This window comes from Caretta caretta, chromosome 2 (assembly GCF_965140235.1).
Source record: "Caretta caretta isolate rCarCar2 chromosome 2, rCarCar1.hap1, whole genome shotgun sequence".
Classification (NCBI taxonomy): Eukaryota; Metazoa; Chordata; order Testudines; family Cheloniidae; genus Caretta; species Caretta caretta.
Window position 1 is genome coordinate 111,053,683 of NC_134207.1, and position 135,126 is coordinate 111,188,808.

The window sequence follows — 135,126 nt, forward strand, 5'->3', positions numbered from 1 at the left end:
TAAGGGAGGGCATGTGTGTGAGAGGGAAGGAGAACACAGAACAAGACAAATGTAGAGGAGACACACTGAAGAAATCCAAGCAAACAGGTATGACCCCAGGAGAACCTAAGACAGAACTTTTGGATCTGCTGCTGGATAAAAAGGCTTGAGGCTGTAAGCTAAGAAACCACTCCTTTTGCTGTTGGTTCTTCCTGTGTTTGCAGAAGCAGAACTTTGTACTGAAGGGTATGGTGTGTTCATTTTAAACAAAATGTGATTTACAAGGTACTTATGCATAAAGAACCATGCTGTGGCTCACCACCCTACGCACATTTGAGAAAAGGCCAAGAGGAGGGGGGCGAGCTCAACATGTGGAGTGGAGAAGTATAAGCATGTGATAAACAAATCCATATATGGAAAGGTTAAATATGAGTGGTTAAAGGTTTGTGTTATGTAACTTGTTATGCAACTGCCATGTGTTATAAAATAGCAATGGGAGGGGCTCCTTGCTGGAGGAACTCTGGCTGATTTTTGTACCAAGGGCTCTCCCTCTGTGCACATTGAATAAAGTCTTGTTGAATTAAATTGAATTGAATCGAAGACCCTTGATTCCGCCCGGCATGTGACTCATTTGCTTATTATTGGGAACCACAAAATCCCAACAGTACATTCCTTGTAAAAAACCAGACTGCATCCAACAAAACACCAGACTCCACCACAAATTTCTGCTCCCATCGAGAACATCTCCAGGGCCCCCAATTTTGACTAGTCACTCAGGCCAAAAGAGGCTACAATATATCAAAAATTGTGAGGTTCTTAGGCTTTGATGCATGAGAAGAGTGGTCCCAGTTGTGGGACCACTGAGATGCACATACCCACCCGGTGAAGCCTCTAGGCACTTAAACTCATTTGAGGTCTAAGGTTTTGCAGTAAAAGTTCCCCAGATGTCTGTGTTTCTGTCTCTGGGCATGAGCACCGCTACCTCACTCTAGGCTTACAGACATGTATCTCGATTCTAAGCCCCAGAGTGATTCACAAATTTGGGGAGCACCATGGGCAGTGGGTACAATAGGCCAGGGGAGGCTCTGCTTCCCCTGGTGCGGCTGCTGCTGCTGAACCTCTGGTTGCGGGGTTTTGGGGGAGAAGTTTTTGTTTTATTATGCCCCATGCTGAGAAGGTGGTATGTGCTATTCAGCTTCCTGGGTTCATCAGTAATCTCCCTAGACTCCATTACTGATGAACCCAGGAAGCTGAGTAGCAAATATTGCCTCCTGAGCTGTCCTGGAACCTGCATGGGGCATATCAAAAGCTTCTTTGGATGAGAGTGACAGGCTTTCCCCTGCAGCGGCTGGGGTCTGGGCTGAGAAGGTGCAGCACGGCTGTGGATGGCCCGGGGCACGCCTTCGGGCAGGTGGGGAGAGGGATGGTGGCCTGGGGCTCCTCCAGTTGAGGGGGGACTCATGGGTCTGGCTGCGGGGGAGGGGCAAGGGATCTCAGGGCTCCGGCAGAGGGGGAACACGGGGGGGAAGGGGCTGAGCCGGGGGCTAGCCTCCCCTAAAGGGGGCTCCACCTGCCGCCCATGGGGAACACAGGTGTTTGGCTTCCTAAATCACATACAGGGTCCAGTCCAGTAGGTGGCCACTGAGCATACCTACTGGATTGAGCCTGTAAAGGATTATGTCTATTTTATAGTGCCCTCTTCCTCTCCGACCAACTTCTGTTCTATTGGGTCAGCTCACTCCCTGGACTAATTTTGCCTGAGATATCGCAAGGAATCCAGGAAGCCACTTTCAACTAGGATGTTTCCTTTTAACTGAGTCTTCTTAACAACATTATCAAAACCTTAATACAGAGCCTTACTTCAAAGTCTGTGTAAGTACAAGAGTACCTCACCCGAATCTCTTTCTCTCTTCATCAGTAACTTCAGGATCAAGATTTCCAGGCTTTTACCCCTGAGCAATAAGTGGCACCCAAAGAGTCTCCATCTTGGTCGTTTGGTTTTCTGCAGCAGTTCCTCTCAGAAGTAATAGTCCATGAGGAGGACCACTCCAGGCCCTTCAGCTTCCTGAAGGTGTTGTAGCCCCTTTCCCTCCTCCATCAGTTCTTGCTGCCCTCATTTTTATAGGGGTCAGATAACTAAGTCCCATCTCTTTTCTCAGGTGCAGCAGGCAGGCTCCTCAGACAGGCAAGTCCTCTGACCCCAGGGAAATGGCATCCCCTACTCTTTCACAGGTTCCCTCAAGTGAGTTCACACCAAACAACCAGGGTAGGGAGGGAGAAGACGATGAGGATTTCCCTCATTACTTTTATCCCAGAGGCCAGGGATGGGGGTTCAAGTCCCCCCTCCACCTGAGTGGGAGAAGGGATTTGAACAGATGTTGCCAACTGTCATGATTTTATCATGAGTCTCATGATAATTAGTGTTTTCCTTAAAGCCCCAGATCCTGGAGTCAAGTGGATATGTAATGATTTTAGCTTTCACTCTTAAAGAAAAAGGACGTTTCTAGCCCTCGTGACTGGAGAAAGCTACAAAATGTGACTCCAGTGCATTCTAAAGGCTCAAAAAGCAGAAGGCAAATAAAAAGAACACCCAATCTATTATTTTTACATCATCTCACGATTTTAAAGCCAAACTCATGATTTTCGGTGGGCCTGACTCTTGATTTTTGAGCATTTGGGGGTGGCAATACCGCACCTCGCAAGAGAGTGTGCGCTAACCACTGAACTGTGGGATATTCTGATGTGGCCCTCGTTTAGGTGGCTCCTGCATAGCATACTGGCTTTTGTGAATCAGAGTCTAAGGCACCTCTCTCTCCCATTCATGGTATACTGAGCCAAAGTACCTAACACAGGCTTTGTGAAGTGCAGTGATTTTCTAGGTGCCTAAAAGTTAGGTGCAGTAACACTCAGCATCATAATGCCTAACTCCCTTTGTGAGTCCAGGCCTTTGATACCATAGTAGTTGGGGCCATATAAGTACCTAAGATAGACAGAAAACTCATTCCTTATACATGAACATATGGATTTATTAGCCCTGCCAGCCTACTGCTAGCTAAAAGACAACATAGATATTACCAGATTCAGAATCATAGAATCATAGAATATCAGAGTTGGAAGGGAGCTCTGGAGGTCATCTAGTCCAACCCCCTGCCCAGAGCAGGACCAATCCCCAACTAAATCATCCCAGCCAGGGCTTTGCCAAGCCTGACCTTAAAAACATCTAAGGAAGGGAATTCCACCACCTCCCTAGGTAACGCATTCCAGTGTTTCACCACCCTCCTAGTGAAAAAGTTTTTCCTAATATCCAATCTAAACCTCCCCCACTGCAACTTGAGACCATTACTCCTCGTTCTGTCATCTGCTACCATTGAGAACAGTCTACAGCCATCCTCTTTGGAACCCCCTTTCAGGTAGTTGAAAGCAGCTATCAAATCCCCCCTCATTCTTCTCTTCTGCAGGCTAAACAATCCCAGCTCCCTCAGCCTCTCCTCATAACTCATGTGTTCCAGACCCCTTATCATTTTTGTTGCTCTTCGCTGGACTCTCTCCAATTTATCCACATCCTTCTTGTAGTGTGGGGCCCAAAACTGGACACAGTACTCCAGATGAGGCCTCTCCAATGTTGAATAGAGGGGAATGATCACGTCCCTCGATCTGCTGGCAATGCCCCTACTTATACACCCCAAAATGCCATTGGCCTTCTTGGCAACAAGGGCACACTGTTGCCTCATATCCAGCTTCTCGTCCACTGTTACCCCAAGGTCCTTCTCTGCAGAACTGCTGCCTAGCCATTCGGTCTCTAGTCTGTAGCGGTGCATTGGATTCTTCCGTCCTAAGTGCAAGACTCTGCACTTGTCCTTGTTGAACCTCATCAGATTTCTTTTGGACCAATCCTCCAATTTGTCTAGGTCCCTCTGTATCCTATCCCTACCCTCCAGCGTATCTACCACTCCTCCCAGTTTACTGTCATCTGCAAACTTGCTGAGGGTGCAATCCACACCATCCTCCAGATCATTAATGAAGATATTGAACAAAACCGGCCCCAGGACCGACCCTTGGGGCACTCCGCTAGATACCGGCTGCTAACTAGACATGGAGCCATTGATCACTACCCGTTGAGCCCGACAATCTAGCCAACTTTCTACCCACCTTGTAGTGCATCCATCCAGCCCATACTTCTTTAACTTGCTGACAAGAATACTGTGGGAGACCGTGTCAAAAGCTTTGCTAAAGTCAAGGAATAATACGTCCACTGCTTTCCCTTCATCCACAGAACCAGTTATCTCATCATAGAAGGCAATTAGATTAGTCAGGCATGACTTTCCCTTGGTGAATCCATGCTGACTGTTCCTGATCACTTTCCTCTCCTCTAAGTGCTTCAGAATTGATTCAGGTCCAATAGCAGTTGGATGTTAGCAGTGCACTGCAGGGCTGGGTGGCTGATGGTAATAAGGTGATCCCTCAAAGTTATTAGTCAATGATTAAAGCAATCAGACTGGAGAGATACATGACGAAACAGAGATTTGAAATATGCAGTTGCTGGCTGCTGGCACTTTGCTTCATAATGCTGTCAATTTATGCTGGAAACATTCTAAATTAGTGAAGCGTGTCCTTTTGAACAATTCTGTTTTGGGCTGCTTACTGGGGTGGTGGGAATTGCCTCTGAAGCTCAAGAAATCAAGTCACTCTTAGTACATTCTTGTCAGTGCCTACCAACCAAGCCAAAGTAAGAGCAACCCTTTGCTGCCTGGGGAACTTCCAAAAGCAGCACACTATTACTTGTGGTAAAAGTAAGTGGCATCATCTGCCTTGAGTTCCAACCGCATACATGAGTTGCATGTACATAAGTTTTGACGACAGTCATTTCAGCCTGCATAAGTTTCATTGTACACAGTTCTGTGTGTCATTTTGAACTGGTTTGTGTAAGAAAGCAAGAGAGAGAGAGGGTGTTCGAGAGCAAATTGTACCTGTCAGATATGTTTTCCCGTAATGTTTAAGAAAACTAGGGTGGCCAGTTGGTTGCCTGCTGTTCTTCCCTGGACAGTACAGAAAAATGTCATAAATAAAAAAAAAAATGAAGTTGATTAAAAACAAAACAAAGAACACTCAAAAACAACAATCCCCAAGCCCAACACAAACTTTCCCACATCAGCTCTGAAACAAGACATTTCCCCATCATGTAATGTCATCATCACACATGGACATAATCATTTGTCTTACTATATGATCTATGATGTAAACCAGAGGTCCACAAGTGTGTGGCGTGAACCCGTAGGGGGGCATGGAGGACCATCAGGGTGGTTGGGGTGAGGGTGAGGCCCAAGCCAGCCCCCACAGGGGTGGGGAGGGAGTGCCACCCAGCCCCTCCCCAGTTCTGCTTCTGTCCAGCCCCCCAGTTGTGTCCCTGGCCTCACACGCACCTGGTCCCATCTCCAGCCTTGGCCACTAGCTGCAGCTCCGTTCCCGTCCTGGGGCAGAGGCAGGGGGCAAGGCTGGGAGTGGAGCTGCACCTGGCTGTGTGTCTGGCTATTAGCCCCCAGTGCAGTCTGGCTGTGGCTCCGCTCCCACCCCTGCCTCCAGCTGCAGCCCCTGGCCACAGCCCTGCTCCTGGCCAGGCCCCACTCCTGGCTCAGGAGGAATGGGGGGCACAGACAGGGGTAAGGAGGGCACGACCCTCAAAAGTTTGGGGACCACTGATGTAAACTCTCAAGCATTTCATGCTACTTTCAATATTGACAAAACTATTGAAACTTCAGCTTGGGAATAGTGGGGTGGAGATGCTTTCTGGCATAGAGTTTATTTAAATTATTAAAGTTATAATAAATTAAGCGTAAGGCATTTCTGAAGATTAATGACCAGCTGAGAGAGTTTATGATCCCAGGTAACCCCAAGCAGTCACTAATGAGGGAGAACTTTGAAAGTACTGTACCTTTTCTCTGGCTTTCTAGTCGTGCGTTGTATTTTGCTAGATGTGAATGACTTGTGTGGTTTGGCTTTCCTGTTTCTGGAGAATTAATGCACAGTCCACTTGCCAATCAGGTCTGGAAGGTGCATTTCTAAACATTCCATTTGACTTGTAATCTTATTTATTGCAGTTTGGATCCAGTAAAAGCTCCTACAAACCTATTTTCAGTAAGGTAAATGCTATTTTGTGAAGAGCCAAGTTATAAAATTTTTGGACAAGCTGTTAATAGCGTTAGAAGAAAACTGCACTGATTCCTAACATATAGTTTAAGTAGTATTTATAGAGGCAGTATAGTCAAGTGGATAGGATACAGGTCTGGCAGTCAGGATGCCTGAACTATATTCCTAGCTCTGCCAGTAACCTACAATATGACGTTGGGCAAGTCACTTTAAATGCCTCAGTTTCCCCATCTGTAAAATAGGGATAATGAAATATACACACCTTTGCAACCCCCTGCTATTTATAAATGAAAGGCACTAAATATGTGCAAGGTATTATAATTTAAATAAAAATATAGATTAAAATATTTTTTTTTGTCAGAACAGCTTTTAGACATACATATTATAGATTCTAGTTGTCCATATTTGTTAATTAATGGTGCTGACATCACTTAGGTCTTGTCTACACTACAGACTTTTGTCAACAAAAGTCAGCCTTTGTCGCCAAAACAGTGGCAGTGAACACACAACAATGCTCCTTCCACTGACAAAAATAAAACCACATTTATGAGAGGCATAGAGCTATTTGCGACAAAGTTATATTGATGAAGTGTCAGTGTAGACACTGTGCTTGGTTATGTCTCTGTAAATGGCCTCCAGGCGGTATCCCACAGTGCCCATACTGACCTCTCTGGTCAGCAGTTTGAAGTCCGCTGCCCTGTACCCAGGTACACAGGCTTCTGCCCCTCCCACTTTAAAGCCCTGGGAATTTTTGAAATTCCACTTGCTGTTTGCTTGGTGTGGACTGTTCACATAGTATCTTCCCATCTGACCATGGTGGCTCCTCTCAGCAAACACTCGCCCACTTGGAGCACACCTCAGTTGTTGGATCTGCTGGCTCTGTGAGAAGAGTAGGCTGTGCAGTCCCAGCTCCGCTCCAGCTGTAGGAACTTCAATATCTACAGTCAGATTTCTCATGGCATGTTGGATAAGGGCTATAAATGGGACAAGCATCAGTGCTGTGTGAAGATAAAGGAGCTGAGGCAGGCATATCAGAAGGCAAGGGAGTCAAACCATTGCTCTGGTGCTGCGCTGAAGACCTGCCGCTTCTATAAGGAACTGGATGCCATCCTCGGCGGCGACCCCACCTCCACCGCCAAGAGCCCTGTGGATTCTATGGGGGGACTGGAGAGAACTCAACCCTGAGGATTAATTTGTGGACAGAGAGGTTGCGTTGGAGGACGAAGTGGAGCACACGGTAGGGTCGTCCAGTGGTGAGGTGGGTCAGGCCCTCTTTTCCAATCCAGAGGGGTCTAGCCAGTCCCAGCAGTACATCTCTGGCCCGTATGATGCAGGAGAGGAGAGCTCTGGCAAGCAATCTTTTTGAGTTCATGCTGCTCAGTTATATGAGGTAGAGCTGTCCTTCTAGAAGTAGGTGAAGGAACAGAAATGTACAAGACCAGCTGTGTTTGCATGTGCTTCACATTGCCCTGTGTAGTTAAGCAGTGCAGCGGAACAGTATGTTAATGCACACTGAGATTTCATAGGAATCCTCCAGCGAGATCACTAGGAAACTTTCCTGGAATACTTGCCAATCCTCTGCCGAAGGTTCCTTGGCAGAGCTGCTTTGTTCCTTCCCCATTGTAAGAAACTTTCCCATGCCAACTGGCAATCACTTGTGCAGGGACCAAAGTGGCACGCAGGCAAGCAGCATAGGGACCCAGTCTGAAGCTGCACGCATGCAGGAGATGCACCCTTGCATCCTTGCTTACCCTCAGAAGTGAGAGATTGGCTTCAATGTCCCTCACCTGTGGAAAATGGTGGCCAAATGTACAATATTTCCCTAGTTGCCTGCAGTGATCCCCTTAAAAACCCACCAAGACCCTTTGTCTCATCTTGAGCATGTCTCGTCTCTCCCCGGGATGAACTCATCATGTTTAGGATGAGCTGTGTACTTGCCAAGGGACAGTGAGAAACTGATTCGTGTTTTTAAAAGGTGTATTTTACTATAATGATTAAATGCTGTGTGCAGGGCCAGATTTATACCTTAAGTGCCCACAGGCACAGCACCTTCAGGGTCCCTCACCCCCTTGCCCACAGCTGACCTTTGTGTTGCAGTTTTAGAGAGGTAAAGCGCCCCTAGAACACTGGCACCCCTAGGCATGTGCCTACTGTGCCTAACTGAAAATCCAGCCCTGGCTGTATGTGCAAAACAATCATGCTTCTGTTTATTTTTTCTTGTGCTTCTGCAGATGTGGCCTTCAGGGGAACCCCCTACACACTGGCGGAGTGCCTCAGATAAGGAAACGACCAAGGAGGACATGTTTTGAGAAGTGCTCTAACCCTCAGAGGCTGAAAAACAAGAATACAGGATGTGGAGAGAGACTTGAAAAGAAAATTATAAAATAGACAGGCAGGACAGAAAGGAGAGCCGGGAGCAAATTTTAATGGGCCAGGAATGGATGATAAAAGTGATGGAGGAGCAAACGGAGATATTGAAGTCCCTAATCATGCTGCAGGTAGAATTCATGTGTGCTTAGCCCCCACTGCAGGAGACACAGAACTGCTTTCCATACCCTCCCTGAACTCCTTCCACACATTCCTTGCAATTTCCTGGCCTGTCTCGGTACCCCGTTCACTCCACCTGTTTGGACAGCTTCCAAATGATACCTGGACTTACACACAGCTGTGAGAGCCTACACTGCCCTGCACTCTTATCTCTCTTTCCACCAAGCCTTTTGTGTGTGCTGTTTAAGTGGTATTTAGTAAAAACACTCTCTGAAAGATAACACATCTTTGTTTTGTTGCTGCTGGAATTAATACACAGTGGAAATTCGATCATTGCTGAGTACAAATCATGGTCAGGAACCAACAAAATTTTCATGCAAGGTGTCAAGTTAACAAAGCATGCCAGAGTGCTGTAGAAAGACACATTACTGGAGCTCATTCTCAAAATGGTGCCTCAAAGTATCCTTGATTCAAATAGCCCCCACATTGTGCCCCTCTAATAGCCCTGGTACCTGGCTGCTCAGAATCAGCCACCAGATGATCTGCCTCAGTTTTCCATGCCAGGGAAAACTTTTCACCCTTAGCCTCACACATATTATGGAGCACACAGCAGGCTGCTATGACCATGGGAATATTTTCCTTATTTAGGTCTAACCAGCCATAAAGGCAGCACCAGCGTGCTTTTAATCTGCCATAGGCACATTCTATGGTCATGCTGCACCTGCTCAGTCTATCGTTGAAGCTCTCCTTGCTGCTGTCCAGATTTCCACATAAGGGCTTCATGATCCATGGGATCAGAGTAACAGCCGTGTTAGTCTGTATTCGCAAAAAGAAAAGGAGTACTTGTGGCACCTTAGAGACTAACCAATTTATTTGAGCATGAGCTTTCGTGAGCTACAGCTCACTTCATCGGATGCATACCGTGGAAACTGCAGCAGACTTTATATACACACAGAGAATATGAAACAATACCTCCTCCCACCCCACTGTCCTGCTGGTAATAGCTTATCTAAAGTGATCATCAGGTTGGGCCATTTCCAGCACAAATCCAGGTTTTCTCACCCTCCACCCCCCCACACAAATTCACTCTCCTGCTGGTGATAGCCCATCCAAAGTGACAACTCTTTACACAATGTGCATGATAATCAAGTTGGGCCATTTCCTGCACAAATCCAGGTTCTCTCACCCCCTCACCCCCCTCCCAAAAACCACACACACAAACTCACTATCCTGCTGGTAATAGCTCATCCAAAGTGACCACTCTCCCTACAATGTGCATGATAATCAAGGTGGGCCATTTCCAGCACAAATCCAGGTTTTCTCACACACACCCCACCCCCATACACATACAAACTCACTCTCCTGCTGGTAATAGCTCATCCAAACTGACCACTCTCCAAGTTTAAATCCAAGTTAAACCAGAACATCTGGGGGGAGGGGGGTAGGAAAAAACAAGGGGAAATAGGCTACCTTGCATAATGACTTAGCCACTCCCAGTCTCTATTTAAGCCTAAATTAATAGTATCCAATTTGCAAATGAATTCCAATTCAGCAGTTTCTCGATGGAGTCTGGATTTGAAGTTTTTTTGTTTTAAGATAGCGACCTTCATGTCTGTGATTGCGTGACCAGAGAGATTGAAGTGTTCTCCGACTGGTTTATGAATGTTATCATTCTTGACATCTGATTTGTGTCCATTTATTCTTTTATGTAGAGACTGTCCAGTTTGACCAATGTACATGGCAGAGGGGCATTGCTGGCACATGATGGCATATATCACATTGGTGGATGTGCAGGTGAACGAGCCTCTGATAGTGTGGCTGGTGTTATTAGGCCCTGTGATGGTGTCCCTTGAATAGATATGTGGGCACAATTGGCAACGGGCTTTGTTGCAAGGGTTAGTGGTTCTGTTGTGTGGTATGTGGTTGTTGGTGAGTATTTGCTTCAGGTTGCGGGGCTGTCTGTAGGCAAGGACTGGCCTGTCTCCCAAGATTTGTGAGAGTGTCCGATGAAGTGAGCTGTAGCTCACGAAAGCTCATGCTCAAATAAACTGGTTAGTCTCTAAGGTGCCACAAGTACTCCTTTTCTTTTTATGATCCATGGGAGTAAGGGGTACGCCGGGTCTCCCAGGATCACTGAAGGCATTTCAACATCCCACACTGGAATCTTCTGGTCTGGAAAGGAAGTCCCTTCTTGCAGATTTCTGTACAGGCCAGTGTTCCTTAAGATGTGTGCGTCATGCACCTTCCTGGACCACCCCGTATTGATGTCAGTGAAACGACACCGGGGATTCACAAGTGCCTGCAAAACCATAGAGAAATATCCCTTTCTATTAATGTACTCCATCGCAAGATGGTCTGGGGCCAAAATGGGGGTATGCATGCCATCTATCGCCCTGCCACAGGTAGGAATCCCACTGCTGCAAAGCCATCCACTATTTCATGCACGTTGCCAAGAGTCACAGTCCTTTGTAGCAGGATGAGATTAATTACTTGCACACTTGCATTAATGCAGCCCCAGTGGTGGACTTCCTGACTCAAAACTTATTTGTGACCAAACAGTAGCAGCCTGGATTCGCCAGCTTCCACACAGTGATCACCACACGCTTCTCCACCAAGAGGACAACTCTCATTTTGATGTTCTTGCGCTGAAGTGCTGGGGCGAGTTCAGCACACAGTTCCAGAAAGGAGGCTTTCCGCATCCGAAAGTTCAGCAGCCACTGCTCGTCATCCCAAATCTGCCTAATGATGCGATCCCTCCACTCAGTGCTTGTTCCCCAAGCCCAAAAGTGACAGTCCATTGTGTGCAGCTGCTTCAAGAATGCCGAAAGTAATCTGGTGTTGTTTCCTTCCCTGGCACACAGCAGGTCAGGCACCTCTGATTCCTGTTCAGATTGGGAGCTCATGATATACTGCATGACCAGCCACAATGTGTTCATAACAGTGATCACAACAGCAGAGAGCAGTGCAGAATCCATTCTTTCAGACAGAGATGGCGGACGCACAGTAAACAGAGGCCATTGAAAAATGCTGTGAATGCAATGAGATGGAATGGTGGGATGGAAAAAACTGCATCATGGGATGTTGAGCCCACACGCATAATGCACTGCGATCCATTTCACCTTCCCACAACTCCTAGCTGCAGAAGGTAGAGAGTAGCACAGTGGAATAGCTACCCACAGAGCACCCATCTCTCTGTTGATGCTAGAGTATCAACTATGGACACGCTCTGCTGACAGAAGAAGCATTTTGTTAACATGCATAAGCGATGTAATTATGGCAGTTTTAGATCATCGGTGTAACTTGCGTCGATAAAACTCTGTAGTGTAGAGATGGCCTGAGTGACAACTACCTTTTTAATTATACCTGCCAGCAGGAAGTCCAGTCTGTGATATCTCAAACACAGGAAATGCAGGTAAGCATGTGAAACAGTCAGAAAGGCAGGGTAAAAGATTTTCAAAGTTGTTGTAAAACTTTATTTTTTTTTTTTAAATTTGAAGGGTATTATTCCAGGGGGTTGAGCTAAATAATACATCTGTTTTCTACACAAATCAATAATAAAATAATAGAACTCACAATACAGCAACTTTGAAAGTGTTGTACCTCTCTCATATGCTGAGCTGCACTTCTTAGGTTTCAACTGCCTCATCAATCTGCATTGCCATTTCCTGCCTTATTGATAATTACTCAATTGTTATAATAGATACGTGTATAGTTTGTGCATCTACAGACCTTTTAGCTGAAGAATTATAATGAATTAAACCTCTCAAGACCCTTCTGACATAGCATTTTCTTCATTTTACAGATGGCAACACTGAGACACAAAGAGGTGAAGTGACTTACCCAAGGGCAAACAGCAAGTTAGTAGCAGAGCCTGGAACAGATCCAACCTAGACCTTCTGACTCTCAGCCTCTTGCTCTAATCCTCATGCATATTTCCTTTTCAGGCTTTAGAAACATGTATTTTCTTCTTCTTTATAATTAAATGTATGGTTAGAAAAATCTTATATGTTATAGTGTCATTTTTCTTTCAGGTGGTAGCAAGAGCAAAATACACAAATCCTGTCCTGCCTCCATGCAATGAAAAGCAGCCAGAGAGATTTTAGAAAAGACAGAGAGAAATAAAAAGACTGTACAAAAAGATGTGAAACGGTACAAAAAGTATCATGGCTTTTTTTGTTTTATTGCCAAATGTAACTACTCTATTATTCTCCTTTGTAGTACTACATTTTTGCCTCCAAACTTTCAAAATAATTTAAATTTTAAGAAAGAGGTTTGGCCCGGGAATATTTTAAAAACTAATTACCATAAGTAAACTCAGGTCAAACAGTTATTCACCATTGGTGCTTTTTCTGCTTTCTTCAAATAGTTCACTAAGGACAAAAGGCCAGTAAAGCAGAAAGCTGCAACTTGCAAAGCTTTCTGCTTGCAATATCATTATTTATGATTGTGAGAAAGTTTATTTTTATTGTTTTTATAAAATGCATTTGTCACAATCTCTGGAGGCACGTACAGAAATGTCAACCCATTGACACCACAGACTTTATTAGATTCTCTTCCTGGAAGAAGAATCCTTACATTGCTCACAATTGCTGCTCCCTAAGTCAAAAGGCTGAATAAACAGATAGGTCTTATATCATGCCCTAGTGTCCCTTGGACCAATGGAGGAAAAAAATCGCAACAATAAAGGCCACTCCCCAATAATGTCCTGCTTCTAGGTGGGATATTAAAATCTAGAGTCTGTAGAATAGAAAATTTCATCTCTTGTGATGTCACATAAAGAGAGAGTCAGAACACAACTCATACAGGGGCATACTGACCTTGAGATCTACTGATGAAATATACTACAAAAGAAGAAGGTATTATTATTAATGCACTGGGTTACATCCATAACTGAAGAGGCCAGTGCAGTCATTGGGACACTGATTTAACACGCTGCTCATAATCAGACACCATTAAGTAAGCAGGTTACTACACTCTGCACACACTGTATGCTTCCAGCTTAGTGCCATATAGAGTAGAATGCTATAACCTACTCTGGAGGTTGCAATGACATGGATAATGATCGCAGAGTCAAACACAGATGGGGAAAAAATGCACTTCTGGCCATCAGTGCCACCTGAAAAGCCAGGAGCATCCCCCTCAACTACAAGTGTTTGACCAAAGGTGATTCACCCATTCAATAATGTAAGAAGAAACAATCCCCAGCACAAATCCCAGATGCTTCCTTCAGCCTACCAGAATCACTTCTATCTTGCCTGGATTTTGCTTTCATGACCCATCTCTGTGTCTTGGCCATATAATAGGAAAGCAGAATGACTGCACCATCCACGTTTGACACAAAGGATCAGAGGGGTACATATTTGCATATAAATAGCACCATAGAACAATTTATCTCACTCACATGTAGGGCTCACATGTAGGACATGCTGAATAGGAAGAATGACTGAACTGCAGCTTGCATGACACCCCTCATAGTAAATGAGCCTAAATGACCCAACAGCACCCCCTGCTATCTCTGTGATAGCCAGTGCTATCCTGCCCACCCAAGCCAGAATCTTCCGACAAGTCAGGAAAATCTCATATTCAATAGTTTCAAATACAGCTCAAAAAAGGAATCAGCATGTAACCAGAAATTTTAGTGTAGTCTTCACTCTGTACTCAAGATAAATGCCAGATTAAAAGGAGTCAGGGGTGACGCCAAAGTTGCTTCATTACAAGGGTGGGCAAACTTTTTGGGCCGAGGGCCACATCTGGGTGGGGAAATTGTATGCAGGGCTGGGGCAGGGGTGCGGGAGGGAGTGTGGGGTGTGTGTGGGGGTGTGTGGTGTGCAGGAATGGGCTCAGGGCAAGGGATTAGGGCAGAGGAGGGGTGCGGGGTGTATGAGGAGGATCAGGGAAGGGGGTTGGGGTGCAGGAGGGGGCTCAGGGCAGGTTGCAGGACAGGTGCGGACTGCGGGAGGGAGCTCAGGGCAGGGGGTTGGGGTGCAGGGTGTGACGGGGCTCAGGGCAGGAAGTTGAGGTGTAGAAGGGGTACGGACTGCGAGAGGGAGCTCAGGGCAGGGAGTTGGGGGATGGGGAGGAGGGGTTCGAGCTCCAGCCTGGTGCTGCTTACCTAAAGCGGCTTTGGGGTGGCAGCGGCGCACACCGGGGCCAGGGCAGGCACCCTGCATGCCTTCCCTGGCCCCACACCGCGCAGCTCCGGGAAGCGTCCAGCACCACGTCCCTACGCGGCCCCTGGGGGAGGGGGTGGCACAGGGCTCCACGCGCTGCCCTTGCCACGCCTCCAGGTACCTCTCCTGAAGCTCCCATTGGTCGCGGTTCCCCATTCCCGGCCAAAGGGAGCTGCGGGGGGTGGTGCCTGGAGGCAAGGGCAACGCACGGAGCCCTCTGCCCCCCCCCCACCCGGGGCCCCAGGGACATGGCAGCCCCGCGGGCCGGATCCAAAGCCCTGAGAGCTCCGTGGGACTGCCACGTCCCTGGGACGTATCCAAAGCCCTGAGGGGCCGGATCTGGCCTGCAGGCCGTAGTTTGCTCACTCTTGTTATAAACTATTATAGGGTCCAACCGGTCCAAAGATTGCTTATGACCATGGTTTATAACCATCTAAGATACCTTCGATTGATGTCCTTTTAATAATCTATAACAAATAGTACTCAGGTCTGCAACATGCTTATAAACAGCTATTAATCATTTATTAACCTTTTCTAAATGTAACCTCAGTATAAAAAATGTGCCCCATATAAAAATATAGTACCAGTAAGATGGAGGGAGACAGACTATAAGAAGAGATCTCATCTCACATAGATGTGTTGATAACATAACCAGAAATTTCACATGGTGGAAAAGGCTTTCGAATACTGGGCACAAGTTGAAGTTTTCTGATTAGCTAATGGTGGTGTCATATGCTAATTTATAACTCCCTAAGAAAAAAGGATTATGATCTTTTCTTAGTATTTCTTAAAATGCCTATTTTACAGGAACTCTGTGACACTCTAGCGGGGGTATTACTGGGTTGTTTGGATATTGGAAGTCACTCTGATTTCAGACTTGTTCCTTATAACATTCTCTCGGCTAGAACTATTGTCCTTTGGAGGGCTTGAGCCCCACAACACTAAAATACAGGAGTGGCTTGGTTTTTTAAGACTGACATGAGCTAATATGAAGTTTATTTTAACCTTCAAAACCAACAAACTTCACAGGCCCCACGCTGTAACATCTTAATTTTAAAATACTGCTACAGCAATTACCCCAAATGCTGCAGTTACATTATTGTATTGCTGAAACTGAAGATACTTCCGGCTGAAGACAAAACTCCTCCTCCTTAATCAGCCATAGAGGATGCTATTGGGTGATAAAAAGTGCTCTATTCCTGCCGAGAAACACAAGAGCAGGAGATCCCACATCAAACTCTGATCTCCCATTTTGCAGCACAGGCTGACTCCAAAAGTTTACATTTTAAATTTAATTTTCTTCTCCCCAAGAGGTGCTACAAGCCTTAATGAGCTGCTATTTTTGCGTCTTTAATTCAGACCATGGTAACCATAAGACATGGACAGAGCATACTTGGGTATCTGTGTAAATGTATACTTTTAATCCCTGTGGCTCCCTTCCCTCTAACCTCCTCATTAATTGTTTCTCTCAGTTGATGTTTCTTGTCTTACATTTAGATCAAAAGTTCTTACGGGCAGGGAACATGTTTGTCTTATTTGTCTGTGAAGTACCTAACAACTTTGGGGGGCTCAAAACAATAAATAATACAGTACTACTTCTGCTACATCATAATAATGGAGATGCATCCTCCACTGGCCAAGCAGAACAGGACATGGCTGTCTTTGGAGCCACACAATGCTGCTTCTAAACATTTAACAGGAGGGAAGAGAAAATATAGAGTTCAATGTGAGATACCCCTGCCTCCTAGGTCTAGTAGTTATACTTAGTCACTACACTCCCTGGACCTTGACACCTCAATTTGATTCCCCATCTGGGAACATCAAACAGCCTGGTGAGTTCATGGATCTTTCAAGGGCAGAATTTCAGGCAAAATTCAGAAATTCATCCATTTCATATTAAATTTTCATTCTAAGTTTGGGGTTCATTAGAACATGCTGTGTGTGAATCACCCCCTCCTGCACTCTTGTCAGTCAGTGACAGAAAGCCTGGTCCCCAGGTGTGTTGACCCAGAGCTGTACAGTTGCTAACCTACCATTGACCTCTCCTCTCCTATCTTTGATCGTGTCTCTTTAGTATCTTTGAAAATGCAACCAGTCCGGAGGAAGTTGGAACAAAATACATGCTGGGATTTTAAACCCCCTCAGCCAAAAGTCTGGATTAAGTGTTGTTCAGGGCAGTTGTTAGTCTGATGGATATTAATATTATCATTATTCATAAAACGATACCTTGACTATATAACTACAACTATATATCAACTAAACTTGACTGTATGTAAAATAAAATTCTCAAGTCAAATTATATTTTAAAAACCCCAATTCCTGTTATAGGAATATCTGTGAAGACAAAATCTCAAAATTATTTTTTTAGTGGTGGATATAACCCTACAATGAGGAATATCTTTTCAGTCCAATGAATTTGCAGAAAGAGAAGATGACTCTACCAGGGATGGGGAAATCTTTCACGGATACACCCTTACCTCTTACCCCACGATCTTTTTCTTCAATGAGCTGTTGAGTTCTTGTTTTTAAAAAAATAACGTAGCTGTAGGGCCTGGAATCATAGGGCCTGGAAATATATATGAAAGGTCAAGAACATTTTTTTGTCTCACAACTGCATGATCAGAGTTCAACCTCCCAGTACCAAACTGATAGAAAACTACAACATAGCCAGGAAAATGACAAAATGAGTTGCACACCCATATTTGAGAACTGGTGTTGTTTTTAGTGCACGGCCAGTTCAACCTTAAGCATTTGTTGATTTTTCTACTAGTGACAATCTTGTTGTATCCATTTGTGATCCAGATAAAACCAATTGTTTTTAATAGACTTACTCAACACTCTCCACTCACTCCTCAAATAATCTAGTTTAATTTTATCTCATGCTTTCTTTTTTTAGTTGCTACTGATAAGAATATTTTTGGCAATTGCAACCTCTAAGACTTCTCCAGATGATGAGAATAAATAGATTTTCGAAAGTTCCCAAGTTTTCAACAAAAACTGTGTTGTCAGGCCTCATGTAGGACTTCAGAATAGTGACGGATGCTGCAGCTTGACAAAATGAGGCACAGGCCGGTTTTAACAAGGCCTTCCAAATGAAGGAGCACAGAGCTTTTTTTAAAGCTCAGGGGCAGAATGATGAAAACACAGAGTGATGGCCTGTTCTGAATCACATGTCACTCAGCAGATTTAATTATATAACAACTGCCAGAGAAGTCCTTAAAGATGGTCTCCGTTCCCTGCAAGCCTGTTCCAGATTGCCTCACAACCCTTTTCTTCAGCCAAAGAGGCTCCTATATGTACACAAACATTTGAAGACTTTTCCGTCTCACATCATCATTTAGTTCTCAGTTTTATGACAGAAGATTTCCACAACTTTTAAGTGTCAGCAACCCATTTCTCAGAGTACACCAGTGCATTTATTTAGCTACCAAAATTAGGACCAGAGAAAGGGACAACATAGCTAAACTCAATTTAAACCTATAATGTATAGCAGTGGTTCTCAACCAGGGGTATGCATACCCCATGAAGACGTCTTCCAGCAGGTACATCAACTCATCTACATATTTGCCTAGTTTTACCACAGGCTGCATTAAAAGCACTAGCCAAGTAAGTACAAACTAAAATTTTATACAATGGCTTGTTTATACTGAGCTATACACTGAAATATATTCCAATTGATTTATTTTATAATTATATGGGAAACAGGAGAAAGTCAGCAATTTTTCAGTAACAGTATGCTGTGACACTTTTATATTTTTATGCCTGATTCTGTGAGGAAGTAGTTTTTAAGTTAGATGAAACTTGGAGGGTACTCAAGACAAATCAGACTCCTGAAAAGGGTACAGAAGTCTGGAAAGGCTGAGAGCCACTGATGTACAGTAATGAGAAATTCTACTCACCACTCCTGTATTTTTATTGTTTTGAAAGCTTATTTTGCTGCTTCTTGTTCTTCAAGCTGCTCCTACTTCAAGGTTTCTTAACCTTAAATGAAATTCAAGCAAACATTCTCTATCAATAGCTTTATCAATATCTATATCAATACAAATATATCCAACTTTCCTGACGCATAAAGTATTGGTTTTTCACTTGGAAGAAAATAGGCAAGCAATGTTCTGCTGCTGATCTAGCAAAGAAGAATTTATAAGAAATTTCCCGAAAGGACCTTTGAAAGGTATTAGGGAGATGTTTTAGTTGTAGGAATTTGGGTTAGGGTTGCGAACTGTCTAATCACACAAACCCAAACACCCTTGCTCCACCCCTGCCCCCGTCCCGCCCATTCTCCGAGGCCCCGCTCCACTCACCCCATCCCCCCGTCCCTCCCCCATCCTCACTCACTTTCAGGGTTCAGTCACTCAAGGGGTTGGGTTGTGGGAAAGGGTGCTGGCTCCGGGTTGGGGCTGAGAGGTTCAGAGTGTGGGAGGGGGCTCCAGGCTGAGCCTGGGGCTAGGGGTTGGGGTGCAGGAGGGGGTGCAGGGTGCAAGCTCTAGGAGGGAGTTTGGGTGCTAGAGGTGGCTCAGGGCTGGGATAGGGGGTTGGGGTGCAGGAGGGGGTGCGGGGAAAAGGTTCTGGGAGGGAGTTTGGGTGTGGGAGGGGGCTCCGGGCTGGGGTGCGGTGTGCAGGCTCTGGCCAGAAGGTGCTTACCTCAGGCAGCTCCCGGTAAGCGGTGCAGTGGGGCTAAGGCAGGTTCCCCGCCTACTGTGCCCCGCGCCGCTCCCGGAAGCAGTTTCCAGGTCCCTGCGGCCCCAGGGGGCGCTGCATGCTGCCCGCAAGAGCCGCTCCTGGAGCTCCCATTGGCCGCAGCTCCTGGCCAATGGGAGCTGCAGAGTCGGCGCTGGGAGCAGGGACAGAGCCCCCTACCCCACCCTAGGGTCCGCAGGTACATGCCAGCTGCTTCCGGGAGCAGCACGAAGCCAGGGTAGGCAGGGAGCCTGCCTGAGCCCCACTGCGCCGCTGGACTTTCAGGGCCTAAAATCTCCCAGTTTGGCTTCAGTAGCCTCTGGAAGATATGGCCTGATTCCAGGAGACTCCTGGCAAAACTGGGAGGGTTGGCAACCCTAATTTGGGTACTTTTTGTATGGCTTAGCTTACCACCAGACAACCACCTACTCAGAACCTCCACTGAGAATCCTCTGTAAGTTGATATGTGCTCTGCCTTTTTTTGCGCACTATACTTTATGTTGGGGTTGGGACATTTCTGATTATTGAATAAGAGGGAGAGGTGACTACTTTATAGTTCATTATATTGGGGTGGGCTAAGAAACTACAACAAACTGGGTCAATCCTGAGACTCAAGAAATCATTACAGTCTGAAGTAAGCCACTCAACAGTGAATATCAGGAAAGAACTGAGTCTGTGTCCTGTAGTTTTAAAGGAAACAAAGCTAACTCATTAGCTGTCCAGACCAATTTCATACTGTACCACCACTTTGTTCTCATTCATCTAGCACATAGATGTGTTCAGTCATTTTAATGCTTACCAGAAGAACCCAGTGCAATGAAATCTTCATGTGTTGGTGAAAACCATGGACTGGCAAGTTGGTGATAAAGCACTTATTTTGTACTGACTGTGGTGCTAGCAGACCAGGTGCCAGCTCATGCCAAGGCCGCTAGGCCTTACTGAACACTGACAAATGCATAGCTAGAAACCAGTCTGGATCACCTGTATGTTAGTATTGTTAAAATAGATATTAGAGTTGTAAGAATGTGTCATGTTTAGACTTTATGGAATGCCTGTAGGGCACTGCATGTATTAATCTTACTTATAACATCCGTATCCCATATTATAAGGCAATATTTAAGTGTTAAGTGTTTTCTCTGCTCTAAATCTGTAAACTCTCACACCCAGGAGAGAAGCATTACCCAGTGTGAAGTACTAGTTTACCATCAGAGCTGTCATCTCCTCTCCAACAAAATAACACCCAAAGATACCAGACAAGCCATTGTGGAATATTAGTGGACAAAAGTCTTTGTTGATTGTTTCCCCACACCCATGAAGAGGGGAGGTCAAGAAGAAATTGTCACTGTGATGCTGCTTGGAATTTCAGGAGGGCGACAGTTCTAAGCATAAGCAAGGGATCCCCAAGCTGCTTACCTTGGATTTAGCCCTAAAGAACATAGAGAGCTTGCACATCACAGCAGCATCTATTACGTTTTGGAATCTAAGACTGTAACTCCTTTGTGTGTGTGTGTGTATGTTTACTTGCTTTAACCTTGTAAATAACTCATTTATTTTTTTAGTTAATAAATCTTTAGTTAGTTTACTATAGGATTAGCTACAAGTGTTGTCTTTGGTTTGAGATCTGAGGTACAATTGTCCTGGAGTAAGTGATTGGTCCTCTGGGACTGGGAGTAACCTGGATATTGTTGTGATTTTTGGTGTAAAGGACCATCTATCACAAAGACAGGCTTGCCTGGGTGGCAATATAGACCAGAGAGCCCAAGGGGAATGTCTGTGACTCCATGTTAAGACTGTTCTAGTGCTTGAAGAGTTGATACTTGGTTGGTGAAATCTAATTATAGAACACACGACCAATTTGGGGTTTGTGCCTTGATTTGTAATAGTCTGCCCTGAGGTTGGCACCCACATTTGTGAGCCACTCCAGATGGCTTGACACTTACTTCAAATTTTTAACCAAAAAATGAAAAACAAAACAAAAGGAAGATCTTGTAGATGGAAGATAAGGATTGACAAGTTGGCTTCCATAAGGTAAGACACTTTGAATATTTTACCAAATATCTATCAAGAGGTTCTGAAATGCTGAGATAAGTATATTTTCACTTCCCCTGTCAATAAATCTCTGAATTAAAATGTTTGGAAAATAGTAGGCACAAAATTGCCACAAGCCAATAGAACAAACAAGAAAGCCCAATCTTGAGGTTATCTACACACAGTTTGGGACTTGTATATCACTTTAGCAACCAGTTAAAGCTGTACAACCCCTAGTGTGGATGCAGCTACACTGATATAAAGGGATTAATAGAGATATAGCTGATTCCTATAAGTTTATTCTTATTTATTAACTAATCCCTGTAAGTTTCTAACCAAATATAGTTACAGAGGTACGAAAACCATGTGGAAACCAGTCCCAGGTAGTTTATTGCTGGATGCCTAGAATAGGTGTGACTTCATGAAATAAGAGATATAGCTTATACCTCACCACACCTGAAAGCTAAAATTGGAGACATCTGAAGAGATAAATAGTAGAGGTGGGACCAAGCCACAATTTTTGGATCCAGAACTGAGTTTCCCCAAATTTTGCGAGTTCTGAAAGACAAAATAGTTCCATTGAAATACAGTGGACTGGGAAAGCTTTCCAGAAAGAGAAACTGGAAAACCAAGGATTTTGCTCAAAATAATCAGTGCACATCTCTGAACACCAAAAATCAGGGGACCCATAAAGTCAACAAAGCTATGCTGAAACAAAAAATGAAGTCAGTGGAGCTCTGTTGATTTAAACCAGTTAAGGATCTAGCCCATACACCTTTTGGGGGTCTAAAAGGACTCTGTTTCTCCAGCCTTTTTATTTTCTACAGGGTCCCGTCAAACAAAATTAAATACCACAGGCCTAGTCTTCTCGCTTACCGTTCCTGTTCTGCTCTACTCTAAAGATCCATTTTCAGAGTCAGACACTGCCCCAGTGGCAGGATTCAGTCGCATAATCCCTTTTAGTGCCAAAAAACTAATATCAAATTAGTCCATGAACATATTCAAGTCCCTGGTGTGCCAACTGCAAACCAGACCGTGCCCTTAATCACAAAACATGAAACCGTTGTTAATTCATGTAAATATTGAGAGTGATTTAGGAAGATTTCAGATCCCTCCCATGTGTTTTACTTAACACAGTTGCCAACCTTTCTGAGCTTGCAAATAGTTAATTTTGTTTAACAAGAAGGAATGGGGGGGGAGAAGCAAAAGAGAGCTCACAGAGTGAAGCTGAACTCTATGTACTAAAGTAGTTAAGGTCAATAATACAGTTTACATTCAGTTGATAAAAAAAAAAAAACACCCAGATCTTCCAAGTATTTTCCATGGCCTTGTCTAATCCGAGCAAGGTGCTCTTGTACTTGGTCACACTTTCATAGAAAGCGAGAGCTACTAGCAAGCAAGCAGGAGCCTCACCCTGAAAAGGATTAGAGCACGTGTAACTTTATTTCATGGTCTGCCAAATGCCCCTTGCTGTGTCTCTGAATGGAAAATAGGAGAGAAGAATGAACTGGAATTTACAGCGCCTTTGATAAGCAACTGGTGTCAGCATATGCTCCAAATATGCCAAGTACTTCTTTCAATAGGGAGAAGGCCTCTTCTGGCTTTTATGGACCACATGACATTAGGCAGAAGACAACAAATATTACGCTGCTGTGACCCTGGCAGAGAGAGAGAAATCTTCCCACATTCCACCTTCTATTCGAACAGTGGTAAAAATCATTCTGGGTATGTTTGTACAATATGTGTGTGTATGTCACAACAATGTTTTGGCATCTCTTTAATACTTTCTGTGTTTTCTATGAAATTAAAAACATCATAATACAGTTTGGGTTCTTTCCCTTTGCCGCCTGTTTTCTTAGGGTGCACTAAGGTCATGTTTTCAAGCTTTTCTTTGCAACATTAAGGGCTAGACACTTACTGTTTTAAAATGGAAGCTGAGATTCTTCCATACACATCTGTCTCTAGAAGCTGGGACTTTTAGTCCCACCAATTCTGGCAAGAGCTGGCAACATTGCTATCATTTACAACATGGTCAGGTTATGAGATATATGAAGACTGACTTCAATTGGATGCACAGATGGAACAGAGGTCAGAATTTGCCTGAGTGGCTTTAAAGCAGTGAACAGGCAAACATAAACAACATACAGTTCCCAGTGGAATACAAAAATTAATTCAATCAAAATGTCAAACTGTGAGAGCAGGGCTCTTGTGTGGCTGATGAACAGCAATGGAATTTAGATTGAATTACATCCCACGAATTCATGGTGGATCTGTATATTGTTACTCCTCTGTACAATCTTTTTATAGTTTTTGAATTAAGATAACAAGAAAAAAATTTGGATTTAAAAACAGCTTGCATGTTTGATGTAGAAAGATAATGTAATGACATATGATAATGAAAGATATGTGATAACATGAAACACAGATAATTGGAAAACACAAGTATCTATTTAATTGTCTATAACCGAGGGCCTGATCCTGCAAACACAAATGTAACTTTACTCATATGACTAGTTCTATTGACTTTAATAAAAAATAAAATTAGGTATGCATAGGCTTGGAAGGATTAGATATTTATCAATAAACGACGATTTCACCATATACACAAACGAACAAAAAATATTTCCATCAAAATTTACAGATCAGCAAATCAAGAAAAATGCAGCTTGAGAAGTTAGTTTGATTTAAGGATATTTACTGTGTATGTTTTGACATGTGATGTTTACAATTTGAGTTTTAACGGTTGTGATGTTCCCCTGGTGTTATCTGGACTGGTGATCTGCTAGGGTCACTCCAATCCTCAACTCTGGGAGCCAGCCTTACCCCATTCTGCTGTGAGAATCCCCACTCCTGGGCTGTTCATGCACAGCCTGTGGCATGTAAGCTGCTCCTTGGATTGTGCAACCGAATGACACTAGCCAATATCTCTGGTCCAGTCCCAGACAGAACCCTAGGAACCTCCGTCTTGCAGTGTCCTGTTATTCCCGCTGGACGCTGCAAGCTTAAATGGGTTAATCCATTTAACACAGAAATTGATATGTACCAGGCTTGTTATCCCAAGCGGAGTCTCTGACACGCTTCAAACCAAACGCACTGCTTCAGGGAGAATAAACAAACAAAATTTATTAACTACAAAAGATAGATTTTAAGTGATTATAAGTCAAAGCACAACAAGTCAGATATGGTCAAATGAAATAAAACCAAAATGCATTCTAAACTGATCTTAACACTTTCAGTGCCCTTACAAATTTAGATGCATCTCACCACCGGCTGGCTGGTTGCTCTTCAGCCAGGCTCTCCCCTTTGATCAGCGCTTCAGTCTCTTGGTGGTGATGTCTGTAGATGAGGTGGACGAGAGAGGAAGAGCATGGCAAACGTCTCTCCCTTTTATCATGTTCTTTCTTCCCTCTTGGCTTTGCCCCCCCACCCTTCAGGGTCAGGTGAGCATTACCTCATCGTAGTCCCAAACTGTCCAAGGGAAGGGGGGTGACTCACTCGAGAGTCCAACAGATCCTTTGTTGATGCCTAGGCCAGTGTCCTTTGTTCCTGTGAGGCTGGACTGGGTTTGTCCCATACATGCCCTGATGAGGTGTGAACTGCCCCTCTGTTCCTGGAGAGTTTTTCCTGGGCTTGTTTTAAGCCATGAGGACACATTTTCAGCCTCATAACTATAGGCATCAAATTACACCCTATAACATTACTATAACAACAATGCTCAGGGCATCATGAGCCTTCCGAAGACACCCGACATGACAAACTTTGGATTGGAAACCACACAATCATATTATAAGGATGAACATGGGTGTGCAGGGTGTTCCCCTGAGATACAGAGTGTCACAACGGTTATAAAGCTTTAACTTTTTGAATCTCAACATCTACTGCCATTAAATAATTATTGGCTGAACTCCCCTATTGTCTGACCCCCCTCGCCTCCGCACATAATTACCCACAACTGTGAACATTTAAATTGACAATAAAAAGAAAATGCTTAAATTCTGTAATTTTGCACACCTGTGAAAATGTAAATAGATAAAAATAGAAAAAATGCTTAAAACAAACATTGGTATCATATGTCAAAACTATAAAAAAACATCAAATTCTATCAAACCTGCGTATGTGCTTAAGGACCCCGATCCTTTATACCAGTGTGGCTGCATCCACACTACCATGTGTTGAATTGCCATAGCTATGCTGGTGCACTGGTACCATTGCCTGTCATGCTGACCAATACTGTCGCATTGTTTCCTTGTACTCTCCTGTCTGTCTATCCATCTGTAGTCTCTTGTCTTATACTTAGACTGTAAACTCCTTGGGGCAGGGACAATCTTTTGATGATTCAGGAAAGCACTAGGTAAGTTAATGTAGGATATGCTCATCAATGGCTATTAGCCAGGATGGGCAGGGATGGTGTCCCTAGCCTCTGTTTGCCAGAAGCTGGGAATGGGTGACAGGGGATGGATCACTGGATGATTACCTGTTCTGTTCATTCCCTCTGGGACACCTGGCATTGGCCACTGTTGAAAGACAGGATCCTGGGCTAGATGGACCTTTTGTCTGACCCAGTATGGCTGTTCTTATGTGACTGAAGGGGAAAAGGTATATTAGTACAGCCTTGCAATTCTTGGGAGCAATGTTCCCTCTAATTTTTGACAGGCCGTGTGCGCAAAAAATTTCTTCTGTGCAAATTTTTGTGCTTCTGTGCAAATTTTTGTGAGCGCGGTGTTTTGCCGTGTGCACGGGGTTTGGGATCTGGCGTGCGCGCACACACGCGCACAGCTTAGAGGGAACAGTACTTGGGAGACATGCTTTGGTTTACAGAACAAATGAGTCACTGTTCCTTTCCCAAATAAATGTATTAAATGAGCAAAGACACTAATGGGATGTTCAAATAAATGTAAATTTCAAATGTTATTTCAAAAATGATTCAGGATATGGAAAAGCTAAGGTTCTCCCAGACATGTTAACATTCCTATGTTGCTCCTCATAAAGTAGATATTAAAACCTCTATTTCAGAGTTTAGTTACGGTAGCTATAAATAAATTGTGTATGTACAATTTCTTTAATTTTTGGTATTGACACTTACAACAACATCATTGCGTTAATATATGTGCTTGTACTGTATATGCATGCTTTAAAAAGGGGGGGGGGGAGAAATCCTAGCTTTAACCATATGAAGTGTTACAGTTGTGTTTTTACACAAGGCATAAGATATATAATTATGCATTCTCCATGGTTCTTCGGTCAGTTATAAATAGGGTTGGCAGAATTCAATTAAAAAAATAATTTTGACTGTTAATGTTGACGTTTGGTTTTAAGCATTTTTTCTATTTTAATACAGTTAAATTTTCACAGTTGCATGAAAATAGGGGATTCAGACAATAATTATTTAAAGACGGGAGGTGTTGAAATTCAAACTGTTAAAACAAAAATTGTAAGCATCACATGTCAAAATATAACAAGTAAATATCCTTAAATCAAACTCTAATAAGTTCTCAAGCAGCATTTTTCTTACTTTACTTATGTCAGGCCCACAGGTTCAAGACCTGGGTTTGTAGGGAATCCTTGGAGTCATAACACTCCAATCCTTCACCTGGCAGCTCAGAGACAACAACTGGGACCCAGACTCATGAAGCCGAACTAGGGTACAAATCCCGCCCCTCCACTCTGATTGGGAGAGTTCCAAGGCTCCTGATTGGGCTGAACCCCCTATGTAAGCCAGAAGACCAAGCAGGAACTTGTCTGAACAACTGGGTTTCACCCTGCTGTAGACTGCTTGCACTTCCCTGGCTTTTACCTGTTCCTGCCCTCTGATCCTCACCTCCTGGTATCCTGACTCGGCCTGACTCTGGGTAACTGCCTCCTGGTTTCTGCCCTCTGGTACTGTTGCCTGATCCTGACGTCCTGGTAACCTGCCTCTGCCTGCCTCCTGACACTTGTTTCTACCTCTCCAGTTTGTCACTCAATTCTGATCTCCTGGATTTCCAACTCAGCCTGGTTTTTGGTAATTGGCTCCTGGCCCCTGGATTCTCTGCCTGCACCAAGTGCTAACCCTTAGGCCTGGACACTTACGCTCTGGCCCTGACAGCTTGTTTGGACCATTGCAACCTGCAGGAGTAGGCTCAGTATGAGAAGAATGGACCCATAGCTCAGCCACTGCCACCAGAAGCACTGGACTCACCCAAATGGGCCACCCACCTTCAGGCAGCTAATCAATACGTGCAGGATTGGGTCACAGAGTTAATCACAGAGAACCAGCTACTCCAGAAACAACTAAACCAGCTGCATAGGGAGAACGCCACACTTCAGGAATGACTTGCAGTGCCTTGCCCTAATCAGGGGCATCCGGTTCCTCTGACAGAACATTTTGATGAATCCTGCCAGTGGTTCTGGGGCTTTATGAACCAATGTTGCCATTTGTTCCTGACATGCCTCAGACCAAAGCCTTTGATCAGTCCAAGGTGAGCATTGTAGTCAGACTGCTAATAGGAGATACTCTAGACTGGGCCTCCCCCACTGCTGGAAAACAATAGCCTGGTACTGTTGAATTGGAATGCTTTCCCCTGGTCTATCTCAGTAATAATTGATGATCCACACCTGGCTTGAACAGCAGAGGCTGCTTTGAGAAGACTCCAGAGTGGGCTGAATAAAGCCGCTACCTACATCTTAGTATTTAGACTTCTAGCATTTGTATACACGCACTTATAAATTTTGTCACTTTTTAGTTGTCCACCCTTATGTGATGTAACTGAATGGGTCTCTTTTTCATTTGACTGTTTCTCTTCAGTTTCTACCTGTACTCTATCAACTTCTATCCTTTCACCTTTACTACGATATAGAGAATCCCTGTTAATAGAGCCTCCCTCTACAGGGGTCTGACCAAATTGTGGGCTCTTCTGCACCTCTCAGCTTTCCCTCAGCCCTTAGTTTAAAAATCTGTGCTAAACTAGAGACGTGTGCACTTGGCCTGTCTTCCACAGAATTTCTGGGCTTTATCTTGACCAGGCAGGGAATCCAGATGGACCCCAGGCTGCCCATGACTGGCCAATCCCCACATGATCCATGACTAGCAATGCTTCATAAGATTTGCCAGTTTTTTATCAGCAATTCCTCCTGCATTTCTTAAAACAAGTTGGAATCCTCACCACCCTGCTCTCAAAAAATGCCCAGTGGTTCCCTGAAACCCAGCATTCATTTGATCAGCTGAAACTTACCTTTTCCATAGCACCCATACTGACTCACCCAGATGCCATGCAAGTCTTTCTTGTAGAACGCAGTGCTTCCGGTACAGCAACATGGTCCTGAACAAAGACTATGCCCGTGAGCCTATTATTCATGAAAGCTTAACCCTGCTGAAGAGTGGCAACATTATTTGGGAGGGGCTCACCATCTGGTACAAGTATATCCTGATCACAAAAATCTGGAGAACTTGCACAGGGCAAAGACATTAAACCAACAGCAGCTCCAGTGGGCTCTATTTTTCTGGTGATTCAACATCACCATCACATATTGCCCTGGAATGAGAAATGGCAAGGCGTACACCTTATCCTATAGCCTTGATATTGAACCCCACTGGCCTAGCCAGCAATCAGACCATGTCCTCAAGCCCCGTAACTTCCTGAATGCTTGTCTTCACCAGGATCTATTCTGCCTGATGAACTAGCTGCCACTGACAAGAAACCATGCAACACTCAGGAGGTAGTCACGTTCGTGAATAGCCTCATTTGCCTTTCCCCAGATCAGGTGAGCGTGGCAACCCTACAGCTGTGCCATGACTCCCCACTGGCAGGACACTTGAAGACTCAGCAAATGACATCCTGTCTTGACTGGTGGCCCCAAATGCTCCTCCCAATACATGCCTTCATAGCAACTTGCAATGTGTGAGTTCAAGCCCAGGCACCACACCACAAACTCTGTCGTCTACTTCAACCTCTAGACACTCTGTCCCGGGCCATTATTGCATTAGATTTGATCATGGAGCTCCCAGAGTCCAAGGGATTTATGATGATCTTGACAGTGAGGTAGACCACTTCAACAAAATGGCCCACTTCGTGCCCTACACTGGTCTGCCCTCTGCTGAAGAGACAGCCCAGCTCTGGATAAGTTCCCAATGTAGACCACCCCTAACTCTTCTTTGTCCTGTGACAGCAGAAGTGTTAATTACCCACTTTTTCATCTTGGTTTCTTGCAGCATTTGTTAATTCCTTACGCTTAACAATCTGTTCCACATTGTATTTAGCTGTGATGCTCCGGTTACCTTTCCCAGACCTAAAAAAAAGCTCTGTGGTGCTTGAAAGCTTGTCTCTTTGATATCACATTACCCATCTAGTCTCTCTTCTAACTTTCCGTATTTTTAAGATATATTATTAAAATTACAATGTAAGTTCTCAGTAAATAACCCTGTTTTCTGTCAGACTCACATCTTGGCTTAAAAGCTTTGCCTCACTGAGAGGCTGTGTTGGAGTATGAAATTGATGCAGCAGGCCATCTTATTACAATTGGAAATAAATAAGACTGAAAATGGAGCTAAAGAGGACCACGTTTCACTTGACAAACCTTTAATGTAAAGAAATGTGATAGTGTACTACTGTGCAAGGGTTATAACTTAAGGGACAGTGTGAAAATGCAGAACAGACAGATTCTTCTGAAAAATGTTAAGCAAATCTTTGAAAATAACTAACATGTCCTAACGACAATGATTCTTATTCCTGAAGTCTCTATATGCCTGAATATATGACATATCAAAATGTATTTAATATATCTATCACGCTATATAAAACATTTTTTTTGAAAACAGCAGATCCATTTATATGTATATAATTGCTATGACAAAATATCAATATTAATATAGCACTTCTTTGAAATATGGAATGTAAGCAGACAACATTTCAAATAAACATAAATGAGAGAGAGTGGGGGGTTGGGGATATTCAAATCTAGACTTCTGGAGGCAAATGCTGCCAGAACCCTTAGAATGTTACATCTCTTATATTCCATGGTGCTATATAAAGTTTACATAAATACACCCACATTTATAGCTAGCTTGAGCACAGATTATAGTATGTGTATATTATATTTGTCTCTCTATTCCTACATATGCTTGAGAGATATATCTAGACACCCTCTCATATATATTCTAGTACATGTTAATTGTACATATAATTTCCATAATTTGTTATTCTATAAAGTAAAACTCAAGGAAATTTCAATAACATGATGGTGCAAAGAGAAATATGTTTCCTCTTGCAGACAAGCTTTTGCTCTTTGCTTAATTAATCCCTAAAACTTTCATGCCTTAAAGAGAATAATTAGATCGGACAGTTCTGAGCTTAGCGTATGGCTGCAAACAACAAAAACTGTGTTCAGTTTATATGCTTCCTAGAGCCTGTTGAAAGACAGCTCCAATGTTATTTACAACAGTTTCTGTTAGGGGCTGGAAGCAAAGCTTGGACTTTAAATGTGTCTGAAGTTCCCCAAGGGCTGCACTTCCATGCAGTGTGTTACTATAGTCCCTCCTTTGTGATTTTCACTCCATAACAAACCATGGTCTAGACAGGACCAGGCTAGAAATTCCAGCATTACCAATCCAGCCAGACTACATTTATTATCACCTTGAATGTAATGCTAGCTTGAAACCTCCAGGCCTCTCAGTTTCAAACAATGAATTGAGGCAGCTAAACCTGCTGCACTCCAGTCAGTGTCTGTCAGCTTCTCGAAAGACCTCATTTTATAGAAAATAATTCATAGCTCACCAGAGAAATAAAGTTTAAACCTTAAGTTACATCAGGCAGGGCTATTGAGGGGGATGCTGAGCACAGGGCAAGAGCATAGGCAGCACATGAACACCCCCGTTCGGCGAGGCTAGCCCTTGTCCTGCCCCTTCTGCCCAAGGGCCCCCCTTCACCTGTGGCCGAGGACCCCCGGCCAAACCGCCCCGAAAACTGTCTGGTAGAGTTGCCAACTTTGGCTGGGTGAATACCTGGAGATTTCATCACATGACATTATCTTTAATTAAAGATTAATCTGGAGGGTTGGCAACCCTAATGGATGGGCTGCTGGTTGGCCTGTCCTAGCTGCACCAGCCAGCCTGACCCCCAGGCCGAAAAATCAGGTCTTCTTTCGATAACAGGATATTTCTAAATTTCCTTTCCCCCATAGGATTGTGTTTCTTGTATTCATTAGCAAAGTGCTGGCCAGCTCAGTCACTGCATCCATAAGAAGCATGTGCATATACTCCAGGCCAGGAATCGTGTTTTACCATCCCAAGGGGACTAGTCTAGCTGGAAAACCTGAGCTGGAAGACAATATTTTGACCAGCTTGATGTAACAAGTGGGAGTCCAAACTATGGGCTTTTTCTTCCCTCCCCTTTTCTTAGTGGAGACTTCCAAAATACAGCGATTATTGTAATATAATTTTGTGAGGCTCGTGATATGCAATAATTTTTATAATGCTAGCCTGGATTAAGCATTGACACCTCCTCAGTAACCAGGCCACACAGATGCTGCAGAATAAAAGCAAAACAGTAAATCCAATAAACAGTTTGGTATTTCTCAGCTTCATAACTATTCCCCATAAACCTAAAGCCTCTCTCCTGGCACTAAAATGAGGCCGGATTGTGTAAAGTCTGGAAGTCAATGGGAGTTGAGGGTATTCAGCATCTAGCTGCACTGGACTCCTTTGGTAAAATCCTGACCCTACTGTAGCCAGTTGGGGCTTTGCTATTAACTTCAGTGGTGTTAGGATTTCACCTCTAACGTCCATCACGGTCAGAGGCAGAGCACGGCAGAGCACAGCAAAGCATGGTGATGTTAGATTGTATTTGGAAATAAACCCAAACTCAGGGCTCATTATCCCTCACAAATCAAAGGGAGAGAGAGGAAAAACAAAAAAGCAGGAACTGTGGCCACTTTAACAGCAGCAGGACACAGCATTCTTGTTTTAAATTTTCAATCAGGTACCTAAAATAGACTTCCGGGGGCATTTAAGCCGACAGTTTTATTTTCTCTGTGAGCAGGACAAAAGATGAATAGCGTAAAGCCAGATCATTCTCAAAATAATTGCATCCTTGACATATCTAAATTTGTCTGAAGAAAAAAAAATTACAGTGGCAGTTGATCTTATTAATTAGAGTTGTACCAGGATTGTAATACTCTGTTATTCACAGACTGCCTGCAGCTACTAAAATAAAATTAACCACTTCTCTAGGGAAACCAGAATTTATTTCCCTGACCCTCCCTTTAAAAAAAAATATCAGTGGCTCTCTGCATTTTTTGGGGGGGGAGGGAGGGAGGAAGTGGCAGGTAAAAGCTCCGTTTAAAAAAAAATGTCTTCAGTTCTTTTCCCTTCTCTATGTTTCACTGGGTTTCTGATAGATTGCACTGTCTCATATGGAACAGGATCATGTTACAAATGAATGAAAAACAAGTTTCTTGACAAAAAATATGTTTTGTAACATTATTTGTTAGTCCTTATGATTTTATTAGTGACAGGAAAAGGGAAATGGCACTAGGTACCGGTTAGAGTTTCAATGCTCTTTTTCCCTTGCCCCTTCAGATCACATTTCCATTATTATTATTGTAAGAAGTAATATTACAGGTCCCCACTGTGCTAAGCACTCTACAAAGGCATAGTGATAGAAGGAACTTACAATCCAAATAGACAAGACAGAGAAAGAGTGGTATAGGAAACAGTGGCACAGAGAGTTGACTTGCCCAAGGACATGCAGCAAATCAGTGGCAGGGTCACTGATTGCCAGGGCAGTCCTCTATTCACTGATCCATGCCAGTGATTAATCTTTAAATGGAAGATAGCGATTGTTTACAAGTGCAGCTCTGCCCAAGATGAGTAGGGGAAACATATTGGGTTGGCAGAATTTAAGCTTTATGTTCATCTTCTCAGGGATATAATGTAGCCCATTATCTTGTCACATCTTGGGCTTTCCCAAAAGGCCAGGTGAAAGTAAAACATTAAGGTCAAAAACATCAAGTGGCCATTAGTTTTGGATGGCCAACTTGAGACTCTTTGGGCCTGATTTTCAGAGGTGCTGAGCACTCACAACGAGGATGGCCAGGTGCTTGGTTTTTGACTGGAAAGTCCAGTCAAAAAGGGGACCTGACAGTGTCCAGTCATATCTACCAACTGCACACCCAATGTCCAGGTACTGCAGCCAGGGAGGCACCAAGTCATCACCTGCTCCAGCTCCTACTCAGCCGGGGCCGCCTCCTCCCTGTGTCGGGCGCTTGCCGCTCCCAGCCCCAGCTCCACAGGTAAGTCCCTCCCAACCCGAGGGGGGGGAGGGAGGAGGGAAAAAGCAGCAAGCAATGGGGGGGAGAAGGGAAGAGGAGTGGATGGGGAGGGGACCCAGGGAAAGAGGCGGGGCAGGGGAGGTTCCAGCACTCCTGCTGGAGTGTCCAGTTTTTAATATTACCAAGTTGGCAACCCTACACAATGAGGGGTGCTTTCACAATGTGTATTGCGGGGGTGCTGCGAGCCATTGATCCAAACCGTAAACCCTGGATACAATGGAAACCACTTCCAGCCAGAGGGTGCGCCCGCACCCCCCAGCACCTCTAGTTCCAGCGCTTACGCCCACAGCTACTCTTGACCTTAGCTGGAGTCGTCGTGGCTGCACAGCTTCTGAAAAATCGGACCTAGGTGTCCTGAGTAGAGCTGGCCTACCCTCTTGTTTGAAACTTTTATTTGATAAAAAATGGCCTTTTGTAAAAATGAAAATTTTTTCAGAAAAGAACAGAAGAATCTACAACAAAGGAATAAGTTTGTGCTCTTTAATTATGACTTAATTGGCATCACAGACATTTGGTGGGATAAGTCTCATGACTGTAATATTGGTATAGAGAGGTATTATTTGTTTAGGAAGGGCAGGCAAGATAAAAAGGGAGGTGTTGTATTACACATCAAGAATATATACACTTGTTCTCACATCCAGAAGAAAGTGAGAGGCAGACCAGTTAAAAGTCTCTGGGTAAAGATAAAAGGGGTAAAAATAGGAGTGATATCATGGTAGGAGTCTACTATAGATCACCAAATCCAGAAGAGGATGTGGATAAGGCATTTCTAGAACAAATAACAGAAATATCTAAAACACAAGACGTGGTAGTAATAGGGACTTTAACTACCCAGACACTTGTTGGAAAAGTAATATGGCAAAATACAAAATTTCCAGTAAGTTCTTGGAATGTACTGGGGACAACATCTTGTTTCAGAAAGTGGAGGAAGTAAGAGGGAGGCAGCCATTTTAGATTTGATTCTGACCAACAGAGAGGAATTGGTAGCAAATCTGAAGGTGGAAGGCAATTTGGATTAATGTGACCCCCAAATGATAGATTTCATGATTCTAAAGAAAGGAAGATGAGAGAGCGGCAGAATAAGGACAATAGACTTCAAAAAAGCAGACTTTAACAAACTCTGAGAACTGGTAGGTAAGGTCCCATGGGAAGAAAAATCTTAAGGATAAAGGAGTTCAGGTGAGCTGGCAGATTCTCAAGGAGACAACATTAAAGACACAAGTGCAAACTATCCTGATGCAAAGGAAAGATAGAACGAATAGTAAGAAGCCAATATGGCTCCATTAGGAGCGCTTTAATGACCTGAAAATCAAAAACAAAGCCTCCAAGAAGTAGAAACATGGACAAATTCCTAAGGAGGAGTACAAAAGAACAGAGCAAGTATATAGGGACATAATCAGAAAGGCACAAAATCAGTTACACTTCACGAGGAACAAGAAGAACCTCTACTTATTGCCTTTTAAATACCTTAGGAGCAAGAGAAAGACAAGCTTAGCTCCTCTACTTAGTGCGGAAGGAAAGTCAATAACTGATGACATTAAGAAGGCTGAGGTGTTTCAATGCCTATTTTGCATCTGTTACCCACACAATCTAGGGTGATGGCTCTGCACACCACAGTCATGCAGAGGGGTAAGAATTCTAGCAGCTTGATGCTGAACTGTAATCCGGACACGGTTCCCAAAGAGCTTTGTTTTTGATTTACATTATATAGGTAAAACTAACTACCTCCTTCAAATTTACTGAACCTATCACATTATCCCACACTCCTAAGTAACAAAATTTTAACCAGTTACACACTGGCACCTATGTGTCCTCCTTCCTGCCCAAGTTTTTTACATCTTATCTTTAATGCCCAAATTGTAACTATTTGTGACCTTTTCTGTGTATATGGTCAGCATAAATTCACTGGTCAGAGCTTATCTTATCATTTGTTGAGTCTCTCTGTATCCTCTCTAAAATTTCCCAGCACCTGGGTGTTTCTACTTTATAAACTTGGTGCTTATAACTCTCGTTAGGGACATTCCTGCGCTGGGGGTGCTTTATCAGCAGCAGAACGGTCTCTTTACTTTTTCTTTTTTTTCCCCCAATTTTAGCAGTGCACTCCCTGAGTTTCACCCAAGGCTGGTTTAATATGGGAGGGAGGGGTGATCAGGTCCCAGGCCTACACATCATTCTTCACTAAAAAGGTTAATGGTGACCAGACACTCAACACACTTCATATTAACAAGGGGGGAAGGAACACAAGTCAAAATAGGGAAAGACTAGGTTAATGAATATTTAGATAAGTTAGATGTATTCAAGTCAGCAGGGCCTGATGAAATTCATCCTATGGTACTTAAGGAACTAGCTAAAGCCATCTTGGAACCATTAACTATTATTTACAAGAACCCATAGAGGACAGGTGTCGTCTCAGAGGCAAATTTAGTACCTATCTTTAAAAAGGGGAACAACTAAGACTCTGGGAATTATAGACCAGTCAGCCTAACCTCAATACCTGGAACGATACTGGAATAAATTATTAAACAATCAATTAGTAAGCACCTAGAGAATAAGAGAGTTATAAGGAATAGCCAGCATGGATTTTTCAAGAACAAATTATGCCAAACCTATCTCATTTTCTTCTTTGACAGGGTTCCTGGCCTAGTGGAGGGGGGGGGGGGGAAGCAGTTGACATGATATATCTTGATTTTAGTAATGCTACTGACACAATGCCCCATGAAATTCAAATAAGAAAACTAAAAAAATGCAGTCTAGATGAAATTATTATAAGGTGCGTGCACAACTGTTTGAAAGACCATACTCAAAAAGTAGTTATCAATGGAAAGTAAATGTCATACTGGGAGGGAGTTTCTAGTAGGGTCCCTCAGAGGCCAGTCCTGGGTCTGGTATTAGTCAACATTTTCATTAATGATTTGAATAATGGACTGGAGGGTATGTATATAAAATTTGTGGATGACACTAAGCTGGGAGGAGATGCAAGCATTTTGGAAGACAGGATTAGAATTCAAAACAACCTTGAAATATTGGATAAATGGCTGAATTCATCAAGAAGAAATTTGATAATGATAAGTGCAAAGTACTTCATTTAGGAAGGAAAAGTCAAACGTACTACAAAATGGGAAATAACTGGCTAGGGTGGTAGTACTGTTGAAAAGTATCAGAAATGTTATAGTGGATCACAAATTGAATATGGGTCAACAATGTGATGCAGATGTAAAAAAGGCTAATATTTTGAGGTGTGTTAACAGGAGTGATGCATGTAAGACACAGGAGGTAATTGCCCCATTCTACTCAGCACTGGTGAGACCTCAGCGGGAGCACTGTGCAGTTCTGGGCGTCACACTTTAGGAAAGATGTGAACATATTGGAGAGAGTCCAGAGGAGAGGAACAAAAATCACAGAAGGTTTAGAAAACTTGACCTATGAGGAAAGGTTAAAAAAACCTGGATGTGTTTAATCTTGAGAAATTTGAGAATTAACCCTAATCTGCAGCAAAGGAAATGTAATTTAGATATTAGAAAAACTTTCTAACAATAAGGGTAATTAAGCTCTGGGAATAGGCCTCCAAAGGATGTTGTGGAATCCCATCATTGGTGGTTTTTAAGAAGATGCTGGACAAACATCTGTCCGGGATGGTTTAGATTTACTTTATCTTGCCTCAGCATAGGGGGCTGAACTCAATGACTTCTCAAGGTCCCTTCCAGACTTACATTTCTATGATTCTCAGTCCTTCGCCCATGATTAATGTTTAGTAATGGATGGACCAAAGAAATGGTATGTTGGGTTGTTTTGCTTTTGATAAGCATGCAATCATTCTTTCCTTTGGAGCGCACACAGAAAATACTAGAGTACAGACGTCACACTGTTAACAATTGAGGAGAGAATCCAGGTTTCCTTCTTTTTCTAGAAGTCAGGCAGCAGAAGGCTAAAGATTCCACCCACCAGACAACCCATGTCAGTGAGACAGAGAATAAACGAACAGGGCAAAGTGCAAATCCTTTTAGAAAGAAGGTGCACATTTAAGAGTGAGGTTCTTCTATTTACAAGCAATAAACAAGAATAGGAAATAGCTAATCATATGTGTACTGGGGTTGGGATTACTTTTCCTTTATTGAAATATTTGGGATTAGAGCTGTTGCAAAAATTAACATTCCTAATGAACAAAATCAGGTTGTTTTCTATTTTAATTTTTTTTTAATGAGAAAGGTAACTCTTAGCTGAAACACTATCAACCACCAGCCCTTATGGGTTTTGCAGCAGCCTTGTACTGTTGGTCTGACGTAGAAGGAATTTAATGTGGGCCTATTAAAGGAAAAGACAAAACAGCAAAACCACGACCCCTCTCTTTAAGAGCACAGTAGGCTTTTTCTTATTTCTGTTGAATTGGGTCCAAAAAGGCTCACAAAACATGAGGCTGGAGACTTACATTTCCTTTTCTAGTAAAAAGCACCAAAAACATTCAGAGGATTTTGTAGCTGAAGAAGATCTTTTGGAGAGAAAGTCCAGCCAGTTTTCTTTCAGGAGTGGGGTGGACTGGGCTCCAGCAGATATGCCAGTGCTGTTTTTAGTGGAATCAACAGTATAGTATCTTCTCCTGATACTGTAATCACAGAAACAATAACTGGTAAATCAAAAGAGGTCATTTGGCATGTGCAAGTGTAGTTTTCCCACTAACACTAGGAAAATCCAGACAAGGCTCATGGAGATAACAAGACAAGAGGTCAACTTTGTTGCACAATCACACTGCTCTCTGTTGCATCCCCTCCCTCAACTTTATTTGCATATTGTCACTATAGGCCCTAATTCAGGAAAACACTGAAGCATGTACGTAAATCCATCCCTTTAAGAATGCTTTTGTGAATCGGGGCCCTAGACTGTAAGCTCTTTGAGGTCAGGTACTTCTTCTTCTGATCTGTAAAAGTACCTAGCAGAATTTTAGCACTCTATAAACACTGGATTTCAGCTAATGCCTTTGAGCTATGTAGTGCAATTCCACATTACAACAATTTGTCCCTTTTTTGATTTTGTTAAAAAATGCAATAAAATGCCCATATAAACAGAACAGCAGAACCATCTTCCAAATCAGTCAGTGCTAACATGGCTTCATTTCAAGTTTGTAAAGGTACATTTTATCTCCAAAGCCACGCTCACTGACAGCTTTATATATTGTATTTACATTTGGAAAAAAACCCTAAAATTGAAACTAAAGAAAATTGTTTCCCCATGTGAAAAAAAAATTGAGAACCTCTTCCCCCCTGCAGAATTTTTCTTCCACAAAAATTCTGCTCACAGTGGTGCATGGGGCTTTAAAAATTGTGTTGATTGTGTGTGGCTACTGCACCTTTAAAAAGACCTGTCTGGAGTGGCCTTGGTGACTGAAGTCAAGAATGAAGTGATGGTGAATATAGCCTGTAAATAGGGACTCACTAGTGCTTTCCCCCTGATAACATAGCAAGGTGCAGTTTTGCTATGGTATAGAATCTCCAAGTGAATATTAAAAGTAGATTAACCATGATGGGTCTGATTTTGCAAATGCTGAGCACCTTGCACAATGGCCTGAGTGCACTCTCAGTGTTCATTGACATCAGTGGGAGTGGAGGTCACACAACATTTCACAGGAAGTGCTTGACACCTTGCAGAATCAGGTCCAATATGGCCCATTTGCACAGTCCTGTTGTTGAATACAAGAGCAAGAACAGATGTTATGGGGCAGTCTATACTCATTGGTGATTTACATTCAGAAATATCTTGTTATCTCATGAGTGAACCAGGATTCAAGCTCATATGCTATCACTGTTGAAGTGAGTGATGGTAATGTCATTCTGAAGCTACTCAGATAAAAGGTCAACAGTGAAACAGGATCTGTGGGTATTAGCATACTTGTCAAGTCTCCCTCATCCGTCACAATGAAGCGCTTCAGAATCAAGATTGTTTCTCCTCCTTCTCTTCTCCTTCACTGACATAACCGAGCTACATCCCACTGAGGAAAGCTGGCTTACATCAGAAATTAAAAATTAAAAACATTAAACTTGAAGGATGTGCTCACCTTAAAGGAATCTCCAAGCCTTTCTGGAGCTGAACCTGTTCAGTGAGGATATCACAAGACCGATGTCTCCCTGGCGATGGAATCAGTCGCCATGGTAACTTCAAGATTGCATACATCAACAGATTTTAAAATGTTGACAGTTTAGAAAGTGACTATTTAGAAATTTAAATTAGGGACGATATTTACACATTTAAAGATACCAAGCCATTTAGAAAAAAATCTATCACAGTGACTTTAAGCAATGCCAAAGTAGAAACTGAGCCTTAAATATATTCCTCAAGTAGAGGCCCATTTGAAAAGTGGTGTCAAAACGTCAGAGAAAAGAGCAAACAATAAAACTGAAACCCGACTTGTAAAAAAGCAAAAAACTCCAACACCACCATCCAATAAATTATACAAGCTTTCCATGGAACCATGCAGAGGAGTCTGGTCATGGCAGATGAACTGAGCAGAAAACCATATGCAAGGCCCCAGGTACTACACAGGAAGCTGGACCTAAATCCTATGGATTCTGTGGTACAGAGACCATTCTGTGGTAGCTTAAGGTGTATTAAAAATGTGAGTTGTTAATTAAATATGAAATTAAATACAATCATTTCACTGTTAATTATTTTGGTATTAAATACAATATGCCACAGATTTTCAATAAGCCACAGATATTGGTAGTGACAATGCATTACTGCATTAGAAATTGCCAGGGGAAAGATGAGGAATTTTGACAGCTAAGTACGAGTAGTCGGGGCTTTTATCACCTGGGGTGACATGGGAAGCAGTCTGGGAGCGTGGAACAAGCATACTAGCTGGAGTATTCTGCAAATGGAATAGATAACAAAGCTGACATTTAAATGTTATCTCTAGGTTTTTAGATTTAACAACCCATTGAGGTGATTGAGGCAGTTTATACCTCTCAGAGCTATTGTTTCAGGCTGTCTGAAGGCTCAGGAAGATACTGTCTGTTTACATTTAGGTTGGGTTTTCAAGGTTTTTATTTACAATCATAGAGCTAGAAATATATAATAGCAATACCCTCCAGCCCCTCACCCAACTTCCTGCTCCTCCATGAAAGCTTGACTCCTGGAGAACAATTCTGTTACAAATGGTGAATTTTGTGGCAAATTCTGTGCCTGCAGCACATGGGAGGCTCTCACCATCAGGAGGAAAATGACTATGCACATGCACACCTGTTGCCAAAAGTATAAAAAAATTAAAATAAATAAATGTAAAAAAATCGTATCAACAAGATCCTAAACATTTTAATCAAGCCAGGTGAACAACACCACACAGATAAAGTGAAAAAGTTAATAGCCATGGTTAAATCGGAGGCTTCGTCCTCCCTAGAAGAGAAGTCCATGGTCTAGAGAAGTTTCAGCATAGAACCAAAGAGCCAACAGATCTTCTCTAGTTCTCTCTCTGACACCAAGGGCTTGTGAACACTGGGGGAAAGGGTGGGTTTTTAGCATCTGTCAGCTAACACTTGGTAACTAACATGGTAAAATTAATGTGTATAAGGAAGTTGTAGTTTTCACATGTATTAGTAGATTGAGGGCTCTCCCTTGTGTTTACCTCAACCTGCTACTTCGCGTGAAAGCTACAAACTGCTTTGTCCACATTAAAGTTTTACGATGTTAGTTACATGTGTTTACTAACGTGATAAAGAACACCTTTTCCCTTCAGCAAATCCCAATCTCTTTGCCTCAGTTCGATATCCCCAGCTCTTGTAACTATCTGTCTGACTAAAGTGTTTCTAAGGTACCTATCACTTAGATAACTGAGGCTACATCTTTACTGCAATAAAAAAAAATTGTTTGGGCTGACCTTCGTTAGTTACATCAAGGTTAAACACTACCTGTGCTTGTTTCACCGGGATGTTACATGGAAAGAGCCATATTGATGTTAAACATACCTTTGACATAGCCTAAGTATCTAATTGTTATGAAGATTAATTCATTATACAATTGTCCACTCTACTTAGCACTGTTGACGCCTCAGCAGAAGTACTGTGTCCAGTTCTGGGCTCAATTCTTTAAGAAAGATGGGGACAAAGTGAAGAAAGTCCAGACCAGAGCAACAAAAATGATAAAAGGTTGAGCAAAACTTGATCTATGAGGAATGGTTAAAAACAGTGGGCATGTTTAGTCCTGAGAAAAAAAGACTGAGGAGGGAACCTGATAACAGTCTTCAAATATGGTAAAGAATGTTACAGGGAAGATGGCGAGCAATTGTTCTCCATGTCCACTGAAGATAGGACAAGGAGTAAGGGGCTTAATCTGCAGCAAGGGAGATTTAGGTTAGATATTGGGGAAGGGTGGGGGGGAATTAACTATAAAGATAGTTAAAGACTAAAATAAGCTTCTAAGGGAGGTTGTGGAATCCCCATCCATGGAGGTTTTTAAGAACATGTTAAACAAACAACTTCCAGGGATAGTTTACGTAAATTTGAGTCCTGCTTTAGTGCAGGGCACTGGACCAGATGTTCTCTCAAGGTCCCTTCCACACCTACATTTCTATCATTCTATAATTTGGAAATAACTTTGAATAAACTGTAGGGATAAAAAGGGTGCATGGAGATGAAATATTCCTTCTTCAGAACCTTTCCTATTTAATTAACCAGTGTATCACAGAGGGTCAATGGCATTGATGCATTCATTATCTATTAGGCTGTTCGAGACTGCGATCCTTGAGTGCATAAAGAGGGGACTCTTGAGTAGAAGAAAGATTATTTTACCTCTGTATTTGGCACTGTTGCGACCACTGCTGGAATACAGTGTCTAGCCTGGTGTTCACAATTCAAGAACGATGTTGATAAATTGGAAAGGGGTCAGAGAAGAGCCATGAGCAGGGTCAGTGCTAGCCCACTGAGGGGCCCTGAGCAAGAATATTCCCCCCGCCCTGCCCCCAATACTAAAACAGGCAAGTTATAATAAAAAGTGAATAGGGAGCTGCTCAGGGGCCTAAGCAATTGCTTAGTCTTCTTATGCCTAGCACCGGCTCTGGCAATGAGAAGCACTGAAGGATTGAAAAACATGCCTTATAGCAGTGGTTACCAACCCGTCGATCACAATCGACTGGTCGATCCTGGAGACTCTCCCAGTCATTCGCGAGCTCCAGCCATGGCAGCACAGTGGGGCTGCCTGCCACTAAGGCAGGCTCCCTGCCTGCTGCGGCCCCATGCCGCTCCCAGAAGCGGCCAGCACTCACTGCAGCCCCACCGGGGGGAGGTGAGGGAGGGGTCTCCACGCAATGCTCCTGCCTGCAAGCACCACCCCTGCAGCTCCCATTGGCTGGGAACGGGTAGCTGTGGCTAATGGGAGCTGCGGGGGTGCCTGCAGAGAGGAGCAGCGTGCTGAGCCATGTGCCCCCCGCCCCGAGGGGCCACAGGAAAGCGTTGGCCCCTTCTGGGAGCGGTGTGGCCACATAGTGTGCTACTGCCTGGCAGGGTGGGGGCGTGGCCTGGCTCGTGATAGGGAGGAGGTGCCAAGGTGCCTGAGTGGGGCCAGGGCTGGCAAGGAGCCTGCCTTAGCCCCACTACACCGATGTCCGGGAGCCGCCCAACGTAGGTGCCCCCCGGTGGGAGCCCACACCCAACCCACAGCCCTGAGCCCCCTCCCAGAGCCTGCACCCCATACTCCCTCCTGTACTCTGAACCCCCTCTTGCACCCCAAGCCCCTGCCCCAGCCCTGACTCCCATCCCAGAGCCAGCACCCCATACCCCTTCCTTCATCCCAACCCCCTGCCCCGACCCCCCTCCCAGAGCCAGCACCCCGTACCCCCTCCTGCATCCCAACCCCCGTCCCAGACTCAGCCCAGAGCCCCCTCCCACACTGTGAACCCCTCAGCCCCAGTCCAGAGCCCAAACCCCCTCCTGAACCCCAACCCTCTGCCCCAGCCCAGTGAAAGTGAGTGAGGGTGGGGAGAGTAAGCAACGGGGGCGGGGAGATGGGGCCTCGGGGAAGGGGTGGGGCAGATCCTGGGATGTCTTTAAATTCAAAAAGTGATCTTGTGCGTAAACAGGTTGGAGACCACTGACTTTTACTGATAGACTCAAGGAGTGCAATCGGTGTAGCTTAATAAAAAGGTTAAGGGGTGACTTGATCACAGCCTATAAGTACCTACGTGGGTCACATATTTGATAATAGTGGGTTCTTTAATCTAGTGGACAAAGGTGTAACAAGATCCGATGGCTGGAAGGTGAAGCTAGACAAATTCAGACTGGAAATAAGGTGTGCATTTTTAACAGTGAAGCTAATTAATTATGGGAACAATTTACCAAGGGTTGTGGTTGATTCTCTATCACTGGCAATTTTAAAAATCAAGACTGGATTTTTTTTTTATTTTATTTTTTTTAAGATGTGTACTAGTGCAAAAGAAATTATTTTGGGGAGTTCTATTGCCCTGTGTTACACGGGAGACCAGACTCGATTATCACAGTGGTCCCTTCTGGCCTTGGAATCATAGGTGACTCTGATAAACTTGGAAATGAGATAATCTCAACGCAAAGTTCACTCTACCATACTTAATAACTGTCATAGTACAGTGGCACATCCTATGGCTGATTTATTCAAGATATTAGTTTTTATCCCTAAACCCAAGCAGAGTCTATTCACTGCTTGCCATTGTCAATGCAATTAAGCAGAGAGTAAATCATAAACTGAAAGCTAGCCGTGTGCTTAAGTACAAGTCAGTCAGCAAGACAGGAAGACACATTTACAGCAGAGTGGGCCTAGTATTTGAACTATATACACAACAGCTTGAACTCAATAGAAATACTTCAAATCTATGCTTTTTAATCATAGATATATTGGCTCCTCCTTTATTCAGCTAAATTCAATCAGATACAAGCAAATCAAGGAGGCAAAATAGAGAAACCTTTCTGAAAGCCTGCAAAAAAAGTCATCTCTAATAACAATTACAGATCATTTAGAACACAAGGCTACTCTTGTGTTCCAAGAAAAAGAAACACAATGAAAAGTGGATGCCTTTATCTGCATAGAATACTCAATTCTACATTGGTCAGGAGAGCTTGCTACAAAAGTAACCTAGGTCAATAAACTACTTATTAGTCAATTAAATGAATCTTACCAGTGAATCGTGACACATGAAAATTTGTAGAGGGCTCCTTAAAAACTAATCTCTCATATTTATTACATATTATTTTATTAGACACCTCTTTAAATATCCCTGAAAAGAATATCTGATTTCTGTGCATATATATGCAGACCTTCACATTTCCCCTATGGACACATCATGAAAATACCTTTAGTGTCTTGTGCAGTAAGACCATGTTTACAGAACATTTTAGAAACGTCCTGTGCAATTTCCAAAACCTTGACGACCTTAAGTCTGCTGGCAAAGTTGGAGATTTCTCATTTGAAAAGTGTCGCAAATACTGGCAACTATATGCAGTGCTTAGACTAGAGTAAAAGATTTTTAAAAAAAAGTTAGGTAACATTTTAAAACTCTAGAGTAGGCATGGTAAATTGTGTTTTAACATGTTAGCTAATTGAAGGGAACACTAGGAGCGATGACGTACACGTATACACACCCACCAAACTTTGCAGAACGCTATCACAGTGGTTTGACTTAGGAAAAGGCTGATGCTACAGGGATCAATATCTCTTGATATCACAGAAGCTACTATAATTATTCCAGTCTCCACACACTCCTCTCAATGTTCCATACAGTCCCAAGCCAGCACTGCCTCTGTTTCTCATTTTTTTGAAGTCCTTGGTTTATTGTCGTCTTTATTTGCCTATTCATACACTGCCATATCTCGCTCCCGACCTGCCCACACAACTCCCATTGACCCCTGTGGGACTTCCATTGACAACTGTGGACAACACAGAGCCCACACAGTATGTTTCTTCTCAAAATGAATTCAATGATCCAGTGACTGAAATAATAGCAAAAAGATCCATTCTTACATTAGAAATTTCAGTTTCTTTTTCAAGCATAGATACATAGGAATTGCCATACTGGATCAAACCCCTGGTCCCTCTAATGCAGGATCCTATCTCCGACAATAGCCAGCACCAGATACTTTAAAGTAACATTCAAGATCCACCCACAATAGGATCAACTGCCATACTTAGGTGTCACCTTAATCCCCCACAATTAGAGATTAGTTTAAAATTTTAGAATAAGGTTTTATATTCCTTCCAACATTTTTGTTCATATTAACTATAAATACTCTGGATATTTTTCTTATCCATACAAATGTCCAATCCCTCTCTGAATCTTGCTAAATTCTTGGCTTTAGCAAGCTTCTGTGGCAATGAGCTCCACCACCTAATCACACATTTTGACAAAAGTATTTCCTTTTGTCCTTTTTTGATTTGCCACCTTTCGATTTCATCGAACACTGTATTATGAGACAGGGAGAACAGAACTACCAATCTGCCTTCTCTACACCATTCGTTATTTTACAAACTTGTATCAAGTGCCCTCCTATTCATTTCCTTTCTAAGGTACACAATCCCAATCTTTTCAAATTCAAGTACTTATTGTTGTGGTATACAACATAATACAACTAGCATCCAGGTATGTGAGAGAGAATGTGGGTGAGGTAATATCTTTTCTTGGACCAACTTCTGTCGGTGAGAGAGACAAGCTTTCAATATGACACAGAATAATATCCTGAGACCAACAGAGTTACAACAACACTGCATCCAGATACTTAGCAGACAGAAAATGTGAACAAGAACCCTGAATTTGAGCTCACAGCCTGCATTATCTGCCATAAATTGTGAGAAGCCAATTAAAAAGTTCTTTAGCCAGTATCAGTAATGTGTAATGGGAGCATTTACTTGATTGCTAATGGCTGGGTTTACATGATGTCTCAAAGCATCAGTTGTAAGGTTTGGCAGCAGCACAACATGAGGACTGTGATTATCACTATAAATTAAATTTATGTTGATATAATTAGCAGTTACGAGCTAACACGATATTTATATTGATACTAGTAAAATCAATGCCATACCAATGAAAACATACTCCAAAAGTTATACAATGGCTGTAATGGGATTCCAGATGTTTCATTGTCCCAAAACAGTCCTCCTCTTTACTGTAAAAACAAACAAACAAAACTCCAAAACACCCAGTAGTTTAGACTAGACTAAGTGCTTTTAGAGGAATAAAATCTGTTCTCTTGTCTAAAGTACCTTTCTGTGTTTCTGACAAAGATTTTGGGGAATAAATGAAGACGAGAAATCCCCACGAAGAATCATCCTGGTTTTACCCAACAAAAGTGTAAGTGTTGGAACATGATATTTGTGTTTGTGCACCTCTTTTCTGACGTGTGCTTTTAGTCCTAAGTAATTATCTCTGAGTCTATTGTGAGATTATGGATTAATTAGAACACCAGGACTCTGTTGTGTTCCTACTGGCTAGGAGGGCTTGGGGATAGGCAAAAGATGATGCACTGTTGTAGCTAGCTTGCACCTGTGTTTAATTAATTTGCTCAACAGAGAGCTGTTTCTTGAAACAGGATAGTTTGCTGTTTTTATTTCTATAATCCGTAGAAAACATTTTCTTTAACAAAGATTAAGCATTTTTAAGGAAATACAAATGGGTGCTTTGTGATTCTCCAAAACACAGTGATTCTTGTTAGATATCTACTTCCTTTGGAGGCATTTACTAATGTTGGCAGGGCTTTACACTAAGTCTTGGTTTAATTGCAGGATGAATATTATTAATTAACATTTATACTGTGGGAGTACCTACAGGCCCCAGCCGAGTCAGTGGCCCATTGTTCCAGGCACTGTACGAACATAGGGCAAATGATAATCCCTGCATCAAAGAGCTTACCATGTAAAATGCTAGTTACCTGGGATACAAAACTTTATGTGCCTGCACTAGTGATCTCAGAGGTCCCAAGTTAAATTTTTATCAGTCTCTGCCTACTGCAAGTCTGGTGCCTGATGAGCAGCTGCTGTGCTCATAGATCTTCCAACCGAGAGTATGGGGGTTTCTCGCAAGAAGCAGCGATAGAGTTATGCTGTTGTCTCGCAGGAGTGGGTGGGTGAAATTCTGTGGCCTGCATTGTGCAGGAGGTCAGACTAGATGATCATAATGGTCCCTTCTGACCTTAGTATCTATGAATCTATGAATCACCTCCTCCAAGGTATTCAGGTGCCCAGCTCCCACTGAAATCCCTTTGAGGATCTGGGTCCTAGTACCTTTAATAGGCAGAGCACACCCCTGGCTGCATTACAATATGTCTGAGCAACAGATCATTCAAATCACCTGAGTACCAGCACTAGTTCCATCATTTATAGGTGAAAACAATCATCATAATTCACAGCTACCTAACCTACATGATGCTTTGTAGCACTATAAGGTTTGTTGTTTCCTTGCTATAGACAGCATGACATAATAGACAGCATGACATAATATCCCCCCCTCCACACACACAAATCCTCCACACACACTATATTTTATATTAAAATATAATACAATATTAATAATTTATATTAAAGCAATCACAATGGGGGGAAAATGCCCGAGCAACACCCAAAAACCAGGAAGTTAAAGTGTCTGTTGGCGTAACTCCATAGAAGTCAAAATTACTTCAACAGAGGATTTGGCTCAGGATGTCCAAACAGCAAAACCAATAATTTATTACCTAAGTGAAACAGCACACATTGTACTTAGGCACACCAGTATTCCAGCTCCAGACCCTTTGTCTAGGTAAGCCCAAGCACTCCCAAGAATTCATAGTAACACTAAAAAACTGGTGCTAATCACGGATTCCTTAATCAATGATCAAATTAACAAGGCCAGCAGACTATATGGCATGTAACCAGAAAATAGCTCAGTGAACAAGTGCGTAATCCCAGCATTGTGTATATGATAACACTGACATCAGAGGGCCATACAACCTTTCCCTCTATCACTATTATATGCATAACTGAAAAGGGAATGGTATGGATAATGGAAATCCTCCACATTTAGTTACATCCAAAATGATCATATTTTCCATTAGAACACTATCCTTGACAAAAAGTGTAATAAAAATAGAGTATAATTTCCATGTTGCAAATTGCATTATGCAATCTATATGATGAAGGATTTTTTGCATGCCTCTGCTCTCTCTTAGGTAATAAATCTATTGTTTTTCTGTTATATTGCTTTCTGGAGAGTTCTGGTTTTGTTCAGGTGTTTGGGGAAGAGGGGGGTGAGCACAGCATAACTGTTTGATGGGTTGGATTTCTTGCAGTTAATGGATTTGACCATTAAAAACATACCTGCTCTGTTCAGCACCCTTTAGACCAGGGGTGAGCAAACTTTTTGGCCTGAGGGCCACATCTGGGTGGGGAAATTGCATGCAGGGCCGGGGCAGGGGCTTGGGGTGCAGGACAGGTGCAGCAGGGGGCTCAGGGAAGCGGGTTGAGGTGCAGGACGGGTGCAGCAGGGGGCTCAGGGCAGGGGGTTGGGGTGCAGGCTCCGGCCCGGCACCACTTACCTGGAGCGGCTCCGGGGTGGCAGCGGTGTGCTCTGTGGCCAGAGCAGGCTCCCTGCCTGCCTTGGCCCCACGCCACTCTGGGAAGCGGCCGGCACCCCGTCCCTGTGGCCCCTGAGGAGTGGGGGGAGAGAGCTCCATGCACTGCCCTTGCCTGTGGGTACCTCCCCCGAAGCTCCCATTGGCCCCAGTTCCCCATTCCCAACCAATGGGAGCTGCAGAGGGAGGTACCCACAGGCAAGGGCAGCGCACAGAGCCCTCTGTCCCCCCACACCAGGGGCTTCTGGGAGTGGTGCGGGGCCCGTAGCGCCATGGAGGTGGCAATCCCGTAGGCTGGATCCAAAGCCCTGAGGGGCTGGATCAAGCCCGTGCGCTGTAGTTTGCCCACCCTGCTCTAGACTGTGTTTTGCTAATTTACGATGACAAAAAGCAGTAAGGTCTAATAGTCAAAGCATGGAACTGAGAGCCAGGAGAGCTGGGTTCTATTCCCTACTCTGCCAACAACTAGCCATGTGACTGTAATAAAGTTACTTAACATATCTGGGGCAGACTATGAGTGGGTGAGAAAAAGGAGCCTCTAAGAACCCTTCTCCTGGCCTTGTGTGACTCATGCAAGGGCCTGTCACAGTTCAGCCCCTGAGCTCTGGCAAGGCCAGGGATTGCTCACTTAGGGTTTGTCTACACTGCAATCAGAGGCATAACTGAAGCTTTGGGTAGCATGACAGGGTCGGGCCAGAGGGCTACAGGAGAGTAACAGAAGGCAGATATATTAGCCCCAGGTTAAGTAGGTCCCTTTCCCCTGGGTAAGGTAACAGGGAAGGTTCCAGAACAATCAGGAACTTTCTGGAAACAATTAAGGCAGACAGGCTGATTGGAAAACCTGCAGCCAATCAAGAAGCTGCTAGAATCAATTAAGGCTGGCTAATCAGGGCACCTGGGTTTAAAAAGGAGCTCACTTCAGTTTGTGGAGTGCGTGTGAGGAGCTGGGAGCAAGAGGAGCAAGAAGCTGAGAGTGAGTAGGCATACTAGTGGACGACTAAGAAGTACAAGCATTATCGGACATCAGGAGGAAGGTCCTGTGGTGAGAATAAAGAAGGTGTTGGGAGGAGGCCATGGGGAAGTTGCTGCAATCCACAGGGCCCTGGACTGGAACCCTGAGTAGAGGGCGGGCCTGGGTTCCCCCCATCCCTCCATTCCCCCAACTCCCTACTTGATACCGGAGGAGTTGAACTGAACTGTGGGTTCCACCAGAGGAGAAGGTCTCTGGCTTGTTCCCGATCCACTAGGTGGATCAGCAGAGACTGCAGGGATTGTTCTTCTTCCTTTCCCCATGCTGGCCAGTGATGAGGCTAACTGAGTGAACGGCAGAATTTTTCGAGCCACGAAAGCGGCCAAACTGAGTGCTGCCGTGAACCTCTGAGGCGAGCAAATCCGCCAATAAGCACAAGACCCACCAAGGCAGAAGAGGAACTTTGTCACAGTAGACATATCCACGCTAGCTTTAATCTAGTTAGTATGACTAAACACAGCAGTGACGGGACAGCATGGACCCCAGCACAAGCTGGCCATGTGCGTTCCAGGCGGGCTTGTACAGCCCCTGCTGGGATCCATGCAATCATATCTTCACTGCTATTTTTAGCTGCACTAGCTAGATTAAAACTAGCATGGGTATGCCTTCCCAAACTGCAGTCACACCTCTGATTGCAGTACAACATGCACTGAGGCTATGGCTACACTAGAGAGCTTACCGCAGGGCAGAAAGCAGCGATAGTTATGTCAAAGGGAAAAGCTCTCCTGCCGACATAGCGCTGTCCACATCAGCGCTTAGGTCAGTGTAACTTACAAAATGGAAGAGATCCCCTCCCCAGTTCTGTTGCGCTGGTTCTCCATCTTGGATTTGGGGGTCTCCTGTATCTCTGGCACTGTCCCCAGGACCTGCATCAGGGCTTTGCCAGTCAAAGAGCTCCTGGTTATCTACGTCAATCTCCTTCTGCGTAGCGTCCTGGACACCTGGTTGGCATCTGCGGGGTGTTTTCACCCACAACATGCCAGGGTTTGGTGGTGCCCCCCCCTTGCAAAAAACTGGCCCATCTCTCTTCAGAGATGCAAATCTTGCAACTTCTGCTAGAAGCGTTATTGTTCCTGGTGTTATATAACCTTGTCAGAGCTCCTTTCCTTTGCTTGGGCCCTGGATCAGGCCTCAAGAGTGCCCCCCTGTTTCATATGGTTTGATATCCTGTTAACAGATTTATTTGGGCATAAGCTTTCGTGGGTAAAAAAACCCACTTCTTCAGATGCATCCGAAGAATGCATCAGACGCATCTAAATAAGTGGGTTTTTAACCCACAAAATCTTATGCTCAAATAAATCTGTTATTCTTTAAGGTGCCACCGGACTCCTCGTTGTTTTTGTGGATACAGACTAACACGGCTACCCCTCTGATACTTGTATATGTTGGCATCCCGGGGACTGCTGTTAAGATGGGACTGGAGCTGCTCTCTGCAGAAAGCAAGGAAGCCTAGGATCTCAGCATGAGGCTATGGAGTAGCACAGGGCATGGCTGCTGGATAATTGGTATGGGATCTGGATGTTTGAATTTGGGCTAACCTGGCTGTATACCAGCATTTAAACTGAGGGGACATCAAGTCAAGATGATCCTGGAGCAGGAGATGGCAGACAGGTAAACAGGCCTACCCTGGTGCACAGCAATGCAGTGGGAGGACTGCCAGAAGCAGAATAGTTCGTTTGAAATGGGAATGTGTCCACACCTACTTTACTGTGGAATAACTTACTCCAAATTTGAGTAACTTTGCTTCCAAAGTGGATTAATTAATGCAGATTGAAATGCCAGATAATACAAAAGAAAAACAAACCCTTGTGTATGTGGATGTTTATCCCCCAACAATGCAAGTTAATCCAAAAAAGTTTCAAGTGCAGACAAGCCCTTAAAGACTTCCACGAAAGGTATTTGCACAGTGATACACACTGCTGCTGATTCAGGGAAGCAACCGCCACGTGACTCAGCAGGTGATCAGTTTTTTGCCGTGGGCTGTAGTCTGCAGCACTCACTGCTACCCACGTTTAAACGACACCTAGAACAACTTTTTCCCCAACTCCTATTTACAGCCATGTTTACTCTCATATTTGGAAGGAGAGAATGAGCCTGAACTGCAAAGTTTGGATCTAGAACTGAACTTTCTGCAAGTTTGGGCTGTTTGTATCAGTGATTTTAATTTGGCCCAACACACAGAAATAGGAACCAGCTGCAAAGATGAAATAAAAATCAAACTGTCCCCAAAGCCTGGGGATGATCATGTATAGGGCTCAGCCCTCTGGAGGTGCTCTCATTGCAATCCTATACATTTTCTGTCCTCTCACTTTTATTGTTGAAAATGATATACAGGCACTCCGCACTTAAAGTCATCCCGGTTAACGTTGTTTCTTTGTTACGTTGCTGATCAATTAGGGAACATACTCGTTTAAAGTTGTGCAATGCTCCCTTATAACATCTTTTGGCAGCCGCCTGCTTTGTCCACTGCTTGCAGGAAGAGCAGCCCATTGCAGCTCGCTGGTGGGGGCTTGGAACCAGGGTGGACCCGCAGCCCCCTAGCAGCTCCCCGCTCCCCTAAGTTCCCTGTGCGGCAGCCACCCAGCAGGCTACCAATTGCCAGCAGTTCAGCTGTCCCTCCCCCCACTGCCATGTGCTGCTCCTGCCCTATGCCTTGGAGCTGCTCCTGGGAGCCTCCTGCTTGCTGGGGTGGGGGGGAAGAAGGGGGCTAATGTTAGGCTGTCCCCCTCCCCCCTACAGCCCACTTACCCCATCTTCCATAGAGCAGGGGGGACACACGATGGGGCTCAGGATGGAGGGAGCTGCCTGGCAACAGCTGCCATCTCAGCTTGCTGATCTGCTTAAAAAGGCAGTGTACTTAGAGTAGGGTCAGCATAATTAAAGGAGTAATGTGCATCTCTCTTTCACACACACGGTGTGTGTCTCTGTCTGCCATGCTGTCTCCCCTCCCTCCATTCGTGCTGCCTTGTAGAGTGTGAGGCTACATTAACAACGAGTTAACCCTTGAGTGCTCAGCCAATTGCTAGTTCATCAATTAGCAGTAAGGCATCCCCTGGGAAATATCCCACCCTCTGACTCCACCACCTCAACCAAGCTTCACAATCATCATCGCTGTGTACCAGTATTTAAAACTTATACTGTGTGGTGTGGGCATATTATATGTATATGTGTGTGTATATATATATATATATATATATAGTCTTTTGTCTGGTGAAAAAACTTCCCTGGAACCTAACCCCCCGATTTACATTAATTCTTATGGGGAAATTGGATTCGCTTAACATCGTTTTGCTTAAAGTCGCATTTTTCAGGAACATAACTACAACGTTAAGCGAGCAGTTACTGTACATCAGACAGAGAGGATCACAAGATTGAGAAAGTAAACACAGAAACAGCTATGACCCCTGAATCATTTAATGTTTCCTCCTTATGTAATTTGAGTGTCTCCCCCTCATTTTGGGTCACACGCTGCACCCCACATTTGGGCTTTGGCAATTTGAGAGCAATGGAGAGAATAAGGGGCCCTGCCCATGTTTACGTAAGACCTTCCTCTTCAACTGTTTCTTAAATAAAAACCCCTTTTTGTGTCCTGTCTTGCTGAAAGTGGTTCCTCTTGGGGTTTTTTTTAAGTGTAGTATTATTATAATGCTTTGATCACTTATTTTTTGTGCATGAAACAATTGACCAAGCAAAGCACAGGCTAACACTCAACACTTCTCTGATTGTCTGTCATGCAATACATCTGGAAGGCTGCATCCAATCAATTCTTTATTTGAGGTGAAGAGGGGAATGGGGGGCACACAGAGACCTTGACATTTGGGGAAACAATACAAGACTCTGGTACAGGATGAGGGGGGAAGGAGAGGTATACAGACCCCCCCAGCCTGGGGAGAATGGGGGGAAAGGGAACCACACAGAGCCCCTGCCATAGGGGGGGTGAAATAGGGGGACAATGATATGGAGGGACCGGGACATGGGAGTCACTCAAAGCCTCTGGTGTGTAGCAAAGGGATAATGTGGGACACAAAGAGCCCCTGGCATGAGAGAGGAGGTGGGAGAAACTGCAGGCAGTCCCTAAAATAGAGAGGCAACGGGGGTGAGGCACATAAGGAGCTTGTGGGTGGAAGGCGATGGAGGAATGCAAGAAGTCCAGTGTACTTGGCCTACAATAGCTATGAAGTGTTCATTCCCTAGGTACACAACACCCTGAGTGCCTAAGTGGGTGAAAGGGCATTTTGTAAATAAAATGATTATATATTGCAAAATTGTTAGGTTCAGTCCTGGCAAGCAGATCAGCACTGGCTCAACAGAAATAGATAGCCAGCAGATAAAATAGATGAGTCAAACGGATCACGGATCCACCACAGGATAAGAAATCTTATGTAATACACTTTGACTATATTCTGAAGGGATGATTTTATGACCCCCAGCATCATTCTAGCACTTTCACATTTCTTCTCCCTTTGTCTGTCTTCATGCTACAGTGAATCAGGAGAACAAAAAAGTAGAGCAATAAACGCCAATATCCGACTCAAAGCTTTCCCCCATTGTCAGTTTCAGAGCACTGGCTTTCAGCTTGGAGCCTTTCTTGTCAGGTTCAAAGTCCTGATCACGACTTTACCTCAGACCAGAGGGACAATGAAGGAGGCAAGAGCTGCAACTTTGAAACTGACTGAAAAACGAAGATATTGGCCCCTGGAATGTTCTGCTGAAATAGCGGGAATATACATATTGCTGTTTGAAATTATTTATATACTATATGTAAGGAAACAATCCTATTAACTCTACTTCCAATGGGGCAAATGAGTAACTCTTACATAACAGGTTTCAGAGTAACATCCGTGTCAGTCTGTATTCGCAAAAAGAAAAGGAGTACTTGTGGCACCCTAGAGACTAACCAATTGATTTGAGCATGAGCTTTTGTGAGCTACAGCTCACTTCATCGGATGCATACCGTGGAAACTGCAGCAGACTTTATATACACACAGAGAATATGAAACAATACCTCCTCCCACCCCACTGTCCTGCTGATAATAGCTTATCTAAAGTGATCATCAGGTGGGCCATTTCCAGCACAAATAGCCCAACTTGATTATGTAAAGAGTTGTCACTTTGGATGGGCTAGCACCAGCAGGAGAGTGAATTTGTGTGGGGGGGTGGAGGGTGAGAAAACCTGGATTTGTGCTGGAAATGGCCCACCTGTTGATCACTTTAGATAAGCTATTACCAGCAGGACAGTGGGGTGGGAGGAGGTATTGTTTCATATTCTCTGTGTGTATATAAAGTCTGCTGCAGTTTCCACGGTATGCATCTGATGAAGTGAGCTGTAGCTCACGAAAGCTCATGCTCAAATAAATTGGTTAGTCTCTAAGGTGCCACAAGTACTCCTGTTCTTCTTACATAACAGTGTGACTGTGTATTATGTACAGATTTAGTTGCCTCGAGAACTGCCATGAAAATTTACCATCCCAGACACACATCCTTCTACCGTGATTGTTAAGAGTGAAAAATCTAACAACATCTTACTTGCCCCTCCAAAACACAAATTTTGGTCACACTAGAAAACAGGACTAGAAAAGAAGAGAAAATATTCTGTATGTGTTACAGCGCCAAGTTAGCATTGCAGAAGAAAGCTTAACTTTTGGAATGTCTTTTGACTTTTGAATGCTCAGTTTCATAATCTTAATGGCTTTCTATTTCTGTTTCCCTGAGGTGTCTTTTTTATTTGTTTGTTCAAGGAAAACCAGGGGAAAATGAAAAATCCAGAGTTATAACCTCTGGTGCCATCAGCTTGTAAACATCTTGAACTTTGACTATTTGTCTTGGACAGTTTACAGACTCCACACGGTTCACTTGAGATGAGAACACGGTACTTTCCAGTCCAGCACTATCTCCTACATGCATCTAGTGCAGTGGTCACCAAACCATCAATCCTGGAGCCCCTGCCAGTGGACCGCGATGTCCGGGCTGCTAAAAGTCTGGAAGTGCAGTGGGGCTCAGGCAGGCTGCCTGCCTTCCTGCTGTGGCCCCACGCCGCTCCCAGAAGCGGCTGGCTGCTAGCACATCTCTGCGCCCCCTGGGGTGGGGAGGCGGCGGCTCTGCGCGCTGACCCCGCCCCCAGCACCGTCTCTGCAGCTCCCACTGCCCCCCTTCCCTCCAGGTTGATTTAATGTTAGCCTTAGTTTGCACTTTGTCATCATCCTTTTAAAAAATAAATGTATTTTTAACCCATTATCTATCCATTGTATGTTTCCCCAGAGTCCTCCCACTTTCAGTCACGGTTTCCTCACAAAAATTAACCTAGGCCCTGTGCTTGTAGTATAGGAGTCTGCCCTCACATTCAGCAAGAGCACCTACGGCATATGTAACTTGTGAGCTGTATAATTACTGGAGCACTCCCTAGAGAGAGAGAGAGAGAGAGAGAGAGTTACAGGGACACAATCCCACAGAAATGACTTTCAGGCAAGGCTGAGCCTGAGGTACCCACAGCACAATGGACATATTTTACGTAACACACATCTCTGACCATATATGGAGCACTACCTATCATGGGGATGGGTGAACTTTTTCAGCTAGAAGCAGCTCACTACTCGGCCCTGCATAGGTGGGGATGAAGAGATAGGAGGGAGAGACAGTGTCAGAGAGAACATTACAGTTAGTGTAAATGGTAGTGATAAGATCATAAGGTGCACACACTTCAGGAGGGTTCCATGACATCATGGATCATCTTTCAGAATATTTGGTTACGTTATAAATTCTAGATATTTGATTTTTTTCTTAATCTAGTGTTATCTAATCCAGAACAGTTAACACACAGAAAAAGATGGAGGGGGGAGGAGAAAGACCAGTCAGCAGTTTGCAGTTGTGATATGTACAACAAGAGCCAAGTCAGAAAAGTGTAAACCTTTGAAACGGCCAAGTTAAACAAGATACAGTTAAAGCCACAGCTTCCCCATAATCTCCCCGGGAGTTCCAAGATACCTTAGGGGACCAAGTTAGTCCTAATTGTATCTTGTTTAACTTGGCCAATTAAACAACAGACTCTTCTCTCAACTGGCTCATTTTGCAGATATCACACCTTGCTTGCTGCTCACTCTTTTATTCCCCTTTTGGCACACATACACCAGATATTTTTATTAGACCTAGGGAATTTTTTAAAGAATCCCATTGGTCAATACTGATCACCCTCACATGAATAGTTTTTTAATCTACGCTTTCTCCCTGCAACAGCAGTAACTAGCACATGGAGTGATACCCTCATGCACAGACCATTTGAAGAGATGGCACTGACTGTTTTGGAAAGAGGAGAGAGAAACACCTCTGAAAGGAGCCAGCATCTGCAACAGTGGCTAGAATTGGCTCTGGCCGAGGGGAGATACTGGAAAGAGATGGGAAGAGAGACAAGAAACTGACTTGCAAGTCCTCAATATCTGCTACTTAGAGTTGCCAACTCTGTTTGCATCTATTTCCAGAAGGTTTCATCTCATGACATAATGGCATTAATGACTGACCTACTGTACTCTAAAACTCATTCACTACAGAGCCATCATTTTGCCTTTGGTGGAAATAATGAGAGTCATATGGATTATCATCTCACATTTTAAGCATATTGCTTAAGTAAATAATATTGCAAAATCTCCCCTTGCAATGTGAATCTTATTTTTAAATAGCGAGATCAGGTTTAGGTTACTTTGCTTGTTAATGCATGTTTAAATGTTTGTGTGTATGTTTGTATGTTTGTAGTTAATTCCACTATTTAAAAATACAGAAAATAAAATAGCATACCATTAGAAAAGGACAAATACAGCAAAAATCCGTGGATTAGGTTTATTTAACAGAAAATGCTTGACCACACAGAATGCATTTTGCTGTGAAGTCATCGACTTTGCAAAGCCAATTTTTTATAGTCAAGGATCTTTACACTATTCATCATTGCAACAACAATAGTACTCTCTCTTTTTTACGGTACTTTTGGAGCTGCTGTGTTTTAAAGAGCCCTCACCAAAATCCATTTCTGTTGAAAGTGCAAGGCAATTGCAGTGTAGCATAGGCTAAAGAGACAAGACGGACATGCCTGTGTGCGTGCATATATCAGTTATGGTGCACAGACTTTACGTTGTGACAAAGCTGCAGCCACACAGGTAAAGAAATGCATGCACAGTGCAACTGTTGGACAAGCAAATGCACATTGTCATGGCATTTTAAACACCAGCTGGACTACTGTATATATTGGACTCAACATTCAATATTCATTTTCAGAATGCCCTATGATTTATCTTCCAAGTTGCTCTCAGCACTCTCCTGGAGATTTATATTTAATTCCTGGAGACTCAAGGACAAGCCTGGAGGGTTGGCAACCCTGCTACTATTGCCTTCAGAGGGGTGACATATCTATTTATCTATCTAAAATAAAAATGGGATGAATTGAGGCACAAAGACTTGCCCAAAGTCACACAATGAATCAGGTGCAGAGCAAAGGCAGAGTAAGGAATAGAAACCTGGCGATTTTCTAACAAACAGTTATAACAGAAGTTTCTTTTTGACGTCTGAGCTGCTAACACATACATATTCTGATCACTCATTTTTTGAGAGAGATACAACTATGATTTATAATCACAGTTCCAGTAAATATGAAAGAGCTGCCAAATCTGCCTATCTAAATGGCAGTGATCTCATATTCTTTAATCAGATGTTTTAGCAAAAAATTAGATAGAAGTCTCCTTTTTTTCCCCTTGCTAATATGGCATACTAGCAAAATATTCTATTTTGAACTCTGCTGGAAGAGCAAGCATTTCAGCATCGTATGTCTGACAGAATATAATTAATATCAGTGAGGAATTAAAGGAGATTTAGAGAAAAAATATTGCACACATCTGAAGTTAAATAACAATTTGGCCTCATTAAAATGGGCTATCACTTACTACTAATTTTATTCTTGGTTGCAAAGGCCAGCATTTGTTTGAATAAAGATGAAAAAGTAGCTGTTAACATAGTGCAAATGAGAGTGCAAATTGGAAGGAACAATTATGTTAATGAGTATTTGAATGTTGCATAGTACCCAACTGCAAGCAAAAAAAAAAAAATCCCCTTGATATTTTTGAAGAGCTAATGATTATTTGGCAAGGAAACTGAAGCCCTGATTCTGCAAGCTTCTTTGCATGGGTGTAGGGTTGTTCAAAGGATTGGAGCCTACCTAAGAATACTTTTAAAATAGAATGTCATGCCCCTATTCCCCCCCCCCCCACCCTCGACAAAGCCAGGGCATTTCTACAAATCAAAATTACCTCTGAAAATCCTTTTCAAATCCCCGATATTAAACCAAAGAAGCTTGAGTCCCCAACTTTCCCACTACTTGTCAAGTGCTTGGTCTCCAAAGAGAAGAGAGAAGTTTTGTCCCCATGACTGTGAATTAAACAGCGAAAGAAATTATTTCTTCTGGTACCTATCCTTTTAGAATGAAAAACACATAAATGGAACAGGCAGCATTAAGACGAGCTATAAAGAGCTATACAAAGGAAGCCATTTGCCGTGCACAGCCGCAAACATTATTGGTCCTACAAGAACTAGGAACTATGCTACATGTTCCTGAGTGCTGTCTACTTGCACCTTCTCCATTAACTGTTTTCATATATACAGATATAAAGCAGTCTCATAACCGGGAGCAGCTCAGTCATCTAGATTTCAGTGGTGCAAGACAAGGAAAGTGGCTATCAGTAAAGAAAGTCTGAAAGATCAGTTTGCAGTTAATGGAGTAAATTCACAAAGCTGGTGAAAGAAAAAATGTATACAAATCTTAAAAATGGAAATTTTTTATTATGTAACAGAGGAGTGCTAGGCACCTCTGTTACATAATAAAATTAAAACCAACTAAAACAGACAAAAAACAACAACCCACCCCTCATCAGCTTCCATAAAACAAAGAAGGGGGAAATAAGGAGTGAAGGGCACAAAATTAAATCAGTGATGAAATTTACATGAAACAAATGAGGGAGAAAGGGAGTGCCCATCAGTCAAAGTAGAGAAACAACTCTGAAATACCTGATCTGTCTGGCTGCAACGAAGGGTGACCAAAATACTTATTCCATACAGAATGGGAAACTCAAACTATCTGGTACCCAATACAATTTGGTTTACATACACACCTCAGATACAGGCTTTGGCTAAACTAGGAGTTTTAATACTGCTGGACTATCAAGGGTACAGCTCCGTGGGTGGAATGTTGTAGTGTAAGTTGGTGGAAGCTGTAGTGTAAACGAAGGCCAACATTTTGAAAGGTCCCTCAGATTTGGCGTGTTTCAATTTGGGCACCCAAAAAATGAGGCACTGATGAAAATTTAGGTCACGATGTCTTGGAAGCCATTTAAGTTCATGTAGGGCATGTCTACACTGGGAGCTAGATGTGTAAAATTCCAGTTTGGAGGAGAGAGTCTCATGCTAGCTCTGACTGAATTAGCACACTAAAAACAGAGCGAACCGTGGTGGTGTGAGCAACGGCAGGGGCTAGCCATCCTGAGCACATCACCATTTGAGATACTGTGTGTGTAATCAGGGCCCCTCTTGCCTCTCACACCATTGCGACTACACTCTATTTTTAGCGTACTAACTTGATCAGAGCTAGCGCAGGTATGTCTCCATAAGCTGGAATTTACAGCTCCAGCTCAAAGTGTACACATACTCTCAGACTCTGACCAAAGTGGGATCAGAATCATACTAGCTACAGCCACACTGAAACACAGTTGTTGCAAATGTGGCCCTAGCATGGTATCCTGACCCTGTAGACATTGAATTTTGTATGAGAACCATGTTATAACAGGTTTCAGAGGAACAGCCGTGTTAGTCTGTATTCGCAAAAAGAAAAGGAGTACTTGTGGCACCTTAGAGACTAACCAATTTATTTGAGCATGAGCTTTCGTGAGCTACAGCTCACTTCATCAGAAGTATACCGTGGAAACTGCAGCAGACTTTATATACACACAGAGAATATGAAACAATACCTCCTCCCACCCCACTGTCCTGCTGGTAATAGCTTATCTAAAATGATCAACAGGTGGGCCATTTCCAGCACAAATCCAGGTTTTCTCACCCTCCACCCCCCCACACAAATTCACTCTCCTGCTGGTGCTAGCCCATCCAAAGTGACAACTCTTTACATAATCAAGTCGGGCATAGATCCAGGTTTTCTCACATCCCCCCCACCCCCATACACACACAAACTCACTCTCCTGCTGGCAATAGCTCATCTAAACTGACCACTCTCCAAGTTTAAATCCAAGTTAAACCAGAACATCTGGGGGGGGAGGGGGGTAGGAAAAAACAAGAGGAAACAGGCTACCTTGCATAATGACTTAGCCACTCCCAGTCTCTATTTAAGCCTAAATTAATAGTATCCAATTTGCAAATGAATTCCAATTCAGCAGTTTCTCGCTGGAGTCTGGATTTGAAGTTTTTTTGTTTTAAGATAGCGACCTTCATGTCTGTGATTGCGTGACCAGAGAGATTGAAGTGTTCTCCGACTGGTTTATGAATGTTATAATTCTTGACATCTGATTTGTGTCCATTTATTCTTTTACGTAGAGACTGTCCCGTTTGACCAATGTACATGGCAGAGGGGCATTGCTGGCACATGATGGCATATATCACATTGGTGGATGTGCAGGTGAACGAGCCTCTGATAGTGTGGCTGATGTTATTAGGCCCTGTGATGGTGTCCCCTGAATAGATATGTGGGCACAATTGGCAACGGGCTTTGTTGCAAGGATAAGTTCCTGGGTTAGTGGTTCTGTTGTGTGGTATGTGGTTGTTGGTGAGTATTTGCTTCAGGTTGCGGGGCTGTCTGTAGGCAAGGACTGGCCTGTCTCCCAAGACTTGTGAGAGTGTTGGGTCATCCTTTAGGATAGGTTGTAGATCCTTAATAATGCGTTGGAGGGGTTTTAGTTGGGGGCTGAAGGTGACCGCTAGTGGCGTTCTGTTATTTTCTTTGTTAGGCCTGTCCTGTAGTAGGTAACTTCTGGGAACTCTTCTAGCTCTATCAATCTGTTTCTTTACTTCTGCAGGTGGGTATTGTAGTTGTAAGAAAGCTTGATAGAGATCTTGTAGGTGTTTGTCTCTGTCTGAGGGGTTGGAGCAAATGCGGTTGTATCGCAGAGCTTGGCTGTAGACGATGGATCGTGTGGTGTGGTCAGGGTGAAAGCTGGAGGCATGCAGGTAGGAATAGCGGTCAGTAGGTTTCCGGTATAGGGTGGTGTTTATGTGGCCATTGTTTATTAGCACTGTAGTGTCCAGGAAGTGGATCTCTTGTGTGGACTGGACCAGGCTGAGGTTGGTGGTGGGATGGAAATTGTTGAAATCATGGTGGAATTCCTCAAGGGCTTCTTTTCCATGGGTCCAGATGATGAAGATGTCATCAATATAGCGCAAGTAGAGTAGGGGCTTTAGGGGACGAGAGCTGAGGAAGCGTTGTTCTAAATCAGCCATAAAAATGTTGGCATACTGTGGGGCCATGCGGGTACCCATAGCAGTGCCGCTGATCTGAAGGTATACATTGTCCCCAAATGTGAAATAGTTATGGGTAAGGACAAAGTCACAAAGTTCAGCCACCAGGTTAGCCGTGACATTATCGGGGATAGTGTTCTTGACGGCTTGTAGTCCATCTTTGTGTGGAATGTTGGTGTAGAGGGCTTCTACATCCATAGTAGCCAGGATGGTGTTATCAGGAAGATCACCGATGGATTGAAGTTTCCTCAGGAAGTCAGTGGTGTCTCGAAGGTAGCTGGGAGTGCTGGTAGCGTAGGGCCTGAGGAGGGAGTCTACATAGCCAGACAATCCTGCTGTCAGGGTGCCAATGCCTGAGATGATGGGGCGCCCAGGATTTCCAGGTTTATGGATCCTGGGTAGTAGATAGAATATCCCAGGTCGGGGTTCCAGGGGTGTGTCTGTGCGGATTTGATCTTGTGCTTTTTCAGGAAGTTTCTTGAGCAAATGCTGTAGTTGCTTTTGGTAACTCTCAGTGGGATCATAGGGTAATGGCTTGTAGAAACTCGTGTTGGAGAGCTGCCGAGCAGCCTCTTGTTCATATTCCGACCTATTCATGATGACAACAGCACCTCCCTTGTCAGCCTTTTTGATTATGATGTCAGAGTTGTTTCTGAGGCTGTGGATGGCATTGCGTTCTGCATGGCTGAGGTTATGGGGCAAGTGATGCTGCTTTTCCACAATTTCAGCCCGTGCATGTCGGCGGAAGCACTCTATGTAGAAGTCCAGTCTGGCTGTTTCGACCTTCAGGAGGAGTCCATCTAGAATCCCTCTTTCTGTAGTGTTGGCAGGGAGACCTCTGTGGATTAGTATGTTGTTCAGAGGTATTTTGGAAATATTCCTTGAGACGGAGACGTCGAAAATAGGATTCTAGGTCACCACAGAACTGTATCATGTTCGTGGGGGTGGAGGGGCAGAAGGAGAGGCCCCGAGATAGAACAGCTGCTTCTGCTGGGCTGAGAGTATGGTTGGATAGGTTAACAATATTGCTAGGTGGGGTGAGGGAACCATTGCTGTGGTCGTTTATGAACAGTAATCCCCAGACATAGGGTATAGCTACACTGCCATCATGGGGTGCAAGGGAAGGTTATGTAGGCATGCCTGAGCTAACTTTAATCCAACTAGCTTGGGTCCCAGAGCAGCAATGCTGTGGCAGCACATGCTTCAACACAGGTGGTTAAAGCCTGCTTGGATCCCTGGGAAATTACTTGCATGGCTGAAGCAAGCGTTGCTGTGGCTTCAGTGCACTGACACTCAAACTAGATAGATTAAAGCTAGTATAAGTATGTCTACAGAATCCATAATCACTCCCTGTGCTTGCAGTGTAGATATATCTGGGTTTTATCTTCCAGTGTAGATGGAACTGAACTGTATTTTAACCCTGTTTCAAGGTGTAGCAAAATTTGGATTAAAGTCTTGGAGAGAGAATAGGACAATGCTAACAATGCCTTGCGGAGGTAAGTCACACTGGGATATAAGTCAGAAATCTAATTCAATACTCTTAAGCTTTGTGCCCACCTACCCAGGCATTCCTTAGCATTCCTGTCGATGAGTTCATTTTTATACCTAGTGTACAATTTTCTATTTCTGTCAAATTGCCAGTACAACTTTCTTGTTTTTGCAACAGCCTTAATTGGAAATGAATCTGTTGGAGGGGACAGTCTCTCACGACTGCTTAGAGGAGAGAAACAGAACTCTGAGCTCCATGAGGCAAACACAGGACGAGCTAAAAGCTTGGATTCAAGGTCTGAGGTTCAGAGTCATCCGTCACCTTTCACAAATGGTGCAACAGTAGAAATGGAAAGAGCTAGAGAGTCAGACAACCTGCAAAGTACACACTACAGTCACAGCAATGAGTTTGCCCTGTAGTTGAAAAGCTGCCCAGTGACATCACAGATAAATCTGTTTGTTTTTTAGTTGAATTTGCTTATTTCTCTAAAAGAAGAAACAAAGGAAATCAACAAAGAAGCATGAGGAGTCCATCAATTCCTGAATATTTCATATTACAGCACCAAGTGTGAACTAATTCTCCAGACCACCTAACTAGAGAGAGAAGTGAAGTGCAGTGCTTTTGGCCAAGACAACAGAAACACTTGACCTAAATAATCTTGTGCTGCTCCAGTAACAAAATTCACTCAGTGTACTCATATTTTTCATGTCTTACCTGTGACAGGGTGGTCTTGTGTTGACATGTTGGCCCGCGTCATAAAGCCTGTGGGGATACTGCTTCAATACCTGCAACACATAGAAGCGTTAGAGGGTGAAATTCTATATACCAAAATTGACAAGGTGTCCAGAGATGGCAAGCCAATTGCAGCAAGGTGCACAATTAAAATTGGCAATGCTTATACAGAATATATAAATGTATCTGGAGTCAAATAAACGCTCTTTGAATTTTGGTGTTTTGGAAAGTGTAGTGTCATCGCGATGCTTTGATAGGTAAGCATGGCATAGATCCATGCTGTTCTAACTGCTCCATGCAGCTCTATGCAGTGTTGTTGCAATGTTGGATATGAGAGAGACAAGGTGGGTGAGGTAATCCCTTTCATTGGACCAACTTCGTTGGTGAGAGACAAGCTTTCGAGCTATACAGAGCTCTTCTTCAGGTCTGGGGAGTGTATCATTCTGAGTACATCTCCCAGACCTGAGAAGAGCTCTCAGTAAGCTCAAAAGCTTGTCCCTCTCACCAGTAGAAGTTGGTCCAATAAAAGATATTACCTTATCCACCTTTCAGGGCAGCGGAAGCTTCCTAACGGGGAGGTGGGGGGGTGTCACCGATGCCTGAACTATGGCACCATGACCCCTCCATGCTGCCCCTTCCCCCAAGCCCCCACCCTCATTCCACCTCTTCCCCCGAGGCCCCACTTCTCTTCTCCCCAAGACCCTGCCCCTCCACTCCGTTGCTCGTCCTTACAGCCAGTAAAAAGTGGGAGCGCCCCTGCCACCTTGTCTCTCCCATCTAGCTTTCCCTTTCCTGTTACCTATGCTAAGGGTGAGGTGATTTTGTGAGGAAGACAAATATTCACAAGAAGCTAAGACCAGTACGCCCTTTACATTTGTGGGCTGAGACACATTGCTATGCGGAGGCAAAAAGCTTTTACATCTCACCAGTTCTGCCGTCCTTCTTCCCTACTCCATGATAGGTACCTCCTTTATGTTCACAGGTATAGCTTTTCAAATCATGTTATCACTTTGCTAATGTGAACCTAAACCCTTCAGTTCAGTATAGTAGGATGGCTGGTTATGCTCTTTTATTGTACTTTATCTTTTTTATTCATGCCTTTTTTCTATATATTCTTTACCACTTCACATTATTTCAAGTTGCTTTTACTGCTTTTTGCTGTTGTGGTGGTGGTGGAGTTTTTTGTCACAATGGTATATACCCTGAACTAATAATATCTTATTTGATTCCTTTCAGGTTAAGTATTTCTATGTTCGAAGCAATAAGCAATTAAAGACCTATGCTCTTCATCTTATGTCTCCATTCAAGTGCCTAATAAGACAAACAGAAGCCCGGCTATAATAAAGAATTTAAAGAGATTAAGCCCATCACATGCCCTGCTGAGTGCATTTCTTCCTATCAAGTATTTTACTTTAATTGAAAAACTTGTACCCTGTATCCATGTTTGACTCATCCTTTACAATTACTCTGTTCTTGTCAAACCTGAAAAGTGAGAGGGAAATTCTGGGTTTGTTTCCTGTTTTAAACACATTATTTCCACAGATCTTGATGTTCATTTGTTGCAATATTCTAGGGAAGGGAGAAAGTCACGCCTTGTCTATACTAGAGTTTTGTTGACAAAAGGCAGCTTTCATCGACAAAACAGTGGAGGTGTACACACAATAATGCTCCTTCCTCTGAAAATATTCTCCTGCTTTGCTAACAAAGTAAAACCACCTTGACAAGAGGCGTAGAACTTTTTGCAGCAAACTTAGGTCGACAAAATGTCAGTGTAGATACTGCACTTGGTTGTAAATGGCCTCCAGGAGGTGTCCCACAATGTCCATCATGATGGCTCAGCCCTCCCCCTTTAAAGGGATTTTCTGAAATTCCACTTCCTGTTTGCTTGGTGTGGACTGCCCACATAGCATCTTCCCAGCTGACCATGGTGGCTCCATGCAGAAAACACTGTCCCGCTTGGAGCACACCTGAGTTGTTAGATCTGCTGGCTCTGTGGGAAGATGAGGCTGTGTAGTCCCAGCTCCGTTCCATCCATAGGAACTTTGTTGCCTACGGTCAGATTTCTTGTGGCATGTTGGATGATGTCTATGAATGGGACACACGTCAGTGCCATGTGAAGATAAAGAAGCTGAGACAGGTGTACCAGAAGGCAGGGGAGTCAAACCGCCGCTCTTTGGTGCTGTGCCAAAGACCTGCTGCTTCTATAAGGAGCTGAATGCCATCCTCAGCGGTGACCCCACCTCCACAGCCAAGCGCCCTGTGGATAATTCAGGGTGGCTGGAGACAGGAGACAGTGGAATCAACCCTGAGGACAAAGAGGTGGATAAGGAGGTTGAGTTGGAGAGGAGATGGGACAGGCAACAGGGTCATCTGGTACCGTGGTGAGTCAGGTTCTCTTCTCGACCCAGGAGGGTTCAAGCCAGTTCCAGCACTCCAACTCTGGCATGCATGATGCAGGAGAGGGGAGCCCAGATAAGTAATCTTTTTGAGTTGATGCTGGTTCATAAGTAGAGCTGTCCTTTGTTTTGTTATGTGCTAGAATTGGGTTAAGGGATAGAAGTGTACAAGACTAGCTGTGCATTCCCCTGTGCAGCTATGCAGTGGGGCGGAATAGTGCGTTAATGTGCAGCAAGATTTCACGGGAATCCTCTGGAGAAATCTCTAAGAAACTTTCCTGGAGGTACTCACCAATCCTCTGCTGAAAGTTCCTTGGGAAAGCGGCTTTGTTCCTTCCCCCATTGTAGGAAACTTTCCCCCTCCAATTGGCAATCACTTGTGCAGGCACCAAAGCGGCACACAGGCAAACAAAATAGGGACCCAGTCTGAAGCCACATGCATGCAGGGATGCGCCCTTGCATCCTTGCTTACCCTCAGGAGTGAGATATCAGCTTCAATGACACCTGTCTGTGGAAAATGGTGGCAGAATTTATAATTTTGCCCCGAGTTGTTTGCAGTGATCCCCTTAGAAAACCACCAAGACCCTTTCCCCCATCTTGAGTGCACCCCCGCCCAGAGCCAAACTCATGTTTAGGGAATTGGCTGATCTGTGTGCTTGCCAATGGACAGTGAGAAAGAGGTGTATTTTACTATAATGATTCAATGCTGAGTGCACTAACGATCATGCATCTGTTTATTGTTTCTTGTGCTTCTGCAGATGTGACCTTCAGGGGAAGCCCCTACACACCAGATAAGGAAGTGACTGAAGAGGAGCAAAGAAGACATGTTTCAAGAGGTGTTCCAATTCTCAGATGCCAAAAAACAAGAACACAGGGTGGGGGGATAGACTGTAAATGAAAATCATAAAATAGATAGGCAGAAGAGGAAGGAGTGAATTTTAGTGGGCCAGGAGCAGATGACAAAAGTGATGGAGGAGCAAACAGAGAGGTTGAAGTCTCTAATTGCACTGCAGGCAGAACACACGCATGCTCAGTCGCCCATGAAGCCTATACAGAACTGATTTTCATGCCCTCCCCAAACTCCTCCCACGCATTCCTTGCATCTTCCCAGCCTGTCGCAGTACCCCCATTCACTCCTCCCCTTTTCACAGCTTACAAAATGATACCTTAAGTTACACACAGCTATGAGAGTCTCCTTCAGGAGATGGCCTTTTCCACCAAGCATTTTCTGTGTGTTGTTAATTTGTATTTAGTAACATACTCTCTAAAAAATAATCCATCTTCATTTGTCTCCCACACATGGTGGTTGCTGCTGGAGTTAATACACAATGGCAACTGGAACATTTGTTGACTACAAATCACGGTCGGGAAGCAGTCATCAAAATTTTCATGCAAGGCGGCAAGTTAGAGCATGGCAGAGTGCTGTATAGAAAGACACATTGCTGGAGCTCATTTTCAAAATGGTGCCTCAAAGCCTCCCTGATTCAAATACCCCCCCCACACACCCCATTGTGCCCGTCTAATACCCCAGGTATCTGGCTGCTCAAAATCAGCCACCAGGCTATCTGACTCCACTCTCCACCTCAGGGAAAACTTTTCACACTTAGTTTCACAAACATAATGGAACACACAGCAAACTTCTATGACCATGGGAATATTTTCCTCATTTAGGTCTAATGTGTCATAAAGGCAGCGCCAACGTGCTTTTCATCTGCCACAGGCACATTCTATGGTCATTCTGCACCTATTCAGCTTATTGTTGAAGTGCTCCTTGCTGCTGTCCAGGTTTCTCGTGTAGGGCTTCATGAGCCATGGGATAAAGGGATATGCTGCAGCTCCCAGGATTACTATGGGCATTTCAACATCCCCCACTGGAATCTTCTGGTCTGGAAAGAAAGTCCCTGCTTTCTGTACAGGACAGTGTTCCTGAAGATGCATGCATCTTGCACCTTCCCTGACCACCTCGTGTTCATGTCAGTGAAACGACCACGGTGATCCACAAGCGCCTGCAAAAACATAGAGAAATAACCCCTTTCTATTGATGTACTTCTTCACAAAACAGTCCAGGACCAAAATTGGGATATGCATGCCACCTATTGCCCCGCCACATGTAGGGAATCCCAATGCCGCAAAGCAATCCACTATTTCATGCACATTTCCAAGGGTCACAGTCCTTTGTAGTAGGAGGCAATTAATGGCCCTGCACACTTGCGTTAACGCAGCCCCAACAGTGGACTTCCCGACTCCAAACTGATTTGTGACTGAATGGTAACAGTCTGGAGTTGCCAGCTTCCATACAGTGATCGTCATGCACTTTTCCACCAAGAGGGCACCTCTCATTTTGGTGTCCTTGCACTGTAGTGCTGGGGCAAGCTCCACACACACTCCCAGGAAGGCGGCTTTCCACATCTGAAAGTTCTGCAGCCAGACCTGCATAACAATGCGATCCCACCACTGAGTACTTGTTTCTCAAGCCCAATAGCGACAGTCCACTGTGTGCAGCTACTCCTTGAATGGCAAAAGTAATCTGGTGTTGTTTGTTTTCCTGGCACAGAGCAGGCCAGGCACCTCTGATTCCTGTTCAGCTTGGATGCTTGTGATATACTGCATGAATACATAGCAGCTGGTCATAACAGTGATCACAACAGCAGACAGCAGTGGAGGATCCAACCTTTCACTCAGAGATGGCGGGCGCACAGTAAACAGGGGCCATTGAAAATGCTGTGAAATGCAGTCCATGGAATGATGGGACAGAAAAACCTGCATCATGGGATGTTGAGCCCTCAGGCATGATGCACTTTGATCCATTGCGCCTTCCCACAACACCTAGCTGCAGAAGGTGGCGACTAGCACAGTGGGATAGCTACCCACAGTTCACGGTTCTCACTACTGATGCTAGAGCACCGACCGTGGATGTGCTCTGCTGACAGAAGGAGCATTGTGTGAACATGCACAAGCAATGTAATTATAGCGATTTTTAATCGTCAGCGTCACTTGCTATAGTGTAGACAAGACATTCGTTTCTCACTAGTTATGTCCATGTAGCACAAAGAGCACAGACTTTTGAAGTGATGTGCAAAGCAAAAAGGTAGCCATGTTGCTGTGCCAAGTATCATGTACAAAGCAGGATGTGTAGGACTTTCAGTTGAGAAATAAGGTGTTTTAACTCACCTTTTAAAACACCTGTTTCTTCTCTGTGATATTATTATTAACTATTTGTATTCCTGTAGTGCGTAGAGGCCCCAGACAGAATCAAAATCACATTGTACTAGGTTTTGTACGACAACATTAGAAGCCATGGTCCCTGTCCTGAAGAGCCGGCAGTCTAAAAAAACCCAAGAAGGAATACCAGGGCAGAAAGGAGTAGAATGGATATCAGAATGATGCTAGGCACAGAACTTAATCATTCCTTTTTTTGTGGTAAGCAAATTGTCCCCAACTTCTGCTCAGCAAAAGTATTGGTAGTTTTAGTATAATTTCCTTCAACATTAACTGTTACCCCAGCTTAATTTTTATATATATAAATTTTCAATGAGACTTCTGATATTTGTGATGTCTCAGTCTGGGATATTGCCACTGAACTGGGAAGTACCAAGAGGATTCCACAGAAGAATGTGAAAATAAATCAGTAAACATGTTTTCCAAAAGCCAGTACAAATTTATTTCTGTGCTGAGTACTCTCTCACACACAGAGTGGGGATATTCATAATAGAAATCTAGGTTTAACTTCAGTGTTGCTTTGTAGTTCATCTTTGACTGTCATCAGATGTCAACACAAGAATCATTTTTAAAGCTGAATCAGTACAAATGCTTCACAAGCAGAACATAAGCCCCACATTAGGCTCATTGGGAAGAAACCGTGATATCAGTTGTGAAATTTTATGAAAGGGCAAGTCAGGATAATACTTACAAAGTTTACAAGAAGTTGTCAAGGAAGTAAGCAAAAGGAAAGAGGGCTGATAACATTCTCTTCAGATGTGCTTTCTTAGCAAAACCTATGGGAGATGTCCTTAACATGTATTTACTTATTTGGCTTAAAATATTTATACTTTTTCACAAGCAATTTAGCAGCAGATGAGATTCCCTCCCTAACACTTGCACAAGTCAGGGAGGTTTTAGCTTTATTTCCAGATGACAGGCTTGGCCTGGCCCGGGGACAAGGCAGAAGTAATGCAATGTTGTTATTGTTACTAAATTGTCCCAAGGAAAGTTTGAGCAGGCTTGTCTTTAAAGCATTCATTTCTAATAACTTGGCAACAAATCTTATTCCTGTCTTTGACTGCCTGCTCCCCCTGCTTCCTCTCACCCTCACTTGTTACAGGCTCCCTGTTGATTTACAACAGAACTTTGACATTTGATCTGTTACTTAATAAGGGCTTAGGCCATTGCTTGTCTAAGAAAAGGGGGAATACAATTATGTGGACTAAAATGATATAGCTCTGTTAGAGTGGAGACAGCAGAAACGGATTTCAAAGTCCAAAGAGAAAAATTATACCGTCAGAAGGCTCTTTGTATTCCACTGGCATAAATCTCCTTTCTGTGGTTCCTTACACTAGTTCTAATTATTGGAAGCCCATATATCATATGAGCTTCAAATAATTAGAACTAAAGCAAAGAAATACAGAAGAGGTGAGGAAGAAAAGGAGGGGCTCATCAAAATAATACAACAGGAGCACATGCTGCAGGTCATTCTGCTGATACTTCTGAAGCAGATAGCCTGTATTTAGTTATCTCTGTGTTGCTATATCTGCCCTACATAAATCCTATAGTTCAAATCCTTTAGCTTTATCATTTGTAGTACAATAGCACCCAAGTCCTTCAACAGTGAATCGAAAATGTGAAGTTTTTTTTTAAAAAAAAAACAACCCACTCTCAAGGAAGGAAATCCAAAATGAAATAAATAATTCTCCCCATCAGACTTGTGATTACTCCCTGAGGCTCCAATTCAGAAAATCCCAATTCAGGGACTGTGCTTAACGTTAAGCATGGGTTTAAGCAGTGGTGTCGTGGTTTAAAAAAAAAAAAAAAGTGGATAAACGAACCTAAACTCTATATTCTCCAAATGAGAAGTGGGTAAACTCCATTTATCCATGTTTGCCCTTGACTAGACTACTATGCTGAAGTCTCTCTGAAGTCAATGGGACTAAGTATGATCTTAAGTCAGGGGAGGGCAAACTACAGCCCACAGGCCGGATCCAGCCTGTCAGGGCTTTCAATCCGACCCGCGGGATTTCGAGCCCCATGGCGCAGCAGGGCTAAGGCAGGCTCCCTGCCTGCCCTGGCCCCTGCACCGCTCCCGGAACTGGCCAGCATCATCTGGCAGTGGCTCCTGGGGGTCGGGTGGAGCAGGCGGCTCCACCACATGCAGCCCTCGCCTGTGGGTACCACCCCCACAGCTCCCATTGGCTGCAGTTCCCCATTCCCAGCCAATGGGAGCTGCGGGGGATGGTGCCTCCAGGAGAGGGCAGTGCACGGAGCCCTCTTCTCCTTCCCCCCACCCCCAGGGGCCACAGGGACATGGTGCCAGCCAGGCCAGGGCAGGGAGCCTGCCTTATCCCCGCCATGCCACAGGGCTGGCAATCCCGCGGGCCAGATTAAAAGCCCTGACGGGACGGATACGGCCTGCAGGCCGTAGTTTTCCCTCCCCTACTGTAGACATTAGCCTAGGTAATCTATCTCCTTGTGAGGCACTAGTGAGGTCAACAGAAGAATTCGTTCACCAACCTTGCTTTGTTTATACAGGGGATTAGGTTGAGAGAGCTATGTCTCTCAGGGGGTGGATTTTTCACACCCCTGAGAGAGGTAGCTATGCTGATGTAAATTCCCAGTGTAGATCAACCCTCAGTGAAAACCTCTCTTTAATGTGCAGTAGCAGTAAGAAAGAACAAACAAACAAACAAAAACATTCAGTTGTGTAAGGAATGGGATGGTGAAAAATATAGAAAAATACTGTAGCTCTATTATATGAATTAATTATATGCCCTCATCTAGGATACTATGTTCAGTTTTGGTCTCCCTATCTGAGGGTCATAGCAGAGCCCCATGCTGTACATTTCATCTAGGCCCTCCCAGCACTTTGACCTCCCATTCCTAAGGTTCCCAGGCTCACTACTTTTCCCCCCATTTCTCACCCACTTAGACTTCTGCTTCCATCCCTCCGTCCTCAGCTTCTCCTCCACCCCGTTGAGCTCTCTTTTCTCCTTTCCATCCTAGCACCATGAAATGACCTGTGAGATAAAAATAATACTGTGTAATACTTCATATAATAGACACGTCTGGACAGGCTCTTGCAGGAGACACTGTGGTCTTGCATCTGTGGATTAAAAAGATCACATTTTATACAAAGTTTCTAATGACTAATTTCAACAGCAAGTCTTCACTTCTACACTCATAATTAAATGGCTAATGTTCCCCCTTAAACTACCTTGGTCCCAACAAAAGAAACAAAGGAAATCACAATTCTTCAGCTACAAACCAGCTCGTTAAAGCAAAGCAAAGAGTTGTGCAATTAACCCCACAAAACCTGAAATTTCACAGTGATGTCTAACACTCCTGGTTGACAAAGGCAGGCTTTAAATCGCACTTCTGTTTATTGGCACAGCAGTCTCAGTTAAAGTCAGGGTGTCACACCAGATTTAAGCCATAACTGTCTATTTCCTTGTTTTTGTGAGCTGAAAGTCGGCTCCTTATTGTGATTTAAATTGGTCCATTGGGTACTCTGGGATGCAAGTTCCATTAAGCTGTGAAACAAAGAATATGATTGCTTTCAAGCACAAATACCTGCATATTTCCCTATTATTGTAAGTAATTCAGCAAGAGCTTTCGATAATGTTTTATTAAATGTGCTATTGACGTGCATTTTATAGCTTCCTTTGGAGCTCTCTCACAAGCTGGTGGCTTTTTTGTCCTTAAGTTGCAAATGGTAGCTGCATGTTCACTCAAGACTGTTTTCTGACAGGGTTCTCTTATTCTGCCTTTCTTGGATACACTTTTGCCTTGCATGTGTACCAGAAGTAGTTGCCAGTTTTATGGAATTTTACAATGTAATTCCAGCAAGTCCAGCAAACAAAACAAAACATTTCTTAAAGTGAAGGTAGTGCTAGTGTAAGCCAGAGTTAACTTTATTTTTTCCCCCCCCAGGGAATTGAGGAGCAGGGACCTTCTAACACCACTCTTCTCCAAGTCCTTGATTCACCAAGGTTCTTGGCATGTGCCTAAATTCAAGCACAGGTAGTCTCATTTAAGTAAAGGTCACATAAAAAAAAAGGGTGTAATTAGGAGGTGTCCAGAGAGAGGGCATCTTCAGGCCCTGATTGATGAACATACCTATGCATGTGCCTCATTCTAGTGAAGTCAACGTGGGTATGTGTTCACTGCAGAGTCACTTGAGTTATTTAGGGCAGGTCTACTCTATAAACTTACATTGGTATATCGATGTCGTTCAGGGATGTGATAAATCCACACCTCTGAGAGATGTAATTATACTAACCTAAGCCCGTATAGATAGTGCTATGTCGATGTGAGGGCTTCTCCTGTTGACTTAGCTACTGACTCTCACAGAGGTACATACCAGAGAGTACTTACGCCTTCCCGTGGCCGCAGGTAGTGTCTTTACTGAAGTGCTACAGAAACGCAGCTGCACCAGTGCAGCATTTCAGTGTAGACCTGCCCTTACATTCAAGTTGCTCCTTTCAAGTTAGCCTAGCTCAAGTGAGAGGTCAACCTCAAATAACTCTCAAGCTACTTTGTTTACACTGGCGCTGCACTCACTCAGGAGTGGTGCTAAGACTCCTGGGGACACATCCCATGGTTCTTTGCACTGCAGTCAGCTGCGACACCCTATAAATTCTTTCCAGTATGTTTTGGAAGAACTTATCTGTCCTTTTTGGGTACACAGGAGGAATTGTGGGAAGGCATTGAAGGACTACTGGCACTTGAGTGATACTAGCCTTTGTCCACACTACAAAGTGGCTGTGTTAGCAGCTGAAAAATTGTGCTCACTTGAGTTGTAGCCAATAGCCCCTGATGGGACAGACAACTCGAGTTACAAGTATCACCACACTCAAGTGACAGGGACTCACTTATGTGAAGATGGGACTCGAGTTGGGGCAACACCCCAGTTATAACTCGAGTTAGTTTTGCAGTGAAGAAAAACCCTGAGATTGCCTCTCTAGATAAACTTCCCAGTCACTCTTACCTGGCCAGCAGTATCCCTGATGCTTTCTGTGGGCATCCCACTGGTGAGGCACTCTAAACAGCAAATGGATCCTCTTCAGATAGCTGGGGTAGCATAGAAATTTAGCAGTAGGATATACTCCCCAGTGCTTGTCTAAGTAATAAATTCCATGCATTAAGTGGGTTCTCTGAAGTAGCAGATGCTTCACAGGCAAAATGATATTTCGACATCCGTAATTCTGGCAAGAGATCTGACAGAACTGTAATGTAATTGCACTAAATGATATGGAACAAAATTTTAAATTTGATCACCTAGGTGAGGGTGCCTATTTACATATTTGAGTGCTCAGATTGGTATTTAGGTGCTTAAAATGGGCATTTGAGTGCCTAAATGCCTATTTGAGCATTCAAATTTAGAGTCGGGTGCCTTACTTTAGGCAATCAAGTCTGAAAACTGGACTGAAAAATGACACAGGTGTGTCTCATTTAGAGTAGAGTTATTAGGAATATTTGTTACTTAACAAATTGCTTTACAATTGAAAACTAGGCAGTGACCAAGATTTTAAAGGTGGAAGACAACTGTGATGGTGCAGGAAGATTTTCTTGATAAGATGAGCCACTAGGTGACAATTTGCATAATAATACTGTGGATTGAATATTTGCATGCTGTGTTTTAATTTTCAGTCTTTGGAATGCCTAATATTTATCTGTACCTTTGGGCTGATGCCAGGAAGCCCATCATCCATAAAACTAAGTAGGGGGCTTCCTAAAGTGATCATCCGCTCTGAGGAGGCAGCTGGCCTTTGGCTAGATCTTATAAACATGAATGACAGAAGGAAGATGAAAGAGCAGAAAAGGGCAAAGAAAAAGAAAGACAGATACAGAAACAGAAGAAGAGACAGAAGCAGACTGGGAACGGGATAACAAGGGAAACTAAGGAAGAGGTGAGAAGTAGTGAGTGAAAGCAATACTGCAAGTTGAGATGTAGACAGGTATAAAGAAGGGAGAGAAGCAACTGTGGGGTCTGTGGAGATAAAAATAGTGGCAAAAAGGGGGAAGTAGGGGCGGAGAAAGGAAGATAGCAGAGGAAAGATGGGTTAGATGAAATAGAGGAGAGTAGAAAGAGAAGAGGAGCAGCATCACTTGGGAGGAATAAGGAGCTAATTATCCCCTCATAAATTCATAGCAATATAAAATACCAGTATTTCAGTCAACAAGATTGCCCCAAGTGTTTTCACAAGTAGAAGCCCTCAGAGATAAGAGAGAGAAGAAAACAGGAGAGGAAATAACATGACTGTGTGTTTGAGGTCTGGTTCGTTGTATTTCAAAGTTGATTTATTTATGTATCTAGACTTAAATGTAACATAAAACAATGCCTTTTCTGTGCACTAGGTATCCTTGCCATTGATGAAAGGATTTACTTCAGACAGAGAGGTAGATCGCTCTACATATGGCAAATGGCTCATTTATATTCCTTACATTATATTTATCTACAGCTGCTTAAGAAAACAAATCTCGCATGTTTGCTAGAATTTTCTCTATCATTTCTCAACATGTCTCTGTAAAACAGCTCTAAAGCCTACCTTTTCCCCACATTTTCCTTATTTATACCCCATCTGGGAATCAACCAAGAATCAAAGAGTTATCGCAAAACGCCGTGTCGTGCAGTAGTTATTTGGGCCAATCGTTTTACTCATTCTCTGGATGACTAGTTGGTTCTAACAGAAACAACTAATCCCAGTTAATATTGGCGAGATGTTTGTGTGATATTGCATGACAGCCATGCACAATGCTGCCGTAAGTGATATTGACGGTCTCAGGACGTTTCTGTTCATCTAGGAAGCTACCTAGCCAATTTTTCTATCACCGATAGTATTTAAATAGCGCCAATTGCTGTAGTATCCAAATACTGCGATACCACAGACTTCATTTAGCATAACATGCGTAAATGCACCTCAGTTTAATGCACATTTATGTTATGTCAAGAGTGTGGACAAAAGGGAGTGGATGTGTCACCCCAAAGAGGGAAATTGGAGATTCTCTCAATCCTCCAAAATAGTGAAGTAAATCTTTTAGACCTATACTCTCCAAAACCACAGGAACACCCTTGTGATAGGAAAAAAGCAATAAGGAATCTCTGTAGGTTTCAAATCATGAAGAGCCAGTCAGTCTATTCTCCATGAGATGGAGGTGTGGCAAGGTGAAGGGAAGAGGTAGAGGTTATGAAGCACCACTAATTGTAGAGCCTGAGGGCTTGGCTACACTTGCGAGTTAGAGCGCATTAAAGCATCCCCGGGTACCCTAGCTCAGTACCTGTCCACACTGGCAAGGCACGTAGAGCGCTCTGACCCCACGGCTAGAGCGCTCCTGGTACTCCACCTCGGCGAGAAGATTAATGCTTGTTGCGCGTTGGCTGAAACGCCCAGGCGTCAGTGTGAACGTGGTGTTGCATTACTGCGCTCTGATCAGCCTCCGGAAAGGTCCTATAATCCCCTTAAGTCAAGTGGCCACTCTTCTCATTCTTTTGGAATTGCTGCAGGAATGCGGCTATGCCCTTTGAAAGATCTGTTTCTGACAGCCGGCTGCTTACCTGCTCCGGGACAAAGCAACCATTAGCGTGGAATGCTGTGTGAGAGAGAGAGAGGCTGGGGGGGAAGGGGGTTTTCTGCTATTGTCTGAACTTACAAGACAGCATGCTGACATGCTCTCAGCCCCCCCAAAACGCACTCTCTCTCCCCCCACATACACACAACACACTCCCTGTCACACTCCACCCCACCCCACCCCACCTCATTTGAAAAGCATGTTGCAGCCACTTGCATGCTGGATAGCTACCACAATGTACTGCTCTCTGTGGCCATTGCAAGAGCTGCTGATGTGGCCACGCCAGTGTGCTTGAAGCTGTCAGTGTGGACAGACTGCAACGCTTTCCCTACTGCGCTCTACAAAGGCTGGTTTAACTCAAAGTGCTCTACATCTGCAAGTGTAGCCATGCCCTGAGTAGCTACAGCACTTTTGCTCCCAACTCTGTGGCGTTTCTGTGTAGCCATGAGGGGGGACAGACATAGTTACCATTAGCAGCATTCAATTCCTCACTTTTTAGTAGGTTCAGTCAGTCAGTCAAAAGGGGAGCAAACCAGGAAAAACGGCTGTTCCCTGCCTCTTCCTCTCTTTTCCACCTTCTCCCAGAATCATGGAGCTCCAAATCATATAGTAAGTGCATGAAGGGACCAACAGATTGTCAGAGAGGAGTGAACATGTCACACCTTGGCTCTGCTTCTCCCTTCTTTCGAAACAGTCAGCGGCCTTTCTGCCCTGGTTTACTCTCTTTTGATGTCGTCCAGGCCTCATGTATGGAGAGAGGCCTAGCTTAAGCATTCAATAGGAGACAATGGCCAGAGAGATACTGTAGGTACACCATAGAATCATAGAATATCAGGGTTGGAAGGGACCCCAGAAGGTCATCTAGTCCAACCCCCTGCTCGAAGCAGGACCAATTCCCAGTTAAATCATCCCAGCCAGGGCTTTGTCAAGCCTGACCTTAAAAACCTCTAAGGAAGGAGATTCTACCACCTCCCTAGGTAACGCATTCCAGTGTTTCACCACCCTCCTAGTGAAAAAGTTTTTCCTAATATCCAATCTAAACCTCCCCCACTGCAACTTGAGACCATTACTCCTCGTTCTGTCATCTGCTACCATTGAGAACAGTCTAGAGCCATCCTCTTTGGAACCCCCTTTCATATAGTTGAAAGCAGCTATCAAATCCCCCCTCATTCTTCTCTTCTGCAGGCTAAACAATCCCAGCTCTCTCAGCCTCTCCTCATAACTCATTGTTCCAGGCCCCTAATCATTTTTGTTGCCCTTCGCTGGACTCTCTCCAATTTATCCACATCCTTCTTGAAGTGTGGGGCCCAAAACTGGACACAGTACTCCAGATGAGGCCTCACCAATGTCGAATAGAGGGGGACGATCACGTCCCTCGATCTGCTCGCTATGCCCCTACTTATACATCCCAAAATGCCATTGGCCTTCTTGGCAACAAGGGCACACTGCTGACTCATATCCAGCTTCTCGTCCACTGTCACCCCTAGGTCCTTTTCCGCAGAACTGCTGCCTAGCCATTCGGTCCCTAGTCTGTAGCTGTGCATTGGGTTCTTCCGTCCTAAGTGCAGGACCCTGCACTTATCCTTATTGAACCTCATCAGATTTCTTTTGGCCCAATCCTCCAATTTGTCTAGGTCCTTCTGTATCCTATCCCTCCCCTCCAGCGTATCTACCACTCCTCCCAGTTTAGTATCATCCTCAAATTTGCTGAGAGTGCAATCCACACCATCCTCCAGATCATTTATGAAGATATTGAACAAAACTGGCCCCAGGACCGACCCTTGGGGCACTCCACTTGATACCGGCTGCCAACTAGACATGGAGCCATTGATCACTACCCGTTGAGCCCGACAATCTAGCCAGCTTTCTACCCATTCATAGTGCATTCATCCAGCCCATACTTCCTTAACTTGCTGACAAGAATACTGTGGGAGACCGTGTCAAAAGCTTTGCTAAAGTCAAGAAACAATACATCCACTGCTTTCCCTTCATCCACAGAACCAGTAATCTCATCATAAAAGGCGATTAGATTAGTCAGGCATGACCCTCCCTTGGTGAATCCATGCTGGCTGTTCCTGATCACTTTCCTCTCATGCAAGTGCTTCAGGATTGATTCTTTGAGGACCTGCTCCATGATTTTTCCAGGGACTGAGGTGAGGCTGACTGGCCTGTAGTTCCCAGGATCCTCCTTCTTCCCTTTTTTAAAGATTGGAACTACATTAGCCTTTTTCCAGTCATCCGGGACTTCCCCCGTTCGCCACGAGTTTTCAAAGATAATGGCCAATGGCTCTGCAATCACAGCCGCCAATTCCTTCAGCACTCTCAGATGCAACTCGTCCGGACCCATGGACTTGTGCACGTCCAGCTTTTCTAAATAGTCCCTAACCACCTCTATCTCCACAGAGGGCTGGCCATCTCTTCCCCATTTTGCGATGCCCAGCGCAGCAGTCTGGGAGCTGACCTTGTTAGTGAAAACAGAGGCAAAAAAAGCATTGAGTACATTAGCTTTTTCCACATCCTCTGTCACTAGGTTGCCTCCCTCATTCACCACATCGATTACTACTGATTAATGACAGAAGCAGTGCTGTCAATTCTCATGATTTTGTCATGACTCTCGTGATAATTATTGTTTTCCTTAAAGCCCCAGCTCCTGGAGTCAGGTGGATATGTGATGATCTCAGCCTTCATTCTTCAAGAAAAAATAAGTTTCTAGCCCTCAAGGCTGTGGAGAAATGTGAACCCAGTGCACCCTAAAGGCTCAAAAAGCCGAAGGCAAATAAAAAGAATGCCTAATTATTATTTTTACATCATCTCATGATTTTAAAGCAAATCTCATGATTTCTGGTGAGCCTGACTCATGATTTTTGAGCATCTGGGGTGGGCAATACTGTAGAAGTGACCACCCAAAGGGCAGGATGATACGTTAGCCTTTACCTGCCGGCTGAGCTCCTGCAGCTCCTCAGAACATCCAATTCACTAGACTATACTTCAGGGACGCGCAATGGTACCAGACACAATGAGCTCCAGCAGCAGTACTTCCAGGAGTATTTATGCGAACATCAGCATATGGTAGATATGCAATACCTCAGTGGTGTCTCAGGCTAACAGATACCTCCTGGGCGCAAGCATTCCTCGAATTTTAGCCCATCCATACCACCACAGTCAACATGGTGCCAGCATTTCCTTTGTAATGGTCCCTGTTTGCAGGAATGAAAAAAGTTATGAAAAAAGAAATCTCACTTGGCTGAAATGTGGAATACAGCAAAGTCACAGCAACAGAACGGACATTGTTACAAAAATTGGTTTGGTCATGTTTTTAAAGGTACACAATGGAAGTCAGTTTACAGAGTCCATATGTGCCTGTAGAGCTCAAACCACATTTGATTTAAACACCTACATCTGACAATAATAGTCCATAATATAAAGGATAATACAATTTTTGTGCACCATGATGAAAATGTACTCAAAAACATAACCAAGTGTGCACACAGTTTTCACATGTGGGTACTTAAAGTTCGGTGAAATTGATTTAGCAAGTAGACTTGTAAATGGGCCCTGAAGCACCTGAATATCCACTTACACATCTAAACATGATTTTAGGAATCCAACTCTGGGCTCCCAGCTTTGAAAATTGATCTTTCCCACTTAGTTGAGAACTAGAAAGCAATGTGTTAATGCATTCACCTTTCTATTCTAAAGATCTGTGTTGAATTCTGACCTCGGTCACACACAGAAAGATGAATGGCCTTATCCTACTTTCTTCTGGCCAAAAACCTCACACAAAATCACTATTCATTTTAGAACAACTGGAAGCTTTCACAAGAGAGAGATCTACAACCATCAGAAGGGAGTTGCAGGCCAGGAATGAGGTGCATTGACAGAGCTGTGCAGGGGAAGCATGCATAAACCCTGACACCAACCAGTACTATTAGTCTTTCACTTTCATCAGCTCTCAAATTTGCACAAAAATAATAGAAATTAGTGGCTAATGGAAAGACAAATCAGGCCCATCCAATTAAACTCCCATGTAAAATCTCCACCAGAAAATTGTGAAATATTGGAGTAATTTTTTCACTGAATCAAGACTAACACTTATATCTTTATATTAATTGTCTCCTGCATCCTCGGGTCCTTCTATGAAGAGCACTTTATAAATGTAAATTTGATTGATGGACTGATACATTTATATTGATGAGAACTTAGCAGGAGCTAAGCAGGTTAGTGTTAGTTTACACTACAGTTTTGTCAATAATAATCAGTAAGAGGAGGGATTAATCAGGAACAGGCAAATAGCTACATCCTTATGATCTAAACATATCAATGCTGTCCACTAACCCAGACAACGTGGAAAACATACTTTCAGACCCACAGCTGTAATGTTTTTTCAAGTCCACAGTTAGAATTTTGGTGATGTGTCCTGTGCACCCATCCTTCACCTAGGATTTGCCACGCACATCTTTAACTAAAGCAGCATACATGGCAATTAAGGTATTAGTTTATAGGTGGACAATGGAACTATAAAATTTGCTCTGACCTTGGTGATTTGAATAAAAAAAAACTGGCGATGTGCAACAACAGCCCCTGATATTGCATAACAGCAGAGCTTTTCTCATACCAGGGATGAACAACAGACTTTCTTACAATAGACAAAGTAAAATCAGAGAGCAAACCGTAAGGAATCAGGGCAGATCTACACTGCTGATATGACAGCAGTACAGCCACGGCACTGCAGATGTGCCATTGTAGCCCCATAGTGCAAACACTAGCTAGAGTGATAGAAGGGGGTTTTCTATCACTGTAGTTAATCTACCCCCTCGAGGGAGGCAGCTAGGTCGATAAAATAATTCTTCAGTCGACCTAGTTGTGTCTCTCCCGGAGCTTAGGTTATCTTAACTACATCTCTCAGGGGTGTGAACAGTTTCATTTATTTCACACCCTAACCACAATGATCAGAGCTTTTGGGATGACAAGGATCACAGTGGCTGGATCTACCCTAAACTTTGCTGGGAAGCCTTCCACAAGGCATGGCCACTAATGCTGCTCCACTGGTGATACCAACCTTAGGAGCATAGTGTCAGCAAGCGTACGGACGTTTTCACCACCTCGTTGTCTAGTCTTGCTTAGAACAACTATAAAGAACATGGCAACAATTAGATTTGTAGTTGCCAGAATCCTGCCTATTATTAAATATTTATATTGTGGTTGCTTGTAGAAATACTAGTGCTCCCAATTGTGGCTACCACTAGTAGCATTGCAACAGTTGGCGAGCTCTCAAATAAGCCTAGTCTAGCCAAAGTTATTGGAGCATTGTAAATTACAATCCAGTTTTCAGGCAGTTCAGTCTCCTCAGCACAGATGTTTATCCATCCAAGACATTTATTTTCAAAATTAATTTGGGGCCTAATTCTACACCTGACTTCAGTCAGTGGCAGAAATGCCATTAGCTTAAGTGGCAAGGTAAGACTTTGATCTCTGCAGGCCTCTCACCATGGAGATTTAATTGAGTTCTTGCCGTCTGAAACCAGCAGACTGATTCCTAAACTAAGCCCCCCTCCAAAGACAGGACATTAACTTTCTGCTTTGGTTTAGCCAGTTTCTTTTAGTTGCAAAGAAATAGTACAACCACGGTACCAGCATTGCAAAGAGAACTGTGGGTTCATTTTGTGATGCTTCCTGACTGAGTTGCTACACTCACCAGCAGCTTCTGAGCAAAAGGCAAAAATGGCTATGCCCTGTCTTCTCTAGTGCTCCCACAGTTCCTACCACCGAAAGAGATGGACCGGAGGTAGTGAAATGAAGGCAAAGTTAAAAATAATTCTAGTGCAGATACAGCCTAAGTGACCTTAGCAAGCACTGTCTGTGACTAGATCATCCTCGTACAGTTGTAGCTGTTTTGAACTGTTATATGCTGTCACAGCAGACATAATTTTCCAGCAACGCTCCTGCTAAATGAGTGTCTACGTACTACATTAGCATTCCCAGATGCCCTGCCTTAGCTTAAGAAGCCTGGGGGTAAAAAGACAAGCAGCTCTGGGATGCTCTTATGTTTCCGAGAACCACAGTGCAAATCACCATAATTGTTTGTTAGATGAACAATGATCACTCTAACCTCCTAATTAACATTGTTAAAATTTGTTAACAAAGGAAATTTAGCAATATCTTAATTAGGAAGGATTTCTAATTTGTGATGTAGAGTATGTTAGACAAACAAGGCACCATTCTCCCTTTGTTTTTCAGCTCTGCAGCAGGAGAGATTACATGATATGACACAACATATTCTGCATTTGCCATTTATCATTCTATATCCTTTACACACTTGTGCTGTATAATTAGCGCCTTGGCTAATTTTACCTGTTATTGTTTGCCCTGTAATTTGGAGAGAAAAGGCAGTGTTGATGCTACGTGAATTAGTCTGGGGCAACCAGCTGGCTCTTTGCCACAGGACTGCTGCATACATGTGACTGCGATGAAGTACGTTCACTGCAAAATAAAGAGAAACATTCAGTAGCTTAAAGTAGTTAATTATATGCTATGATATTAGCAGCTTTCTTCAATTTTTTTTTCTAAATACAATACGTGGGCATGTAACCCTTACAGGGCTCTGTTCTACTTCAAAGCCATTGTACATCACTAGAAAAAAAACTACCCTCCCATTATCTATTACTTAATTATTAAAAAGTGTCTACTCTGTTTTTATAAATTATCTATGCGTCAGAGTTGTTGGCATATGAGAGAGACAGACAGACAGACAAACAGATAGACTTGGGAAGGCTACAAAGCCAATTATTCTGGACTGGAGAAAAAAAATCAAGAGTCTAAAGGGACCTAAAATATATGGTCTACAAGACAGTCATTTAAAAAAATTGTTATTGAGATTTTCATTACGAACGGTCTTTCAAAGTGTAACAGTGAAATCAGCGCACTCGTCATTGTTGGCATTCTGCCTGGTGGAAGATTCCAAGCAATTTACACAGCCTTTGAATAGAGCATATTTATGTCATATTGCAAAAGCATGTTTACTAGACAGTTACATGAGATACTGACTACAAAGAACTGTACTGACCTAATTGTTTTGGTGGAACTGACCTCTGTGCAATGATGGTTCCACACCAGGTCACATGCCTCGGTTGTAATGGAATATGCCATACTCCAGTTTAGGCTCTGCTTATTTATGTATATGACTTTAAAGATTACCTGCTTTGGTCCAGTCAGCATAAAACTGGTCAAGGATCACATTCTAAGTCTTATATTGAGATTGCCCTACTCTGGATGATGAATGACCTGCTCCTTTCCTCTGATTACAGGACCTCACAGACCTTTTCATCATACCACCACATTGGGGCAGCTTTTAGTGCTGATCATTTTATTATTCTATATAGAATCCCAAGGAAGAAGCCAGTGTCTTTTAAATACTCGCTTCTGTTTCTTTGAATGTTATTTCTAACCTTTCCTTTTTCATTTTTGGGGGGAGGCTTCAAATCCCTTCCCTTTCGACCCTATCTGAACTAACTCAGTTTTGACTCTCTTTTCTTCTCCATTTATCTTCTTCTTCCAAGATGCCTCACTGTTTGACTTCAGTCATGAATGCTGCTGCTATGTAGATGTCACCAAGTGCTACATCTCTCTCTGTCTCATTCTGTGTACAATATCTCCTTTCCTGGACTATTGCCAGGGACTGGAGAATAAGCTAATATTCACATTTGGATGATATTCATATTCAAGGTCATGAAGTCAAACCCCTCTCCCCCAAATTGCATATAGCAACATTTTTGTCCCTTCCTGTAATTCATCAGAGAAATCACCCCGACTGGGGTGGGGTGTGTGTGTGTGTGTGTGAGAGTGAGAGAGAGACTGACTACCCCTCTCAGTTTCCCTGCATGGACACTCCCTTCCACATTCACCTTCATGAGGGGGTTGGCAAGATAGGTTTTGACTCTTCACAAAACCTCAAGAAAGTTCTTTAGAGAAACAGATGGCCTGACATTTACTCCCCTCCCGTACTGCCATGCACACCCTTATAGCAGTGTGACTGAATACTCCTGGCTGGGAAGCCTATAGTCTTTAACTCAACCTACTAATTCACATGAAAACTATACACTGCTTTGTCTTCACAATGATTTTACCAGCAGTTAGTTAAAATAGCTGGCTGTGGTTTTAAGAATATAGCCATTATTTGTGCTTTTTGATAAGTCATCTTTTTCATTCACTGACTCCTTTGTACTTTTTTAGCTATATCTATAGCTATCTATCTCTCTCTTCATAGTGCAGAACACTTCAAAGTCTTGATAAACTGACCAAAAAAAAAAAAGAAAAAAAAACGGTGTGTTAGCAATCCTGCTGGAAAGCGCTAGTGGAGACAAAACACCTGTCATTTTATCATGAGGTGAAGGTCAACACTATGCTCCTGACCATGGTTGACCGTCTCTGTTTACCTCACAGTGTATCTCTACTAGGATTCTACAGTGGTTTAGTTAGTGCTAGTGTTAGTTAAGCTGTGGTCAACCCTCACATCTTTTTTTGCAGTGAAGACATAGCCAAAGACATGAAAGGTGACTTACGAAGAGTTTTTCAAAAAGACCATGCAAATAAATTTAGAAATAAGTGCTGAATGATTCATGTAACCTAGGTCTGAGCAGCAAACTAATAACTTAAAACTTTTCATTGTGTTTCGTTTTTCAGGCCCTGCGAAGTCCAAATTTTCTTGGGGGACAGTCAGAGACCGTGGAACAAACTCCTGCAGGATCTAAGAAAACTGCAACCACCACCACCTGTGTTTCAAGTGCAAAGCACATGCATTTGACTCTGTCTTTGCTAAGAGACATAACACAGTATACATCTAATATATTTATTTTACAAAAATCTCACAGATTCCCCAGGTAGCAGCAGAAGGGAAAAAGAAAGAACTATGTGTGATGGATGTTAGTCACACTGTTTAAGAGAGTTCCGGAAGCTGCTCAGATCCCACAGAGGCGAGGGCTGAAGAAGAACCTAAATAGAAAAATCTCACCTCTCAATGTGTTTTTGTATTTTTTTTAATATAAAATAATAATACTTTAAACACTTTACAAAATACCATCTTTGGAGGAAAATACCAGAATCCTTCAGACCCGTTCCATCAACCAGCAGGGTTATGAAGTGGGTGAAACTGTCCCGGTATCATGGCTAATGGGGAGCTACATGAGTGTTCTAGAAATTGGGCTAAAGAAACTGGGTTCTCACATTGGGTTAAAGATTTCACAGAACCTGAAGAAGAAAGTAAAAGATTTAAACTTTTCATTTGAAGCCAGATCCAAAGCCCAATGAAGTCAGTGGAAAGACTCACATTGACTTCAGTGAGTTTTCAGTGAGGCCCTTGCTAAATGCCACTTACACTTAGGCCTGGTCTACCCTGGGGGGGGGGGGGCGGATCGATCTAAGATACGCAACTTCAGATGCGAGAATAGCGTAGCTGAAGTCGACGTATCTTAGATCGACTTAGAATCACTTACTTCGCATCCTCGCAGCGCGGGATCGACGGCCGCCGCTCCCCCGTCGGCTCCACTTCTGCCTCTCACCCTGGTGGAGTTCCAGAGTCGACAGCAGAGCGATCAGGGATCGATTTATCATATCTACACTAGACGTGATAAATCAATCCCTGATAGATCGATCACTACCCGCCAATCCCGCGGGTAGTGTAGACCTGGCCTTAGATTGTATGCAGTGTAGCTGTAGCTATGTCAGTCGCAGGACCTATCAGTCCTCATCCTCAAAGGAAACCTGCACACTTGCAAAAGACAAACCTGGAAGCTTACATTCATAACTCTGCTAGACACTAAAAATCATGGACTGAACAGACACTGGATTTATGGTTTATTACAACAATCTGTAATCCACTAACCCCCTCTTTTTGTCCTATGACTGCAGAGGTGTAAAGGGGCCACTCTACCTTGAATGTTCCTTTACAGTATGTGCTAACTGTTTATGCTAACCAATTTGTTCCACCTTGCATTTTGCTGTGAGGCTCTGAGTTCCTGTCCCAGACCTGAAAGAGCTGTGTGGCTTGAAGGTTGGTCTCTCTCACCCACAGAAGTTGGTCCAATAAAAGATATTACCTCACCACCTTGTCACTCATACTTGAGGCACAGGGCACTTATTTCTAATGCTATGCTGGATTTCATTAAATTTCCTTTAACACAGACCTCAACTCCATAGCAGTTTCCAAGCCTAGAAATCTTCAGTTATCCAGGACCCTGGATGTTCTTTTTCCTTCCTCTTCTTCCATGTCTATAAGGCTACCTTTGTGACATGGAAGTTACTAGAAATTCGACATGTCACTAGCCTTCCTTTGATCCATAGTCATGTTGATGTAGACTTGGGAGTTAGACAAGTATGAGTTTGAGCCCTTTCAGCTCTTTCATTATAGCTTCCTTTTCTGCTTCAAGTAGACTCCTCCCTTCAAGGTGTTGTTGGAAACCCATGTTAGGTTAGGAATTACCTTACTTGTCCCTATTGATGTGCTCCACTGTTCACATTTATTACAATCTTATCAAAGGCATCCCCTTGGTGCAGAGCTGTGTTGAGTTGTTGAGCTTCTCAGTTGGAAGCTTTCCCAAAATCTTTCCTCTTATTTTGGATTGTTCTGAAAATGGCAGCCCTAAATACCAGTATTTTAGCCTGGTCTCTGATATAACCACTACCTTTGTATTTATAAATTTGGTCTTTATTCTCTTGTAACCAAATAAAGATTTTTTTATCTTCGCTATCCAATTCAACTTTGTATCTCATTCACAATAACGCACCTGATTTTCAAAGTTCTCCTTTGATTCACTTTATCTTGCCTATTGTATCAGTTATACACCTCTGCCATTATGGCCACCTCCTCATGGCTCTTCTCAAATGGGGCAGTCACTCTTTCAGTTCATCTGTAGTTTCTGGGATCCCTCCTTCTAAGTTACTGTCTCTCTGCTTTTATTTAAATCAGACCTTAAAACTTTCCTTTTCTCACTATCATTTTGATTTTTCTCTGAAGTGTTTGGTGCACAGGTTCTCAAGCTTTCTTCACATCTAACTAGCCTTTGTTTCTTGCTAGGACTCCAGTCTCACCATCTTTTGAAGTCACATACCATTCTCTTTTCGAGTCACTGCAAGAAACTATGGCTGGATTGGGGAGAGGTGCGTAACTTGGAGTACTGGTTTCAGGGTGGGTTCTGCTAGATGGGGCTGGTGCTAAGGTAGGGGACGCTGGGGTGAGTGAAGGCTGCAATGTTGGTGGAAGGCAAGGCTTGCTGAGAGAAGACTGATGCTGTGGGAGGGTTTGGTACTATTGGCTTGGGTTGCTGAAGGTGCTGGCTAATTTGGTGAGGGATAGAAGTGGGTGAGATGTTAAGTTTGAGAACTCCTGCTCTAGATGAAAAACACCCTACACTATAAGAATTAATGGGTTTGCATGATGTAAATTGCATTTCATTTAGATCTGTCAAGCTCTGCAAGCCAGTCTGTGCTCTGGTTCCCAGGAAGGCCTGGAAACTCTATTGCAATGGACACTTGGGGCTTGTCTACACTGGCACTTCACAGCGCTGCAACTTTCTCGCTCAGCCGTGTGAAAAAACACTCCCCCCCCCCAAGTGCAGCAAGTTTCAGCGCTGTAACGCGCCAGTGTAGACAGTGCCCCAGTGCTGGGAGCTGCGCCCCTCGTGGAGCTGGGTTTTTTGGAGCGCTGGGAGAGCTCTCTCCCACCGCTCTGCCGCGACCACACGAGCCACGTTAAAGCACTGCCGCAGCAATGCTTTAGCATTGCCAGCGTAGACTAGCCCTTTGTGCGGCACTCTAGTTACAGTTCTGACGGAGCAAAAAATCCAGAGGAGGAGGATGAAACAAAGACTGTCAGCAAAGACAAGGAATCCATGGCAAAAGTGAAAGGATAGTCCTTCCTCCTGTTGACCTGAGGGTAACGTATTTCTCTGAAACAAAGAACAAGCTCTTTCCAGTTCACCAGCGGTCTCAGCCGCCCTTTCTCTTCTGCAGAGGGATAGAGTTGTGTGCATATATGCAATAAGCTACCATCTTTCAGTGTTTAGGGCATGATTCAGCTCCCACTGAAGTAAATGGAAGCTGCCCCGACCAGCTTTTATGCAGATCAAGTTTAATCAACTGAAACGGATTGCTAAGTGATGGGAAGAAATGAGCCGTGAAAGATGTCAGTCCATGAGGTTTGGGGAAATATTTACATCTACACGAACCCTCGAGAGCACTTCCAAAAATAAGCATTTTCTGATGATGCAGCGACTTTTTCATGAGGAGTAATTTGTAGGTGTTGTTTCAGGGGGGGGAAAAAACCCAACACCACAAATGCAGAAGAAATATTCCTTAGAAAAATAATACATACCCGGCAGTTTACATGTTGAAAAGGTTTGACTGTAAATCCCATTTTTGACATTCATCCCAGAGCTACTTTAAAGGCAACACACAGACTCAAGAGGGAGACAGTAAATGCTAAATCATAATTACCTCATAAAAGGGGAGTCTGTTTCTCTGACGGCCTGAGATCTGGATTTGTTGCTCAAAAATGTCATAAATCTATAGGGTTCTCTCGTTTTATTTAAAGCCAATTAGTGTTTGTACTTTAAAACCAAATTAAACCAAGAAAAAACCCTTCCAAAGTTTGTCTTTAGTATAGTTATGAAACATTGATTTCTCTGCTCTCATTAAAGAGCTGTTCATTATTAGAGGACAGCATGTACTGTGAAGGCAAAAGTCTTACATTAACAGTGAACTATAGAAAATCTCTCCCATTTGGCAGCTTTTGCATTAACATTTCTCCAGCAACGGGATTTCTTTTTAATGCTATCAGTGCTCCACGCATTACTGTACAGAAAAAGAAAATATTTTTCAACACCATCTCGAATTGGTTTTAATATCCCACAGGGTGACATCTGACACTGCACTGAGAGGAGTAACACCTCTCTGGGTAGTCTTTCCAACAGAGCCTGAAAATGAGCAGTCTGTGCCATTAATATGGCCTGTGTAATTAGCAGGAACAATATGACTGACAAAAAAAACCCACAACATTTCCTGAAGCTATTCTGCAACTAAAAGTTACTGTAACCGTTGCAGTCAGCAAAAGGTACACTCACCAGTGAGCCCAAAACGGGTCACAGATTTTAAACGAAGTTTGACAGCATCAAAGGCATAACAGAGACACAAAGCGGGTGAGGTAATATCCTTTTCTGGACCAAGCTTTTGAGCTACACCAAGCTCTTCTTCAGGTCTGGGGCCAACATGGCTACAACATTGCAAACATCAAACATCTGTCTGCCTCAGACACTGTTTCTGATTAAAGCTGGCTATCCAATTATAAAGGAGATTTAAAAAATACTATTTATGTTAAATAGAGGCTTCCCAATGATATTACAATTAAGGTTACAATGAATTTTATAATTTTCCATATACATGGGCTGCATGGAAACACTTTGGAAGTTCCATGGGCGCAAGGATGAGAAGAAAAATTTCCTCATATGGCTAAAAGGCACGAAAATCACATGGGTGCTCAACTTAACACCACTTAGACAGCTAAGTTCTGGGAGCACAAGGAAACATTTCTAGAGGATGCGCATCCACCTATCTTTATGCATCAAAGTGGCCTTAAGTCATTTGTCTAGGTATCTAAATGCCATTTTAGATGTCCAAACGCCTTTTAAAATCTGTCAAATACACACATAGTAGAACAAGTAAAAAGTACATATTCCAAAATATTTTTCAAGGAAAAATGGCTTTTTTGAATGAAAATCAAAAACTGGAAAAAAAAATTGTTTTTTAAATTAAAAAAGCAAATTCTAGGACAAAATGAAAACATTTTGTTACTTTCTATGTTCATGTAAGGTACTTACCATTTTCTGACCAGCTCCAACACACACACACACTTGATATATTTGTCCTGCTTGAACCGAGGTGACCGCTGTCCTTTAAGTCAGTTAACTTTATTCGTGAATTTAAAATTTTAATGAGAAAGTCTGGGGACACAAGTCACTTTGTATTCAAAATGCAGCCAATTTTTGCTGCTGAAATAGCTGAACTTTCCATTGTAAGGCATAAGTGGAAATTTCATGAAAAAGGAATTCTGCCAGATTAATTGTCCTTTATTAGAACAATACCCCTAGATGCACATAAACACCTGTGGAAACAAAAAGGAGTGCCAGGAATTAAGATGGAGGGCTGACATGGGAATGCGTGCAAAGTTTATGTGGACATATCTAGCCTACGACAGGATTTCTTGGCAACACCACAGTGAGGTCATTATCCAGTGTTGAAAGCAATCAGATTCTGATGCTGAGTGGCAGCACGTGATGAGGTGTATGTGAATGCTGCCTGGTCTAATCTGCTAGGAACAAAGGGAATAGGCACACTCTACTCTGAATCAGGCAGTGCAAGGACTTGAACATGGATCTTCCCCATCCCAGACCAGAACCCTAACCACCTGCAGACACACAGAGGTTTTGATCCAAAAATGGACATTATGATATAATTCTGTTTTGGGGGAAACAACTGAAAGGTTTTGCCTTCTTTCCAGTGTTTGTGTGAAATTTTGAAACCTTGAAAGTTGCCACAAAACAGAACTGTCTTCCAGACTGCTCTCATATTTGCTTGTCTGTGGATTTCAGCTGTGCATTTCATAGTATCGTCAAATCGTCTAAGTGTTTTTTTTTAATGGCAGTATAGAAAAACAAATATTTTTAAAAAGGAAAAACCCTCCCACTGACATAGTCCTGGGTCTGTGGGCTCTGTGTACTTGATGCAAAGTGCATGGAAACCCAACAGATATTCCACTGATGGAACAGAAGCTGTATCCCATAGTTAGATATTCACAACACCACCACAATGCTGGCATGCTCTTTCACTCACTCACGTTTGGCACGTTAATCTAGTAGCACTAGAGAGTCAAGTTTCCTGGCATTGTGCCCATTGATAGCACTGAACAGATTAAATCCTTTAGCCTCAAGAAGGTCAAAAATCAGTAGGATGTCATAGTCTTATTAACAGGAAGATGTTTGGGTTCAACAAGGTTCTAGGTGGTGAGGTAGCTGAGTGAACAGAAGAGTTTACTCTCTGCCTGGGACTCTGATTAGCAGGAGTGCAAGGAGGGTGGTACGTTACAGTACGCAGTACCGGCAAGAGATTTTTAGCAGATACAGGGTACTGGAAAGACTCAGGGAGGCTGCCCCCCATCCCCCAGAGAGGGGGTGGAGCTGCACTCTGCTCCTTAAAGGAACAGAACACGGCTAGGGAGGGCATTCATTCTTTATATGGGTTTAACAGCACAATACATATGCTAACAAACTTAAACAAAGGTTTATTTGGGAGGGACACTTAAAGGTTTTAAGTTTGTTAGCATATGTATTGTGCTGTTAACTTGGTCAGGAGTCCTCAAGAGGGATGGGGTGGGGGACACAGAAAGTGTTTAAACAGTATTTTTGATTCCTGCTCCAGCCTCTGGACTATGAACATATACTAATGGGAGCATTCTAATCAAGGGACTGAGGATTTTAAGGTAATCTGGAGCCTTCATATTTCCTTGATCCTTTGCAGATGGATTTAAGAGTTGGATATGGTACAAGAGTTGGATATGGTTGGATATGGTATGGTTCTAGCCTCATTAGCTGCTGATTTCTCCCTTGCAATGGACAAAGATCAGATGTCTGCTGACTTTCTCACGAGTCAGCAGTCTTTGAAACCTGTGGTATAAGCAACATAGCCCTTGCTTGAGTGGCTTTGTTCTTTCCTTTCCAAATGTCAAAGCCTGTTCCCATTGAACTCAATAGTAAAACTTCTTTTGATTTCAATGGGAAGAGGATTTGGCCCCAAGAGATCAGAGAATGTGATTTTGATCAATTACTTATCTGTCCAGAGACAGTTCTCATGCACGTTATGCCAGGCTGATTTTGATTGCCCTCCTGTATGTCATGCTGAGGAAAATAATAAAACAATTTGGGTTGCAGTTCTGTCAAGATGCACATGGCACAAACAGTTCTATGCCTCTTTTCCATCAAGCCCAGATGGCACAGCATCTTTGCTTTCCTAGTGCCTGGCGGAGAGCAATACTTAGGCCTTGTTTACACTGCCACTTTACAGCGCTGAAACTTTCTCACTCAGGGGTGTGAACCCCCCCCCAGCAATGCAAGTTTCTGCGCTGTAAAGTGGCAGTGTAGACAGTGCACCAGTGCTGGGAGCTGCGCCCCTCATGGGGGTGGTTTATTTACAGGGCTGGGAGAGCTCTCTCCCAGCACTGGGGCCGCGACTACACAGCCATGTTAAAGTGCTGCCGCGGCAGCGCTTTAACGTTGGTAGTGAAGACCTACCCTTAGATAAAGGTAAGATGGCAGAAGCTTAGTCTGGACATAAGGGAGGCACTGATAGTGTGTTAAGGGGAAGTGGGGTGCTTGCAGAAGGACATTTAAGAAGTTTTCAATTTGGGGTGCTGCTGGATCCCCAATGACACCTGGAAATACACGTGGCACCAGGGGCCCAAACAGTTGTAAAATTTTAGTTGTAAAAGTTGCAGTTGTAAAATTTTAGACAGGTAAGGGGGGTGCCGGAGGGGACGGAGAAAGCATGGGGGCCCCGGGCTGGGGGTAGGGTGGGGAAAAGTCACATGGAGGGTCACATGGGGAGGTCACGTGCGCCCCCTTGTGTCCCTCCCAATAGTGCAGTACCTGCAAGAAATGATTTCTACTTGCACCACTGCTGATTAGAGTTGTTTCTTCAGGCAAAGTGGCTCCCTGGGAACACAGGGTACTGGACACACAGATTCTCTAAACAAGGGATTGCCTAAAACAGGGTGTGCTATTTGACAACCGTGTTTCAGGAATGGTGCATATGCATAAAGAGAGCAAGTTATACTTGCAATACATCAGACCCCACATCACTGATTTCTCCTTCATCAGAAACCATCCAGCAATGCCCAAGAATTCTGCTACCACTAGGCAGAGAGTCAACACTGGTGTCAGAGAAGGGGCAACACTACTCACTTTCCTCACAGAGTTATAAATCTTCATCAGTTACTATTTGTAACATACTTTGAACATGAAAAGTACAACTACATTCTCAAAGCACTAAGTAATAATATATAAATCCCCATGAATTGAATAGCTTATTACCTCTACCATTTCTATAGTGAACAATATTAGTATATTAGCAAGCACTATTCATAGATTTGTTATATAAGGGGAAAAAAGCAATGCATAAATAATTATTCAGTACTTGGCCGGAAAAATTCATCGAGCAAATTATTTGCTCTGTTCTACTCATTGATCTATGGAGATCGTTGAATAATGAAAAATGTGTTAGCAAATAATTTATTTAATAAAAATGCCAAAATTCATAACAAATATTATTCACAGTTAATTTGACCTGCTCTGCCCACTAAGATGTAATTGTCAGTAACCCAAGACTCAGAATACATGCAGGTGCTCAACACCTACTACAGAATGAAGTGCACAGGGGGGAAATATTCATAACGTTAGCTAATGTGCATAGAGCAGTAGCTGTTTTCAGACTGTGAAATACAGGTAGATTAAGGTTGATTACTTAGATTTTAAGACCTTGGGGCAGTAACCATCTTTTTGTCCTGGGTTTGTACATCACCTAGCACAGTGGGGTCCTGTCCACAACAAGGGCTCCTAGACATAACTGCACTACAAGTAAATGAATAAATTAATTAGTTGCAGGATCAAGTCCTTACCCTTTTAGCAGATGGTTCTTGAAATGACCATTTTCATTCTTATCTGTGAGTTTTGACAGTGAGAATCGAGGCTTGAAGGCCAGAAAACAAGTTCCATCATTTCTCTGATGTTTCCATTGCCTTTCAGAGGATGTAAACTTGGAAGAGTTTCACCTTCCAAATATAATGTACCTGTCATGTTGCTTTCCAGGGTCTGAATTAAAGCTGGAAACGATAGCTCTAACCCTCTGAACTGCCCGCAGTTGGTTTCATTGTGGGATTAACTCTGAAGCCTAGTTATAATTCAGTTGCCCAAACTGTTAATTATTTCACTGCTGATCACTTCAGCAGAAACATCCAGCTAATATGCTTATCCACTATGGCTGAATATCATGGGAACAATAGCTAGAAAAGACCTACTAGTTCATCTACATCCTATTTTCCAGAGCTTTGTCCAGTCCAGTTGCAAATTATTTCAGTGATTGAGCTTTACACCACTTCCATAGAAGACTATTCCAGAGTTTAACTGATTACTATGTATTTTGTGGTAGTGCCCTCATTCAGGATCGCAGCACCGTTGAGCTAGGTACTGCGCAAATATAGCAGCACAGTCTCTTCCCAAAAAACTACAGCACACTGCTCAAAAGTTTTTCTAACCTACATTTTCCATTTGTTATGACTGATCCAGGGGATCATATTGTAGCATAGCAGTTCCCCAACGGTCGTATAATGAATGTTCATCTTGCCTTTACAGATGGGACCAAACTCTGTTTTAGCCAAACTCACTTTGGTCTCATCCACCAAGGCCAAACCAATCGGTATTATAACAAGACACAGAGATTAGCATATTATAATACTGTGACAGGTTGGATCACAGTAACCCCCTTGGGACTGCCAACCAATGTGCCGAAACTACCTCTGAGCCAGTTTTTCCTGGCAGCTTGGGACTTCAGTGCCCTGCCTGGTTTGAGCCAGGCACGCCAGCCTGCTACAAACCTAGACCCAGGTCTGAACAATGTCCCCCAAAAGTTTCAGGCTTAACTGAAAACAGCTTGAGAAGTGTTCCTGTCTCCAACACTCAGATGCCCAGCTCCCAATGGGGTCCAAACCCCAAATAAATCCATTTTACCCTGTAGAAAGCTTGTACAGGATAAACTCAAATTGTTCGCCCTCTATAACACTGATAGAGAGATATGCACAGCTGTTTGCCCCCCAGGTATTAATACATACTCTGGGTTAATATGTAAAAAGTGATTTTATTAAATACAAAAAGTAGGATTTAAATGGTTCCAAGTAATAACAGACAGAACAAAGTGAATTATCAAGCAAAATAAAAACAAAACATGCAAGTCTAAGCCTAATACAGTAAGACACCTGAATACAGATAAACTCTCACCCTCAGAGATGTTTCAATAAGCTTCTATCACAGACTGGACTCCTTCCTAGTCTAGGTACAATTCTTTCCCCGGTACAGCCCTTGTTCCAGCTCAGGTGGTAGCCAGGGGATTTCTCATGACTGCAGCCTCTTTTGTTCTGTTCCACTCCCTTATATATCTTTTGCACAAGGCAGGAATCCTTTGCCCCTCTCTGGGTTCCCACCCCTCTTTCTAAATGGAAAAGCACTGGGTTAAAGATGGATTCCAGTTCAGCTGACATGATCACGTCTCTGTAAGACTTCATTACCCACTTGCCAGCCCACAGGTATACAGGAAGACTTACAAGTAAACAGAGGCAACTACAGTCAATTGTCCTGGTTAATGGGAGCCATCAAGATTCCAAACCACCATTAATGGCCCACACTTTGTATAATTACAATAGGCCCTCAGAGTTATATTTCGTAATTCTAGCTTCAGATACAAGAGTGGTAAGTTTATACAAAGAGGATGACCACACACAGTAGATTATAAGCTTTGTAATGATATCTTACAAGAGATCTTTTGTATGAAGCATATTCCAGTTACATTATATTCACACTTATTAGCATATTTTCATAAAATCATATTGAGTGCAACATCACAATGTTCCTCCAAAATAACCAGCTTGCATATAGCTGGGCCCTTAACTTTGTCCCGTTGCTGCTAGTTATACCCACAGACTCCAAACAGATCCACCAGCGAATGGAAACAAGGAAGAATGGAACCAACCACCAAAGAAGATTCTGGAACATCTTTCCCCTCAGTGAGGCTGACAAAATTTATCCTGCCAGTGACCAAGAAATGATTGTGGTCACCTAATGCTAAAAAACTGAGAGAAAGTGTATGTGGATTTGACTTGGTTTTAGTGGACTGTGGGCAGAGAGGAAGAATTTTCAGTAGCCAAGGACTGTCAAAACAGAACCAAAAGCTTCACAGCATTTTTCATGCAATTCACAGCTGGATGTTACTGGATTTCAAAATAACCATGCACAGCATTTCCCCATCCTCAGTGAGCCTTTCTGGCTGGAAAGACAAGGGAACAGCTGGTACCAAGTCAAAGAGTTTAGGATTTTGTTCTGAAGGAGGAAGGGCAAAGGAAGGTACAATAATCATGAGCAAGGTTAGTGGAGACCCTCCATTGATGGCACCACTTGGCCATACTAGTGTGTCTTAAAGTTTTGAGCATCCTCTCCTCCAAACTATTTCTCTTTGCACGGAATCCTCCCCCGCCCTACCTCCCATCCACTAACAACTAACATTACAGCTACCTCAAAGACTACAAGCTAGGGGTGTGGTTCCCAGCCACATACTCACCGGCACAGGAGCAGGGGCTTGCATCGAGCTCCTGTGCGTATAAACATGTGCATATGTGTGTAGCTGGTGTAGCACAAGCAGCATAAGCACAGCTTAGCCATGCTGTGTACAAGCCCATCTGAAAAGAGTGGGCCTATGTACACAGCACAGCTAAGCTGTCCCTCCCCTGCCGCTCCCCGTGCGACCGCAGCTACACACGGCTACTTATACTCACGCTAGTTCAATGAGAGCTTGCACAAGCATATTTACGCGAGCAAAGAACTCACACTCCTAGCTCATACTGTAGGCGTAGCTTAAGACAACGTGGTTCTTTTACAACATGGCACCTAACTCTTGCCCTGTAGGGACAGATACGGTACAACTACAGGAAAGTGGTAGCCAGGGAAAAGTCTGACAAATACTAAGCGTCCTTTCAAATCAGGAGAAAGCCATTACCATAGTTTTGACAGATGTCTGGTGCTCAACAGCAAGGTGAGGGAGAGGGAACAAGAGGCAACTGAAGGCATCTCATACCTATTCAAACACAGGACTCTTGTTTTAAAAAAAAATTAGTTAAGTAATTCAGGTGGGGAAAATATTTTAAACTAAAATAACATTTTTCAATGTATACCTTCATTTTAACCACAGCTTTATTTCCCCCTCACTCTACCTCACACCATATTTCCATTATTGTTTGTAAAATGAACTGCATGCAATGCCAAGCAGGTCATTGACAAATATAGAACCAACATCTGTCACTACAGATTTACCACTCTGACTACAGCATACCCCTTCTGTCTGTAAAAACCCTGATCCATTAGCTGGGTAAGCTCTCAGAGCGCCAGCCCTTTAACTCTCACTTACCTTAGCAGATTGGAGGTACAATGTACAAACCTTTGTGTTTGTTCAATAATTATGGTACTATTTGCACCATGAAAGTGCAGGATTTGTCAGTCAGTTCTATTATAAAACTCCATTTTCGTAGGTAAAAATCTGAAGCAAAATGAAATCGTGAGGAATCTCTATTACAATTCTGTATAAGTAGAATTACTGTACCCAGGAGCAGTCCTCTCCCTCCCCACACAGTTTCCTTTGGAGATTTCAAAGGAATGCCTACCCAGCCATTAGAAGACTGCAAAATAAATCAATAATATTTTGCACTTCTATGGCACCTTTCAACTGAGAATCTTAAAGTACTCATACAAAAAGTAATAAAGTAAGCTAACACAGATGTGATGCAAGTCAGTATTATGGTCCCTATTTTACACATGGAGAAGCGGAGGCATAGACAGATTAAGTATCTTGCCCAAGGTCACAAAATCTGTTGCAGGCCAAAGACAGAACCTCAGATCTCCTGATTCTCAGTCCTCTGCTTCAGCCACTGGATCATCCTTCACCTCAAAGCTGTCAGACTATCAGCTTAACTATTTTAGATTCTTCTTTACTCTCGTTGAAATTCAAAATGGCTTCATTTGTTTAAATGTGATCTGACAGACTTGTTCCACAATACAGAATTGTAAAACATCAGCATTATTGGATTGCTCAGTTTAAAACATAACCTCAGTGCAATAGTTGATTTGTATACAGCACGAAAGTGACAGTTAATTATGACTTGAATCCCCGTTAGAAAACGAACACTGCCCTTATTCTCTGTACTGCGTAGGACCTGAACTCTACAGGCAAAGGGCAGTGGTGCCCTGAGCACTGCGACTTAATTCAGTGCGTGTGAACTTCAGCACTCCCCAGTGCCAGACTAAACAGTATGTTTAGGTAGAACTGTGCTAAGGAGCCAGCATGCAGCCAACCTGCCCAGTGTACAGAAATCCCTCTACATATCTGTCTGCCTTACATACTCACACGGTGCCCTCCCTGGCCTACTTACCATAGTATCTGAACACCTCACAATCTTTAGAAGGTATTTTATCTTCACAACACCCCTTTGAGGTAGGAAAGCGTTATCCCCATTTACATACACGGAACTAAGAAACAGAGAGATTAAGTGACTGGCCCCAGTTTACACAGGAAGCCTATGGCAAACCAGATGCCCTAGTGAGTACCCTAAGCATTAGACCATCCTCCCATTCTGCACACACCTCTCCTTGCAGTAGTGCTGTGGCGTGGAGTGCTGGCTTTGTGTTTTTGTGCACAGCTGATTACTTTAACATCACATACAAAAGGATTTTTTCAACAGGTGCTCTAATTAGAGAGAAATGTCTGGCTAAAGTGTAGGGGGGAAAAAATCTTGTTTTGTCAAAGAAAAAAGAACACGCAGAAAATAAAATCTGATTTGCACGAAAATCTGCATTCCTGCACTAGGAAACATACTTTGTTTGAGCTCCATATTTAACCTGCAATTCCGAAAGGCTTGTTTGGCGGCATGGAGAGCATGCGGACTCTCCAGGGGGCAAAACCAACAGCGTTAGATTGTCACAAATACAGTTAGCTGTAGTGCGTACAGCACAGTGGATAAAAGATATGGGTTATATGTTTAAGGTACCAAGGTTAAACCCTTGTGGGGTTTATTTTAGATCTTCAAGCTTTCATCATTTGAAAGCCCAACTGAAGTGTGTGTTAAGCGATGACATGGAGTCTGATGATACACAAGATACAAACCTTGGATAAGCCCTGCCACAAAGCATTTACAATCTCATAGGCAGCAGGGATGGAGAAGACACCATGTGAGAAGCCCAAATGACTCAACCTAGGAGGATTTGGCTACTTTCTTGTGGAAATCCCAGAAGTAGTACACTCTTCAATAGGGTCATGAAAGAAGGAAGGATAGTGGCTTGGCAAAGTGGGAGGAGGGGAAATAGTCCATGTGGAGAGGGTGGTATGGAAAAAGGCCTGGAGACAGGAGACAGTCAGTCACTCTAGTGACTTGATAGCAGCACCAGATACTGTGATGTATGGCATAGACTGAAGAACAGACTTGGGTTTCTTACTCCCGTTTAGTTCTTGGATGTTAAGAATTGCAGACTGGGTTGCGCTGTAGTCAGTAGGGAGACATCCGCCCCTTGGCACTAAAATCTCCTGTCAGCCAATTCACAGAGCGGCAGCAGTTACAGTTGCATGGATTGCTAGTAAGTAAGTCCTCACAAAAAGAGAGGCTCCACCGCAGTTATGGCCATCAGAAGGGTGGAGCTTTAAATGGAGTCATCTTCTACTTGCGTCCTTCCACGACAATCAGAGGTTTTTCTAGCATGCGGTACATAATATGGCCGAGTCTGTAGCCCTGGTGAGCTCATCCATGGTGCATGGTTCCTCCAGGCGCTGGCAGACCGACAGATGATCCATGGTTTGTGTTTCACCGCAGTCACCTATATCCGGGTTGTTGCAATAGCCCCACTTTCGCATATTGACTTCTGACGTGCCAATTCTCGTTCAGAGGCAATTTAAATATCTCCAGGGTGACCAAGCTTTCTCCGCTCCAATAGCGGGAACATTCATGTCATGGCCCGTCGGAATCTGTGAATTTTACTGAACACCTACCACTACAACATAATAACTTAGATGGGGTAAAATGCTTCGTCTTCTGGGAGGGGTGGGGGGAGTTGAGAACAGGCCTCATCTGGATGTATTGGCCTCAAGGTGAACCAGCATCCTGATTGCCAAGGAAGGAGGAGGGGGTGAGAAATACCACTACAACAAAGGCCTCCAGGAAATGAAACACAAAATAACTGTTTAAAAATAGCAAGGACATGCAATAAAGCAACCAAAGCTGAGGAATTCAAAGGCTACTCTCAGTGTTTCAAAAGGAAAAAAAAAAAGATAAGGTGCAAAGGACAGAGAATCAGCTGTATCTTTCAATGCCATAACATTATTTGTGAATGTTTTGAAAATCATGTAACCTTTTTATGTTCATTTCTTATCAGCATTCCTGCTTTGAAGTACGCGAAACAACACTCCGAAGAAATTGTAATTAAATGAGCTCATTTTTACCTTTCTAGGACTGGGTATTTTTAGGATCCAGAATGGATCTGATAGGTCACAGGCAATGTTCCTTCTAATTTTTGACAGGCCATGTGCGCAAAAAATTTCTTCTGTGCAAATTTTTGTGCGCGTGGTGTTTTGCCGTGTGTGCGGGGTTTAGGATTTGTGTGTGCGTGCACACGCGCACAGCTTAGAGGGAACAGTGGCCACAGGATTGACTATAGCAGAGGGTCTCAAGTTGTGGGCCATGGACTTCCAGGGTTTCGCAGACTACGTCTAAGTGGTCTGCAAGAGATGGACTGAAAACTGACTGAAAAGAATTAAAAACGTTATGTACAGACAATAGATTTCCAAAGGAGTCTGCACCTCCATCTGAAATTTTGTAGGGGTCTGCAAATGAAAAAAGGTTGAGAACCACTGGCCTACAGGATCTGTTCCACAAAGAGAATTGGATACTGCCATGAATTGACGGCAGAGGCCGGTGTGCTGGCTCAGATAGCTCTGGAGAAGTCTAGGTCTCATGATTACGTCACCCAATTTACCAGATAGCATCTGGAATCTTATGGAAGGCAGATTCTTATAACTATAATCTGATTCAGTTGAATCTTTTGGCCCCAAATCACTATGTTATCTAACTTGTCTTCTGATTTACAGAGATTTCTGTGCCAGATTTCCTTCTGATTCAGGATAAGGAAAAATCCTTCCTAAGATCTATGCCTAAGAAGAAAGAAAACAAAATGAGAAAGTCACTCAAAAGCCTCATTTTGGACAGCTGTGTTACTTAATGGCAGACACTTTTGCCTATGTACAACCTTTCTAGTCTAGCTAGATCTTCCATCCTTTGCTGTATCCCTGAGTAATGTCATACTGAATTTCTTTTTCCTGTTTTAAAAGTAAGTTTGGTGCTGGCAAAGGTGACGAAGTGAGATGGGGAAGCCTTCTGAAAAAACAAAGCCTCCACTTATCCACACTGCCCCACCAACGTGCCTCACTGCTGCACCCAGCCTGACCACGTTCAGGAGTGAGAGAGAAGTTTCTCTGCCTGTTAAGTGCTCCACTAGGGTGCCATTTAAAGCCAGCTGGGGTCATTTTTATGATGTGGGAGCACTTGCCCAGAAGGAATTGGAATGAGAATCGCCAACTCATTTCAGATGCTAATGACTTTCAGCCAGCCTCAGCCACTATTAGTCTAGGTCAGAGATGAACCTCTGACCTTGAGGTAAAAGACTGTTGCCCATTTTCAATCCCCTGAGCCTTTTAATCCCCTGTCATTTCTGAAACAGCTCCAATGGAGCATAACAAGAAGTAGAATGGACAGAAGTTATCAAATGCTAATGGTTCTGTGGCTAGCAGGCCTCTCCATTTCTTAGCAGCGTTAAGGGTCTAATACCTGCATTTTACAAGCAACCAACCCCTACATCCTAAAAGCACATACATTGGCGACAGCAATGGGCTGCATGAATGTACGTCAGTGAATGTGGGAATATGCAAATGTATATGTATGTCTATACAGTATGGGAGAAAAGGCTTAACGTTCTCAGGATTTCTGAGACAATTAAATTATACCTTTGTTTCAAGAGTGCTGCTAACTAATGGGTTTATTTGAACTTGACTCAAGCAGGAATTAAAAACAAGAAAAAGAAAATCGTGGTAAGCGGCTGGAGGAGGCTCCACTAGAGAATTCAAGCCTGACGGATTTATGGAAACCTTGTTTCCATATGGATTGGTCTGTCTGTCTCCAGAGCTCTAGTGGCAGCTATTAGTGAAAACAGTGCTAGCTCCAACGGATGTCTGGAGGTTTAAAAAAAAATGTTTTTCTATAGACGCTAAATAAATACAAGAACAGAACTCCAGTAGATTCTTTGCTTGCCTGCTGCTACAGACATCCCACTCTAGGGTATACAAGACTCAGATGTACAGCTGCACTGGTGGACAGCATCAAAGGAATGATCTGATTTACTGTGTTATGAAATAGTGACATACTTGGCATGAAAATAGAAGAAGATGCATCCTGGGGGGGGGGGAGGGGAGACAACATCATTAAAACTACAATCCATTAGTTTCATAGTAAACTGGATTTACACTGAGGGCTGGAGGAACTCTTGTCATCCCATTGTATAACTATGCAACAGCCTGTGAACAAACACCTGGTAACAAGTGAAGTCATTAAAACACACCACTGTCTCTGTTACAGTCACTCATTTTGTGTGTATGTATATTGTGTCTATGGATTATTGATCTTCAGCAAATATTAACCATGATGGGGCTAAATTTAGCCATGGTGTAAACTCTACTGAAGTCCTATTTGAAAAGGACAGCTGTTTTGTTTTTCTGTACTGTACGTATGGACAAATCACAGACAAAAGTGGGCATGGCTGCATCCCTCATGCTGCTAAACATTTGACCCCATCTGAATCCAGCAGCTGCAAGCTTCAGAGAGGGAGGAAATTGCATTTCTATTGCTAGGCTTTCAAGTAAGAAAGGAAATCTGCAACAGAAGCAGAATATTTAAAAAAAAAAAAAAAAAGAGGACAGATGTGATCATTACCACATCATAGCTAAGTATAAGGAAATCAAGTTTTAGGAAAATGTACAACTTATATTGGGAAAAGATCTCAGCTGACAGAGAGAGATGCACCCTGCCTCCTATATCTAGCTCGGTGATCAGGTCCCCTTTCCCCATCCCTGGCACGAGCTCATGTCTTATTCTGTACAAACGGAAGTGCTGGGTATGCAAAGCAAAGGAAACGATGTTCATAATATAGCCTATCGTTCCATATCTATAATATACATGCATATATACAAGCTTCCATAAATGTTATACAGCGCTATGAAGATGTAAAGAACTATATACTGCAAATACTAACTAGTATTATTATAGCTGGTAAGGAAATGATTTATGCTCCTATAATACATTGAGATGAAAAAATATTTTGTTTTCATTGACATTTTTAAGGTTTTGCGGGGGAAAAAAACCCAAATTTTCGATTATTAAGTTTTAACTTTTCAAGGAACCCCCCCCCAAAATTAGTTTAAAATGGACATTTTTAAAAAGGTATTGTTTTGTTGAACGAATGAGCAAAAATGTTCAATCACCTAATTATATTATCCTGATCTTCACACTCCATGTTTTCACTCAAATGGTGGAGAAGTGGGAACTCGTGACTGATCCCTCGCCCTCCACTCCACGTGTTAGCTGAAGAGGTGAGCTGGGCATACTGAAAGAATGATGTAAACTGGCATCCTTCCCTGCACCCTATTCTCTCACTACAGGAGACAAATAACTTCCATTATCTACAGTGGGGAGTTACTTGGATCCTACAGGGGGGAGACAGCCTAAAGCTAAGTAGATATTCAGTGTATGATCTGCTACAATGGAACTATACCATTTTACACAAATATCTGGCCCCAATCTCCTTGGGAGTCAGAAGATGGATAGTTCAATGGTTAAGAAGCACTGGCCTGGAGATAGCTGGGTTCAGTTCCTCGGACCTGGAGCAAGCCACTCAGTCTCTCTCTGCCTCAGTTCTCCATCTGTAAAATGGTGAGTATAGCACGTCCCTACCTCCCCTTCTGTAGCGAGGACAAAATTCATTAAAGATTGTGAGGTGCTCAGATACTACAGTAACGGGGGTCACGTAAGTACTGAACACAGACAGACAGAGCCTGCACACCAAGATTATTTCTTTGGCTTGTATAAAATTGATCCCTGAGGGCTATAAGCATGGATAACTTACGAACTCTCCACACTCACGTTACATGAAAAGAAAATCAGACCGTCTGCTTTTCTCTTGGTAATTTACCTGAACTCAGTATTCATCTGCAACACATGCTACTTACATACTGTAGTGGGGACGATGCCTTTTCTATTGTCATGTACATACATAAAAGCAAAGAGTGTGGGCAGGAGAAACAAGCTCCCAACTTTAGTTCAGCTAGGAGAAAACCTTTGATTCACTGTTATGGCCTCCCTGAATGCAAGCACAGTGGTAGCATTGCCATGAGAAGATACAGCTGTGTGGGTATTGGTCCTGCATTTTTTATATATTATTTTTATGCACATACATGTACACACCTGCAAGAGTGAGAGAACTAACCTAAAAGGTAATCTGTATTTTTGAACTATTGTCCCCCACCCCCATCAATATTTACGTTTGCATGATGGCATTGCATCTATCTAAATCAAATCTTTGCAAATGTGGTAGGGCCCTAAGGCTCCAAAGTAACCCGTGTGGAACAAAAACGTGTGACCACACTGGCACATGCTATGTAAGTAGCAAATATTTTACATAACGCTGAGATCAGGCGTTGATATGATAAAATGTAAAAACTGCCTTTTTCATAGATTGTACTCCACACACGTAGGTAACCTACATACAAATATGTCATGGTTTAAATCTAAATGAAACATGTCCTTTCCACATGGGAAATCTCCCCCAAAAGAGGAAAGGTAAGAAACAGAACATAAAGGGAAACACTGCCACAGTATGGCTCTCTCTTGGTGATAGGTTTCCCCAGGATTGACAGAAAATCAGTTATTGCCACTCATGAAGTGTTGCAGTTGTTTTTGCTTTTGTCGAACTGACTACAGAGATATCCTATCTCCTCCTGTGGTCCTGACAGAAGCAAAAAAATCAGGGCAAATCATGGGATTTATTTATCTATTTGTAACCAAGTCAGATGAATCTAACAACAGATATTAACCAAAGGGTAAAACATAAAACTTCACAAAAGCAGCATCCTTTCCTCACAAAAGGTTTAATCCTGCTTGTTTTACTGACATGAGTAATCTCAGTGAAATCAATGTATCTACTTGCCTAAGACCAGCAAACAGGATCTTTGTTAAAAGAAAGATTTGTTCTGTATTTTAGAGAATATTATTAAAGTGACCCGAGTCAGCCATCTCACAGTAGGAGATGGGATGGGACCAAAATCTCAGCTCCAAACTTTGGGGAAGTTTGAAACCAGCTCCTAACCTTACAAACCAGTGCCCACCCTAATCAGAATATTATTGGCACGTTAAAGGTAGTCCAGTAGAGCTGGTTGGAGAAACTTCAATGGAATCGTATTTCATCAGAATATGCAGTTTTACTGAAATTGAAATACTTTGTGAAATTGTGTCAATTTTTCTGGAATTTCATTTCAGAAGAAAACCGTGAAAAACAGTTCAACATTTTCTGCCTGGTTCAACATTTTCCTATTGAAACATTCAATATTTTTCTTTTGAAATGACTTTTCATTTTGAAATTTTGTGCTATATTATAATATAGTACAAAATTAAAAAGTCAAAATTGAAATCAAATGTTTCGACTAACCTTAATGGAATTTTTTTTTCAGAATTTTCTTTCACAAAGAATTTCAAAATTTTCAGGTTTTGTTCTGATTTGGAAGGAAGTCAATTTTTAAATCTCAAAAGCCTTTGTGAAATTAAACTTCCATCCTCCACATAGCTCTAAAATAAAAATTAAAAAAAACTACTAAACACTATGTACACACCTCCTGTGTGAGTGTGCATGTATGTATAACGTACAAAAATCATTTTTTAAAAGTTTCTGGAATGTAAAGAAAAATAAGATCAGTTTACAATAAAATCTTGTTAGATTTTAATGAAGATTCTTCTTACTTTCTTCAGAGCAGTAAAAAGTTTCATGTAGTTTTGTACACTGGCCCACCTGTCCCAGCTGGCTGGCCCGCCTGCCCACTCTAGTCCCTGCTGGCTTCGGGGGAAAGGTGGCACGAAGGCAGGAAGAGAAGCAGCGTAGGAAGAGAAGGACACAGGAGTGGGGCTTCGGGGGCGGAATGTGGGCAGGGACACGGCCTGGCTGTTTGGGAAGGCTTAGCCTCCACTGGCCTATTATACTCGCTGCCAGTGAGAATTGTACTCAAATGTTATGTCCAATGCTCAATGTTTCATTAAAGACAGAGATACTTGAGCTTCTCAAAGCAATATTGAGAATACCAGTGTTCTGAAGTAGCATGTTCAGGTTGTATTTCAGATATCCCCTTACGATTTACTCTTCATAACCTGGTCTGATTAAATGTAGTGTTTCACACCACTTTAGGATACTTTCAGTGTCTGTCACAGAACCTGTGCAGAGCTTTAGATTTAACGTGTGCTGGCTGCTTAACGTTCCCTGTTCAACATGAGAAAAGCTAGTTTTTGAATGAAGGAAGGAAGGAAGGAAGAAACTCTAGCCGAGATCTTCAGCTGATGTAAAATGGAATCACTGTATTTGACTTCCCTGAAACTACACCGCACTAAAAGACTTAGATATTTTAAGGCAGACCAATGGGAACAAAGTTCAGAACAGCAAATGTGAGTGAGGTCTCAAGGCTGCATAACATGCATTTGCTTGACTCTCGTTTCTGTTGGAGGAGTTGAATACAAATTGGTCATTTTAATCCAACCTTGTAAAATTCCACTCACCTTCTTGCCAGGGACAAATTAAAAGCTTCTTCAAAAGCAAAGCTTTGATATAAAACAAATTAAGGGCTTAATTCACCCTAACTCCTTATTGGATTGAATGGAATTCCAAAGAGTGAGAGTCAGAGCAGGTATTGGACCTAGGTTTGTAGCCCTCAAAACTGTGAAGATCATCTTCAAAACACAAACCAAGTCTAACAGATGTTGCAACTGCTGGGCAATACGAGAGAGTTGAGGCTGCAACATTGGCTGGCTTGTAAGGGGAGCTCCATTCAGAATTCAGCAACAGAGCAGCTGCAATGACACCTGATGAATTCTCTGAGTGTCTGGCTCTTGGATACCTCCCACACTCAGGTCCATGGGTCTGAGTAGTGAAGATCAGTGTCACCCCTCTCCTAGGCCAGGTCTGTTCCATCTTCAACTCCCTGCTGGCCAAGGTTATATTTAGAACCCTACTGCCTCCTGCCATCCTGAAGCCTCCTCCCACAGACCATCCCAATAGTTCTCCCTCCAGGCCTATGGAGGAGTACCACAGCTCCTCAGGGAGGGACCAAAGATTCCAACAGGTTTGAATGCCATAAGCCAGGAAGCAGGTAGAACAGAGCTACAGGGACTGGAGAAGTGGAGCTGCAAGCGGAAAAACCAGTAGCAAGGCTGAAGCACCTTCCACGAAGGGAACACTTGAGGCCTGATGCTGAGATAGGCACTGAGGTGGCCACAGCTGCTGGAATGAGAACAGCAGTGGCTGGTGTAGCCTTGAAAACCTGCTTTTTCCTCACAGTGATAGATCTGATTGAGCATGGAAAAGAAATTATATATTTGGGGAGTGGGAAAGCAAAGGGGTAGGAGAAAATAAAGAGAATGGAGAAATTTGGTGCAGCGCTGAGAAAACTGAGGAGTTGGGGATGTGACCAGTTAATACTGAATGGGGTGGGGGCTAAGCAGCAAGTTAATGGCAGAGGTGGGGAAAGGGGGAGTATGCAGGCAAAGAGCATGCGCTAAGGTGTGTGGCTGGGAGGGAGTGTGAACCTGTGTGTGAATGTATCTGTGGAGAGGAGTTGTGTGTATTGGTGTCTATGGTAAGGGAGAGCTAATAAATTCCTTGACAATTCCACAAGACTATTTCAGCCATATTGTATGTGTATGTGGTGGAATTTTCCAGCAATAGAACAGTTCTGGATACAAATATCTCACTATTATTCTAACATTTCGCACCCAAGTGCATCACTGGCACTAGTTTGGTGGGAAAACAACAACAGCATGGACTCTCACTTTTCATTCCTCTACCACATCATTTACCTTCAGCACACCTACCCATCTTCTTGCCGCCCAAGCGGTGATTACTTCAGAGTGGAAATCACCTAACATCATTCCGACTGATAAATTGTTTATGAAGGACAAGAAATACCACGTAAGACTTTGAACTCAGTTACACTGGTGTAAGTCCAGAATACAACTATAGGTTCCTAGATACCATAATGATTAGCATACTTGAGAATAGATAGATTAAACAGACGGATTTCAGTGTAATTAGTCCAGATTTACAGGTATTAATGAGATCAGGATTTGGTGTATGGAGAAATTCACTATCTCATAATAAAAGAAAATTTAAATGCATGGAAATATCCTTAATTAAGTACATGGAAAATATGCTAGCCAGTGTCTTTCCATAGTAGTATGTCTGATGAATACAACCTGTAACACTGTTCTAGAATCACTTACTCTGTGAGCTGTCTTGGAAAAATGCATTGCTTTCGTATCTGTACCACCAGATGCAACGTGACAGAAGTCTGTATAAACTGAGGTCAGGTCACTGTTCGCCAGGATGCGACAGAATCTCCTTGCCACCTGGTGATGACAGAAAGCATTATTTGAAGATGCAGGTTATTTTTTCTCCTTACCTGCATTCATAAAAAGGACAGCTTCAGCCGAGCTGTATACCAAGTGACAATAACTGCTGTCAACAAGAACTGAATGTGAGCTCATTGCAAAGCAGTGACAAAGCAGTCACTCCTTCCATTTATCTGCACAATGACCTGGTGAGTGAAATTCTGGGTAGCAGACCATTGATGGCTGTGATACCCATGGATTCCACAGCTGTTGTGGGATTTGTCCTGGAATGTGAAGATGACAACAAAAAATATTTTGCTTTGCTTTTTATCCACACACCAGCACCTGAGACTGAAGTACAGAGGTAAGGAAGCAGGCAGAGAACCACAATACTGACTTCTGCCTTGGCAGAGGAATGAAACAGATGGACTAAAAATGTCCTTGTCGTTCCTCACTCCTGTGATTCTACATTCAGCCACAGCTGGCCTTTAATGTCCATGAAGCATGCAGTCATGTCCCGCTCCTTATTTTGAGGACCTCAAAATGTCAAGGCTCCTCTTATTTGTTTAAAATGAAAGCTATGTTTTCAGCCTTTTTCCCTGGTGGATACAGCCTTCAGAACATATGCTATGATGAAAGGTTTGTCATCATGATTTTTACCAAAGTCGTATGTATTTCACTGTAGCCACACCCAGAGCTCATCCATGAGGAGACCTGAAGAATGGCTCCCTTGATTTGTGTATATGTTGTCAGGGGGAGTAATACGGGTGAGCAGACATTTAGACCATTTCAGACGGCTGGGTGTAGTGCACCAGAGTTTTTCCTTCTGGTGCTCCATCCACTGCAAGTTCCCTCCCTACTAGTTGCCTGCAGCTATGCTAGTCTCCACTAACCAGGTAGTGTGACCTCTGACCACAACAGGGCAGAGTAGTTCACTAGTGTGATAGGCAGCCTCATCTAGTGAACTAAGAAGAAGAGTGAGAGCAAGTGACTCCGATATTCGAATTCCAGCTCTGACACACACACTCCCTCTTTGGCCTTAGTTAAGAAAGTCAATGCACCTGTGGGTATCTAATTCACTTAGGCTGCTTTTAAAATTTCAGCTTTTACTGTCTCAGTTTCCCTATTGGTGAAATGGGCATAAACAGAACTCTTGTGAGATAGGCATTAATTATGGCAGTTAATTAGTTAAGCTTTGTAAAGCAGTCCGTGTGCTAAAATTCACTACAATGTGCACACATATCCGAATCATTCATCCTTCTGTCCTCAGAACGAATAATGACATTAGTTAATATAATCATAGTAATTAAACCATAAGATACAGTGTGAATAAATATGTAAATATAAATACTGAATACGAGTGGAATTTTGTTTTGCAATAGTACGCTCTAGATCTCCATCTACTCTGCAATACAATGGGTTTCCATTCGGCTGAAAGGCTTTGTGGATTCTGCAACATTCTAGATTTCAGAGTTAACCTACTGAAAAAATAATGGGGACAGCTCATGCCTCTCAGAGCTATTGTTTCAGGCTGCCTAAAGACTCAGACAGACATTTCTGCATAAATTTACACTCAGCTCACATTTGGGAAGTTTTCTTGCAAACTTAGTTTTTAAAAAAGCTTTGATTCTGGAGCCCCTGTATGTGGCAATGAGTGGATTCTGCGGCACAGTCTGCAGCTGCAGAATCACGGAATACCGGTGATCTCTGACTGTCAATAGATAGATGGCAGACATCTGTTCTCATCTTCCTGGATCTCTCTACATCCCTTGACACTGCAGACCATTACATACTGCTGTCTCACCTGAGAGAGATGGCAGGAGCCCAGGAGAACATGTTAAAATGGTTTAAAGTTCTCCCTAGAGGGATGTACCAAAGAGTACTAATGGGAAACTGCACCTCTGCTATTAGACCCCTCATTTGTGGTGTCCCACAAGATTCAGTTCTATTCAGTTTCTACATGCAGCCACGAGGTAAACTGGCAGACAAAACAGACTTAAGTGCCAGCAATCTGCAGAGGACACCCAGCTCTACTTATCCTTCACCACATATGACCATACCACTACCATTAAGATGGCGGAGTGCTTAAGTGAGATCAGTTCTTGGATGAAGAACAGCTGGCTGATACTGCAGCCAAGCAAGATAGATGTTATGTTGGTGGGGAGCAGAAGGCAGCTGGAAGAGTTTGGAGCCAAAAGCACAGTCTTCTTTGGTTGGAGACATACACCCACAATTGGTCAATTAAGTTCACAGTTCAGAAGTGCTCTTGGATTCTCCAATGACACTAAGCTCTCACATTGCATTATTTGAAGATTCAGCTTTCTATCATCACCAGGTGGCCAGGAGATTCTGTCACATCCTGGCGAACAGTGACCTGGCCTCAGTTTATACAGACTTTTGTCACGTCGCATCTGGTGGTACAGATACCAAAGCAATGCATTAGCCCTTAGGAAACTTTAACTTCATCGAGCATAGAATGCTATGGCATGTCTCCTCATCAACACAGGTTATTAGGAGGAGCACATCAGATCTGTCCTCCACTCTCTATACTGGCTTCCTATAAAATACCAAGTCAGGTTCAAGGTCACTCAATGGCTCAGGCACAGCATAAGGCCTACCACCTGCAGCTCTGGGACGAAGACCATGGTCAACAACTCTGCTCCTCAGGCACAACAGATCTGTCTGCCACAAAGATAAAGTTATCTGGAGGAGACAAAGCTTTCTCAGGGCTGGCCCAAGCCTGTGGAACAAACTACCACAGAAAGGAAAGACCATCACAAACTGCACCACCCTCCACTCCAAGTGCGAAGTGTGTTTCCTTGACGTTGCCATCTCTCATATCAACACAGCGGCATGCATATTTAAAAACCAAACCAAAACAAAAACTCTATCAAACAAAAAACAAACCTACAATGCACTTGTAACCTTTGGGTAGGCTAGAGTTCACCTCATTTCCCATGTCCAGAGCCTAAACAAAACAAAACAAAAAAACAATTCCCATAGAAAGTAGCTGGAGACCCAGAGTTCAGTCTCTAAGGATTTTCAGAAAGGATTGTACAGGGTCAGCCTCCCCACATTCAGGTCCCAAAAGGAACTAAAGAAATGAACTTAATTAAATACTTTATAAAATCTTATTTTAAAGAAACAAATAATAATCTAATTTTTACAGCATGACATGGCTGTTTTATAATCCACAGACATTACCTTCACAGTTATACATAAACATAAATAAACAAATTAAAATCTAAACAGTTCAATCCCCAGAGAAACACAGTGAGAAGAAACTGAGAGTTCCCAAAAGCTTAGGTTTAGTTCACCTAAGTCTCAGTTAGAGTCTCTGATCACCAAATCTATACAGTTTGCTGAGTCTAAAACAACATCTTCCCTCCACGTGCTTGTAGGAATGTTCAGTTGGAATCCATGCAGACACTTCCTCTGCTGAAATCACTGCTAGCCAGTCAGCTAACTGATTAACCAACCTCTCAGTTAAGTGTATAGATTTAAAGAAAACCCTGTTACAAGAAAATACAAAACTGAGAATAGGAAAATACAAATGACTCTTTCCCCATTACCACATTTAAAGAAAAACTGGTGAATCAGACTAGTGGAGACAATTTAACTAGAACAGGTTGGCTAAAATCAAAACAACACTGAATGCATACTATTAAAATAGCAGTTATTTTTCCCTCCCCATTTCCCCTTGCTATAATTAGCATTGCCCATGCTTCCCTATTAACCATATCACTAACCTGCTGCAAAATGCTTCAGAGTTAGGGACAACAGCCTGCTTTCTGCTCCTGGGCTCAGCTTCTCCCAGCCCACACAGGGAACATGGACCTCTGCAAAGCTCTCATGGAGCATACCCAAAACCACCACACCCAATTTCAGAAACTTCTGGATGTGGAGTGCTTAGTCTGCCTAGCAACAATGACCCACATACAACTCACTCCTACCTCCCCCCAATGAGTCTCTTAAAGAGATATCTCCCTATTAGGCACATGGGTTACACACTCAGGATTCTCCCCTTGGAGAGAGGCTGAGAGAAATAACACATGGCCCTGTTAGTCACACACCACTTAGTGCATTATTGGAAGGTGCTCAGATGCAATAGTAATGAGGCTGGGATCAGAATTCAGAGAGAATAGGAAAGTCCAGAATATACCGAACAAGAACAGGTAGGGCTTTGGGGCACAAAACTGGAAAAATATTTGGAAGCTTAAAATTAGAACAATTATTCAAAACGTTCTGTTCCTCAAGTAGTGAGACGAACAAAAGAGGGTCACTGAAATAATCAACCCTGCATCCTTAAGTGCTTGCCTTCCGATATTACTCCTTCCTTAGACGGAAAATAACACATATACTCCAGTATATCTCGCCTATACTGGGCGTCCCTTCTGTTCTGCCACCTGAGCTGAAGGGGATGCTTTCTGTGTCTAATCACTTGAGAGATATCTATTCCCAGTCTTGAAATGCTTCAGCTAAGAGTTGCTTCTAAATGTGATATATGCTGGACATATTTAATAACTTTTATGGCAGCATTTCAATTAAACCCCCCACCCCAGCCCAATTTATATAATTTACAACATAACTTTGACTGCATAATAAATTAAATTAAATTTGCCGTCCCGTCCCTCCCCCCAGGTTGCATATTATTTGCCATAGTGAAATGCTGAAACTGAAAATATATGAAAATGATTTCAATCTGAACATCAGTCATTTTCTTGAACAAACTGAAAACACTGAGTATCTCAAAACAGAGTATCTCAAGATATTTGAAACAAGTAAGGTATATTTAAAATTTTGCAATAGGCAGAAATTCTCATTAATTTTTTTAAAAAATGTAAAACCTCACATGGTTCTATTCTTTCTGCTGATAAAAATTTGGAGCTAACTGTTTAAGGTTTTTGGTATCCAAATCTACCATAAGTTCTCAACTGTTTAGGTTTTGTATTACCAACTAACTCAGTCCTTGGCCAAAATTTCACATAAGAACAAAAGAACAGTGATACTAGGTCAGACCAATGGTCCATTTGGCCCATTATCCTGTCTTCTGACAGTGGTCAGTGCCAGGTGCTTCAGAGGGAATGAGCAGAACAGGAAATCACCAAGTGATCCATCCCCTGTCATCCACTCCCAGTTTCTGGCATCAGAGGCTAGGGACACCCAGAGCTTGGGGTTGCATCCCTGACTATCTTGGCTAATAGCCATTGATGAACCTATCCTCCATGAACTTATCTAATTCTTTTTTGAACCCTGTTATAATCTTGGCCTTCACAACATCCCCTGGCATCAAGTTCCACAGGTTGACTGTGCACTGTGTGAAGAAATACTTCCTTTTGTTTGTTTTCAGCTTACTAAAGCAAATCTAAAAACACTGTATTGGATGCAATGAGCCAAGCTGTTCATTTTGGGGAAACATTCTGCTCTCTCAGTGCAGAAAGAGTAGTAAAACAAACAAAAACCAAAATAGACCTACTCCCCAAATCCCCAAAGGTAGTCAGTACTGTTTGGGTTGGAGAATTTTTGTGGGGTTGGGGGTGGAGTTGAATGCTGAGTCCAGGGACGAGTGGTGGATTAAATTAGATAAAATATTTAGATCTGACAAGAGATAAGCTAAAGATCTCTGATCTACCTTCCCTCACCTTATTTGGTTGTTATTATGTGCGGGGTAGAGCCCTTCAGGAGCCATCAATTAATGATGAGAGTATTGCTATCAGATGTGGTTACAGAGCATCAGTGGGAGGTATTGGTTATGGGGGCTTGGCTGGCCTCATTCCTAACGTGATGTGTAGCAGGACACTTGGCAGAAGAACCCTCAGGAGTACACCGGCAGTCCTCTGTCTCTTGAGGTTTATATAAGGTAACCCACTGTATCTGTGGGCTTGTCTACACTACAAAATTAAGTTGACTTTATTTAATTCGACCTCAAGCCTCCGAATTAATTAAGTCGATTGTGCATGGCTACACCATGCTCATTGTCTTGATGGAGTGCGTCCTCACTAGCAGCACCTGCATCGATGCACAAAGCAGTGGATCGTGGGTAACTATCCCAAAGTGCAACTTGCCACAGTGTGTTTTGGGAAGTTTGTGCAATGCCTCATGGGACCAAAACATTGTCACAGGGGAGAATAGGAACACTGTGTCGGCATCCCATGATGCACTGTGCTCCCTCCCTCATATCAACAGCAAACAACCCAGTGGTTTTTGCACCTTAAAACTGCCACGCGTAGGCCATAACCCCAGAAGCATGGAGCCTGCGCAGCTGTGCACTCTTGCTGTGAGCATCTCAAACACCTCACACCTTCTCCTGCAGTATTTCCAGAGCCGAAACAGGTTCCGCCACGTGGAACCTAGCGATGTTCTGCAAGCAGCCCTGCTGCAAGCCATTGAAAAAAACAATTCACAGTTGCTGCTGACAATCACAGAGCAGCTGCACTCTGCTGAGCGCCATTTCTGGTCCCGTGAAACAAGCACTGACTGGTGGGACCGCATCGCTTTGCAGGTATGGGATGATGAGCAGTGGCTGCAGAACTTTCGAATGCGGAAGACCACCTTCCAGGAACTTTGGGCAGAGCTTTCCCCTGCCCTGCCGCTCAGCAACACAAAAATGAGAGCTGCTCTGACAGTGGAGAAGCAAGTGGCAATCGTTATTTGGAAGCTTGCAACTCCAGACAGTTACTGGTCAGTGGGGAATCAATTTAGAGTAGGTAAATCAACCATGGGGGCTGCTGTGCTCCAAGTGTGCAGGGCCATTAATTGACTTCTGCTATGAAGAGTAGTGAGTCTGGGAAATGTGCCAGACGTAGTGGATGGTTTTGCCATGATGGGATTCCCTAATTGTAGTGGGGCGATGGATGGCACGCATATCCCCATCTTGGCACCAGACCACCTTGCCATACATACATAAACCGAAAGGGATGCTTTTCAATCGTATTTCAAGCACTGGTGGATCACAGGGGGCGTTTCACCAACAACAACGTAGGATGGTCAGGAACGGTTCATGACACGCGCATCTTTAGGAACTTGGGTCTGTTCAAAAAGCTGCAATCCGGGACTTTCTTTGCAGACCACAAAATTGACGTTGACGACGTTGAGATGTCTCTAGTTATCCTGGGGGACCCAGCCTACCTCTTGCTCCCATGCTCATGAAGCCATGCACCAGCTGTCTGGACAGCAGTAAGGAACGATTCAACTACAGGCTCAGCAAGTGCAGAATGGTGGTTAAATGTGCCTTGGGTCATTTAAAAAGACGCTGGAGAAGTTTACTAACAAGGTTGGACCTTAGTGAAGAGAACATCCCCATGGTTATAGCTGCCTTCTGTGTGCTTCATAATATCTGTGAAAAAAAGGGGGGAAGTTTTCCACAGGGGTGGGCAGTTGAGACAGATCGCATGGCAGCCATTTTTGAGCAGCCAGACACCAGGGCAATAAGAAGAGCACAGCAAGGGGCGCTGCGTATCTGCGAGGCTTTGAAAAGCCATTTCAATAACAAGTCACAGTAATGTGAGCTGCTTGTCTGCATTGTGCTTTCCTAAACCTTCACCTGGCTTGTATCACTGTCTCTGTAAAGCCAACCCCCCACCCAAGCCCACTGTTTCTACTCAGTAAAGAACATTTATTTCTCGAATCCATTTACTTTATTTAACAAACATAAGCAAAGAGGGAGAACAGAAAAAAAGGTAACCATGGGGAAAAGGGCTTGTAAAGTTGGAACGGGAGAAACATTTTCAGATGTGTAACATAACACTGCATTCCAGACCATCAAAGGTCTGTGTATGGGAGCCTTCTGTTCCTTGTACCCTCCCCGTGAGTTAAGTGAAAGGGATAATGGACTTTTCACCCACGCCTCATGGAACGCTTGGGGGAGGGTGATTCTGTGCCAGGCGATGCTGGCTGGCTGGCTGTCCACCAGGGTCTGCAGAGGGACTCTACCCTCCTGCTTCTGTTCCTGCAGTTCAACCAGACACCTCAACAGGTCTGCTTGGTCCCTCATAATCCAAAGCATCTCATCCTTCTCTGCATGCTCTTGCTCACTGGAAGCTTTCTTGCTCTCCATGTCCATGTGTAACTTCTTGGACAGTGAAATCCTCCGCTCTCTCAGCTCTGCGTCAGCTGTCCCAGAGGCATTCTTTATCTCGTTGAACATGTCCTCCCATGTTCTCTTTCTCCTCCTTCTAATCAGCGAAAGTCTGCTTTCAGGTGTTGATGACACGCCGAAGGACACAGTTCCAGCGGTCAGTCATGGGAAAAAATAAAGGCGCTATTGTACATGAATAAAATGTTTCCATAGCAAGGCCATTTTCATAAAAACAAAACCCTTATTACACTAGGTGCAAGCCATAACATAGTCAGAATCCGTAACCGGTCACTGTGCTGCTTTGCTGCTCCGGCCGTGGTGAGTAGGCTCCCCTGGGTCATGGGTGGCCGCACTTTTAATGAAGTTTATGGCAGGCTCATGTCGGGCGCGGAGGCAGCTAGCTGAACAACAGTCCTTCCCCATAGCACCACAGGAAGCTGTTTATGAAGGGGGGGGAGGGGGGGCGTTTTCACTCCCAAATCGCGGAATCTCTCATGTGGGGCCCCCGTCCCCTATCAGCCACTTTAAACTGCTTTCCAACCCCTGCCAAGCACAGTAAAGGGACATTAGCGGCCGCATGGTTTGGTGGTCTGGAATGTGGGGGTGGGGTGGGTCCACATGCCCTTTTTTTTGTCTTGTAAGAGCACTTCTAATGAGAACTTCTCCCGGTTCCCCTAGGCGACCCTATATGATATCAGTCTCCTGACAGTAACAGAGGCGGAAAGGAAGCAGATGCTGCAAGCGTCTGGGTATAGATCCCGTCCTTATGCTGCTAAGCTGTGTATCGCAATGATGCCAGCAGAATTAATTCAGGAGTTGTGTGGGAAAGTGTCCTACCGTGGTGGAAGAAATAAGACTGCCCTGCCCAGAAACCTTCTGCAAAGGATTGCAGAGTACCTCTATGGAAGTTTCCTAGAGACATCCACGGAGGATTCCCAGGCTATCCCAGTCCACATAAACAGTCTTTTCCATGGGCCACCCTCTGCATAGCTGGAGCGGCCTCTTGTAAGCAGAGAACCACATCACCTTGCTTTTTCTTCACAGTAAACATGCAATACCACCGAATGTGTGTGCCCGCTAAAGTTTAACTGGACTTTGATTGTAAAGCATCACAGTTGGCTACCATGATGTCATGCGACCCACAGGGCCAGGACATCCACTGCTCGCCTGTCTACCATTCTCCTCCTCCTCCTCTTCCTCATTCACCATATCATCCTCCTTGCTGTCCCTAGACTCACACACCTGTGAGGTGTCCACATTGCTTTTGGGGTTGCTGGTAGGGTCACCCCAGAGAATCACATGTAGCTCATTGTAGATCCGGCATGTGTGGGGTTCAGCACCAGAACGACTGTTTGCCTCCCTTGCCTTCCGGTACGCTTGGTGAAGTTCTTTTACTTTCACACGGCACTGCTGTGTGTCCCTCATGTAGCCCTTCTCCCCCATTCCACGAGCGATCTTTGCATTGATGTCAGCATTTCTTCTGCTGGATCGGAGCTCTGCCTGCACAGACTCTTCTCCCCACACAGCGATGAGATCCACCACCTCCTGTGCAGACCAGGCTGGAGCGCAGCTGGGGTGTGTAGTCTCCATGATCAGCTGTGCTCAACCTGGCATGTGCCCAATGCTGATCAAACAGGAAATGGGAAATCAAAAATTCCCGGGGTTTAGCAGGGGAGGGGCTGTTTCCTGTGTAGCAGGCTGAAGTGCAGCAGAGTTGAGAATGATCTCCAGAGCGGTCACAGATGAGCATTGTGGGACACCACCTCGAGGCCAATTAAGTTGAATTACACAACACTGCATCTGCACTACCTCACAGTTGACCCATGAAAATCAAACTAAGCGCTACGCCTCTCGCAGGGGTGCATTACAGAAGTCGACATTAGAGGCAGCTTAGGTTGGCACAAAGGACCCGGTAGTATAGACACTTAACAGGGCGACTTAAGGCAGCTTCCTTTGACCTAACTTTTTAGTGTAGACCAGGCCTGAGTATCTTCCACAAGACATAAACACAAACATTTCACTCTCTTGCAGCCCCTGCTGACAGGAAGAAGTTTATTTGGGATATTCTTTCTTAAACTGAGTGTGAGAATGCTGATATGATTTGGAAGGGTTATTACTGACACTCTGTACCTCAAAGCAGCACCCTGGAATTCCCATATTCACCACTATTCTATGATTATGATGTGTTTTGTACAATGCATGCCTTGCGAGGTATCATTTAAAAAATCTTGATCTGTTGAACCTTAATATCCTGTTGAATTGTATTTACTATCATTGTATGTTAAGTTATGAAGTATTGTTATATGTGTTTCTGAAATATGTTGTGAGGTGGGAAACGCTCAGAGTCAGCCTTTCAGTTGCAAAGGAGGGACAGACATCATTAATGGTCCATCAAAAAGAATCTACTATCCCAGAGGCTTCTCAGAGAAGGCACATACGCCAGGAAGGCAGACTAACCCTCGTCACAGCAAGGATCTTCCTAGCAGCTGGAAGAAGGTATAAGAAGAGAGACAGTGACATCGTCACTGCCCCCTACCCCCCAATCTCAACACCTGGAAGATCATCATCTGGAAGACAAAGACTTAGAGAGATTGGTCCCAGGCTGGAAGGGGGTACAGATTGTGTATTGAGGAAGTGTACGCTGTCTGTACCATCTGTTAGGGTGAGACTATTTGATTCAAATCTAGCTTAGTCTGAGTTAGAATTTAGATTGTGAATTTATTTTTATTTCTTAGGTAGCCAACTTTGATTTCTATGCCTGGTGCTTAAAATCTCTCTTTCTGTAGTTAATAAATCAGTTTTATATTTTACCTAAAACAGTGTGGCTTTAGTTGAAGTGCTTGGGGAATCTCAACTCAGATTACAAAGGCGGGTGCATGTCCACTTTCCTATGAAGGAGTGGCTAATTTATGAGTTTACGCTGTCCCAGGGAACCTTGAGCAGTATAAGACAGTATATTTCTGGGGTGCAAGGCTGAGGAGCCGGGGGTAAATTGGCTGAAGCCTCTATTGATGGTTCATGAGTGTCTGGGAGATCATTCATGTAATTCAGTTGAGCGTGTCCCTCCCTGTGGACGGCTGTGTAAGTGCAGTGCCTGACAGAGGCTTGTAGCTTGACATTAGCATCGAAGTGTGAGGGACAGCCCAGGATGGTAGGGTTCAGCAGTCCCACAGTCCAGGTTGCACCCCAGGGACCCCATCACACCTTCCACAAGACATAAACACAAACATTTCATTCTCTTGCAGCCCCCTGCTGACAGGAAGAAGTTTATTTGGGATATTCTTTTTTTAAACTGAGTGTGAGGATGCTGATGGGATTTGGAAGGGTTATTGTGGGGGGAGGGGGACTGCATTAAGCTCTGGCTGTGGCAATGGTGGGGATCATTTTATTATGTCTGTCTTTTTGTTCTATAGTTTTGGTCTGGCTCCTGTGAAAGTCCTGTCCCCTGCAGATGTGTCTTCTGTTTGTCAACTGCTTAATTTTTCCAGTGGAGTGAAGCTGTCATGTGAGGTCACCATTGCAGAAGGAGAGGCGATCTCTCAGGTGGCTAGGGCCAATACCATGCAGGGTTAGACAGACAATTGTCTGTTCATTTAGTCTCATCTGGGATCTAATCTCAGGTGTAGAAGGCATTGAGCTAGCCTAGACCCTGTCTTTCAGTTCATGTTGCTTAATGCAAGGTCAGTGGGGCATAAAGTTTCTACCATCCATGTTTTAATAATAGATGAACCTCCCAGCTTTGCATATGAGCATGCTGTGACTGAATGATGCAGCTGGTCCTTTGTTCAGCTCTCTCCAGATGGGTATTTGGTGCAGCATAAACAAAGAGAGGACAGAAAACTTTGCTGTTTGCATCTGATTTTAAATGTAGGAAACTCCCTTCTCCAAGCTCAGATTTATGGGCGCATTCATCTTGCATTTGAGTTAATTCTGGGAATAGCTGGGGTATACAAGTTGCATCCCTGAATTTCCAGCTAAGTTGACTGAGGTGTTGTCTGTCCAGGCATTGAGGTTGCCAATGTTTATTGTTCTGAGTGTTTAATGTCCATGGAGATAAGAGCTCTTCTGGGGCAGCTTTGGATCTCCAAAATTCGTTTGTTCCAAATGGGCATGGGCACACAGGAGATCTGGTACCAAGTAGGGTTCGTGACTGAGGCATGGGCATAAGTGCCTTTATGATGGACGAACCATTTCCCACTATGGTTTAGTGACACTCTTGCTTTGGTTGGGGTGATGAACGTGCTGTAATGGTTCACCAAAGGAGACTGATGTATCCCAGTGGGTTTCAGAATTCTCACAGGGAAAACACGCTGCATCCCATCAATGGCCCAATAGGACATTATCTTTTGCCCACAAGCCTGGATGCATTAACTGCTAAGAACTCAGCCAAGCACACTGTCCTCACAGATCTCCTTAGTATACAGATAACATCTGGAAAAAAATGATTGCTCCTATTGACACAATAAAAGGCTACCATGTTAAAGGACCATATCACTGTAATCTACTGACATGATGAACACACAGTTCATTCTTTCTGTGTACATTGCACTGAAAAATGTTTTAACCATAAATCCAAACCACCTGGACTTTGGCAGGTCTCTGCCATGGCCCAGGAACACATTGGTCTTGTTCTACTGTGCAACATCAAACTACATTTTAACTATATAATGGAAATACCATGTTTCAACCTGGTTACCAGACATGATAGTTTTTTGTATGGTTATTTATATGGTGCCACATGGAAACTCAGAACAGGGATGTTGAGAATGGGCTAATACTCAAACAATCCCATAGTTGCCCAAACATTTCAAATTACATGGCACAAACTACCGTAATTAGCTCAGATGTCCAGGACGTGTAGCACAATGAGGATTGGAAAAAATATAAAGTAATTTACTGTTCCATCACAAATGTATATTCAAAGAAGAAGAAAGGTGGCAGGGTCCCAACTCAAGTCTTTTAAAACCAGAAGGGTGGGGGGAGGGGGAAAACCTGGATAATAAACCTCAGTGATAGGGGGATGGACAAGATGCACTTATACAATATGGCTCTTACAATTGCAATTTCTATGAAGACAATATAAATCTGTAAAGCACATGTGGACAGTTTCAGTTTTCAATTCACAGGCAATCTCAGCTGGGGAAACCAAATAAGAGGTTGCATGAGTATCTACTACTACAGTATATCTAATCCAAATGTAGTTGCCATTCTGGCATCCCATTGGGAGACATCAGATGCATGGTTTCATGTGGTGTTATGATACATTTTGTTCTCAGATCAATGCAAAGACTTTAGCATTTATTCTTGATTGATAGCTGATGGGCCTGAGCCACAAAGTTTAGATCTATATTTCCCAAATTTGGAGGCCATATATAATTTAAACAAAGTGCTCTAATTCCCATCTGAATAGGTTTCATTCCTAGCTGGCCACGGATTTCTGATTCTTTGGACCAGGGACAGTGGGAGAGGGAGCAGAAAGTTTTCTATTTAACCACCTCACCCTAAAACACAACTAAAGCTCATTTGTTTGACTTAGAAACATCAGGCAGAGAAAGAATTATAGACATGTCTGTTTTTAAAATATGATCTACATGACAGAGGATTGAAGAACAAACTTCAGTTCCCAAAAGGCATTGAAGAATTCATGTCCAGTTGCGGTCTGTTAAAAAGAAAAAGAAAAAGACCTTTATGCAGTTAGTTTTTATAGCTCCTGTTTGTTTCCGCACTGGTGACTGCAAAATAGCTGTACTTATCTCCTCCAAACACCACTTTAGTTAAGCTCCCCTGCCTTCCCTATTGTAAGAAGAAATTGTGAAGGTGTCAGCAGCCCCCATTGTTCCAGGTTCTAGCTCTGCAGGTTCTTACAGGTTGCTACATGTAAGAGGAACTCAGAAAAGGCAGTATCTCAGCTTCTTTCAGGCAAAGCAGGACAGGAGGGAATGGCATGAGGCCAAAAGGCAATGTTAGAATCTCACTTCATTTGCACTTAAGAAAGTGACCTCCTTCCACAGAATGTTGGCTGTCCCCCAAAGAGACTGTCAACCATAAGGTCTAGATAAAAATCCTGTTTGAGAACCATTTCCTGCTAGCCCCCCAGAGCTTCAGCAATGAAGCAATTGTGACAACTATTGGATAAATGGTAAGATGGCTAGAGTGCAAACTCAGGTTGCCCACCCGCTGCTTCTGCTGGAAAATCTCAAGCTTCTGTTCAGAGGGAATTAACCAGTTCTGTACTTTGATATAAAAGGGATAGTTCTTAACATTCCTGGTATACGGCAAGCCTTACAGTTCATTGCACTGGAAGGAGTCAGGTTCGGTCTGCAACTCTAAAAGCAAAATTAAGCGGAGAATAGTGAACGTCTATGGAGCCATTTTAATAAAAGGATATTTACAATAATAAAATACAAAAAAAAATCCACATTTGCACAGGAAACAACTAATTGTACACAGGAAAATAACAATCCAGTCTGGTTCTCAATGGAAATTAATGGCAGATAAATTTAGAACAAATAAGAGGAAACAGTACTTTAGCCCAGCCTGCGGTTAACCTGTGAAATTTACCATCACAGGAGAGAAGTGCAGGCACTCTTTCATTTACTGTGAGTGACACATACATTTAAATGGGCTTTTGTTTGTTTGCTTTAAAGAGACAGGCCTGAGCTGTGATGTCTGGGTCTGTATCTGGATTTAATCAAGCTCTTCCCCCACCCAAAGTTAGGGGCTGTCTAGAGTGAGGGTTTCACTTTGGCACATGAAGAAATGGGGCCAGCTGTAACATTCAGAACTAGGTCTAGATTCTGAACCATCCTAAAGTTTTGGTGAGAGGATTCAGATCAGAGGTCATGGCTGTTATAACTTATTATTTGTATTGCAGTAATGCCTCAGAGCCCTACTCATGCACCAGGGCCCCAATGCGCTCGGTGCGGTACAGAGTACAAAAAGAATGCTCGCTTCTAGTTAATAACGGTTTGGTTTATAACTGAAAACGAGCCGTTGGAAAAAAGCTCATTTTGTTTTTCTTTCTTTATGATGTTGTAGATTGATTAAATTCGAGGCAAAATTGTTATTTTGGGATTGTTATTTTAAGGCCCTAATTTAGGAAAATACTAATTGATTTTCCTCAGTGGGAGTTTTCCTGATTAAGGAATAGTGAATTACAGCTTTAATACACAAGTGTATATATTGTTTTATTTATATTTTGCATTCCATGAAAAGTCTTTCACTCCAGTGTTGTAGAACTAAGTATTTATAAAAAGGCAATTTAAAAATATCACACTAGGAATGCAGATGGTCAAAGCAACCTTCCATATGGGACAATGACTGTCAAGGCAGAACAATGTTTAAGCCTATCAACTTTGATGGGATTCCTTTCAGACAGAAAAATGATCAGTCAGGGTCCAATCCTGCAGGCCTTCCCAGCATGTTCTAGCTAACGTGTGCTCAAACAACAACTTGCACCTTGAACCAGACTTCAGCTCTAGAGCAGATCAGCAAACTCAGTGGACTTCAGAGGAGTAATGCCAATTTACACCAGCTGTGAATCTATCGGAGCACACAGGGCTGATACCGGAATCTTGATTCTTTAGCTCCAAAATACATGTCTTTTCTGCTTGAGGGAAAGCGGAACTTCTCTTGACTAGCTGTTGTAGTAGGTTCTCTATCTTCTCCGCAGACCAGCACATAGAGGGCAATTTATGCCCACACACCAAGCCAGCGCATTACAGTGTAACTTCCATTGAAATCAATGGGAGTCTTGAGTATGCAATGATTGCAAGATGGATCCTTAATGAGAACGACAGTGTATATAAAATAGCACGGCTAATTCATTATTGTTTTTTTTTTGAAGTCAGCACTTTCCCACCTCTTCTTTTCTGCTTCCTTTTCTAAAAGCTGTGGAATTTCAAAACTGGAGGAAAAGCTGATTATGCTGCTGACTGGCACCAAGCTGTCCAGGCTACACACAAAGGAGCATGAAAAGGCAGGTGCACGCCTGTTCCAAACATCGTTCGTGTGGTACTTAGGCATTTAGAATGAAAGATCTGTTGCTAGCAATAAGACCTTCGAAAGTGTGTGATTTGGCATGCCTGGAGCTGTGAAGTAGACAAGGTGCAGGCAAAAACGCTGCAGAAGGTATGGGGAAGGAATATGAAGGATGCTAATTGCCATCTGCCAATGCCTGGAAAAAAGTCTTTGTGATAGACTTTCAGTATGGGGAAATATAACAGCAACCAAGTATTTGCAGGAGAACGCATTTAACAAAGCAAGGAATACTGAGATTTAAGAGACACTTGGCAGTGGGGAAAAAATGTTTCTGTGTTTTAAATCCAACATCAAGGCTTCTGTTCTGATGTGCTGTTATGTTTTATTCTTGAAAATCTGGTGGTTAGATGTTCCCTTTCTGAAACAAGAGTTGGTGATATAATAAAATGGTAGGCTTTATATAACATATTTCCCATTCTTCTATCATTTGCTTTCTAAACTGCATTTTCAGCAAATAAACGGATCGGAATACAGTGACTGTCAGATACTCAACATACATGGCATATTCCAGCTCTGACACTGTACTACAATGAACTGGCTAGTGTGCATGTGTACCACTGACCTTACAGGATGGAATCAGAACTGCTTAACTGTGCATCACAGGCCCTATGCTTTTGCTAACAATGATTTGCCTTTAATACAGGTGGAAGGGGGTTGCACTTTCGGAGCAGGAGGCTCCGAGTGATACCCTGGCATAACAAACCTGCAGCCATATAGTTATAGATACTCTGGGTTGATGCTGTGATTGGAACCATAGACCTTCAACTCCCAAAGTACAAGGCCCTGCTTTGAGTGTCAGATTCTTATAATCGCTAGGACCAGACACTAGGGGATGACATTACCACATGCACTAAACCTGTGTTCTGCGGATGCTCATCTTGTTTTACGAAGTACTCCTAAATATCTGAGGTCTACAGGATAGACCTTTCAGAAGTACCATTCACTAACAAAAATCTATGACTACACACATATAGACTCACGCAGGATCAAACCCATGACTTCCATCACCAACAGCGCAAGCCCCAACCAATGGAGCAAGCAGCATTCTCATCATCTCTGCAGGCCAGCCACTAGAGGGAGACATGATCGCACACTTGTGGTAAATGTGAAGTTACAAGAGGTCACAGTACACACCGTAGTGTAAATAAGGAAGTCTTAGTGGGCCACAAATTTGTTACTCTGCAGATAAGAATTTGCCATTGTAGCAGCCCCAACAGGAATTCACAACACAGTCTACTCTGCTACCATACCACCCACATGGATAACATGTGTTGTGTAAGAACTTGTTTAAATGAATTGGGTGACACAAACAGATTTCCGTTTTCCTGGACCCAGCCTTGAGAGCATCTTTCATAGTCAAGCTGCAGGACAGGCTGATTACATTGGAATTATCTGGCAAAGCCGGATTTGTCTGTCTTATCTGATGTTCGTTCCAGGTTTCTCTTGATTGAGGGAGTAGGAAACAGGGGGCAAGAGGGGAAAGAAGGCTGCTGGGATGCTCAGATGTGCATGGTATAAGAGCTTAGATAGATCAGCTTAGATAAAATAGGCTAGATCAGAGAGCCACTGAAGAAGAGAGAGGAGCTGAATCAGGACTGGGAAATTAAATTCTTCCCTTGCTTAAGGGAAAACGACAATGTAACTTATCTACACAGAAGAGTAAATCACTCTGAAAAAAATTGCAAGTGTCTTAAATATATGAAAGAGGAGTAATTTACAGTCAAACGGGAACACACTTTCTTGACAGACTAAGATGAACAAGGTAAAGGCAGCTCAGCATTTGAATGCATAAGACTTTAAAATCTGATGTAAATAGAAACAGGCCCAAACATTCCCACCCCCTTTTTAACACTGACCTTTGAGTGAATTCAGATATGGATCCAACTTTCATGGTTAGTATATGGGGCCTATGCTTATAATGGGATTAACTGGTGATTCTCCCAGAATGATACAAGCAACTGCCACTGTGATATATATGGGCCCCTGAACATTAGGAAAATTCATATCTGGATCCAGACTTTATGATTTTGGCGTATCTCAAGTTATAAGGTCAATTCTGTGTTTTAAAATATCAGAGAGAGGCCAAAGATTGAATAGCTAAGGAGACTGAACTGCCTTCTCTCCATCCATGTCAGAAACCAATTGTGTTAGTCAATCTACTCCTCATGATTAACAAAAACATACACATAATTGCAGATTCCTTTAAATCTGTCAGTGGTCTTTGAGACCATTGACCATAATGTTTTGTGTGACATACCTACAGCTGTTACAAGGTCCAAGTTGCTTTGGAGTAGCTTTGCTCATTTTTTTTCTGAGAGAGTCATAGATTTTGAGGTGAGAGGAAACCATTTGATACTCTAGTCAGCTTAGTTTGCAGCAAGGGAGATTTGGCTTGGATATTAGGGAAAATTTTCTACCTACAAAGGTAGTTAAGCAATGGAATAAGCTTCCAAGGGAAGTTGTGGCATCCCCATCATTGGAGGTTTCTAAGGGTATGTCTACACCAGCAGAGTTACATCGCCAGCAGTTACAGCGCCGCTCAGAGAGCGCTGAAGGGAAAGCGGTGTTGTGTGTTCACACTGTCAGCTGCCTGCGCAATAGCCCTTTTAAATCACCGGCCCCGGGTCAGCTGCTCCTTTTGTTCCCCTCCCCCCCCGTCAGTGGCCCGGGGCATGGGGGGTACAGAAGGGGCAATGATGTTAAAGCGCTTTAAGAGGTGTCCTTTGCCACGGCAGCGATTTAACGTCGGCTGCTATGGGCTGGTACTGGTGGCCATTTTTTACCGGTACGCCATACCGGCTTCCTTTCACCCCTGCCTGTGATTCCATCCGTATTTGGCACCATCTTTCAATTCATCTTTCATCTTTTCATCTTTACTGCGTGCTCTGTCTCTTCAGCCTGCAGGAATAGATCCCACACTGTTGACCAATATGCTGCTCGATCTCACTAGTATGTCATGAGTGGCAGTGGAATTAGTCCTTAAACTACAAAGGCAAGAGGAGTGCGACATTGATCTCACCACATGTAGTGGCTACGACATGAGATTCCTTGTGGCATTCACGGAGGTGCTGACCGCAGTGGAACGTCGCATCTGGGCTCGGGAAACAAGCACTGAGTGGTGGGATCACATCGTCATTCATGTCTGGGATGATGAGCAGTGGTTGCAGAAATACCCCTAAATACCATAGAGAAATACCCCTTCCGATTAACGTACTCGGAGGCTAGGTGGTCTGGTGCCAGAATTGGAATATGTGTGCCATCGATCGCCCCTCTGCAGTTAGGGAAGCCCACTTGTGCAACGCAATCCACAATGTAACGCCCGTTTCCCAGAGTCACGGTCTTTCAGAGCAGGATGCTATTAATGGTCCTGCACACTTCTGTCAACATGCATCCAACAGTCGACTTTCCCACTGTGAACTGGTTAGTAACCAATCAGTAGCAATCTGGAGTAGCCAGCTTCTACAGTGCAATCACCACGCGCTTCTCCAACGACAAGGCAGCTCTCATTCTCGTGTCCTTGAGGAATCAATTTGAAGGTGGAAGCCGCTAATATTTGTTTGGATGAGGAAAGCCACATTCATGGAACTGTGTGATGAGTTTGCCCCAGCCCTGTGGCTCAAGGACATGAGAATGAGAGCTGCCTTGTCGTTGGAGAAGTGCGTGGTGATTGCACTGTAGAAGCTGGCTACTCCAGATTGCTACCGATTGGTTACTAACGCATATTTCAATTCTGGCACCAGACCACCTAGCCTCCGAGTATGTTAATCGGAAGGGGTATTTCTCTATGGTTCTCCAAGCACTTGTGGATCACTGTGTGTGTTTCACAGACATTAATGCAGGCTGGTCTGGAAAGGTGCATGACACACTTATCTTTCGGAACACTGGCCTGTTCAGGAAGCTGCAAGCAGGAACTTTCTTCCTGAACCAGAAGATCACCGCAGGGGAAGTTGAAATGCCCATTGCGATCCTGGGAGACCCCGCCAACCCCTTAATGCCACGGCTTATGAAGCCATACACGGGGCATCTTGACAGCAGCAAGGAGTGGTTCAGCAACAGGCTGAGCAAGTGTAGAATGACTGTTGAGTGTGCTTTTGGCGGTTTAAAGGCCCACTGGCACTGCCTACATGGGAGGCTGGACCTGGCCGATGACAATATTCCTATGCTTATAGCTATGTGCTGTACGCTCCATAATATTTGTGAAGGGAAGGGTGAAAACTTCATTCAGGGATGGACCACTGAGTCTCAGTGCCTGGAGACTGAATTTGAACAGCCAGAGACAAGGGCTATTAGAGGGGCGCATCGCGGGGCCATAAGGATCAGGGATGCCTTGAGGCATCAATTTGAAGGTGGAAGCCACTAATACTTGTTGCTATGCTCGGGAGTGCAGTGCTTGTAATGCTGGGAGGTGATTGTGATTGGTGTAGCCGATGCAATATGAAAGTTTAAGAAAATTGCCTGTTGCTTTGCAGGGCTCTCTTTGCTTTCAGTCAATGGAATAAAGACTGCTTTCAAACCAAAATCATTCTTTTATTAAAAAACAACAACCAGAGGGGAGAGACAAAAAACCAACAACAACACATCAGCACTGTGGGGAATGGGGGAAGGGAGGATCCCAGGATGGTTAAAGATTTGTGTATGTCCAGGTATCATTTGCAACTTTGTCCTTTGGAGTACAGAGCAGCGGGTACTGTACTTCAGCAGGGCTCAACTACAGAGGGACGGGTGTTGAGTGCAGTGGGTAGTGGGAGCCCGCAGGGCTGGACTGTGACGGGGCAGGAGTGGAATGCAGCAGGTACAGACTGGAGCCAGGAGGTTGATAGGAGTGTGTTGGCGGTGTCCAGGGGGCACATAGGAAAGAGTTTTGTGAGAGTGTCTGCAGAGGAGGGCAGGCGTGGAGCTGCTCAGTTTGCAGTGCTAGTAGCACCTGGAGTGTGTCCTCTTGGCCCTCCATAATGTTTAAGAGCCGCTCTGTGGCTTCGTTCTGGCGCGCCGCGTTCTCCTTTTGATCCCTCTTCTCGCTGTCCCGCCACTCCTTCAAGTCTTATTTTTGGTCGTGCAGTGCATCATGGCATCCTGCAGAAAGTCCTCTTTAGTTCATTGTGGCCGCTTTCTAATTCTGCGCAGCCGTTCAGCCGCTGATAACAAAGAGGGAGGCTGGGCCCCAAGGTCATCTCTGTGAAGCCAAAATGCAACGTTTTACAGAAGCAGTATTGTTTGCAACACAGAGACCATTCATTCAGTGATATAAAACACAGCCACTATTCACACACCTGTCACTAACTGGCTGACCCTAGGCAAGCACACATGAACCACAAGACCCCCAAAATGCTGAGTAACCACAGGGGTAAGGGAAATCAGTGTTCCAGGACCCTACTGTACACTGGGCATGTGGCTCTTGGGGAGAGCCAGCACTGTAGGGGGCGGGGGGCTTATAAATGTTACTGTCCCCCCATTTTCCATAGGCTGTATTCATTCTGGAAGATATCTCGCTGCGGAGGGTGAGCAGGGAATCAAGGAAAGGTCTTCTCAAAGACTGCGGCTTCTGCCCTGGCCCTTATGCGGCTCGCCTGTGTGCAGCAATGGCAACCCACCCCCCCCGTTGATGGCAGTGTGGTGCGGGAAAGTTACCCTTAATGGGGCAAGAAACAAAGCAACTCTGCCAAAGAACCTATGGCAGTGGATTGCCCAGTATCTTCATGAGACTTTCGTGGAGATCTCTGAGGCAGATTCCCGTGAAGCGAGGGAGTCAATCGACAGCCTGTTCCGCCGCTCAGACTAGACATGTGGTGGCACAGACGCCAACTTTCCTTGGCACTGGTCGGTGCTCGTGCCCCCCCCCCGACCCTGGCCCAGCCCCGACTCTACCCCCTTCCTGCCCTTATTGGACCTCTCCCCAAATCCCCGCCCTGGCCCCGCCTCTTCCCTGAGCATGCTGTGTTCCTCCTCCTCCTCCTCCTCTCTCCCGCCCAGCTGTTTCGTGGTGCAAGCTCTGGGAGGGAGGGGGAAGAAGCAGGACACGGTGGAGGGCTCAGGAGAGGAGGCAGAGGTGAGCTGGGAAGGCGGGGGGGGGGAAGCTGCCGGTGGGTGCAGAGAACCCACCAATTTTTCCCCGTGGAGCACCACCGGAGTCGGCTCCTATCTGTGGTGGTACGGGCATCATACAGACACAAGCCCGCTTTCTGCAGCCCTCCCGCCCCCAACAACTTGCTTCAGCGATTCCCAAAATCAAAGCCACTTACCAGGGGCCTCCTCTCCTGTTTGCACTTCGCCAAGCTCCAACAACTGTGACTGGCTAGCCTCCTCCAGGGTAGAGAAGAGCTTCTGGCTGCATGCATCTCTGACCTCCGAGTTGTCCTCTGCCTCTGGGTCCCCCTTCACATCTTCATCCAAGATTTCCTTCTCCTGGCTCAGTTCACTCTCGACTGGCATGCAAAGCATCAAAATATCCACAGGGGCCTTCGCAGTGGAGGTGGGGTCGCCGCTGAGTATCGCGTCCAGCTCTTTGTAGAACTGGCAGCTCATGGGCACAGCCCTGGAGTGGCCGTTTGCCTCCCGCGCCTTGTGGTAGGCGTTCCGCAGCTCCTTCACTTTGACCCTGCACTGCAGTGTGTCCCGGTCATGGCCCCTTTCTGTCATGCATCGTGAAATCTGTCCATAGGTATCATAATTCCTACGGCTGGAGCGCAGCTGGGACAGGACAGCCTCCTCTCCCCAAATACCGATGAGGTCCAGCAGTGCGGCATTGCTCCAAGCGGGGGATCACCTGGTGCGTGGAGCAGGCCTGGCCACCTGGAAAGATGCACTGAGACCACTGCACGTGTCCCCGAGCAAACAGGAAGGGGCCTTTCAAAATTCCCCAGGAATGGACGGGGTGGGGGTGACGGTTGGCCACCTGAGGGCAGGGCAGTAGAGTTCTAACCGATGACCAGAGCGGGGAGAACAGGCATTGTGGGACACCTCCCGTAGGCCAATCGCAGCGCTGTAATCGACCAGGGTGTCGACACCGGCACCGCGGTGCAGTAGCCCCGGCGCAGAAAGCTGTTCGCTTCTCGTCGGGGTGGTTTTTTTACAGCGTTGCAACCGCGCAGTTTCTGCGCACTAAGTGGCTTGGCAGCGTATTCACCTCGGGAGTTACACGGCAGAAAGCTGCTTTACTGAGCAGAAACTTGCCAGTGTAGACAAGGCCTAAGAACAGGTTGAACAAACACCAGTTCAGGATGATCTAGGTTTACTTGGTCCTACCTCAATGCAGGGGGCTGGACTAGATGCCCGCTCAAGGTTCCTTGCAGCCCTAAATTTCCATAATTCTATGGCCTGATCTTACAAACTAAAATAGGAATGACAGACAAAAGGTAGGATGGAGAGGTGCATTATTACCCTGGTTTTACAGAGGACAAACTGAAGCAGAGAGAGAATAAATGGCACTAACATATTTTGTAAAATTCCAGAGATTGGCACTGCTGTCATCACCACATAAATTTGCAAAGCACAAACTGGAGCTTTTCCTCTCCTGCCGCTATGCACATCCATTTGGAATCTTTTCCACAATCAATTTGAGGCTGAACTTATTGCTGCTCTGTTAACTCGAATAATACAGAAACAGATTTCTTTTACACTTGATCTGCTTTTCTGTGCATTTGTTACACTTAAACTGTTAAGCACATTTGTTAACTTGAGTGGCATTTTTTAAATCACAATCCCATTAACACAATGAGTTATCCCATACATGAGTTGCTCATCAATCATTTAATTGGGATGTCTTGGTCCCCACCCAGATGTTCCCTTTTAGCTGATACTATTGTGTTTTAAAACTTTGGATAATTATAGTCCTGTAAATGCAGAGTGCAAGATTTGTTGGCTGCTGCCAGCTCTTCTCTCCTTCTGTAATGGCTTCATTGTCTAGTAATTGTCTTATTCATAATGGGAAGGGATCCATGTCGAACAGGGACATCCATTCAAAGTCACACCCCTCTGCTGTGTAAACAGCACTAAATGGCACTAACATATTTTGCAGATAAATTACACTTTGCTTTCCCTTCTTCCTCCCCCTCCCAAATGCGCCACATGAAACAGGAAGCAAGGTACCTGGGCTGTAACATTGTTCTCTAAACTGATTTAGAGCATGGTTAAATCCTGTCTACCCTGGACAGGAATACTTTTTCAGCAGCCTTTTAACA

The 135,126-nt window shown here is 43.6% G+C and overlaps 1 long non-coding RNA gene across 2 annotated transcripts; it reads right to left on the reverse strand.

Annotated features, from left to right (window-relative positions):
* Positions 1-17,263: 17,263 nt before the first annotated feature.
* Positions 17,264-114,678, reverse strand: LOC125630966 (uncharacterized). 2 transcript variants are annotated; one of them, XR_012666733.1, is made up of 8 exons: positions 114,582-114,678; positions 110,725-110,850; positions 84,600-84,728; positions 81,183-81,445; positions 73,601-73,696; positions 65,056-65,126; positions 18,680-18,761; positions 17,264-17,346 (listed from the first exon to the last, which is right to left on the reverse strand). It is a non-coding gene; the product is annotated as an uncharacterized LOC125630966 (long non-coding RNA). The 2 variants fall into 2 exon arrangements; XR_007354838.2 differs by lacking the exon at positions 81,183-81,445.
* Between the last annotated feature and the right edge of the window lie 20,448 nt (positions 114,679-135,126).